This window comes from Amblyomma mixtum, chromosome 10, assembly GCF_055824585.1.
Source record: "Amblyomma mixtum isolate Tamu chromosome 10, ASM5582458v1, whole genome shotgun sequence".
Lineage (NCBI taxonomy): Eukaryota > Metazoa > Arthropoda > Arachnida > Ixodida > Ixodidae > Amblyomma > Amblyomma mixtum.
This window is the reverse complement of record NC_143021.1, coordinates 185,719,545-185,838,826: the sequence shown is the minus strand read 5'-3', so window position 1 is coordinate 185,838,826 and position 119,282 is coordinate 185,719,545. Positions and strand designations below refer to the sequence as shown.

The window sequence follows — 119,282 nt, the reverse complement described above, 5'->3', positions numbered from 1 at the left end:
AGGTATGATCATAACAGGCTCCTGCTGCTTTTGCTTGAAAACAAAGCACATCAGTGGCGCGATTACATATATCCAGCAGCACTGAAGCTCTGCAGTCACCAAAGAACTGCTGGAAAAACAGCAGACTCAAAAATTGGCAGTATTCGTGGCAGAAAGGCATCGCCAGTCACCGGGATATGGTTTAAATCCACAGCGCACCATCGAGCCCCTCAGACACCCTGAGACCGGCTAGCAGGGCAGCCATTTATTCCATGGTGTAGATTTTCAAAAACTTTATCGGGGACGCTCTACTTTGGGATCGGCGCAAAGTTTGCACCTAGGGACATGAGGGGAAACAAAAAAGCTCTACGTGTTAGAATAAACAGTACAACAATATTAAAAGAAATCACAGCTCGACATCACGTTCCAGAACAATGCAGCAGCTGGATTACTAGGTTGACACGCCACACACCGGAGCACACACACGCGTATTCCGTTTCACAAGGCGCACGCGGTAGAGATCCAAATAGTAAAGAAAGTCAAATAGATGAAGACACGTTGAATTGCGTACCGCTGTATGGCGCACTGAAATCCGTAGCACGGAGCCTAGGGCATAGGTAAGTTACAACGTCAGGTTTCGTGGCCGGTGCGCCAAAGTCGCAAAAACACTACTAGTAATTCGCTGTCTAGCTTCGAACTCTATACAAAAAAATTGCCGACGATTACGTTACTTCCTAATGTAAATTTTGATCGCAGCTCATCAGCTGCTTCAGCTTTTCGATAGCTTGAGGCGAAGAATTCGAGCAAGACATCTATGTACAATTGCAGAGAGAGAGAGAAAACTTTTATTTAAAATGAGGAAGGTTGCTCGAGCAACTTGGGTGGCACCCCTAGTCCAAGGCGCCACTGGCTTTAGCTGACTGACGGACTTGCTGAACCAACTTAAGTTGCTGATCCAGGGTCTCGCTGGTCAGGGCCACCTCCCACTGCTCATATGTCGGGTTGGATACAGTTAAGTGTTTTGGTTTCGTTCTGCATTCCCACGACATGTGGTAGAGCGTAGGGCAAGCTCCACACCAAGGGCATGTATTCTGATATTGAGTGGGGCTAATCTTGTGTAGGATGAACAAGTTAGGGAAAGTGTTGGTCTGAATTTTCCTCCAGTCTATGGCTGCGGAGGAGTCTAGTTTTATGTGAGGGGGTGGGTATTTCTGCGCTCCAGCCGAATATGTTCTAATCTGTCACTTGCAGACAACTTAATTTTCACACGTATTCCTTCTTCAAGAAACAGTCCACTCTTGTCATGAAGGAAGCTTTGTGGTAGGAGAAATATATGGATATAGGGTCGACTTGCTGCACGAATGCATGGTTCTCAAAGACGAGGTCAATGCAAGTATTTCGCGAGGTAGGGCGTTACGAACGAGAGGGACGGGATGTTCTCCGGCATAAGCGGTAAGAAATTCCTGTTTGTCTTTATATCTACATTTAAGTCCCCACTTACCCTGCCACCCTTGCAGGTGGCAGATAAGGTTGATCGCGAGAGTTCGATCACCGCTGTCAGCGCAAACGCATGCAGCCCACATCTCTCTCTCATCGCCCCACCTACTGTCGCGCTCAGTATGACCTGCACCGAGTGAGCGCCCGGGTAGGCGCTCGTGCGGTGTAGCTCATACTGAGCGCGATGGCACCTATACGCGCGATTCACGCATCCACTGACCCAGGGAGCCAGTTATGAGCACTTACTTACCTTAAAATTATCACAGTGTAAAACGTTGTCAACGCCAACAATGAACGCCGACGGCCTATGTCTTCAGCGCCGCGTTTCTGGCACAACGTTGGGAATGCCAGCGCATTTAACACACATCTGTCACTACCGCCACGTATCTTTAAGCACCATTAAGGTGTCCACTATTCCAAGAGGGCAGTTCATGTAGAGCTCGGTAACTTGGCACACGTGACGTTTTCTAACACGGACACGTTTTAGGTGCCGTTTCATCGTATCGAAAGCAACAGAAAATTATGTGCGGCACAAAACGCGCATAGAATGAAATAGGGCTCCTTAACGCGGGTATCCGTCTCAGCACAATCAGGGATATCGATTCGTCCTGTTGCCTCGTCGAATCTAACGCGGAAAAACAATCCATGCGGCACAAAGCGCGCATCGGTTCAAATAGGGCTCCGTAACACGGGGCACCCGTCGAACTGTTGCTTCGTCCAATCCAACGCGGCAAACATTCTGCTTGCGTGGCACAAAACGCGCATCGGTTGAAATCTCCGTAACGCGGCTAAACAACGCGACACAATCAGGGATATGGATTCGATCTGTCGCTCAGTCGAATCGAACGCGACAAAACATTCTACGCGGCCCAAAACACGCATCGGTTAAAACAGGGCTTCGTAACGCTGGGCAACATAACGGAGACGCAGTATCTCTTCGCTCTATCGAACGCGATAGGAAATTCTAAGCGGCGCCAAACAGGCTTCGGTTTTAATATATTTTAACACACGGCGCCCGTCGTAGGACAATAAGATGACGCACTGGAACTGTGGCTTCTTTGTAGCGAACGCGCCAAATTGTTATCCGGCCCCAGACGAGCATCGGTTCAAAGAGGGCTCCGTAATACTGGCACCGGTCGAGGCACAAGAGACGCGCTGCATGTGTCACTTCGCAGTAAGGAACGCGACAGCAATTTTACACGTCGCCAAACAGGGCCTAACAGATCGAACTGAACACGGGGCATCCGTCGTGGCACAAATGACGCGTTGCAATGTAACTTCGTTCTAGCGAAAGCGACAAAGATATCAACGTGGCGCCAGATAAGCATCGGTTTTATTAAGGCTCCGTAATACGGGAACTTTTCATGGCACATTGTGGGACACATACGAAGTGTGTCTTTCGCTTGAGGAACACGACAGAAAATTCTGTCCGGTGTCAAACAGGCCTGAAATGCCGTTCCACGACAATCCGGCGCAACGCAGCCAAAGAAACGCGCTCTATGTCTGGCTTCGTCGTTGCCGACTACGATTGAAAAATTGCGTGTCTCGAGAGACGCCAGTGCTCATAAGGTTCGGTAATAAGGTGCGCCTGGCGCGGCACGTTCACGGCGATGTGCTCTCGAACACGACAGGAAATTCAATGCAACGCAAGAGACGCTGCTATTCGTAAGGCCTGGCAGACTATCCCGACGGGACCCAATCACGCAGACGCGCTGTATGTCTGACTTCGTCCTGAGAGCATTAATTGCAAATTCTATGCGATGCAAGGCGCGGATTGTTCATAAGATACCTTAAAGGAAGCGCCTGGGTGTGACGCAACGTCGGCCTCTCTAAGCCTTGTTTCTCCGTCTCGAACGAAAAAAATTTATGCGGCACCATGTACCGCGCCTGTGTCGTTGTGCTCGGTAGCGCTGGGCGCCCGGACGTCGCATTCTTGCTTCGCTGTGGCCCACGCGATAAAAATTTCAGTGCGGCGCATACACAGGGCCACATACCACACCTCGTTCAGCTCCATCAGATATCGGCTCTATCATATCGAATAGAGTTCTCAGGTCGCAAGAAGGATGCTACCTGAACAATTCGTCGTGCCATACAGAAGGATAGCGCAAAAGGAGGGCTATTATAAGCGTTACAGAAAAAAAGCCTTTTTAAACCACTCTACTCGCCAACTGTGTAATGCACTCACCGCTGAACGTTGACCGGGAATTTCGCATTCGTCGGCACCGCTCACTAGTGTCGGATAAACAGTTCCTGGGCACAGGCTGTCTCGGGACGGTGGGCGTCCGGCGTTCTCAACATCCGGCAGTCATTTAACAGCATGGCCTGAGTCGAACGCTCTATACTGACGAGTCGTCGTAGTTGTTGTGACTTAAAGAACCACCGTCTCGTACTGACCCACTATCGCTGCCATGTGCAGAGTTAAAATGACCCGCGAGAGAGATCGATGAAGAGAGGCGCGTCCCTCTCGCGTTCTGCTTTTATAGCTTCGGCGCTCGGCGAGCAAAAAACTGAAAATCAGGTTTTCACGAAAGGAAAGATGCAGTAATTTCTTCAGATCTGGGTGGACACCCTAAACGCGACCTAAGGGAAGGGAAGAAAGGAGAGAGTGAAATAACAAAGAGACAGCTGCCTTCCCTTCGTTCTCGCAAAAACCTGCTGTGGCTGATGAAGCTGTACCCGCCGCGGTGGCTCAGTTGTTAAGGAGGGGTGATATGAGTTTCTGTTGCAGTCGGCGTTGTCGCTTCGGCGGACGCGGTTGTTGCGACGCGTGTCTCTTCTTTCAATCATCTCACATCTTTCAAAACTCCTCCTTCTGCACCTGCCAGCGATTGTGGCTCAGCTCGAGCCAGTAGGCAGGCCTGTGCACTTTCATTTCAAGGCGAATGCCTTTAACGATTTGTCGTTATCGACAGAAGGCTGTCAGCAGACGCTTGTCAGCAGAGGTATCACACTTTTGACGGGTGTCCACAGAAATATCTGAGACAGTTATGCGTAATTTCCTTTCCTCAAGTACAATTTTCATTTTCTTCATTACGGCCCCTCTTTCTCTTTCTTGTTTCACTCCCACTTCTTCTCTTCCTCTACAAACAGACGAAGGGTGTCCACCGAGGAATGAGAGACAGTTACTGCGTAATTTCCTTTCCTCAAATACAATTTTAATTTTGTTCACTACGGCGCCTCCTTCTCTTTCTTCTTTCATTCCCACTTCTTCCCTTCCTGTACGGTGCGGTTCAGGTGTCCACCGAGATAAAAGAGAATTACTGCGCCATTTCCTTGGATTCGCAAATGGGACCGCTTTGCAACGAGAGATTGATTTGGGTTGAGCATGTGCGCGACGGACGCAAATGCATGAATTCCGATTTATGCGGGGAGCATTGCAGACTAGTCTCGAGCATAGCGGTCCACTATGCTGGCGGCCGTTTGCAGGTTGGTCTCCATATCCCCCAGGCGTCCTTGCGCAGCCCAGATGATGATGCCGTCGGCGTACAGCGCGTGCTGGACCCCTTCGACCGCACTCAGCAGGACGGGTAGGCGCATCATGGCGATGTTGAATAGCAGAGGGAACAGCACCGCGCCGTGTGGAGTCCCCTCGTGCCGAGCAGGAAAGGTCCGTGCTCTTTGTCCTGTATTGGGATGTAGGACAGTTTGTCCGCGAGAAATTGTTTAACGTAATTGAAGGTATTGGTGCCGCAGTGAGTTTGACTCAAGTGTTCGAGTATGATCTCGTGAGTTACATTATCGAACGTACCTTTCAAGTCGAGCGCAAGGACAGTTTTATCGTTTTGGGGGCGTGTAATGGAGTTCAAGATTTCGCGGTCGAATTGGAGCAGGACATCCTGTGCGGATCTATGTGGGCGAAATCCGAACATGGCGTCCGCGAAGGTGTTGTGTTGTTCGAAGTACTCGGACAGCCGATACCGCACCATCGTCTACATCAATTTGCTCACACCCGAGAGGAGAGAGGTGGGGCGGAGGTTGTCCGTGTCGAACGGTTTCCCGGCCTTCGGGATGAAGGTGACAAGGCCGTCTTCCAGTCAATGGGGAGCGGGATTCCCCCGTGCAGATCGCATTGATGTATTCTAGAAGGCACTGGTATGCTGAACCAGGAAGGTTCTCCAAAGGTTTGACGGTGACCTTGTCCCAGCCCGACGTGGTGCCCCTCTTCATTTTGGCCAGACCCGCCTGCAGATCGTGAAGCAGGAAAGGCTTATCCAACTCCGAGTTTTCCCTGCCTGCGTATTTCCTGCCTCGGACTCTTCATACACAACCAGCGACGCTGCGACACAACACTCGCCATGTTTTCCCTGCCTCTGACTCTTCATACACAACCTGCGACGCTGCGGTGGGTTACGATGCCAAAACTCCTTGGGGCTGGCGAACGCATTCGTGACCAGTGGAATCTTGCATTCGTCTCCCTACCTCCACCTGCGGAAATAGGAGGAGGATGCCCTCGAGGTCATCCTGGGGAAAATAGTTAAACGAGTCATGGACCTCCCGGTCTCTACCTGTACCAGCCGCCTTATGGCACTGAGGATGGTGAACACTTTTAGGGACCTTCCGGAGGCACACCTCAACAACCAATACACTCGTCTCACAAAGACAGGGTCGGGTCGCCGCCTTTTAGCCCGACTTCACATCCAACACACTCAATTCACAGAAGGGAGATGCCGGCTTCCCGTACACTAGAGACGCGCCCTCCTCGTGCGGCCTCTCCCCACCAATATGTCCAAAGACGATCATAATGGCAGGCGCCTGGCGCGGGCGGAAGCCTTTTAGCGCCATTTTCGGAGCAAACCAGGAGTCTTCTACGTGGACGCGTCATGCCCGGACCCCAGGAGATGGTACACGGCCGCGGTCGTCCACGACGGTAAAACATAAGACACCCTTACATTCAAGGCCCAGTCAGCAATTCATGCAGAAGAGGTTGCCATCGCTTTGGCAGCCTCTGACACCTCCTATAAATACATAATCACCGACTCGCGAGGGGCTTGTCGAAACGTCACGCAAGGGTGGGTTACTCCCCTAGCTTATCGCATTTACCAAAACTGTAGCCGAGACTCGGACCCCGCAACCGATCTCTCGTTTGGGCTCCAGGTCACCAAGGCGTCCACAGAAAGGAGGCAGCCGACGCCACCATCCGCGCGCTCTCTCTGCGGATATTTCCCACGGGACCCGACGCCGACCAGGACTTAGGTTTCAATCCTGAACAAATCGTTATTGACCTGCAGTACAGAAACCCCGAGGCTAACATTATAGGGGCCCGACGCATGGGAAAGACGGCGTTCATACTAATAACCTTTGCCTCAGGTCCCGTGACTCACACAATTAAATATATGTGTGTGCTACACCGCTGCATCAATACAAGGGTAGCCCCGACGTCTGCACAAACTGCAGGGAACCTGGACACAGGTACGACGTGTGCCCTCTCCCGAAGGCTGGACTCTGCCCGTGGTGTGGCGAGAAGCACACCCCTCAAGAGACCCCATGCCCGCCAAGCTGCATTCTGCGTGGTAGCCCCACCTTACCAGCACAGGCTCATACAAAGCCAGGACCCCTCCACCTCGTAGATAGACCGCGCCGAAACCCAAGCAAGCAGTGCCCACGCCAAAGGACTTTCCACCGCTACCGCCTCATCAGGATCGCCAGTAAGCCTGGACCACACCCAACAGTACACCCCAAACCTCACAGCGGGAGGAAGAGATAGCTCTCCTGCGGGAAGAGTAAGGCATCTTAGGGCAGCCATTAATTCTATCCCTCCTACCGTTTCTCCACCCACTCCTTCATCAACATCCCAAACCTCTTCACCAACACCCCAACCCTCCACACCCCCTCCACAAAAGAAACGCAGACCGGACGACATTCCAGGCATGGATTCTAAATTAAAAAACTTTGCCCAACAGCTCGAAGCCAGTATTCTGGCTCATACTCAGGATTACATTGAAACCGTCATCACTAAGCTTACAGAAACAATTATCAGTCTGGTAACCACTGCCATTCTACAACAAATTCCACAAATAATTGCTGGAATGACTTCACATATTCCAGCTAGCAATCCCATAGCTGCTCCCTCCCTTCGCACCCCCCCCCCACCCTCCAGCATGGCCCAGTTGACGGGCAATAATCTCCAATTACGCATCCTACAATGAAACTGCAGGGGGTTTCGTCGCAAACGAGACCCCCTGCAGCAGCTCCTCTCTGCTTCCTCCACACCACCTGATATAGAAGCACTTCAGGATGCTGGCAAAAATTTATCGCTTCCAGGATACGCTCCGGTACCCTGTGACACCACTCCAAACCCCCGGGTTACCACGTATCTCCAACATTTTGTACCATACAGTTGTCATGTACTAACCTCGCGGGTAGCTCACACATTCCTAGAATTAATCCCCTCCACTCACAGATCTCAACCCTTCTTCATCCTCAACTGTTACCTCTTTCCGCAGCAGCCGGTCTCAGATTTAATCTCTCTCATTAAAGCCGCCTCCAACGCTGCAAAAAAGGACTTCCTCATTATATTAGGTGACTTCAACTGCGCACATGTAGACTGGGGTACACAGGCACTAACAAGAGAGGAGCGGAATTGCGCTACACCCTTCAGATGCACGGCCTGTCCATATATAATGATCTGAGCACACCTACAAGAATCGCCAATAGTGTCACTCCCGACACTAGCCCAGATCTTACTTTTGGTAGCAACCTTCCCACACCGGTCTGGACGAACTGAAATGAGGCCCTGGGCAGTGATCTTTACATCATAACTATAGGGCTTGAATTCGCCAATAAAGCTAAAAGCTACCGTGTCCGGATTACAAGCTCGGATAATCTTCGAAAGCACAGAGAGGCCAAAACATTAGAACCCCCCTTTAACCTACACAGATGGATGACAGAGCTGAAACAGGATGCCCACGCATTCACGCAAACGTTAGACGCCACCCCCGAGACTCACGTTGTAGATAGTCGCTTAGCGCACCTAATCCAAGCTCAAAGCAGTATCCTCACTCGCTGGAAAACCCAGAAACAGAATCAGAAACTTAAGCTAAAATTAGCGCAACTACAAAAACAAATAGAAGAGCACAGTGCCACACCGAGTAAATCTAACTGGCACCAATTATGTGACGGATTACGAGGTAATCTCTCCTCCACCAGGGCCTGGCATCTTCTACGACATATGATAGACTCCACTGAATCTAAAAAGCAAACTCGGCTTACACTCAAAAGACTTACCCATCAAAATCGACAAAATTATCGAGCACTAATACGCCAACTTCAATCAAGTTATACCACTGTGGGCCAAGCTGTATGATATCCCGACTATATAGGCTCCGATCAACCCTACCTCGACGCCCCGATTGTGGAAGTTGAAGTCAGAGCAGCCCTTATCAAGCTCCGAAACTCAACCCCTGGGGAGGACCAAATCACGAATGCCATGCTCAGAAATCTAGATGACCGTTCAATTTCCCTTCTGACCGACTGCTTCAATGAGTGCTGGGAAATGGGGGCGCTACCTGCTGAATGGAAGCACGGGAAAATAATTTTCATTCCTAAACCAAATAAGCCCATTAATGCCCAAAATCTCCGTCCCATTTCGCTGACTTCGTGCCTGGGCAAACTGTTTCAGCATGTCATCCTCACCCGTCTCACGCAACACATGGAATCCCATGGACTATATCCCCATACTATGGTAGGATTTCGAGCCCATCTCTCGGCACAGGACGCCCTGCTGCAGATTTCACACGCTATCCGCAATCACATGTTACATCACACCAGAGCAATCCTGGCAGTCGACCTCACCAAAGCATTCGACAAAGTTACGCAAAGCGCCATCCTGCAGGGCATTTAAGAGCTGCAGTTGGGGTCTAAGACCTACAACTATATCCAGGCCTTCTGAAACGGCCGCACCTCCTCACTGCATATAGATGATATACAGACCCCCTCCTTCACGCTTGGCAACATTGGTACCCCGCAAGGGGCGCTGTTATCTCCCTTCCTCTTCAACCTCACCCCCACCCCCTGGTCAAGGCGCTCAGCCGCATCCCGTACTTAGGACACAGACTTTACGCGGATGATATAATAGTTTGGCTCGGATGGCTACATAGAATCGACCCTTCAGGAAGCCGCCACAACTATATATAGCTACTCACGCGGCAAACATTGGGCTTGAATGCTCCCCAACAAAGTGAGCACTCCTGATAATCCGCCCGCGGCGCGTCCCTACCTCCCCCATCACGATTTACCTTCATGACACTCCCATACCGCAAACACCTACCCTCCGCATTCTTGGCCTACATTTACAGGACACGGGGAAAAACAACCTTACCATGAAAGCACTAACAGTCCACTTACTCCTTAATCAATCTTCTTAGAAGGGGTTCACATTCACGAGCCGGTCTAGACGAAGAAGACAATCTCAAGGTGTTGCATGCCTCTGTGCTTAGTCGCATTCTTTACGCCACTCCTTGCCTGAACCTCCCCTGTGCTGATATATATAAGATGAATGCTTCAACCCGCATGGCTACCAAAGCAGCGCCAAATCTACCAAAGAGCACTAGCACGGACAGGCTCTTATAATTTGGAGTGCACAACACTATACAAGAATTATAGATGCACATCGCTACACACAGTGCCTTCGTCTGGCTGGCACGGAAACCGGACGATATATATTGGATTATCTGGGAATTCGCATACCCGCACACACTACAGACTTCATCTCTCTCCCTCGCGCAATACACACCGCGCTTATCCTCAAACCCCTCCCCAAGAATGCCCACCCTGAATACCATCTATCCCGCCGAGCCGCGCGAGCCAAAGCTCTCTATAAAGAATATGGCACTTCAGAGGACGTGCGCTGGTCCCGCACACGTCGTGGACGCCGCGTGTGGTCCAGACCGTTCAGTAGCTGTGGCTTACCATCCAGCAGCCCCCCCCCCCCCCACTTACCCATTTCATAGACCCCCTTTCTACCCCGGAAGGAGCAGAGGAAGGAGCTGTAGCAATAGCCATTGCCAAAACCAATGCGGCTTATATAGTTAGCGATTCAAAAACAGCCATTCTTAACTTCGCCCGCGGACGCGTCCATCCCCCCGCGTGGCAGATATTGTGAATGGGCACCCTAAATTACGAAAGGCGTATTGAGCTCGTGTGAATGCCGGCTCACTCTGGCAATCCTGTAAATGAGGCCGCTGATAACATAGCCCGAGGACTTATTTGCCGGGCAAATGCGACCCCAGCCGGGAATTCTCGAGGGAGCGGGCACACACGTTCTCAGAACTGACTCAACAAGCACGCCTTGCCCGTCGACTCTATCCCCCTCCCCACCCCCGCCTATCACACTCCCAACAAATCATCTGGAGGCGACTCCAGGCCCGAACTCTTCCTACCCCTCTGCTTCTATCCTACTTCCGCCATATTTCCCAAGAGTGCACTCTCTGCGGAGAATCGCACGCCACCCTGAACCCCATCCTCTTCGGCTGCCGTGCCGATCCTCCCCCGCAGGGACAGCCCGCCATCGGTACATGGGAGGAATGGGAGGCCCTCCTTGCGTCGCAGGACCCGGACGCGCAACTTCGCGGTGTGAACCGGGGTGCCAGTGCCATGGCCTTACGTGGCCTGCACACATGCGCGTAATGTGAGGGCTGAGCGGTGGCCCTGAGACCTTGCACGGTCCAAACTCGCTTGCGTAATAAAGTTTTTCATCCATTACGCATTTAAGGAAATATGCGATTATTACAAATCCACGTACCAAACTATTTCCACACCGTGCAAAGGGCTGGGGAACGCCAACGAGTGGGTACTCCTGCGCCTCCTCACCAACACGATGTTGTGCCCGGCAACTCTACAGCATTTCGATCCTCAAATCGACGGGTGGTGCTCACACTGTGGGGAGGTGTCTGACACCTACCACATGGTATGGTCCTGCCAGCAGAACCCATCCCTACCCCTATCCCAAACCCCACCGGAGAGGACTGGGAGGCGACCCTGTCCGGTTGCTGCACTCTCGACGCCCAAAGGGCCTTAACGCAGCGCGCCCGGGCTGCGACAACCGCCAATGCAGACACTAGAATACAATCTTCCCACAATTCTCACCAAATACAAAGACACGAATAAATCTACCAAAGCTACACTACGTCATTATTTTGTAATGATGTATCCTGATGTTCTTTTTCTTAACTGAATATTTGTCTCCAATTTTCCTCAGTTTGTTTCACAAATTTCTCGTTTAAAGCGTTAATAAAGTGTGTAAGATTTGCTGTCATTTATTGAGTTGATTGTAGGCATATTTCCTTGCAGTTAGTGTTACTTGCCGAATTGATATTTTTGGTGTCCTCTTAATATGTTCACTGCATTTACTTGAATCCATGATACTCTTTTGTTTCATTGTTGTATCAACTATTTGCTTCTCGATGTATATGAATATTCTTTTAATGTATGCTGTTATGCCTTGTAACGGCTGGCTGGGGCCTCGTCAAGCTGTTTACGCACAGCTTTTATTAGTCCAGTCAGCCGACCAGAACCTCCTGGGAAATAAATTAAAATTGAAATTGAATGGGGTGCCTGACTAGGCATCCCACCTAGTGGTTTTAAGAGCGTGATCCTTCAGGACACGATCCCCAACCCCTCTGCCTATGGTTAAAGAAAGGTTTTCACCGCCACCATCACGACCACCTTTTCTTTTCCTCAAAAAAATTCAGCGGGGCACTTTGTTAACCTAAAGTGCTGTGAGGCGAAAGCCTTAAGCGCTGTGTTGCTGCTTGTGTTACCGATGTGTGGTTAAGATGAAGCTTCGCCTCTTAGAGTGGAATGCGACAGCTTCTTGCAACGCTGCCAGGGAGTCCACAGAACGCCATGTGACAGCGTCTTGCAACGTTGCCAGGGAGTCCACAGAACGCCATCGCCCATTCGGCTCTACGCCTTGCTCGACGGAAAATTGGTTTTTGAGGAAAGGAAATGGATCTCTCTCTTGCATATCTCAGTGGACACCTGAACCAAGTTCGTCTAGGTGGTGTTGCCTGAACATTGCCGTAGGAGAAGGGAGCAAGAGAGAGAATAAACTTTATTTGCAGAGTCTTTGAAGTCGAAGGCTCTCTTCTGGCGCAGGGGGGCTTGTCGCTTGATGGCCTTGATCTTGGATCTCGGCGACTTGGTCAGCTCTCTCTGTGAGCAACTACTGCTGCCACAGGTCCGAGCTGCGCAGCGCGGTCTCCCACTGCTCCTCTGTGGTTTTTCCACTTAAAGGGTTTTACTGCAGGCCCACATGATGTGGTTAAGGTTAGCATACTCACCGAACACTGGACACGAACATGCGATCGCTTAGACGGAACTTGACATCAAAAATCATCATGATTCTCCGCTCCCTTCTCGGACCTCAAACTCATCGCACACCCACTCTCGAACGCCTCTTCGCCTCCCATACACCAATAGAGGTTTTCACTAACCTCCAACAACTTTATTTCCCGCCCTCACAATCCTCTATAAACTCACCATATCATGACCCAGCCCTTCCCGCACTAGATGTCCCCTTCACGCACAGAGAACTTGACAAAGCACTCACAAGTTGTAACACACACTCTGCCCCCGGTGCAGATAAAATCAAATACACAACTCTCAAGAACCTTCCTCCTTAAGCCCAAACATTGCTTCTTACTGTTGCCGAAGATTGGAAACACGCAGAATTAATAATGATACCTAAACCTGGTAAAAAGCTACAATTCGAAAACCTCCGGCCCACATCACTCACGTCGTGCCTTGGCAAGCTTTACGAACGGGTTGTAACTTTAAGACTGCAAAATTACATGGAAGATAACGACTGTGTACCACATACCATGTTCGGCTTCAGAGCGAAACTCTAGACGCAGGACGTTCTCCGCCGAATACAAGATGTCCTGCGAAACGTACCTCGGACGGGAGAAAATGTCATAATGGCCCTGGATATCAAGGGGGCATTCGATAACGTCAGCCACGAAGCGATCCTTACGGGCCTAGACAACCTGGATTGCGGACGCAGAATCTACGGCTTCGTCAAAGCCTTCCTGTCCGATAGAACTGCCACCATCGGCATAGGAGACCTTCAATCGGACAAAATTCGCACTCCAAACAAGGGAACACCCCAAGGGTCAGTTATCTCACCCCTACTCTTCATCATAGCTATGATAGGCCTAGCTCGAAAACTAGAGAACACCGAAGGCATCAGGCATGCAATGTATGCTGACGATATAACAGTCTGGACAAACACGGGCTGTCTCGGAGAGAAGGAAGAAAGGCTACAGCAAGCGGCCTCTTGTGTAGAGCAATACCTCGCAGAAAGAGGACTCGCATGCTCGACCGAGAAATCGGAACTGCTGAGAGTCTGAAGAGGCAAGCAAAACCGGACCGTCCCAACCAACGAGGACCTAAAACTCAACGTCTACCTAGAAGGGACGCCCATACCCGAAAAGACAACAATAAGAATTTTGGGCATGTGGGTTCAATCCAACCAGCGCAGTACTCACACTTTTACCGTACTGAAAGCAACAACGCTACAAGTCGCGCGCATAATCACCCGCATCACCAACAGGCGACATGGCATGCGTGAAGAGGACACACTAAAACTAGTCAGAAGCCTAGTAGTTAGTCGAATCACGTACATCCTACCTTACCAGTGCCTCAACAAAAACGAAATACAACAAGCGGATGCCCTGCTACGCAAAGCGTATAAGACAGCGCTCCGACTACCACGCAACACGTCTACAGAAAAACTCAAGGCCCTGGGATTACATAACACATTTGAGGAGCTACAAGAGGCGCAGCTTGAGTCGCAAAAACTCAGGCTGTTGCAAACAACGACAGGAAGAGCGCTCCTGCAGAGGCTCGTATACCGCGAGTAGATGCGAGAAATGTCGAGGACGGCAACGATCCCCGACGAGCTTCGCAAGACCCTCAAGGTAGCTCCAATACCAAAAAACATGGATCCCAACCTCCATCGAGGCAGAAGAGAAAGGAGGGCCGAATTCATTGAGAAAACATACGCTCCTCAAGCCGCGACCGTGTATACAGACGCGTCTTGGAGAGGAGGAGATACCAAAATCGCTGTAGCGGCGGTGGTCGATTCGTCTTTACGCGAAATGACCAGCGCGTCTCTCTGAGGCTGCACAGCTGCAGAGTCCGAGGAAGTAGCCGTTGCTCTAGCGGTGGCGGAGGGCTATAGAACCGGGCGGTCACTAACAATACTCACGGACTCTCAAACAGCCTGCCGAAATTACATGAATGGCAGGATAGGTCGTCACGTGCTCCGTATACTCCTCGCAGCGAGAGACAGAATTAAAAACCAGGAAGAACAAAACGACAAGATCCCACACAAAATTGTCTGGATACCGGGGCCCACGGGGGTGGCAGGGAACCAAGAGGCCGACAGGATAGCTCGAGGATACATTACTTTCCGAGCATCCGACGAGATCGCGGAACTCGCGCCAGCACCCAGGGAATACTCGGCCATACTGCAAAACTATAGTGGCAGAAGAATGCGATATCCCCCACCGCACAAATCTCTCAGCAGAGAGGAAGCTGTCACTTGGAGACAATTACAAACAGGCCCTTTCCGAAACCTACATATACTAAACAAAATGCAGCCTACGATATACACGGACAAATGTCCCTGGTGCGACGAAAAACCTATTCTATACCACATCACATGGGCCTGCCAAAACATAGACGTGGTCCCCAAAATACAAAACCCGAGTGCGGAGCAGTGGGAGAGACTGCTGTCCAGTGACCGCTGTGAAGACCAACAAGGTCTGGTACAGCGAGCTCAACGGGCAGCAGTGGCCAGCGGAGCCCTGGACTGAGGGCAACCGACCACTGATTAGAGGCGGACGACTTCGACAGAGAAGGCTCCTGGGGGAAGAACCAAGACGTCTCTGAAGATGCCCCCAAACCGCAGGAAAAACCATTAGTGTAAAATGTTCCCTTCCTTACTTCTTACTGTCATCAACGACGCCTAGACTTCTGGCACCCTGCCAGTGGGCTGGGCATCGTCCCTGGTCTCATTCATACCGAAACCCAATAAACACTCCACCATCAATAACCTCCGTTCTATTTCCCTCACCTCCAACGCGGGCAAGCTCATGGAGCACATGGTGCTTGCCCGCCTCACTTCCCATCTTCAGGCCACCGACTATCTCAGTGCCCAAACTGTCCACACACATATGCAGACATAGAACTCTGCCTTACGCAGTGCCACATAGCCTTCCAGTCCCCCGCCTATCCTTTCCCGCCACTTCAACCGTGGCCCATCTGGCTTGACTCCCGGGACATGAACCTGCAACGCGCCCTCGTCACCGTGGCCTAGGACCTATTGAAAGCCTAACATAAAGGCTGTTAATAAAAAGTGTCACACCACCACCACCGCAGCTTTTGCATTCTGCAGAGTATATATCTGGATGAATTTTGGCTAGTACTGTGTGGCATGGAAATCTGTGTGTTTGGTAGAGCACTGGACGCGTTCATAAAAGGCAGAGTACATCCCCCGGCCGCAAAACTACTTAGCAAATACCGCCCAGAAATTCGAGTCAAAATAATATGGCCCCCGCACACTCAGGCCTCCCACGAAACGAAAAGGTCAACAACACAGCCCGAGAACTAACTATCCGGGCAGGACAAGACGCGTTCCCATACCACGGGGCCAGCTCCGCGAGGGACCATCTACTCACTTTTAGTGAAATCATGACTTTCTATCAAAGAAGCAGATTGGAATATCCCCCTCCCAACCCCACGTTCACGCAATAGCAAGTAACTACTCTAAGGCTGCTCCAAACGCAAGCAAGGGACCATCTACTAACTTTTAGGGAAATCACGACTTTCTAGCAAATAAGCAGATTGGAATATCCCCCTCCCAACCCCACGCTCACGCAAGAGCAAGAAACCACTCACAGGCAGCTCCAAATACACACATTCCCATTCCCCGCAATACTAGCCAAAATTCATCCAGATATATACTCTGCAGAATGCAACAGCTGCGGAGAGTATGCTAACCTTAACCACATTATGTAGGCCTGCAGTAAAAACCCTTTAAGCGGGATAACCACAGAGGAGCAGTGGGAGACCGCGCTGCGCAGCTCGGACCTGTGGCAGCAAAGGTTGCTCACAGAGAGATGACCAGGTCGCCGAGATCCAAGAGATCAAGGCCACCAAGCGACAGTAGGCCGCCTGCGCCAGAAGAGAGCCTTCCTCTCCAAAAATCACAAATAAAGTTTATTCTATCTCTCTCTCTCTCCGCTTTTATAAAGTTATTTATCGCAGTTTTTGACTCGCTTAGTATGGTCTTTTTCTGCGAAAGTTTTATGCACATGGCGTATGCTATTGCTGCTTCTGTTGTTTCTTCCGGACTTTTCGCTGGTATGGTCGCAGCTGCTATGCAGTGTCCTTTGTGGTCAGCTATAGCCACAACATATGCCTCTTTGTGCTTGTACTCACCAGCGTCGACATACAGCGCTGACCTGTCGTCTTTAAGTTTATTGTGCCTATTTTCCGCGCGGGCTTTCCTTCTGCTGATGTTGTGAGAAGGATGCATGTTTTTGGGAGGTGTGGTATTATGATACGCTTCTTTATTTCCCCGTCGAGAGACATGATTTGAGGCGAGTTCGGCCTGCATTTCATGTTGACACTTTCTAGAATTTTTCTGCCGGCTGCAGTTTTGGAGAGTCGTGTTATCTGCCCTGTCAACTGCGCCTCAATGAGTTCTTCCGCCGTATTTATTACGCCTAGACCTATGAGCGTAGGTGTTGGGGTGTTGGGTGGTAGTCTCAAAGCCGTTTTGTATGCCCTCCGTATTAGAGCGTCTATCGTAATTCTTTCCTTTTGCGTGAGTCTGAGATATGGGAGTGCCTAGCATATGCGCTTGAGCACAAAGGCTTGCACTAACCTTATCGTTTCTTTTTCTTTCAGTCCTTTGTTTTTGCTGGTGACCCTCTTGATGAGCCTAGCTGTTTGGTCAACGTAGACATATTTCTGATGAAGGTAGAGTTTTGCCTATTGCTATGCAGTCCGATTCCCAAGATCCTAACTTCTTTAACCGTTCGCATATGAAGGTTGTCTATCTTCAGTTTGATGTATTGATAACTTTCCCTGCCCGGGGTGGGGGGGATGATGAGCAGCTCGGATTTGGAAGGAGAGCAACTTCGGTTACTATGTTGGCCCCTGCTTGTAACGGTTCTTCTACCTCCGCATCGCTGCCTTTCTTTATCCATGGCGTAATGTCGTCTGCGTACATGCTGTGGTATAGGTTTGGTATCTGTTTTAGTCGTTGTGGGATGTCAAGCACGGCTAAATTAAATAGGAGCGGTGATAGTATTGCCCCTTGTGGGGTGTCGCTGCTACCAAGTTCTATCGTGTCTGTAGCTAAGTCTCCCACATTCACTATTGCTTGTCTGTTTGAGAGGAAGTCTTTAACGTAGTTGTAAGCTCTTTTGCCCGTATTGATAGCCTGTAACCCCGCTAGCACGGCTTCGTGCTCTACGTTGTCGAAGACTTTCGTCAGATCGAACGCTAACACGACTCGTGTCTTTAGCCGGCGTATTGGAGACCAGAATGTGTTCTTTGAGCTGCAACCAGTGGGGTAAAGCTAAGATAGAAAAGCGGTCTACGCATGTAAGTCGCCATCTGGTACGCTATCTTAAAACACACTATTGTGGCCAGCACATTTTTTTCTCGCAGAGTGAAGGATGGGTGAAGTTTCAACTTGAATTTGGATAACTGCGGCAGAGAAAATAATTGTATGTCTCTCTTAAGCGTATTTTCAATGTTTTAAACACATTTTGTAATCTTTAGCATATTGATTGTGATCATTTCTTTTAATATCGGACGATTGTGAACATGTTCACGAGTAAACTGAGTAAACGCTCTCGGAGTTTTGGTTTTTAAACTTCTGATTTCGAACCTGATTTCGAGTAGCTTAAACTATGGGATCAAGGCACTTAATGCGAGGAGCTACATACGACAGAGAGTCACTCGCCCTCTCATGCACCGCGATGCCACCTTCGTGTGTTGGTGCAAGGCAAACGCTCCAAAAGGATCGGGCATTTCGCATCATTTGTGAATAAAGGTGGGAAGTGATATATTTGCACCTTTCGCGACAACTGTATACTGCAAAGCTTCTGAAACAAAATCTCCCGCCCTCAGAACTCTCTTTAAAAGAGGGTCACACGAAGCGAAACATAGCGAATGAACCTTGCTGCCGTTTAATTTTTCACGGCATTCGGCTTTGTTAACGCCATTGCCTACATCTCCTTGACAGAGTACACATTGCTGCTACTTATAAAGGATGTAGGTGTTCTTGCATAAATGCGGTTTTATTACGTTTTTCAGCACTAATGCATGCGGTAATTGTAGGTAACACTTGAAATGAACGACCGCGCAACGACAACGGCACAAGAAGAAGGACAACACATGCGCACTCTACCAACTGTTTATTAGACGAAAAAGAGGCACACTTATTGTCCTCAGCTCAAGTATGTGACAGCGCATTATCGCTCCGAACACAGCCAGTGACAGGACATCGGCATGAAAACAAGACAGCATACATGTAATCGCATGACCCTTTTTTATCCCGTGCGTATAAAGTATTAGCGGCACTAGCTTCTCATAAATGCGTTTTGAAACCAAAGAGAGGAATAAAATAAATCTGAGCAAAAAAGCAGCGTCATACATTAGAAGCAAAAGAAGTCAAAAATCTAAACAACCAACAAAAAAGCAAATAAGAACAAAAACCCACCACGACTGTCAACCAAGCACCCACAATTTAGTGCGCACTATGCTACTCAAGAAACAAACGTTTCTCGAGCGGTACATGCTGTTTCATGCATTTCTGCCTCCACCTTGTTTCAGTCGTTCGCGATGAAGCTCTGAGAGTTGCTGCGTAATAAAAATCCCATTATGAGCTCTTACCGCGCCAGAAAAGACACGGCACCGTCTTCCCCGGCGACGGAGAAAGGCAACAAAAAAATGCGAGAGGCCCGCGGTAGTTAACAAACCTTCGACATTTAATATAACAAAACGCCGAACATTGAAAACAAACCAGGCAGACCAGTTGCTCCATGTACCTTGGAAATTCGTTTCCTTTGCGAATTGTGTTCGTCCTTTTGGGTCTAAAGCAAATTTCCTACTTGTATTTGCACTCAGAAACAGAGGACATGCAAAATCCCGCACGCTCTACGGACGAAATACACTCCAAGCGTGTCACAAGTGCGGTACTTGCCTTCAAATAACAATCCAGAAGACACAAGCCACCTATATGAAATTACAGTCGATATGCGACACTGCATACTATTGGAAATGATCCAAACGTGACGATTTTACCGTTGTTTACCGCACTTTAGAGCAATCGAGAGCTACTCTGCATACCGCCATCTCCCCACGGACTACTTTGCCAGGTTCCAACTCCGTTCTTTTTCCAGATTCAGCAAGTGTCTAAACAGATGGCAACACAAACAAACCGTTGGATCATGGCGGTATCCATGCGTTGCCCACTGGTACGCATGGGCTCAATGGGCAGCTTTCCCTCTAGAGTTGGTTATATTAATTCTACACTCTTAGAACTAAAGGAGTGCAGAGGAGTGCCCAGAACACACTTTGAAGGAGTATTCGCTTGTCCCATATTCCACTCCTTTTTCCAGAATAAAATTACTCCCTCTGGACAAAGAGTGATCCAACATCTACTCAAGGAGTACAGTACTACTCCTGCAATGAGTACAGGCACTCCTCCGAGGGAGTAAAGCTACCACATTGAAACAGCATCCTACTACTCTTTCAGGTAGAGTTCCAGGACTCCGTTTTTTAGAGTGACTATACTCCTTCAAGGAGTATCAGCCCAGATCTTATTTTATTCCTTCAAAAGGAGTTTCACGTGTTCTCAATGTATCCTACTAATTTTCTTATTTCACATATTCTTCAGAGCAAGTTGATCATATGTTTTGCAGGATCCACCTGCGCTACATCTACAAAAGAGTAATGAGCAAAAGGGATTATAATCTTTGAGTAGAATAATTTTTGCTCATACAACTACTTTATGGCTACACTACAGTTTGCACATTAGTATGGTGCTCTGTCTGCGTTGGGAATAACAGTGGTTCAAGAAATAACGACACAAATGTACAACACTGATAACTTTTATTTCTCAAGTCATTGCTGTGATTGCTGTGGCTGCCCAAAACACGCTCGGGAGGCGCTCGCTAGGATCAAGCCCCATTAGTGTCTCAAGCAGCAGACAAGCCCGCTTTGTTTCTGGGGTGTACTTGACATTAAATGCCAAGAACACTGCCAAAAGCAAAGTAAACCCATCTACCAAATCCACCGCAGTGAGCTGTAAGCGCTTAAAAGAAACTAAGATGCTGGATGATGCCGTAGCTTGCTCGGCTGAGTGAAGGAGCTTTGGCCATGCGTGCATTTCTCCGGGTGCCTGCAAACATGAATGAAAATAATGCAAGTAAGAGTCAATTCCAATGCCCTTTTCATACTATCCTGCATATAACCCCATGAAAAAAAAGAAAGAATACAACTAGAATGTACTGATCGTGTGTGTCATGTCGCCACTAGTGTGTACCTATATTGTGACCAAGTGCAGACACCTTTCATTGCAAACCTTCATTCAGAGCTACATTTTATGAAGCCCAATACAATTATCACTATGCTAGTCCTTTCAAAAGCTGTGTGCATGTAAAACAAGCACATATTTACCAAATGAAAATTTTAACATGAGCAAGCTCTTCTTCAAGTATCATGATCAGCCTGACTACGCCCACTGCAAGGCAAAGGCCTCTCCCATGTTCTCCAATTAACCCTGTCCTTCGCCAGCTATGTCCACAGTGTTCCTGCAAACCTCCGCCCATGGAACTTTTTGCTGCTTCCTGCTACGCTTGCCTTCTCTTGGAATCCACTCTGTTACCCTTAAGGACCAGCAATTATATTGCCTTCGTCTTACATGCCCTGCCCAAGCACCCTTTTTTCTCCTGATTTCGACTAGGATGTCTTCAACCCGCGTTTGTTCCCTCACCCACTCCGCCCGCTTCCGATCTCTTAACGTTACGCCTATCATTTTTATTTCCATAGCTCGTTGCGTTGTCCTTAACTTAAGCTGAACCCTCTTCGTTAGCCTCCACGTTTCTGCCCCATAGGTGAATACCGGTAGGATACAGCTGTTGTATACTTTTCTCTTGAGGGGCATTGAAAAACTGCCATTCATGATCTGAGAGAACCTGCCATATGCACTCCACCCCATTCATATTCCTCTAGTTATTACCCTTCATGATCCGGATCAGCGGTCACTACCTGCTCTAAGTAAATGTATTCCCTTATCACTTCCAGTCATTTCTAAAACCACACCTATTGTGCTTGACGGTTTCTTGTCACATAATACATTGCGCAGTTTAAAATATAGGGTACCCTTGAATCGGGAAAAACACCTAAACCAATGACAGTTTTCTTGCTGAAGAGAAATGGCTGTTGCAATTCCTGTTTCTCAGATACCATTAACTGAATTTCATGCTTTAAAATAGTGAAGGAAAAATTCAAAATTTTTCATCTCAAAGAGGCAGACAACAAATTTCAGTTTGGTTTGGGTTTGTTTATGGGGTTTAACGTCCCAAAGCGACCCAGGCTATGAGAGACGCCGTAGTGAAGGACTCCTGAAATTTCGACCACCTGGGGTTCTTTAACGTGCACTGACATCGCACAGTACACGGGCCTCTAGAATTTCTCCTCCAAAGAAATTCCAGCCGCCGCGGCCGGGATCGAACCCGCCATGTGTAAACTTTTTGCTTTCATAGTAATAAAATCTATCCAACGACAAGTTAGGCGCAGCATGTCTGCTCTTTATAAATATGCAATACTGACAATGTTTGACACTAGCATTTGGCATGAACGAGATAACTGTGATTACTTCGCACATTACATGCCAGTCCATACTATTATGCACAATTTAGATTTGCAAATGTAATGTGTAATTCTCTATGACTGCCACTTTCGTGCACTGCAAACCAATGAAGTTGTCTTGCATTTGCAATGTTCTCACTACTTTTATGCAACACTGATCACTTCAGTATATCTGCATCGTTCTGTTAGACGGCCACGGGATAGCTAGAATTAAGGCTATTTTATGTGATGGAAACCATTGACTAGACAGCAAAGAAGAAAAGCCTCACCTACTGTCCTGGTGCTGGCACGTCTAATAAGAGCTCAGAAAGACTCGGTTTCAATACGCCAAACCCTCCGCATGACATTAGCCTGTGCGAAAATACCCCACCCCACCCTAGCTTAATTTCTGTCCACATGCACCAAGGCTCACTGCGCCTGTTATAAATATTGCCCTAAATATTGCAATCAAGCTGCCTGTGTATGCATAGGCTATCTGTGTATGGAGAAAGAAAGAAGTTGTTCGGAATGTTTCACACCAAAAACAGAAAAAAAGGCAGCCTGTTTCTCAGAAACAGCTAAGAGCATGAAATGGTGTGTCCAAAAAGATTAGGCTGCTTTGTACATATATATGACAACGAGAACTGTCAGAGCTGCGCTTTCAAAAATTCAGGAGCTTTGTGCACAAACGTAGCTTCCGTATGCACGTCTTGCAGCACCAACGCTTCCGAATTGAAACGACCGATGAATATGCACAGGAAAAAGCAAATAGAGAGCGCTTGAATTTAAAAGAAAAGCTACCTTGCACAATCAGAAATTTCGCGACAGAACCTTCCAAACAGTGACGTGTACTGGTTGCGGTATACCGAATATATACCTAGCAAATAAGTGTGCGCTTTGTTAACGAGCGGGATTCTGTGGCGGCAATGCTACAGCTCCAATTCCGAAAACCTAACGCTGCAAAAATTGAGTTTTCAAAATACGTGCGGATGCACGATACACTTTTGCACGCATTTAGAACTTTCAGTTGTGAAACACAGACAACGAATCTTGTGTATGCGTCTTTCTTGGCTGGTAAAAAAATTCTTCTATAAGTCTCCAGTTTGCCTGTGTACTCCACAAATTCTAGGATCCCTGTCCGCTACATGTCAAATTTCACTGAAGCGAAAGTAATACAACCGACAGCTGATGATCTGCTAGGGCAACAGGATTTCAAAAGTTTGAGAAGGGCAGTGGGAGTCCAATCCAGGTGGAGTAGTGAAATTTGACTAGTAACAGACAGGGATCCTCCAGTCTGTGGAGGACACCGGCAAATTGGAGACTTACGGAGGAATTTTTTTACCCGCCAAGGAACACGCATACACAAGAGAGAACCACAGAGGACTACGGCTTTTACCAGCCCTTGTCCTGTGCGGTTCTCTCTTGTGTATGCGTCTTTTTTGGCTGGTAAAAAATTCTTCCATAAGTCTCCAATTTGCCTGTGTCCTCAACAAACCGCAGGATCCCTGTCCACTACTAGTCAAATATTTCAACTCCACCTGGCTTGGACTCCCACCGCCCTTCTCTGTGGAGAAAGGGTGACAGCAGCTGGCAAAGGACAAGGTTAACTGCAGATCAACTGGGGAAGCATTATCCTGCACTGATTTTGACGGCAGGTTCACAAGACAAACAAAATCAACTCGAGGAGCGGGGTGCACATCATGCGACTGAATGTCAATGGCCAGTGAAAATGGCACCAGCACTGTGGAATGCACATGCAGAAAACGAGACGCATTTTGTTGTCAACTTTGAGTAGCAGTCTACTGCACTTTTAAAGAGCAAAGCTCTCAAGTATGACAACACTGGCACTTTTTGTTTTACTGGGGTGAGGGTCGTCGTGAGGGTTGAAGTCCATATTTCTTTTCCATCCACTGTGTTAATTGCGAGCTATGTTTACCTAATAGGGGTTGGACATCTAACATCACCGTTATTTCTTTGCAGCAGTTAAAACAATACAGCATACATTTTATAACATGCTTAACGAATTTTTGGGAGCAGCATGCTTTTACCCTTCTACTATTTGTTGCTACTGAATCAGTTTGGCGTTGACAAAAGATCTGTAATAAGGAGTAATTACTCATTGACATCCACTCGAGCACAGCCAAATGGCTACAAAGGAAAACTATACAGCTTTCACAGAAACTTCGTAGTTAAAGAAAGATTCGTCCTGGTCCGGTGTTCGAACTCAGAACCACCACTTCACTGGAGCAGTCGCTCTACCAATTTGTCCAACCTGGACGGCAAGCTTATGGTAGGGCGAGAGCGAAGTGATCAATAACTCGAGTGGGAACTGTGTTGGTCCAATGTTTTAGGACCCCTAAAACATTGGACAAACTCAGTTCCCGCTTCATGTTACCTCTAAAACATTGGACAAACTGAGTTCCCGCTTTATGTTACAATACTGAGTGACATTTTGGTCTATACACCAGAAATACCGGTAAAGCATCATGATAGAACACAATGTTTTTTAAAGGGATAAAGGAATATGTTCGCCCTTTCAGAGTGCACATATGCATAAGAGGCAACATGTGTGAAATAGTCACTGCACCTGAAGCAGTGTAAACTCCATCATGTTAACAGCAGTAGTCAAAAGCTTCATGAGCGACTATTTCATACAGATCATGCAATTACATTCATGTAATTCAGGATCAGATTCATGTGATTATACAGGGAGGTACTGCTGCTAAGTGCACGTAGAGCTCTGCATGCATTTCTAAACCCGGCTGTGAGCCTATGTCTACGAAATTTTTCTAAATAGGCAGGTAAGGTATGCATCACTGGAAAACAATACCTACCACAAACAGCTGAGGAAAGATAGCACAGCCAAAAGCTGGAAGCACGAATGGCCCAGTAGATACTGGCAGCTGGCAACTGCAAATACATATGTCAGAGCAACTGTTGTCAGTGGCCGTAACAATGTCATGAATGACAAGAGAAGAAATTGTCTACTGCTTCATAAATTAGAATAAGGTATTAACATAGAAACACAAAAAGCAATGAGATGGCCCATGACAAAAGAAATGAACAGATTGTGTGTAATGCACCGATATACATTTTTTCAGTAGATTTACATGACTGTCACAACCGCATAGAAAGATGAGCAGGCTGGAATACCACTATTTTTATGCATGATGAAAAGAGCGTAACTATTCGAATATAGCATGCACAGGATTTAATTATTACTACTAGGGTGCTTTGTAGCAGCACGGAAGGTATTTTTAAATTGAACGTAGCGACCAGTAGACCCGTCTGCTTTGCACAAATGACGAGAGGATGGAAAAGGCATGCATTCATTAGCAAGAAGCACGATATCTCACATCACAGCATGAAACGAAAACTGGTATTGCATTTAACAAATCTGCACAGAAATAAAAACTGCCTAGTGGCAATGCAAGTAAGAGCAAGGGAAAAAATACCGAAGAAAACTGGTGAGTGTGGTGCAGGGAGGTCTGTGGGTAGGGTCTCGTGCCTGGGAATAGTCCCGAGCGCGGAGAATCGCCGGCAGCACAGCTGGTGGCAGTCAACCAAGAATAAATAAGAGAAAGTGAAAATCAATAACAAACCATCACCGATATAGCGAACGACTTGAAAGCGGGCCGCACAAACGAGGGATATAGCAAAAAGCTTGAAATCCTAAATAAGTGCGCAGTTGCATCCCAAACAGTTCTCAAAATCTGAAGGCGAGGAAGCATCGACACCTACACCTCAGGGCAGACGCAAGAACGATCTAACTTTGACATAATACTGTGTCAAATTCTGTTCCATGGGGAAGCACAGATAAAAATTTACAAATGACTAGGCAAGGGATATGCCCCAGCCTTTTACACGCGCTCATTGTCCCCGAAAAAATTGTATGACAAATATTAAGGCGTAAGCACTAATCCGACGAGTACACACACTGAGCACTGTCTGTTGGCAGCTGGCCTAGCGCGAGTGCTCTGTCGCGCGGCACTGCCACTCATCGTCATCTTCTAAGTAGCACAAATCAATCTGACGGGCACCAGCCGCGAGGCAACTCGACCGTTGTCAGTTCCCTTGTCTGTCCGCAGCTGGCCTAGCAAGAGCGCTCTCTAACGTGGCACTGCACGCTCATCATCCTCTCCTACGTAGCACAAATCTATGCTATACGAATGTAGTAAACATTGTCTGTTGTTTTTCGCAGCGCTAGCAAGCGACCGCATAACTCTGTTGTGATAACTGATGTCATTTTTATTTACCGCGGCACCCGAGTACTAAACGCAGATAGAGACTATGGAGCAACAGTTGCCATGCGGCCTATACGCCCGTTCTTTTCTGGTAAAGGCCGATTCACACGACGGTCCGTTTGCCCGCTGCCGCGGCCGACAGCGCGCCTCTCAATGTGGTGACGCATGAATACGTAGTGCGCGGGCCGCGGGCGAACGGACCATCGTGTGAATCGGCCTTAACGCAGAGGCAACCGCACGCAGACTGCCTTCACTGCCATCCCTATATAGGCGCACACTAATAACGCGTGCTAATAGAGATCAGAAGTAAAGAAACGTACTACACGGGACTGACCGTTCAGACGGCTCATCAAGGCTTAGCAAAACCGCACATTCTTCTTCGTTGCCTCTCCAGATGACAAGAAGTCGTATTGCTACCTTTCTTCACGGCTTTACCCGTTCAAAATCACCAGTGTTGACAGGGCGTAATTCTTGTCGTTGGTTTCCAAAACACACTTGTGTTCTTCATACACGTCCACCGCACGAGCACTCAAACAATGCTACGAAAACCCAAATAACACAAAACGTGACGACGGCTGCAGTTTTGCTTCGTTGAAAAAACCTACAAATGCGCTTTTTTTATTACTAATATTTGAATTGTGTTCGCAACAAAAACAAATTATATTTTTTCATTTTATTTCTTTATTAAATGCGAATACCAAAGCGCTTTTAGATACTTTTGCTGACATGTCGTTTGTAGAAGCTGCGATCCTGTGATCCCATCCCCGGGTGTCCTAGCAGACGACGGCGCAGACGACGCTGTTGACGGAATGCAATTTCGATTGACGGCAGCGAAAATCCCTTAAATGCGACAAAAAAGGCAAAGAAACGCACCGTATCGCAAACTGGTCCATATCAAGGATATGTTCGACGCGAGCTGTAGGACAAAGAGCACCTGCGATGCATTACTCTACGCGACACTGGCATGCTCGACGGAGATCTACATGAAACAGAGCTTAAATGTGACCCGTACAAGCGGATTACTGTGATATCAACTGCGTTACGGAACTACGACGATACTTGCTTCACACTTTAGCTTATATGCAACAGCGGCCCGCACTCGCCGCATCCTGTTCGAGTGTACTTTCACTAGCAAGAGCCCACATGCATGGAAGCCGACAGAAGCAACTGTCTTTTCGAGTTCAGATTGTTCCGAGAAATACGAGCAGCTTACTTTAGCACTTACTCGAATTCAAGTTCTTAGCCTGTGTGTCACGTACGGTGACGATGGCGTCGAGGACGAGCTTAAGAATCGCCTTAACGTGGCCGCAACGCAGCCGGTATCCCAAGCATTCGTGCGCTACTTGTTGTTCACCTGTACTGCGAACGTGCGCTCAGTCACAGGCCAGCCGCTAGCTGCTCGATTTGCCAGCCTTGCGAGTACAATTCGCAAGTTTCTGAGCCAATCTGTGAGCGAGCCGAGCTTTCAGCAATGACGCTGCTCGCGAGCGCGCCGCGCGACGAGCTTCGGCCTGCTCCCTGGCTGCCGTATTCGTAGCTAAGCCTAGGAGGTTTCACTTCGATGCCAGAGCTGAGAGCGCTTCGAAACTGGCTAGCGCTGAGGTGCTACTCTTTGCATTGTAAGTACGTTTTATTGTGAACTATGTCTCGTAGTGAAATAAAGATATGCTCGGGTCCACCCGAACGGTGATGATGGCGTCGAGGACGAGCTTAAGAATCGCCGCAACGCAGCCGATACATGTGTGCTAAATTTGTTCACCTGTGCTGCAAACGTGGGCATGAAGGCTCGCTCAATCGCAGGCCAGTAGCTGCTCGATTTTCTAGCCTTGCGTGCGCGATTCGCAAGCTACGGAGCGAATCATTGAGCGAGCCGAGCTTTCGGCAACGACGCCGCCCGCGGTCGCGCCGGGCGACGAACTGTGCGCTGCTCGCTGGCTGCCCTTGTCGTCGCTAAACATAGCCGATTTCACATAGATGCTGTAGCTGAATGCGCTTCGAAACTGGCCAGCACTTAGGTGCTACCCTCGGCACCATTTTACTCTGAACCCCGCGTCATAGGGAAATAAATATATGCTCGGTTTCCGCGACCCCTTCAGGAGCGGAGCTATAGCAGAGGCCAGGCGAACTCCAGAGCAGCAGCAAAGCGGCTATGGGAGGAAATTTGTATGACTGTTATCGCTTCTACCAACAACTCGACATTCGCTAATGATACTCTATCCCACAGCTTTGGTCGTGAACAAACAATACCAGTGCATTTTTCTGACGCCGGCAGCCGGCATCCAGGCTGGCAGGCCGGCCCCGAGAAGCTAGCGCGCGCTTACGATTGTATGGCCGCGGCGCACATCAAAACCGCCACGATATTCTCCTCTTCGCTCAGGTTGTAGCAGCACACTGCTAATAACGAGGAACCAGATCACTTTAAAAGACCGAGCGCGAGGGCGCAGGAGCCTGGGCCAAAGCGCGTGACTGACGTCATTCCCGAGACCTCATTTCACGTGAGAATCAAACGAGCAGGCGACCCGCAGGTCACCCTTGTAGGTGTGAGGAACGGTGTCGTGGAGCTGCTGCCTGGTCGCATGCCCTTTGCTACTTGCAAGTGTGAATGGGCATTCAATGCCCGTTTGCAGTAGCGAGTCCCTTAGTTCACGTAGTTCACGTATACGTATGTATACGTAGTTCACGTATACGTATATAGTAAGTGCTTCTGCGAAAATACAGTTAAACGCAAGTTTGAAGGAATGCATGGCGAGCGCTCTTAGCAAAATGAACAACGCGTCCTCGCTGTAGATTATTCTTTGCGGCATAAGAAAATAATACGAGTTGCTTGCTGCGATGAGCAATGATATCTATTGTGCAGCCTGTGGAGCCGCATGAACGTTATCATTTGTTTGTTAATTCCTTTGGCGGAGGAGTAAAACAAGCACTGAACTCCCTTGGGGTATGCAGGAGTGGAAATGCCATTTTACTCTTTTGTCAAGAGGAGTGAACAGGACCTTTCACTCTTTCTCGTTTGTAGAGAGAGTAGATTGAGACCTGCAGGAGTAGCGAGGCTCTTTTACTCTTAATGCAGGAGTAGCAGTTCTTAGAGTGTATGGCTACAAGATGACGTCCTGTATAGATAGATTGGAGCAGAACGGCAGATTGGGCGAGTTGGTGTTCCATGGTGACAAGTACATATAAACACCGCTAAATGATCGGACGAGATGGAGGAGAAGACAAACAAGGCGCTTGGGTCTGAAGCCTATCATGGTTGCCGGTAGAGGCTCGTTTCCCTCTATGTGCTTTGTGAGCCTGTTTAACACTGCATGTTTCAGTAGCTTCCCTACACAGGATGTCAGTGAGATTGGCCTAAGGTGTTCTAAGCTGAGTGGTTTGCCTGGTTTCGGAATGAGGATGATTTTCGCTATTTTCCACGACTTCGGTATTTTGTCGCTTTTCCAGCACTCGTTCATATAGCCGGTGAGTGTTTCTGTGGAGCCCTCATCTGGGTTTTTCAAGGTCTTATTTGTGATTCTGTCTAGTGCTGCTGCTGATGAAGTTTTTAGTTCCATAGCCGCAGCTCTGACTTCCGCTACAGTTAGGTCCACGTCTATCTCGTCGTTTTTGCTGCCTTTGTACTCTGGTAGAGTTTTGCGCGGGTGTTGGGTGACGTACATACTTTTTACCTGTGCGAATAACTCTGCATCGGTTCCTTCATACTGTTGTGAGATGATGGTTTGTCTGTTCTGCGTTTCAGATTTGCTAGCGTTTGGGTTGAGCAGATGGCTCAGCAGCTGCCAGATTTAACGGTGGCCTAGTTTACCTCTCATCTGGCTGCATATTTGCTCCCACTGCTGTCTGGTTAGTTGCTCACTGTGTTCCTCGATTGCTTTGTCTAGCTCCGCTATTTTGAGTTTGAGTTTCGCGTTTGTCTTATTCTTCTGCCACCAGGTGGTTATTGCTGCTCTATTTTTCCAGAGTTTTGCTAGTCTGCTGTCTACCTCAACTTCTTGAAGCTCCTCTGGGATTTCGTTGGTACACGCCTCTACGTCCTTTCCTAGCGCACTGGACCAGTCTTCAATATCCACGATCTTTGAAGGCCGCCCGACTTGCCGGTCTTGTCTTAAAGTCCTTATTTCATCCAGGCTGTTATGCGAAGTGGCTTTTTTGGCCTAACCTTGGGTGTACCTATGGTGGTAGCTATGACGTATTGATCACTACCGAGCGTATGTTCTGTCCGCCTCCAGTCAGCTTTGTATACCCCGCGAGTCAACGTGAGGTCCGGATTAGTGTCTCTGGAGGCACTGTTGCCCATTCTGGTGCAATAATTCGATCGTTTAGGAGCATGATATGTGTTACTTGAATGGTGTTCCTTAATTCCCTGCCCTTAAGCGTGGCTGTTATGTAACCCCATGCTTTGTGCGGGGTTACATAACAACCCCAAGCACGACTAGCGCGTGCTTTCCGGCTTCTTTTATAGTTAGCGCGATTAGTTTGGTGAATTTATGATCTCTGGCTCAGGAGGTACTGTACACATTTAGGACGTATAGCTTGGAGTCCCCTCTCTTCTGCGGGAAGATCGCGGCTAGGTCGTGCAGTATGTCAACGCTGTGGAATCTCATGCTTATGACGGGTATGTTTCTTTGTACTAAAATTGCTGTATTGGGTTGACCGTTTTCGCTTTGGAATGTTTTATACCCGGCGAGCTTGACCGGGCCCATGGTCTCCTGGAGGGCTATCACATCTAGTTGTTTTTCTTGCGCTTGGATGTGAAGCTGCAGATTGCTTCTTTTTCTTTTGAACCCTCTGAAGTTCCACCGCCAAATTATTAGTCTACGGTTTCTGGCCATTCTGAATATGGAAATTGCTGCCCGGGTATAGGGTCAGGGCGCGGAGTATATTTCTAGGACTGGGAGCAAGATGGGAGTGAACGAAGACGCCGTATTAGCTAGACGCCCCTTTGTTCATTCCAAACCATTGAGCTGGCATGGCCGAGTGGTTAGCCTGCTAGTCTCGCACTCCGGAGACCATGGTTCGATTCCCAAACTCGACCAATTTCCTACTCGGTTTTATTTATTTATGTGGTCTGAATAGATGGTTAATTAGGCTAATTCGTCTTCACCATTGTTCTAATGTCATCCATCATGTCCTGTCACTCACCTGTCAAGTGATGGAACTATCTAGAATATTCAACACACTGTCTATGAAACGTCTAGAAACGTCTGACTATTAACGATGGTTAATGATAGTTAAGCATGACTTGCACATTTAGTGATTCTAGTTATTGTATGGTTAGTAATAGGTGATGTGACCTTAACTACTATACTGATTAATTTGTGTTAGTTAAGGTACAAGCTGATTGCGCAGTCCCACATGCCACTTCTTAACTACTACTAATTACCAATTAGTCATTTAGTCAGTAAGTACAATGATATATTCATGAATTTCTTTATATCATGTTCCGATGTCTTTCAATTGCACCTGATTAAGTATCGATTGGCTACTGATTGGCATATGCCCATATAATGCATGCATCCGAAACGCGGGCACATTTGCTAACACGTCTTGGTCACGACAGTATGAGGCATTAAATCCTTTCGCCTTAAAAGCGTTGCGTTCAAAGGGCAAGGCATCGCTCCCAACGGGTGGTAGTGTTCCGTGGACTCGCTGGCAGTGCTACAACACGCTGTCGCGTTCCACTCCTGAAAGCGAAGCTTATGCGTCATTAATTAGCAGTTAATTAGTGTTTACTCATGAATCAGTGATTAGTCATTAACTAGTAATTTGTCATTAATTAGTTTTAGTCCTTAATTATGTGTGACATCATCCAGTGGTGACGTCACCAGTGCCACAGAGGCAGTCAAAGCGGTGCGGAAAGCGCTTTTGCCTCTACGCACTTTATACAGTCAAAGTGCCCCTTGAATTTTGTCATCCTTCCTTCAGTCGCAACAATGTGTACATTAATTTAGTTTCTAAGCGCCCAACACGATCTAATCATTCGAAAAAATCAAAAGAATTTTCTTGCAGGACTAACGTGTTTAAAAACTCATTTTTTCCACGGACAGTAAGTGAGTGGAATGCGCTCACCTCGAGTACAGTGGAATGCCCGACGGTCCAGTCATTCTGCGGCATGCTTAACAGTATTGAAGCAAAATAGAATTACCATCGTGTGGTTATGCGCAATGCCTTGAGTGCTTCATATGCATGATTGTTTCCATTGTTTGTACATTTCATTTCTTGCTCAAGTGACTGAGCATGCGTGGTTGTGTCATGCTGCTGTGTACACGCCTTGTTGTTTTTATCGCGCTTTACTTTTCGTTACTATTATTACTGCTGGATTTCGTCTCTTCTTCTCACTTAAATTCTTGCGATGTTTTTTTGTTTTTTTTTGTTGTTATGTTAGTTTTCTGATGTATTATTGATATGCCCACTCCTGCCTAAGGCCTCAAACTGAGGCCGGCAGTATCCTGTAAATAAATAAAATAAAACAACAGCAGTGGTTAAGGCACTCGTCTACTGAGCCCGAGTACCCGGGTTTGGACCCGACCGCGGCGGCCGCGTTTCGATGGAGGAAAAACACAAAAGACGCCTGTGTGATGTGCGATGTCAGTGCACGTTAAAGATCCCTAGATTGTTGAAATTAATATGGAGACCTCCACTACGGCACCTCTTTCTCTTTCTTCTTTCGCTCCCATCCTCCTCCTTTCCCTTACGGTGCGGTTCAGTTGTCCGCCGAGATATGCGACAGATACTGCGGCATTTCCTTTCCTCAAAAACCAATTTACAAGCCGTCTGCCATAGAATGTTCCGGACGGTGTCATACGATTCCGCGTTTCGTGCAGCATAAACACACTAGCTGAAGCCTAGCTCGCGGCCGGGATTCAAACCGGTGACCTATAATCGGAAGCTGTGTACCATGCGCGGCTGGGGTGTCCACCAAGAAAAGTGATACTCTTACTGCTTCATTTCCTTTCCTCAAGAAACCAATTTTTGATTTGTCCAACGGGCAAAATTTCGCGCGGACGGGCGATGGAGTTGTTCTCTGGACTCCCTGGCACCGCTGCAAAACGCTGTCCAGTCTTAAATCCGAAGCTTAAGCGTCCTCCAAATTTTTCAATTTCAATAGGCCGCTGGGGTTAATTGGGTTCATTGGTGTTCTCAAAATTTTACACCATTGATTGAAACCATGCCAGTTGGCGTCGCTTGGAAAGATGCGCGACACCAATCTCCAGAATCTGCCTTCTTTTCACCGGGGCGTGGACCCTCTCGCGTCAAAGGGCCGGCCGGCGCAAATAAAGTCTCCAGGATCATACTGACCCCTCAGTTGTTAAACTTTATCGCTTTTTCGCTAAAAACCGACCCCCTGAATGTCACAGTCATGCCAGAGACACGGTGAGCCTAATCACAGTGCTGGACTGACTCCGTTGCCATGCTAACGGCGTGGATGCCGCCGCCTATACAGTTAGAGCTGGAAAACACAAGCCGGTGTGTTGAGAGGCTATATTTATGCGAGGTGAAATACGCCAGCAGTGATTCTCCTCCATGCCGACAAATTCAAACACGTTCATGGAACGCGATCGTGTGTGTTCGCTGCATCGCTGTGCCAGCAACATGTAATGCGAACACCACGTCGTTGGCGCGTACTCATGGCATCCCTCAAAACCGCAAGCCTCTTAACGGAATCTATGAACGTGTGAATACTGAGATTTAAGCACTCTTGAATTCATTTTAGCTTTATATCGCAAATAATAATAGGGTGAAGCGCATATGGCAGCTTCTCCCAGATCTTGAGTGCCGGTTTACTAATATCCCTTGGGAACATTTGGTTGAAATATTTTTTTTATCCGTACGCCATGGTGGATCAGTGGCTTTGGGGCTTGGGCGACTGGTGAGAAGGTCGCGCGTTCGACACCTGTTGCGGCGCTTGTATTTAAATGGAGGCGAAATCCAGAAGCTTTCGTGAGCTGTTTCATGTAAGCGCATTATAGAACCCTGATTAGTGTAGGTTTTTTTTACCACAGCAGTACGGTCTCTGAAAGCCAATGCATCACTTTTGGAAGTTTAAGCGCCTAATTTACAACATCCATCCCCTTTATCAGATGTCTCCTCATTGGTGCGTTTTTGATCTCTTCTCATCCGGAACTATTTTAATTATCTCCTCATCGAACGAAACGATATCTCAGCATGCAAACACTGTATCGTTGCGTCATAAAAATGAAAAGCCTTGGTTGAAACGCATGCAAACTGGGTTTGCGCTCGAAACCAAGAGGAGCATTGCAGAGCCCAGCATCTTCTGTATATATGCTAGGGCGTGCTTTCGAATTCATCTTTAGGGTGTGACTGCCGCGGCGCAAAAATGAACGAAAAGGATGAGCGGTAACTAGAATCTTTGTAGAGAGATACAGACTTAGTGCCCGACAATTCAGACGGAGGGCGACGAAGACGGAACAAGCAGGCCAGGCACAAGGTGTGCAACTATTTTATCCTCCTTGGCACGTAGCTCTGCGGAGCCGGCGCCAGCATGTGTTATGGGCCGAGGTGGCGCAGTACGGATGATGGTGATAGTGCCACAGGGATTCGCCCCTTCCCCTCTCGTATTGCGGAAGAAGAAAAGGAATGGTGGTCAGCAAGCACCCTGGCCATCCCCCGCCGTGGGTATGTGTTGTTAAGCCTCAGGACATCATCATCATAATCAGCGCGGTACCCAGGAGACATGCTTGTTAACAGCACCGGCGTAGCCAATGGAAGGCCTTCACCTTCATGTTTTTTTTTTCCCGGGGGGGGGGGGGGGGTCGAAAGAGCAACACTGAAAGTCATGTGTATAGATGACGATGCTGGCGCAGACTTCACGAATCGCTTGGCGTGTGAGGACGTGTGCAGGCTCTTAAAGATCAGGCGTAGTTGCTCGACGTAAGCTGCCTGAGAGATGCGCTCGGTTCGCGCCGAAACAGAGAACTCACCTGGAAAAACGGAGGTTAGTTTCGTAGACCAGGTCAGCCTCCTCGCAAAAGATCTTAAACGCTGATCGCAGGCCGAGGAGGACTAGTGGAAGGCCATCGTGCCAAGAATTGCGAGCGTCGCGTGCCACAAGGGTGGCATTCAGCCATGCCGTTCGTGGAGGATGATATGCGATATTGTGATTACCGCACATACCAAGCAGAGAAGCCAGGACTGGAAACAAGGCGCACTCAAACAGGGGGCCACGATCCGTCGTCACTCCGTAAATCCGTTGTGGGGCAGCCGAAGAGGGAAATCCCCCCCCCCCCCCAATTACAAAAGTTGGCGCCACAGTAAACGCTGTGATATCAGGCATCGTTAATGCTTCGCTCCACCATGTGCAGCGGTCCACAAGACGTGAAGATACTTCACGCGTTGTGAAGTGATACGCCGAAGATTGAACACAGCCTCCGCTTGTGAGAACCGTAAAGTGTGGTGTCGAGGTCAAAATGGCGGCAGCTGAACGTTCACGCTGGCGATGTCCTCGGCAGCTGACGCATGAGCCAGGACCAGGGGCCGAGGAGCAGCAGCCGTGACGGCGTTGGCCGCATACATCACGTCCAGGTTCACCGAACTGTAGAGGGATGCAGTCTTAGGTCCGTATTCCGAGTTTGTGACATAATCAAAACCGTTACAATTGGCGTCGCCTGATTGGTTAAAACACCGGAAGCGGATGTCATTTCGCTTGCGACTGTGAGCGGCGGCACGATGTAACTTCGTTGCGGTAACCACTGCGGAACGTCCAGCAGCGCTACTGTTCTTTGCCGACATATGGAAGGCAACTTCCTGCACTTCCACCAGACGAGACGGCCAACCTGAGACGGCCGCCTGCCAACCAGTATGCATAGTTTACCGCGGATCGCACCCAACCGGGTGCCGCATCTGCACATATCGATTCATCAAAAGGGCGCCCAACAAATCGGACAACGAAGACGACGAGATGCCCGTCGAGAAATTGCCCGAACCCAAGCATCACAGCAGCACCGGATCGCGACTCTCCGGAAGAAGAAGCAAAAGCCCAGGACTCAGTCCGGACATTGAGGCGAGCTTCCCCCCTCTAAGAGGCCAACTCCGCCACCAGGGGAGTATACAGCGACTCCAAAAAAAGACCAACGGAAAGCCCTAAGGAGAAAGTCACCTGGAAGAACCAACAGACGGAAGAGAAACAGCAACAGAACGCCCAGGACGAACTGGTGAGGAATATGGCGGAACACCTTAGGCAACTTCAGATGCAATTAGAACTCGCGCGAGAAGAAATTCGGCAACTAAAAAATGACAAACATAATCGACCACCCAAAAAAGATCCCCATTGTCGTGGCTTGTGCACCAGAGGTAAAAAACACAGAGAGCATAGAACAAGTTGGCACCTGTGCACTAGAGGTTAGCGACACACCAAACTTCGAAATTGACAAGCCAGGAGGCACTAAGAGGAAGGCACTAGATCCCATGGCACCTAGGTCTCAAAACGCAGGCCGTGAAAAGCGCCTGGAATTGCTGGAAAAGGCACAGGAAGAATGAAATAAAGAACGAGAACAGATTTGCAGGGACATAGGGCAAATAACAAAAGCTGTAATCGTTAACAACCTGATTACAAACCTCACTAGCATGACGAGTACAGTAGAGACGCAAATAAACCAGGTCACCCCTGCAGTATGAAACATGGGGCAGCTTCAGATTAAGGACCGAAACATTACGTCGCCCCCCAGGAACAAACCCCGGTCCAGGGCAACAAAAAGAACGCCCTTAAGTCAACAGTGACCACTTCGGTGCATCTCGAACCCTACAAGAAAAACGATGGCTAGTGCTCTGGTAGTATGGCAATGGCACGCCCGAGGCTTTCGCCCCAAGCGAAACACACTGGAGTTCGCGATACCGAATCTAGACACTGAACCGCACATCGTTGCACTCCAGGAGACGAACCTAGCGGTGAAATTGGCTGGATACACTGCATATCAGGAAAGAACACTTAATCAGCAGAAAGCTGCCACGGCTAAATTGATCCATAGAAACATGACCGCAACTCAAATTGATCTAAAAATTTCAGGTCCGCATTACTTATTTCTACAGATTCTTCCCCGCTCTCGCTCAGAGGCCAGCCTTTTCATACTGAACCTCTACAGCCCGCCCAGAGAGGGACCGCTAGCTATTACCTGCCTGTTAAAGAAAGCCAGGGCACACGCGCAAAGCAACGTACTTTTAATTGTGGGGTATTTTAGTGCTCCACACCCTGAGTAGCGCTATAGCAACAAAAGAACACGAAGCAAGGGCAGGAAAGTGTGGGAAACCATGCAAAACTTTGGCTTCACCTTTTTCATCGATCCGGAAAGACCAACGTGCGTAGGAAACTGTAAATCACGACACCTCCCCAGACCTCACCCTCACTAAAAACATACCCAAGGCCACGTGGGAGCATAAGGGTATGAATTTAGGTAGTGATCACTACATCCTGTCGACCACTATCTCGACAACAAACCTCAATAAAGAGCTTCGAGACGTTAGAACAGACAATTGGGACGCTTTCCGTTATGTTCGCATGCAAAGGCACATAACCGGGATAGACAGCCTGGACGAATGGACGCAAAACCTAGCTAAGGACATACCGAACGCTACGACAAAGACCGCGCGGACGACGGAAGAACCCAAGTCAGACGCTAAAATGCTACACATGCTAGAGGCGTACAGCAGTCTACACAAGCGTTGGTTCAACGCCAAGTACAAGCGTAGGCTGAAATTACATCTGGCCCGGCTCAGCAAGGAGATAGAAGAAAATGCGCAAAAACTGAGAAGGAGCATTGGAATCAAACGTGTGACAGGGTGAACGGGCAGTTAGGCAACAAAAACACCTGGCGTCTACTGAAGCATCTATTATAACCAGGAGCGACCAGATCGGCAAGACAAGAGAACGTACAGAGGGTTATACATGATTTCCAGGGTGACGACGACGAGCTCCTAAGGGCATTAATAAAAACATACATCAGCACCATCGGGTATCTCCCTCTCAGAGATGCATATCTAGGGACACCAAACGACTCTCTGGATGGAGATATCACGAAAACAGAGGTTAGGGCGGTTGTGAATAGCTTCAAGAGTACCGCCGCAGCCGATGACGACGACATTGCCAACAGGGCTCTACGAAACTTAGATGCTCATTCTATCATAGCCATCACAAACACTTTAGTGAGGTATGGGAGAAAGGTAAAATACCCCCCGTTTGGAAACATGCAAAAGTAATTTTCATTCCCAGACCCGGCAAAAAATTGCACATTAGCAACCTCAGACACATCTCGCTCATGTCGTGCATAGATAGGCCTAAAGCCACGATTCACGTGATTTTAAACAGACTGAACACCTACGTGGAGGAGAATGACATCTTTCCACGCTCAGTCATAGGCTTAGGCCTATCTACGCAAGACTTTATGTGGGGGATGCAAAAAAATTTTCTCACATCAGGCCGAGTAAAAGCAACGCGTACCATACTTGGGTTAGATGTCAGCAAAGACTTCGACAATATAGCGCACGCAGCCATTTTGAAGGGTTTAGCCCAAATGAAAGTCGGAGCGCGTACGTACGACTACGTAAAAAGCTTTCTAGGCGATAGCACAGACACCTTGCATGTGGGCAGCTTAGAAATCGAAAAAATTACACTTTGAACTAGAGGCACCAAGCAAACGGCAGTTCTCTCTGTTTTCCTGTTTAATGTGGCCATTAAAGACCTACCCGCCAAATTAAATGACATATATGGCATCAATCATTCGATATATATGGATGACACCACCATCTGGACGCATCAGGGCTCGGACAACTTCATACAAGGTGCCCTGCCGGTGGCAGTCGACGCAGTCCAAGAATACGTCCAAACTAAAGGTCTAACATGCTCACCGAGCAAATCCGAGCTACTCATCATTCGGAACCAACGCAGGTAGCCAAGAGTGGACGGATCAGCCGACCCCATAAACTTCACTCTCAACGGCAACAGCATACCGAAGGTCGAGACTATCAGGGTCCTCGGCATGTTGGTTTAAACAATACGAAGAATGCGGAGGCTGCTCAGGAGCTGAGAACAGCAACTAAACAGATTGGTGGGCTGATTAAGAGAATCGCTATGAGGCACGGAGGCATGAAGGAGCCCGACCTCTGTAGGCTCACACATGCATTTCTCTTAGGCAAATCACATACTCATTCCCGTATTATCTTATTCGGCAAAAGGACAGCGAGGCAATTGGTAGCGTCATTGGTGATGCTTACAAGGCAGCACTTGGTATACCGAGTTTTGCAGAAACAACAAGCTACTAGAACGTGGGGTCCATAATACCCTCGACGAGGTAATTGCGGCACATAAAATCGCGCAAAGAAAACGCCCGCCGAGTACGGACGAACGGCGATACATACTAGCCGAGCTTGGCCTTCGGCCCGTTCCCACGGCAACTGAGCTCACAGTCCTTGCTGACGGCAGTTGCCTGAAGCTCAAGGTCAAGCCTTTAGACAAAAACATGCTACCGGGACGACATGACGACCGACGAATTGCCCGGGCAAAGATCATAGACAAACAGTATGCGGATGACCTATGTGCCGTATATGTGGACGCGGCCAAGCCAGGCCCTGGCTGCTACACGGTCAGTGTGATTACTCCTCGTTTCAAAACTTTCAACGTAGCGACAATTCTTAACCCTGCAGCACAGGCAAAATTGAGGCAGCCATAGCACTGGCCATTAAGTATTACCGCACGAAGTCAGTCATTAGTGACTCAAAATACGCAATCACCGGCTACCAAAGGGGCTGAGTGCGTAAACTCACCGCGTCCCTACTCAGAAATTGCACAACAACATCCACCATCAACCTTGTATGGGTGCCAGCCCACTCCGGCTGCTCAGGAAACGAGAAGGCGGGCGAATGTGCCCGGGTGCTAACCAACCGAGCTGTCTGCACGAATGAGCAGCCGGCGGACCACCTACCACATACGACGAGGCTACAAACATATATGGGGAAAACAGACGCCTTTACCCACGCCCACACTTAGAGCTCACATGGACACAGGCCACGGCTCTTCGAAGAGCTCAGACAAAAAGTCTTATGAGCCCATATCGATGGGCCTTAATTACAAAAAGTGAAGTTAATCCTATTTGCCAAATTTGCGACAAAAACCTTACCGCAGATGACGACCATATTCTCTGGGGATGCGAGGGAAATACACCCCCCCGAAAGCCCCTGCCAGCCATAACCCACAGCTGACAGCTGGGAAAAGATCATACGCAGTGAAGACAAACAAGTACAATCCAGCATCGCAGATGGGATCCTCGAGATCTCCCCTTCATGAAGGCCACCTGGTGCGAAAATGGGCTAACGACAACAGAAAAGCCTAATAAAGTTTATTAATCCTCCTCGGTTCAGTGCTTTCAGCATATGATGCACCGTTGGAGAAATGCGGGCCAGTTTGAAGGGAGCGAACGAAAAGACGTCAGCTTGGTACCGGTTTCGTCCCAGTCCTTATCCGCGCTCGTTTCATAACGAACTGATACCAACTCTCTCAACTTGCTCTTCTACGGCGAATTAAGTTTTTCATTCCTTTTGTGCAGACGCTGCAACAACCGCGAAATGCAGCTGTTAAGATTTTCGTTGTCTGTAGTAAATAAATAAAAGGGATGAGATAGTTGAGGGAACCCTGAGGAAGCGTTTCCTACTCATATAGCGCTCGAGCTGCAGACGAACGCAAGGCGGTTATAACGAACAAATTGGCGAACGGCCGGCCGTATCACTGGACCAACTTAATTGGCTTTTCAAGGTCATACTACTAGACATCGTGATATTTCAGCGCGGACCGATGGCGATAAAATGTAAACACAGAAATCCAACGCTGCAGCTGCGGGCTGCACTTGTCCGTTTTGGCTAGCCTTGAAGAAGCACCGAACACAAGGTTTAACTGCGCCGAAAGGTTTGGTTTTTGTAATATGGCACGATAATGTTCTGGCAAGCATTCGTCTGCTATCAGCAGCGGTACATGCGGGTATAAATACCCATGCTACTTGGCGCGTGGTTGCTGGGCTATACGAAGGACAAGTATTCGACAATGGCTTCGCAGCACATGCAGCATACATGCGCTGTTGGGAAGTTCGATAAAATGTAACTGCTATCAACTGAGCTTCGTAGTAGATTGTCGTTGCTCTTACTTCAAGCAGTTGTTGCACAGGTGCATTAGGCTCTCCATAGTTCACCGGCGACCAAGCAGCAACCACTGTCGTTGAGCGCCGAACAACATCGACCTCTTATCTCTGCGTCTATAGAGATATACGTCACTGGAATACACGAAGAAGAAATCTGAGCCCCTAACTTGAGCCACTGCGGCCTCGAGAAGCTGGTCGGCAAACTGGTACCAACGAGGGGGAGCGTTTTAGGAACCGACTGCAAGAGATTTTTTTGTGGCACCCGAACAGCCAGCGTACATGGCATAAGCACGAGGTCTTATAATATTCGGAAGAAAGATTTAGCTATATTCAGTGCAGATTTTTTAAAATTTATTCTGTCTTCGGTGAAACATCATGCCGTTCCACCGTTTCTTCGTGTTTCCCCGACAATATTCGCCAGATTATGCCGCATAGAGTGCTTAATGTGTATATTTCTCAGCACCCCATAAATTTTCGCGCAGCCATTCTCTGAAAATTTCTAATATTATTTAGTGACCTCTTTCACCCTAACTTCCTTTTTTTTCACCCATATTGTCTCAGAACAATTTTGGCGCATTAACCATAATGTTAGGCAATGATGGACTGAAGAATTTATTTCTGAAATTGCACATTACGTGCGCAAGGGTGTCTATTTTTTGTTCGGGCATCTCACGCAAAATCTTACTACTCACCTGAGGACTATTTCTTCCAGCCTTTTTTTTTAGTTTTTTGCTTAAAGTCACCAACACATTTGACGCACTGTTTACTGGAGCATATTGGCTAGCGCTGTCTTTTATTCCGTGTCCTATCGTTTTTTGCATTTTCGAAATGTGCAATGGCAGTTTTGTTCCTTGCGCAAGATTTTTTTTTGTGCATAAACTGCCCCCCTTCCTTCACTATTCTCACTCAGAAAGGAGGTTTAAGATTTAAAAGTAAATCAAATAGGTCAAGTAAAACATCACGTAATGTTACTTGTTTTGCAGGTCCTCAATGGCCAGCTTGTTATTTTCCTGCTTCAGTGGGGTATAGTGGAGGTGTCTCGCGCAGCCTGCTCCAGTTAATCTTCCCAAGTTTTTTACTTTCTTTAATGTCATATTCTTCTCTCACACGTGTCAAAGCCAGCGCATTCGCTATGGCCGTAGAATGACAGGTGCAGCAAAAAAAAAAAAAAACAACTGAAACTTCGACTTTTTTGTTTAAGCAGATAGGCACGAGCGTGAGCGATTATTCATTCGGATACCCAAAGGTTGGAAAAAAAAGACAATAGCGCAAGATAATTATCAAGGAGTAGTGTCACGAGGCATCGCGAGAAGAAAAACAGCTGCAGTGCAGGTGCTCTCACTTAAATATTTGCGTATATGTTGCCATCACTCTCGCTCAGAGCTTGGGTATCGTAAAGGCTTTCAGAAGGCATGGAGCAAGTGCGTAGCTGGTGGGCACTGTGCTTGCTTTCTACGATCGCAGCTACTGCACAATCCTGTGCTTCGGACCCAAGGGATGGTAAGTGAGTGAACAGTGGTGTCAGAGTTAACATTAAGCTCTAAAGTTTAGATCGCAGTTCACCATGGTTATCGTTCCTGCGGTGTAAAACACCTACGTGGGCTGCTGTGTAGAATAAGCGAACGTTTACTTGTTCGTCGAGGAGCTGTGCTGCTTATGTATACGTTCTTGCACATTTATTCTCTTGGGTAAAACACATTCTTGGTGTACGGAAGAGAGCTTGTGTTCTGTTTAACCCTGTTTCATGAACATTATGGTCTCCCCGTAATAGGAAAACATTTGGACATACAATAAAATTCCCAACTATCAACGTATAAGCCTCATCGAAATTATTTGCAGCCCTCTGAAACCAAATTGTAGTCAACCTCAATGAACAGTGCTTTAGAATGTGAATTTTTCAGGGCCATGTTTTTATGTCAGCTTATCAGACCATTCACTATTCAACACTCGCGTTTTTGCACAGCGAAATAGCGATACGACGCAAATTTTGCCCAGGCAAGCCTGCAGATGTTACATGCTGCGACATGATTTATTGGAACACAAAATATTTAGTAGAAACCACCTCTATCAGTCCGAAGCTTAGAAATCTAGTCACAGTAAGTGTCATATAATGAACGCTGTTCTCGACCTTCTTCCCAGAATCCCTAAATGTTGTACAGTGTTGTTTTGGCTCAGTCACTTACTGTTACACGCAACCATTATTGTGGTGGTTTAATGGCCGCGAAACGTGCAGTTCTTCACAGTAGGAAATCATACCTGCTGCGGTGTATTTTTTTTGTTGTACATGCAGTAGCAGTGTTGTCTCTAAACACTCCTTTACACAAACTATTCGTTACGCAACTGCGTCGCAGAGAACGGGAATTAACGGCGCATGATAGATATGTAGATAGCGATGTGTAATTCATAGATAGGAAGATAGAGATGTGTAATTCATGCCATTCATAGCAACAGGTGGCATCGGTATGTACTCAAATCAGCTTTCACTTGTGGTGAGGTAGAGTGGTTGTTGAATTATGGGATATCAAGAAGTTCACTCATGAACTCTCGTCACAACGACGCTTGCTTTGCATAAGCATTTACGTGTCTAGAAAAGATTGCGTCGTTTTCTTTTGTCCGTAATGCACGTTTCGCCATCCGAAATTGTGCCACATGGAAAATGCCGGTGTGTAGTGAAACCTCTGAACTTTGTCACTTGATGCGGCAGGCGACGGGAAAGAAACGAGGTCTTGAATGAGGGTGACCTCGGCCAACCTGGAGAAACAAAATGAATATTGCCGCTACTGGGTTCCGATCCCGCAGCGACGCGAACAGATAAGCTTTGCTGGCCACTGCACGAGAGAACTACGCTATTATCGCCGCGGATCACGCCTCCTATTAAACTGCAACACACTCTCGCACTGATCACGGCACGTCGTCCTACTCGATCTGTGCGCAAATTTCGAAAGGAAAGGAAACGCGCTTTTAATAGCGCTTTCAGGAGCGTCGCGATGCTGCCCACCTAGCACGCTTTCGCACAATGTTTCTTGTTTACCAAAACTAAACCACGAGAAATATTTATTGTGGTTAATTGTAACTAAACATATTTCTTCCTTTTCTCTCAGCAATGCGGAAAACTCGTTTTTTTTTGGGGGGGTGGTTTCTTTTGCGCCCATTCCGTGTTCGAGAGAGAACTTATAAGAAGAGCTGGTTGCTCTATACCATAGGACCAGTGCAGTTGACGAGACACAGTAAGCAGGATACCATACACCCCTTTGTCGCGTACTCCTAACTATTTCTCGCTAAAAACATTGCAGCTATTAAATATCTGTACTCATCATCATAGAAGTGTTTTCTACGGGCAATAATATGACCTACATACATTAAGCGTCAAGGTTTGACAAGTTATGGACATCACTGTATAGCATGGTTTACGCCTCTATTTTGGATTGCGTGACTTTATTGACTAAACTGAAAAACCTCTATTCAATACATGCTTTCTATTATACATACCCATCACGCAGTGAAATTTGTCTTTGCTTTCGTTTTCACACCAATATTCACAAAATGCAGAAGTTCTAATGTAGGCTACTTAGTACAAGCACAAGATGAAGTCAAGCGAAAAAAAAAAATGCTGTCGATAAAGGGAAGAATGGACCCTCACTACCTAATAGATTTGTGGTTGCAAATCATGCCCGAGCTTTCAGGTGAATTTCAGTGAAATTGTACAGCTTTTAAAACATGTATCAAGAATAAATTTTAATGCACATTGCAGACAAGTTTTCTTTTCTTTGTTCAAATACTTTTTTTTCGATCTGCCAGCACTTTCCTGGGACCTTTACTTGAGTTAAAATTTCAATTTGCGCTTCTTACTGCCGTCACCTGACAGTGCACCATAGAAAACCTGATGTGAAAACTGCGAGCTCTGCTGGGCTGTTGGAGACGTCATGTCAGGTGGGAAGAAACGCAGGCTTGGTTTCTCGCAGCTCTCTTTGTTTCAACTTCGCTTGGACGGCTGATAAACTACATCGGGAAGAAATGCTTTCCAATAATGCTGACAATGAAGCCATATCCTCCTGGTTCCCTCGTTATCAAGGTAATCTTCCTTATTCCCAATCGCAAAATATGTAAACGAAGAATCTGCGTGGTTTTCACGTATGAACATCAGCGCCTTGTTACACCAGTCTAGAACACTTAAACATTACGAAGATAACGCTTCTGACAAGCTATTTTATTTAAAAGCCTCGAAGTTTCCCATCACTTAGTTCCATGTATCGCGCCGAAAACCTTAAAATGTATTGAAATGAAGCAAGTGCACTTTTTATGTGTGGAAGTTCGGATTCTGACTAAGCATACATAGCTTTATTCGTTTTAAAACGAGTTTTGACTGATTCCATATAGTCCCGTTTTTGACTCTTCAAACCGCATTCCTGAATAGTCAGAAATTTGGCAATGAACCATCGTTTCTGGGAAAACTATACAAAGGTTCGTGTGATGAGGGAGTAATTACTGATTGCCATCCATCCGAGCGCAGCCATACGGCTGCGATGGAAAACCGCTCATTAAACAGGAATGTGCCAATATAGGAATTTAAATAGCAGATGTGCTAATAGCTCCCGTGCTCAAAATATCAATTCCCTTGAACAGCAATATATCTGGAACATGCTATCAATAATTTTCAGGGTGCCTGTGACCAGGTACAAAAAGTATGTCGCCTGGTTTCATTCTTTTCTAAACCGCAAAAAATTTGGCCCTACATCCCATGACAGTTCACTCAATGGCCGCTCGTCAAGCAGATCCATACCGAACAATTACGGACAAAAGCATATTTCAGCCAGAAAGAGCTTATGAACGCAATTTTTTCACATGTTGTAAGATGGCACAGTAGCAAGGCATGTATCCGCACATATCCAGATGGCAGGCTTTTATTTTCTTGCGGTTAACTCTTTTGCTATCATCAAAAGCGTTTCCCATAGGTTTTCTATGGCAATCTTAACTGCTCGATCGGATTGATAGAAACAATTTGAAAGAAAACTTTTGCTACACATCGTAAGAAGGATGAGTACCTTAAATATTTCCAAAATAGTACCTTGCAATTTTTTCAGTGCTACAACTTTTTCTCCGAGAATGTTGGACATGTACATTTAAGTTGAGGGCTAACAAGGCGGAGGACTAGCTAGCGACTGAGAATTTTACAGAAGGAAAGAGAGAGAGTGCCGAAGGTTTATTGGGCCGTTGAGGGAGGAAATACGAAAGTGAAGGCAACTAACGAAATGAGGGTTCTTCTTTCGAACCGCAACAGTGTGAATCTGTGGAATGAAGCTGATAAGGTATGAAACCGATATCATGAATCGTTGATCTGTAGGCTGACATAATTGTTGCAAAATACCGCCGCGGTAGCTCAGTGGTCACGGTTCTCGGCTGCTGTCCCGGAAGATGCGGGTTCGATCCCGGAGGGGCGGTCGGATTTCGATGGAGGTGAAATGCTAAAGGCCCGCGTACTGTGCAATGTACGTGCACGTAAAAGAACACCAGGTGGTTGAAACTTCCTGCGCACCCCCCTAGGGCGTCCCTCATTAACTTAGTTGCTTTCGGGCGTTAAACTCCGCAAACCAACAAACAGACTTTTGCAGAATGAATATGGGGAGAATGCAGCTAGGAGTTGTGAAAAAATAACACTGCATGCATCAAAACGAAAATATACCGGCAAAAAATATCGACCACAGTGCGAACAACCGCGACTGTGTAACTAAAAATAATGATCACACAGTTAAGCTAGTAGAGGAATAAGAAGAAATGGTTTAGAGTAGATAATGACGAAAGGCTGTGAAAAATAAACCGTACCCCGAAGATAGAGAAATTTACGGTTGTAACTTTAGAATGTTTACAGCGAGCGCTGCAGCCATTTACAATAGCAAAATCCGTAAGTAACCACTCAGTAAATGCGGATATCATTGATTGAATAAATATTTAGTAGAAATTGTTCATCTACGAGTAGTCTCCCATAATTTTAGACAACCGGGCTTACTGAAGCAGAGCATTGTTTCCTGGAGATGTGGGTAAGAAATATGCAGAGCCCTATACACCGATTAAGACTTTTAATTGTTAGAAGACTAGCCCTGTGTGCAGCCTCCAATTTACCAACCTTTTAAAATTTGATTAAGGTGTGAATATTGTTGTGAATGAATACTTAGAATACTTTTCCATGAAGCTTACCTTGATTACTGCGAATTCATTATGTAGTTGACGTATCACCAGGGATAAATGCAGTTCGGTGCCGAGTGTGTTACAAAAATCTCAATTACCTCACTTGTGTGCTTAAGAACATCTGCCGTTACTCAAGCTCAATAGCTATTCCGTTTTCGTTGCAGTTTATAAGCAGCATCTGTGAGGCAATCGATATATGTGACAAGCTGATGCACAGCGACAGCTTCCAGGTAAGCAATCTGCCAGGCATTTATTTGTCGAAATCACAATAGCACCCTAACGTACATCTCTGGAACATAGACGTATATTTTGTCTGACATCACTGCCTCTTTTTTTACTGCGTAAACATCTACTGCTCTAGAACAAAGACGTACAGTTTTTGCCAAGAGTAACCAGGCTGCATTGTTTGCTTCTGATCCGTATAGTGGAGCCCTTACGGCTTCCATAAAGTTCAAGAAGTTAGAGCGTGAGTGCTGGCATAACAGCTTTAATATACAACAGAGAAGCAAACCGTGCAGACAGGTTACTTTTGGTAAGGACTGTACATTTAGTCTGACATTCCTGCCTCTTTTTTTTACTGCGAAAACATCGACGCAATCGATACTGTGAACCCTGCTCTTCCCCTCTTGCTTATGGTAGTAGCGTAGTACGTGTCATCTGATTACTTCCACGTTGTTCTACCGAGGACGACCAATTTTTGAAATAAATTATACCATGTGTTTGAAGCATGATGGCCTGAGTTTCTTTAACGCGATGAACCTCAATACAATGCAATACAGTACAATGCAATACAATATATAATGCTTCACAATATGAACGTCATTTTAATGGGCCTCCACCATATGCGCATAGAAGGGGGAGCGGTGACGAGCTCAAGGCGAGGGTGCAGCTAAGGCCTTTCTTTCTGTGACAAGGAGACAGTTTTGAGAATTTCGCTTCATTAAATGACTTTGGGTAACGCATATTTACCATTCCTTAGATAATATTCAATCCCTAGAGATATTTACAAAATTACAAAAAAAATCGGTGAAATTTAATGCTGTAGCCAGGCTCATGCCAATTTTCTCATAATGCTTCGTAAAAAAAAAAAAAACATTCTACGGACGATTACGTAACTCCCTAGTGCGAAAATACAGCGCAGTTGTGTAGGTGTCTAAGGCTTTTTTGTGCTCATTGTTTTGCGTTGCGGGTTCGTCGGTACGTCTAGCCACGTTATTAGTTCGATAGTAGTATTATAGTTCATCAAGACGACGATGTGCAATGCACAGCGTGCGAAAATCTGTATGTTAGTTCCATAGACGTATTAGCAGAGACAAATGTGCAATGCACAGCGCTAGAGTAGCAGCTTAACACGAGACTTAAAAGGCTGCAGCGATAGCCTAATGCTCCCATCAGTGACCAGTGAAACTTTTATGTTCACCGCACCGCAGGATCTAATCTCAGTCGCGGCAATATTCATTTCAATTTATTTCTTTATGGTTTCGCTCGTTTACACCGAGGGCGGTGACGCGGCTCAAGAGAGGAACGGCCGCTTCAGAGCCGCACTATAAAACTGAAAATTAAGTCGTTCAATCTCGCTTCTCAGGCAAGCGGCCTGCACATTTAAAAATAATGAACGCGTCGAGCTTTCACGAACCACTCTGCGCCGCTGTGCGCACTGTTTGCCCAAAGATCAAGGGGAAGAAATGGGCTTGGGTAGGACATCTAACGCGAAAGCAGGATAACCGCTGGTCCTTAAATGTAACGGAGTGGATTCGATTCCAAGAGAAGGCAAGCGTAGCAGCGGGCGCCGGAAAGTTAGGCGGGCGCATGAAATCAAGAAGTTGAGGAGACGCACTGACTGTAGCTGGCATGGTTAATTGGAGAGACATGGGAGAGGCCTTTGCCCTGCAGCGTCCGTAGTCCGATCTGTGTTTCCATTCGGGTATGGCTGCCCATTTCATGTCGGCCTGGAAACATAACTTTTGCAAATTTTTTGCCCAATGTGCGTATAAAAACTACTAATACAGCAACTCAAACGCTAAATGAACTATATAGAGGAAACGTTTTCGCACTCGTGTTCTCGGAAAAAAGCGCTTACTGTATCTGTCTCTCACAATGTAAAACCATTATATTGTCACTAGCTGATAGAGCGTGTTCAATTCCTCATACTCGCCATTGCATCCTTAGTACCCATTTCATGGCTGCATTTTATCTTCGTTTTTTTTCCTTTTACCTCTTCCACGCTGCTCTCCTTCCGTCTTTATCTCCCAAGTTCCCCTCCCTACGCAGAGTAGCATGCCAGCGATATTGAAACGCCGGCTAAATTCTCTGTATTCCATTAAAGAGTCTCTCTCTCTCTCATAGCTTGACACGTTTCAGGAGGCTTTATTACGTTACTGGGCCGCAATAAACGTTTTCAGCACTCCAGCGTACGCAAACCACTCATCACTTTCATTTAATATTAACACCTTTAAGGCCCGACGAGTGATGTTACATAAGGGGTGGGGGTTTCAAATAGCATGGGTAGCAAGTATTTAACGGAAAGAAAGATGACTGGATACATTTTCGGTGAGATTTGATGAGCACGTGATGGCTGCGATGTTGTTGAGTAGGTGGTTTCAGACTTCAACAGCCCGAGATAAAAATGAAGCGGCAAAGGTCACAGTTCGAGCACGTGGTCGGGAAATTTAAAAAGGATGACGAGTGCGGTTAGATATGCGGGCGGGCAGGACAAAGTATGTTGGTCAGGTTTAGTGAACTATGGAAAAAATTATAAAATAAGCAAAGGCTCGCAATACGACGATGCACTAAGAGGGGTAATAAGCCAGATTTTGCTTTCAACGCTGACGCATTGTTATCGTGAGAATGTGAATAATGAATGAATCTGAGCGCTCTGTTTTGAACGAATTAAAGTTCGTTGATAACGTAAGCATGATGTGGGTTCCAAATGGGAGATGCACATTCCAGATTGGATCTAGGAAGATATTTATAGGCTAATAAGCTTATACTTACAATTATGAGCAGATCGCTTTAGTGAGAGATTTTATTTCAAACTTGGTAAGAAGTTAACTTAAATATTCTTATTTTGTGATCTTTTCAAGAGATTTGCCGAAATAAGGACAGGATAGCATTTCAATTCATCGGCTATATAACTTTACAGTAAATAACTTAATACTTCAAATCAGGGCCCATGCGTATATACACTATCAATTGTGGTTACCAGAGAAGAAAAAATTTCACAATAAGGTAGTCTTACCCGAACAAAATGATTGCGTCCGAAGAAGAATGGTGAGAAAGTGGATTTGTTTTATGATGTTCTGTGCCCCCCGCTGTAATGCCCTAGTGGCGCTGCGGGTATTGTATGAATAAAGAATAAAAATGCTGTGGATTTACACATTACAAGAGGTATCTTGCTTTAATGGTGAGTTTTTTGGATCGTTGGTTGTTAATGTAGAATAGTTTTATGAATTTCTGCAGAAATAAACATTAGAGGACTTCAGGAACAATTTTCGAAGTTAGCGTGTTTCTGTTGATAGTTTGTGCATCAGTTCGCTTTGTAGTTTTATCATTACACCTATCAAAAATTTATGAAACCATAAAAATGTTGAACAATGATAAATGTAATAATAAAAAATAATGGTGCTTTTGCGAGTTACTGAGGCAAACATCGAGCGTTTTCTGCTTTGTGAACGCTAAGAAATAGAGATAATGAATGTGACGTACTATCGTATGTGTATCGTATCGCAACCTGCGTGCGCAAGATAGCGCTGTGCCCTCGCCCTGACTTGATATTGTGTCCCCTCTTTCTTAACCCCCTTGCCACTATTTCTCTTTAAATATGCTCGCTGAATAAACAGCACGGCATTGTTCCCTTCACACTGGCATGCGTCACTTCACTGGACAACGAGACGAAACATGGTGTCAGAAGTGGGATAAGGCTCGGCCTAAGGAACGCCCCTGCACCTAGGACCTGGAACGGCTGCCGGCGGCGTGCTGCTGGAAGCAAGAAATGGAGCGCCTAAGGCCGCCAGAACCACTGCGTCTAACAGGAGACGGCGGTCGAAGTTGGAAGTTGTTCAAACAGAAATTTGAACTCTTTTTGCAAGCAACGTCCAGTTCCAGCAAGCCAGCATCAGAAGCAGAAAAAACCACTGCCAGCAAGCCAGCATCAGAAGCAGCAAAAACTGCACTCTTCCTTAGCGTGGCCGGTGAGGATGCAATTGAAGTGTTCAATAATTTTTTGTTTGCCGACGGGGAAGACAGAGAAGACTACGCCACCGTCATTGCGAAGTTCGAGGAATACTGCGTCGAGCAACAGAACGAAGTACACGAACGGTATGTGTTTCGTTCACGGATCCAAGGCGAAGCAGAGCCATTCGAACAGTTCCTTCGCGACCTAAAAAAGCAGGCCATGAATTGCAACTTTGGGACAAGTGCAGACGATATGGTTCGCGACCAAATTGTATTCGGCACGAACTCTCCAAAACTGCGAGAAAAAATGCTGCGGGAAAAGAAGCTAACTCTGGGAAAAGCCGTAGATTTGTGCAAGGCGGCAGAAACATCAGCACGTCAGAACGAGTTCTGGAGTCGAACAAAGAAACTGTCCGAGATCAACGCTGTCTCTTCGAGTAGAACCGGAGTGAAGCTACAACAGCTCTCGAGGCGAGTTTCCAGGTGCAGTCGATGCGACCGCACTCACGCCCCACGACAGTGCCCTGCCTATGGCAAGACTTGCTATTCGTGCAGCAGGCCCAACCACTTCGCATCGTGCTGCAGAGCGAATGCCCACGTTCAAGAAGTACAGCACGAAGGTGACGATTTTGACGTTCTGGACATAGCCATTGGCAGTGTCATAAGCAACCGCGACTGGTGTGTGAAGGCCAAATTTGGCGGCAAGGAGGTGACGTTCAAGGTCGACACTGGCTCCCAGGCGAATCTTGTACCTATGTCACTCTTTCGGACGTTAAATGCAGGTGCACTGAAGCCCAGTGGTGCCGTTCTGCGGTCGTACGGAGGTGGTATCATCAAACACTGCGGCACGTGCTCAGCGCCGGTGCAAGTAGGTGAACGAAAAATTTGCACTGAATTCTTCATAGTCAAGAAAAACCACCAGGCCATCTTGGGACTTCAAGCCAGCGAGCTGCTAGGTCTACTTCGCCGCACAGTGGACACCGTCACCTCGACCTCTTCTCATGAAGTGGCTAGGGAGTACCCTGGGCTCTTTCAAGGAACTGGGTGCTTACAACGTGAATACAGGATACTGCTGCGCAAGGACGCTGTGCCCGTCGTTCAAGCTGCTCGGAGGGTGCCCATTGCCTTACAGGAGCCATTGCGTACTGAGCTACAGCGAATGGAGAAAGAAGGAATCATCAGAAAGGTCAGCGACCCAACCGACTGGGTAAGCCCACTAGTCATTACACGCAAGAAAGACGGAAAAATGAGGGTGTGCATGGATCCGAGAAGGATCAACGACAGCCTGAAAAGAGAGCACTACCAGATGCCGCGTCGGGAAGATATCGAGGCGGAGTTAGCGGGAGCTAAGTTCTTTTCTCGTCTAGACGCAAATGCGGGCTTTCACCAGATCCCGCTTGAGGAGCGGTCGTCGAAACTTTGTACGTTCGCAACGCCCTTCGGCCGGTACTGCTTTCTCCGGCTTCCTTTCGGGCTCGCGTCCGCCAGCGAGGTGTTTCAAAAGGCGCTGAATGAAGTCTTTGACGGTGTTCCTGGAGTACGGGTGTACGTGGATGACGTTCTCATTTGGGGCACTACCAGAGAAGAGCACGATGAACGACTAAGATGTGCACTAAAAGCAGCTGAAGCTGCAGGCCTGACATTCAATGTTGCAAAATGCGAGTTTGGCGCCGAAAAAATAGCATTTTTAGGCGACGTGATCAGCGGCGAAGGAATAAGCCCTAGTCCGGCCCTGGTCGAAAGCGTAAGGAACATGCCAAAACCACAAAACAAACAGGCAGTACACAGGTTGCTCGGGGTGGTAAATTACTTCAGCAAGTACTTGCCATCCCTAGCTCTGCGAACACCAATTCTCCGCTCTCTTCTAAAGAAAAATGTTTTATTCGAATGGACGGCCAATCACGAGAGAGAGTGGAAAGATATATGCGACGCGCTCACCAAGGCACCATTACTCGCAATTTTTGACCCACAGAAAGAAACAAAAGTGACGTCAGACGCGTCACAGAACGGCATCGGTTCAGCTCTGCTACAGCGGCACGGCGTAAATTGGAGGCCAGTCGCTTACGCGTCGAAAACACTGACAGAGTGTGAACAGCGCTATTCACAGATCGGAAAAGAAGCGATGGCTCTCGTATTTGGCTGTGAGAAGTTTGACCACTTCACATACGGTCGCCCAGTCTTGCTTGAAAGTGACCATCAGCCGCTAATAAATATATCAAAAAAGGCCATAGCAGACATGCCGCCGAGATTGCAGCGGTTTTTCCTGAGACTGTTGAAATATGATTACGCTCTAACATTTGTTCCGGGTAAACAGATGCAGTTGGCAGACATGCTCTCAAGGTCGGCGGGTCCTGCTGACATCAGCCACTCGGAGACAGAAGATGTTGAAGTCCATGCCATCAGCATTTTGTCTGCACTGGTGAGTGACAGAACAGCTGCACTACTTGCGCGTGAGACGGGAGCTGATACCTATCTCAAAGTGGTGATGCAGGACCTCGCAGACGGGGTCACGGTTGAAGGTCCGCTCAAATCTGTGGCTGCTGAACTTTCAGTAGTGGGTGGAATACTGTTTAAAGGAACGAAGGTCGTTATACCTCGAAGCATGCGGGCCGAGACATTGAAACGCATTCATGCTGGGCATCTTGGCATTGCGAAGTGCAGAGCAAGGGCAAGGCAGCTGGTGTACTGGCCAAACATCAACAGTGACGTTGCATCGATGATTGAGGGTTGTTCAACCTGCAGAAAGTATGCTTATAACCAACCATCAGAGCCACTGATGCTCCGCGCCACTCCAACCCAAGCCTGGTACCGCGTTGGTGTCGACATATTTCAATATGGCGGAAAATACTACCTCATTGCTTACGATGCCATGTCGAATTTTCCAGATGTCGAGGAGCTCTGCGACCAAACGGCATCCGGCGTCATCGAAAAACTTGGGGCCATGTTTTCACGATTCGGAATCCCGATGGAGGTATGCACAGATAATGGCCCACAGTTCTCCAGCCATGAGTTCGCTCTTTTCGCTGAGCTGTACGACTTCAAACATGTTACGTCAAGCCCGATGTTTCCTCGGTCCAATGGGCTGGCCGAAAAGGGAGTGCAAGTAGTAAAGCGTATCCTCAAGAAAACCACAGAGGCGAATGAAAACTTTTGGCTTGGTATGCTCAATTACAGATCAAGCCCATTGGAAGACGGCCGGTCGCCCGGCGAACTGCTCCAAGGGAGGACCCTGCGCACGACTTTGCCAGACTTTCGACGTCAGGCTGTTACACGGGTCAAGAAACATGAGCAGGCGAGTCACGCCACCCGATGCCTGGCCCCACTTCAAAAAGACGACGTCGTGCGCATTAAGGGGACAACGTGGGATCGCAAGGCCAAGGTAACTGCAGCGGCAGCTCCTCGCTCCTACTACGTGCAAACCAATGATGGCAAGACGTTGCGGCGCAATCGACAACATTTACTGGCAACAAAGGAGAAGTTTGACACTGAGGCCTCAGACAGCGATGAATCTAGCGATGACAGCATTTTAGCCCGGGAAGAGTCGTCAACCCTACCACCGGCACCAGCGGCTCCGGTTATGCCGACCAGAGACACCAGTCCGGCGCCCCAGCAACCCCGCCGGTCCGCACGTGTGAGAAAGCCGCTTGACCGCCTTCATTACGACGAGAACTTCAAGCAAATCAGCCACCAGCGTTAAATGTGCTGCGAAAAACTGTGACGGAGGAGGATGTATCGTATCGCAACCTGCGTGCGCAAGATAGCGCTGTGCCCTCGCCCTGACTTGATATTGTGTCCCCTCTTTCTTAACCCCCTTGCCACTATTTCTCTTTAAATATGCTCGCTGAATAAACAGCACGGCATTGTTCCCTTCACACTGGCATGCGTCACTTCACTGGACAACGAGACGAAACAGAGAGGATGCTCTCACTTTATGTCTTTGCAGTGGTCGTCTAGCGACTAGATAGACGGCCTTGAACTAGGGACGTGCTGAGAGATGCGGGAGATGAGGCGAGGAATGCGCTAATCTCTTATGTCTTTCGTGCTTTTTTTATGAAGGGTGCCCGAAGGTGCAGGTTCTGCCGTGGGTACCCGGCAGTGAGCTCGCAGGCGCCGTTGGCAGCGATGCAAAACTGAGGACAGTGCAAACAACAGCTAACGCTGTGAAACTTCTTACGTCGGTGGTGCTCGGCGGTGCGCGAGACGTTGGGAGGAACCTGTTGGACTCGGAGGTTGCAAACGCAATTTTGCTCGTAGGTGCACGGCACTGAGCTGTGCGGAGGGCACCGTCTAAGAAACAGTTTTTAGAAGGAGCTTAGGACAGCTAACGTTGTGACATACAAAATATAACAACCCAAAAGAGTGTCAGGCACATTCATAAAAAATGGTGAGGACTCTTCACGATGATCATGTTTTACGGGATGCGAAAGCAGCCCTTGTGAGATAGAAAGGGAATTGCACTCTACTAACGCACTGCGTAGCTAAAGAGTTCCCAACTGCCTGATAAACAACATTATCTGATAAGAATACCTAGAACCGCCAAACGCCACAAAGCGAACACAATTTTCGTAAACAAAGGAAGATCTGCCTTTGTCTTTTTGAAAGGAGAGAATAATTTGCAGCAAATTCAAGGGGTCATCGGTGCGTATAAGCGACGCTCATTCGCTAGCCCCCCTCCCTCTTAGCAGCCAGCGCCACCTATCGAGCAGTGGTGTGATTATTGTGGGACTGCTGCAGCGCAGCTGGCGGGGCAGAGAGAGTAGCATAGAGCGAAACTGAAAAGTTGGCAGAAGAAACAAGCAGTTAAATGTTCACACTGCATAGCACGGCCTACTAGGGGTTGATGTCAGAGCTGCGTCATTTTCGCAGAAGTAGTTTAAGAGCGGGGGCTCTTTCTTGATGCACCAGAGGAACATAATGCAAAGGTGCTGTTGTTGTGAGGTGCCACTGAAAAAGCTTGGCAAACAGCACGCCGCCAAAAAAAATAAATGCATGGGCCGCAGTATTTTCTCATGATAAATGCTTTTATTTTGTGGGCTTACAGTTCTGTCTGCTTCTAGAGAAGCTCTATCACACTAGTGTAGCTAATACGGCCAATACGAAAATGAGTTGCCATTGCCAATGTTAGAATGTTTGCCAAAGCAATTTGCTGTGCGGCTGCAGTTACTGCGGCCAGCATTTTTGCCGAACGACGGTGCTAAATCTATCTAGTGAGGACTAAGTAAAACGTTCAGTTGGGCATGTTGGCACAGATGCATCTTTTGTAAAACAGCGCGAACAACGTTGGACAATAACAAGAACGACACGGGACGAGCGCTGACTCTCAGCAAAAGTTTTATTAGCAACAGCTGGTGCTTATAAAGGAAAAAAAAACTTGTTCTTCTTCTTGTCAAACGTTGTTCGAGCTGTTTTACAAAAGATACTGAGGACTGCGAAATACTCCAGGGGTGTATATTTTTAGTTTTAGAACGGCACGGCGAAACACGAAACGGCCGTTTCCTCTATGCGGCCGTTTAGGGAAGCACAATCACCCCTCCTCCCTGAGAGTTCCAACGCGCATTAGGTCGTCAGAGAAAACGGGGAAAAAAGTGTGTGTCAGATTCGGTGTAAAGGTGCTGTTTGTTTTCGCAAGGCGGAGATTGATTGATTGATTGATTGATTGATTGATTGATTGATTGATTGATTGATTGATTGATTGATTGAAAGTCCTTTATTTTGAGAGGAATGCATAAGACTACTGTGAGGGGAAGTGAGGAAGTATCTTTTTTTTCTATCTGGAGGGGCCGCACAGCTGGTAGAAGAGATCTTATAAGCGTTAGCCGAGTGTTCATGTAGTTCAGCCGACGAAAGCAACGTTTGAAAATTGGTTTTTGAGGAAACTAAAAGGCGGAGTAACTGCATCACATGTCTGTGGACACCCTAACCGCGCCGCAGAGAAAGGGATAAACGAGGGTGTGAAAGACGAAAATGGTGCCGTAGCGGAGGGCTCCGGAATAAATTGCACTGATATCGCACAGCACATGGGCGCCTTTACGTTTCTCCTCAATCGAAACGCGGTCGTCTGGGTTGGGTTCGAACACGGGAACTCCGGCTCAGTAGCCGAGCGCTCTAACCACAGAGCTACCGTGGCGGGAAGAAAGGTTAGTGGTGAAATCAAACCGCAGCCATTCACTACAGCATCCCTAAAAAATAATGCGCATCTATGGAACATAAAACTCCAAATACGGCACGCAGTACCATCGCAGCTTGCTGCGGTGCTTCGGGGTGCCGACGTCATGGACAAACACCGCATGAACGTTACGACGTAGAGTGGGACCGTGCGGTGGTCCAGGGACCCAAGGGGGGTCTAAACACACTTGCCATGATAAAGTTTTTCTCTCTCTCTCTCTCACTCGGCCACAGCATTACATATGAGGTGAATGTTCTTAACAGGGCCAGGTGGACAATGCTGTTTGTCGAACTAGTCCATCCGCTGTGGTGGCTCTGTTATTTGCGTGGGTTAAAAAAAAAAATATTGAGCTGAAAACGTAACGCTGTTAAGAACATTAAGGAAGACACTGTATTTTCTTACGCAGGCGAATATCCCCTGCATGCAAAATTGGCTATGGGCAAAATGGGTGAGTGCTCCTTTTCACCAGATGTAAATTACGATAGGAATTCTTAAACAGGGTACTTTGTTTGATGTAACACGAGACTGACTTTTTTGTCCAGTTTTTATTCACATTAGAGAAAAAATACCTCTGTTCAGCATAAGAAAGAAGCTATAGGGTATGTGATGTAGGAGGAATTGCGTACGAAAATGTTCAACTTTTAGACCATGTGGCTTGCATGCACCATATCATGTGCAGAACATCTGGCGCAAAGTAATTTTTGACACTTGAGGTACGGACACACCCGAAACCTGATGTCCCCACGTAAAATTTTTACATAATAAAAGCGCTATAGTCGAGCATTTCACCGGCATGCTTATCTACACGACGGTGACTTGGCGTGTAATTTGTTGCGCATCGCAAATCTTGCGAATCGTTTATGGCGAGGTCAGTTGTCGTGCAACGTACAATGCGTAATTTACTTTTTTTTCCGAATTATTCCCACCATAGCCTAAGAGCTTGCCACTGTAGAGGCTTCTGGGTGTTAGATGCTTAGTGAAAAAATATTCAATAGGTGAAAAAAATGGCTGGAGTTAAACGTGGCTGGAACCTAGTTACACGAGCGAAAGCTCTGTTAAGCATGGTCTCCACTGTTTCAAATCAATTGTCGAGGTCATAGTCAAGGTCAAAGGACAGGTACCCAATGGTCGTAGTCATATGAACACGTGCTCATGCTACCATAGCTTGGGCCATACCACCACAAAGTTAAACACAGTTTGACCTTGCGATGCATTGAAAGTCATTGTAGATGGGGTGGCCACTGTCTCAACTGAAATGCAAGGTCAAGGATAAAGCGTAAAGGTCAAGGTCAGATGCCGAATGGTCATAGTAATATGATCACGTGATCAGGCTACCCTAGCTTGGGCCATACCGCTTCGCAGTCAAGTTTGGTTTGAGGCATTCAAGGCCGTTGTCTAATCCACATCAAAGTCGGAAGGAGTAGAGCTCTCGCTATAAATATTTAACGAATATTACGCAACTCGCAATGCGGTAGCACAGCGTCAGCTTACATGAGACAAAGATAGCACGCGGAGAGACGCAGCCCGTCCGGAGTGTCCACGCACGGCCCCTGTCGAAGCCATCTGCCCCTATCCTTCCACTCACGTTCTTTGCCAGGATGATCCACTGCGTTTGCAGTATAGCCCTTATTGGACGGCAAGACCGGTGGCTGCGTATCTGAATCCTCCACAGCCTAGCGTTCTTGTGATTCGAAGCGCACCCTGCTATCGATAACGCTCTGGTGGGTACAATTTCTCTCACACACAACTAAAAATGTATCTCCCACATACGAAGCTCCCCGTACCTCTCACCTCAAGAAGCGCTGCACAGTCCCACCCCCTACAAAGTTTCCACTCACCACACGACCATTTACCGGCACTCTGTGAAACCCTTCACCTATCTGAACTCCACGTCGGAATCAAATTCATTTAATGCAACGATTCTCGATAAGGGTAAAAGCGAAGTGCACTACCATTACTGGTAACACAGAAACACAGAGCGCGCACAAGGAAGTCTGATCGTGGATACATATTTTTGTGACGAAAAAGAGAAGCGTGCTTCTTTTATTGAAATTCGACTTAACCCCTGACCGCTCGAAAACCGTCTTTGTGAAAAATTAAACAATCCTTGCTGGAAAAGTGCTTGAAGCGTCAAAGTTCCTATGCTGAAATTTAACGCAAATCGCCACCCCTGAAACAACATTTTCGTGGATACCAAACTCCTCCATAAGAACGTGAGTCAGCTGTCAGTCGTAAGCCCGATTTCACTGAGGAAAGAGTAAATATCTGCAGTAGAAATTGTGCAGTAATTTTTTTGGCGCAGTAAAAAAAAAGTTTTGTTTTATTTTTTTTCTCAGCTAGGGACAGGTGTGGTTCCCGTTGACCAGATGCGGATTATTGAGAAAGCTTCCGTGAGTGTCTTCTTTTTGAGATATTTTCGCATTTTTATGGCAGTGACCATCAGCGTCACAACAAGCCCTGTACGGAACAGGGCAGACCTATGAAATCATGTGGCAACCTTTTTATGTGGCCTCTACAGCTATCTAATCTAAGAAATATTGGACGATTTACAACTGCCTAAGGTAACGGTACAAAGGCGTTGCCGCTGCTTGTGTGCCTTAGACTCCCAGGTCTAGGACAGCTAGTCGAACGTAGCGTGCACGGAAACTCATTTTCAAGTGTGTAGATTGAGTTGCTTACATAACAACATATTTTTCCGGTTGCACCTACTAATTGGTACCTTGCCAGCTGTCTTGTTTAGGAGAGTAGTTTGGTGGCTAACGTAAAAGAAAACATGTTCGGCATTCCGCACGGCAATGTGAAGAAACAATCATTGCAGCAAGCTCAATTTCAAAATACAGGCTGCGCGAGCCCTGTTTCGAGTTTTTATCTTTTTTTGCTTTGCGTCGATCTACGTATCTTTATAACAACATTGGTGATTTCGTAACCACTTTGCGTCTCGCACAAGTTTTCGGGATCGTATCACATTTAGTGTTAAACTTCTGCAGTGGAGTAATAAGCAACACCGCAGCACAAAAATTTTATTCACACACTGTGTCGCCGCAACGCATCACTTATCCGGTCGCATGTCTCATTTTACGTCCGGCCGTAGTCCACTATAAGGAATTAGTCATGCTTTACTACGACTGCAGTAACAGCAGCTCTTGGCGAAAACATTGGAGCGATCTTTGTGCAGTCTCGGCAAGTAAAGCCTCCACCCGCCACAATTACCCCCCGCCAGCCACCTCCATACCAAGCCCTCTTATTAGGGATGCGCCGGATTACACCTTCGATCTGCATTTCTACCGCACCCCTATCCCCTTCATCATTTAATGGCGGCACCTACCAGCCCCCTTCACTGCCAAACCCTACCCTGCAGTACCACCACCCGTCAAAATTCTAACTGCATAGCCCTTCAGAAGGCCCACTAGACTACCACGCAGCAGTGGAACCAAAAAGCGACGGCGAAATCGAATTCAAAGACGTGTTGGCAAAGACAACTCGCCAGAAACGCAACCCACCACCATCCTCCCAACCCCACTCCAATAGCTAGGGCTAGGGGGCGGGTTGGGGAGGGAGCTTCTCCTGCCACACAAACACACACACACCGCCACCAACGACTCAATTCCCACGATAGCTGCACCCTGCAGATTGCGCCGCCCTCCACCCTTCACAGCGCTACTCTCGTGAAGCGACGCCCACTATCTGTCTACCCAGCACAAATTTCTTCAAAGCCTCCACTCTCACGAAGCCTACTCACAAGCCCAACAAAAGCTACAGCAAAACAAGGTACCAAAGCCAGCTGCCCTGCAGAAGCACCGGCCACAGCCTCCCTTGATACCCTCTGGAGCTCGCGTTTACCCTCAGGAAAAATTATGTCAAGTTCATGACGCTTCGGCTTAGTGGGAAACCATTCATTACAGTAAAAGTACCAATATCGAAAGTAAATCCAAATGCTAGCGTAGCTTGCTGGCGTCAGGCTGCATCGCATTAGAGTTTTTTTTCGGAGAGATTTTTTTTTTCAACTCTAAACTTATAGACCAAATAAACTCAGTTGCTCAGAAGAATTCGCTATTATGACGAATAAGCATACAAGGCTTGGAAGCGCCAAACACGTAATAAAAGAAAGTAACACAGGAGGATAGCAACAATAGCGGAGTTCTCGTAACTTCAATCAGTGGTACTGTCTTATCTAGAATCCTCACTCTACCAGTATAAAAATTTCGTTTTTTCGTGCGATACTTTCGCGGTGTTGTTACAGATACGTCTTTCCTGTAATGATATTCCGGCAGTTCTTGCATTTCAGTGCCGTTTAACAAGCAGCACTCGCTTTTAATATTTTTGTAGAGAGAGCTACACTATGCTACCCAATCGAGCATTTCGCCGAGAGCCTGGAAGGCCGATCGTGCGCATGCGCCAAACAAGAGAGCAGCAGCAGGTGCGCGCCGCATGACGTCAGAGTTGTCCGCCGGCGCCTCGTGAGGGGCCGCTCCGGGCCGACTACGCCCATCGGCGCCGCGCGTGAATGCTCTTGCGTGGCTACCAGAGAAAGGCACAAGGTGCGCAAGGCATGCCGCCAGAGCTCGTACGACGCCGCTGCCGCGTGTGGAGTAGTGTGGATAAACTGTGAATGTGCGGCTGTGTGTATAAAAGCTGACCTGATACGACTCGGTGTATCGCATTCGTTTCGCATAGGTGACGAAAAGGAGACTCCAGCCACCGCAATGCGGCGGTATCGATGTATTTCCCCAAACACTTCTTCAATGCATAACATTGCAGTTGCAACATGCGTAACCAAGGGCGGAACTGCAGCTCTCGTTACGCATATCCTGGCATAGCTGAGCTAAGCTGCTACCAATTTTTTTTCCCTCTCACGAGTGTAGGCAATCGTAGGTGGCGTTATTTGCTCACAGAACCAGCACCGACTCTCATTTAAGGTTATGCATAATCAGGACCAATACCACCGTAACGCAAGTAACCAAAATAGCTGTATGGAAAACAACTTTGACTGCGACATTCTCAAAATTTTAATCAAAAATTTTTCCTTCGGTGGAGCGACAGATATGCGCACTCATTGCGTGAATACAACAGCAGAATTTATAAATGTGCGCGAAACGCTCGTGCCATTCTCACTGCAGGCAGCGTCTGTTGCAAAATGTGGTCAAAATTCTTTGATAGTTACCACTGTGTACTAGACGATGAATATATCGTGAGTATCGCCTCCATTTTGCAAAAGCGTGAGGGTAATGCTGAAATCTAATAACACGAAGAAACATCAGGTAATGACGTACGTTCAGGCTTACACAGGTTAAAGTTTCTGCATTTTCCCGAACCTATAGCGTGAAAGGTGGCCTTTGAATAAACGGCGTGTTTGAGTCCCAGGTCCTAATGTGCGACAGGAATGATTCCAAATCACGGGGTTTTTGAACCATCCGCCAACGTATTGATGACTAGAATGCTATTTCCACTTTTTCGTGCGAGTTGCACGGTCTTCCTTCGTAATCGATGGTGTCGCGGTATTTCTTGGTTTAACATGCCGGGGTGATGTTTTCAGCATTCACTTCAATACGCATGCACTTACAGTAGCTTTGCATTTCAGGCATTGTACAGTCATGATCGCCTAGATCATTTTTACTTACTAATTTTAAAGCGTTCTTAACTCATTTGTGATCCTTTTCTACACGTTTCGTAGCTTATCTTCATACAAATCTCCTATGAGTATTACGTACCAGTCTGAGTTTACAGATCTTTAAATGGTGCTAATTGCTAAGTTATATACATGAATATATGCATAAACGGCTTGAACATATACCTTGTGCAGAACACCAGAAAACGGGAAATTGGCTACAAAATGTTTCCTGAAATGAAGCCTTGCTATATTCACTCTGCGCTCTAAGTTAAAATAGTGGAAAATGGCAACTACCTCGCTGAAAGCACAGCAATACACCGATAAGAAATGCGCAGACTGTCATATATAGCTGTGAGAAGAAATTTAATGCAGCATCTTCGAGTAATTGTTTTTTTTTTCTTTCAGCTTTGCGCTGCGGAAACCGCACCCTCAAGTCGAGTTGCCAAGCATGCGTTTGCGTACCTCCTGAAGATATCAGGGTGAAGAATGCCAGTCGTCGTTTGTTGGGGAAAGCTGATTTCCGTGCGCTTCGAATGGGGCTTTTCATTTGTTCTAAGACAATAATTTCAGCACTGGATTTCATGAATTCTCTTACAGGATAAATAAAATTTATATATGTTATTATAGGGGGCGAGCGCATCAATGAGCAAACTTTGAGTAAAGCAATTGCGTATTTAGAATTGAGGGGCTTAGCTTCCCACAGAACACATCGGTTGAGACGGTAGCGGTAGTGGAACGCCAAAAATGACGAGATCACATGGAGTTCTTTAACACGACCTTAAGTCGCACAGCTCATGTACGTTTTTGCCTTTACATCCTCCATCTGTGGTGGCTATACTTGCATCGCCAAGGCTGATTATGGGATCGGTATGGCGATGTATGCCGGGATGCGTCGTATCAAGCGGGAATGGATGGTTAAGCGAAAAAAAGGACAGTCCTGGAATTGAAATTTGAACACTATAAGAGATGTTAGGACGAGTACAAAACCTGGAAACAGGACAAAAACTACACTGGGTAAAGAAAGTGCATAGTGATTGCATAGAGTGTACGAGCCGGCACCGATGCACACAGGTACAGGAGCGGAAGTGTCATCTGTTATCAATGATGCACCGCTATTCGATACAGGAGCGCCATGTCGTGCCTTTTGCTGTCCACGTGGATGTTGAATATTCACCGCGGCTTCAGCTGATAAAGCTGCTATTACTTCAGCACATCAAGTTCCACTAAATTTTTCTTCGCAGCGCTTCATGACACGAAGTAAAATTGACATTGCAGCTATAGGGCCAACACTGATAGATACATCAAGCTGCTTAACGGATGCAGGGGTTGGCCACTATTATGACCTTCCATGTGCACGGTGCTGTTCATAAAAATATACTAAATTTTCAACTCCGGCTGTTGGGTTGTGCTGCGAGAGCTTGCACGTAAATCTCACCTAATACGTGCCTCCGCTACAAACTTTCGTGCAATATTAACTGACGTAGCTTCATGACAGATCATAGGAGGAGCAAGGACCATAGTTTACTAATTCAAAAATATTAATACCAATCACATCTTTATTTGCAGCCCAGTGTTTCTAGACCAACTCGGTTCCATAATTAGGGACGAGCAGCAGCAGAAAGCGGGCTTCGCTTCCGCCTTGCTATCACGTGTCGAAGGCTATTAACATACACGGAAGGTAGCATTCCCGGAGTCTGCTTTTTGGCGCACTTTGTGAGCCGGATATGCCATGACTGAACGAGACGGCTCCTGAAACGATTACGTTCTATGGTCGACACGCTCACTGCTTCCAAGGCGATTTCGTGGTCGGAGCGCTTGCAGTTCTCGGCGAGGGTGTTATTTTCTGAGTTCTTTAACCGGCATGCATTTTTGTGTCCCGCAATTCTCTCCTTGAGGCTTTTTGCTATCGTCGATGTATGAGGCCGGGCACACGGAGCGTGCAGTTTCGTAGACAACCCCCTGTTGCTTTTTTTTTTGAGCTGTGCGAGAACCCTCTTATGGTACCTATGGCATAAAGACTGCCAACTTCGAGGCCCTCGTTAAGCTGTTCAGCAGACAAGGGAATGAAAAGAGGTGATCTTTATGACATACATGTACATAACGAAACAAACATGAAAAAGTACAGGCGATGTCATTTCTTAAATTATGATTTTCATTAATGGAAGATTAATAAAACCAGAAGAAAAAAACCATGCCGCCGGTGCAATACGAACCCACAACCTCCGAATTTCGCATCCTGTGCTCTACCAACCTAACTACAGTGATGGCTGTGCAATCTACTGCTTTTGGGGGTATTTATGTGTACTTTACCCGAACCTTGAGAGCGTTCACCAGCGTCACCTTCGTCAAGAGCGGCGGACGTAGTACGCCTGTATTACAGCGAGTGCCACTTAGGAACGTGGTTGAACGGTGAAGCTGGAAGCTATGCGATAGTCCTCTTATGCTAACTATGGCATCAAGGTCCGGCAGGGCATCAAGATCCTGTCATTCAGACCGAATAGATGCTAAGTGACTGAGAACTGATATCGCTGTAAAATATAGGTTTGGCTGGAGAACACCTGCGTTTTAATCTTGAAGTGCGCAGCTTTCGTCTATCTGCTAATGTGCCAGGCACGAAATGCATATCTATTGCAGTGGGTGAGCTGCATGATAGCTGCTAACATACAGAACATTGTATTTTTCGACACATCTTCATCAGCACTTCATTGTTCGAGCATTGCTTCGTTTATTTTTTCTTCCAGTGGGCACATTTTATTAGTTTTTTGTTTCCACAAGGCGAAACAAATTAGGCTTCTCCCGATGAGGTCATCGTATTATACCTCTCTTTCATCAGCTTGGGCGTTATTCGAGATAATAACCTCCTCTGATAACAAAATACCTCATTCTCACCAGCCTACGGCATATTCCCCCCTCAGAGCTGGACTTGCTCTTTAACTGTGGATTTTACCAGCAGTTATACAGTGATAATTCTTGTGCACAAGAACTCTTACAATGCCAGACAGCTAGCTGGTTCTGAGCCAGCGTTTTAAGCATGGCTGTACGGAATAAAAGAGTCATTGTTATAAGTGGGTGACTGCACGACTTACAACAATCGGCTTACGAAATTTTCCTCCGCAAAAAAATAATATTGCTGTCGAAAATAAAAAAATGCCTCAACACGTCACAAAAACAGCATTTCAACGACACCACAGAGTTCGGCTTCCCAGTGCCTATTCTTGCGAGCTTCAGCTAGAGTGAAATGTCAAGCAAAACACAATGTTCCAGAAGCAGCTGCTAGAACTGGTGGCACTGACTAAATATGAAAAAAAAGGAACCCCATTTCTTTACATACTTCTAGTGCATTCAAGAACTGCTGGGCTGACGCTTTGCTTTCGAAACTCTGCCCGCGAGGTCGAACACAACTGCACCGGTGTCAAGAAAGATCACATGGTGCAAAACGGACAAGATCCACTGAAGCAATATGGCAACCGGAAATTGTAGGCGCGGTGTTCTGAGATAGTCATGCAATTCCGCGTACCTTCTCTTATTGGTGCACAATATGAGTAGTAGCACATTATGGTTACAAAACATTTCGCATAAAAATTACAAACAGTGTGCCAGCCGAATCGGATTCGCGCTATCGTCGTGCCTGTGCTCAGCAGTTGTGCTCAGCTGGCCTCAGCAGTTGTGACTTTTTCAGAGCTCGACGCACGCTCCGCCTGACAGCATGTAGGAAGATAAACCACATGCAGGTAATCGGCGCCGGAGTTGGATAGCGCATGCTCGTAGCTCAAAGCAAGCCGTCCAAGCGGCGAAAGTGATGGGTACAGGCGATAAAAAGGGATGTTCGCATCTTTGCGAACGTAGAATGGTAATCAGGGACGTTGTCTCACTTTTTACAATGCTATGTTTTGCAGGAAGATTATTTCGCATACTTGTCGGCAGTTCTAGTTTTGGCGCGTCTGCAAACGCGATACAGATAAAAGTGGTTTTGGGGGAGAGAGCCCATATTCTATCATTTCATTTTTTTCCAAATATGTTTGAAATGATTGTTAGTATTCATGGCGAAGGGGCATCTGGGAACGAAGAGCACCATGGCACCAGATCAATCAATCAATCAATCAATCAATCAATCAATCAAACGTTTTTATTTTCATCACAAATTGATGAGGGTTGGTTCAGGCAAAAAGTGGAAACAACTTCCACTTGAAACAGCCTGAACCCCCCGTATACATGACTTGCAGCGCGGGGGGACACGTGTACAAAACAAAACAAAAAAAAGAACACGAATAAGATTTGCGTGTGAAATAAAGAGCAAAAAATTTGGCACTTAAGCTGTACATTCTAGTAATACAAAAAACATATCAAGCAAAGCGGTCACTAGATCTCAAATATAAAAAAAAAGTGCGTCAAGTGATTAAAATGCGGTGTCAGGCACAAACAACATAAATAACATTACAATCGTAAACATATGTCCCGGATGTCTCTCTGATTGCAGGTGTCAATACAGACGTTGTTCAAGGTAAGCTTATTTAGCAGTGTTGGAACGCTATGGCGGAGCATTTGATGACCATATGTAGTGCGTGAAAAGGGGATCCACCAAAATTCAGGATTTCGAAGAGTATATGCTGGGTCATTTGGTTTTAGCGCGCACATGTCCAGAAAGCTGTCGTGGATATGGTGAAGGGATTTTTTATACCTTGTCGCTAAGTAATATTCGTAGAGCTTTGAAATTTTGAGGATATTGAGGCGGGTAAACAACTCATCCGTGTGAGCTCGGTATTCAGCGTTTGCAATAAAACGAATTGCTTTCTTTTGCACACGAAAAAGCTTTTGGATATTTGTTTCCGTGGTACTGCCCCAGACCAAAAAACAGTTACTGAGATAGGGCAAAAACAGTGCATTGTACACTATGAGTTTGATTGACACTGGTAAACAGGAGCGATATTTTGCAAGAACACCCGTGCATTTTGAAAGTTTAGATACAACATTGTCAATCTGAGCATTCCAACTCAAATTTTCGTGAAAAATAACTCCTAGTGCTTTAACAGAAGGTGAAACGTTTATAATGGAGTCCCCCATGCATAAATCAAAGTCTTTAGAAATTACACGTTGCCTAGGGTGGAATACGACTGCTTTTATTTTTTGTGTATTTATGATTAGAGAATTATGTTCACTCCAAGCCCTCAGTTTGTCTAGCGTACTGTTTACAACTGGAATTATTGAATCAGGAGTGTCGCCTTTAAAAAGCATAGTTGTATCGTCTGCGTATATTATGTACTCTGGTCTGTTGTCGATGTTCGTGATGTCATTTATGTACAAAAGAAACAACAGCGGACCTAAAATGCTTCCCTGTGGAACGCCGGTTTTAACAGTCAAAAAAGATGAGGCCTGCTTTGTTATTACTACACATTGAAGGCGATGCTGCAAATACGACTTTATAAGAGACAGAGGAGTGCCCCGAATGCCTAGAACTTCCAATTTTCTTAATAAACGCTGGTGGTTAAGGCGGTCGAATGTCTTAGAAAAATCTATAAATATACCTAGACATATCTGTTTATTTTCAAAAGCACTCAAAATAATCTCTTTTTGCTTCAACAAGGCGGTTTCAGTAGACTTGCCCTCCAAAAATCCGTGCTGGTATGAAGATAGCAAGGAAAATTTAGCGCAAAACTTTGTTAGTCTACTGTGGATAACCTTTTCTAAACCTTTAGAAAAAACTGGTAGGATAGAAATGGGCCTATAATTTGACATATTATTTTTGTCTCCACTTTTAAAAAGCACACTAACTTTAGAAATCTGCATTAATTTGGGAAAGTGCCCAGAAAACAAAGCAAGGTTATATATGTAGGTAAGTGCGGGAGCTACCAAACTGATAACATGTTTTACCGGTCCTATTTGAATGCCGTCAATATCACAGGCTTTACTGTTCTTGAAAGAGGTAAAAATGCTGCAAATTTTATGCTCATCAGTTGGTCCAAGAAAAATACTGTCAGTATTACGTCTTATATCTAGCCCCACGGTGTCATATGATGGCACATTTCCAACAATGTCTATGAAAAAGTTATTGAATGCTTCTGCCAATTCTGATCCTTGTACGTGGTGCCCTTTATGAATTAATCCACTGACAGGAGGTACAGTTGATGCACGACAAAATAAATGATTAAGATTTTTCCAAACGTCGCTGCTTCCCTTACAGGCTTCAAATTTATCATGCAAGAATGCTCTTTTCTCGCGCTTTAAAAGAGCAGTCACCTTATTTCGATATTGTTTATAGTTCGCCAAGTCACTCAAAGATTTAGTACTCAGAAATTTTTTAAAAAGATTTGTTTTCTTTCTTATCATCTTTAGATGCGTTTTTGTAATCCAGGGCTTGCGGTTTTTTCCCTTTATCCTGACAGTCTTTTCTTCGAAATGTGTTTTATAAATCGTTTTAAATATAGAAATGAACGACTCGTAGGCTGCATCCACGTCCTCAGAGTGGTACACATCATCCCAGCTAATGTTTGTGATGCTCGTTAGGAACGCGCCAAGTGTAAGGGGTGTAATATTCTGTATGGTAAAGGAAGGTTCATCGTGCGCTACTTTACGAGTGTCTTCTATGAGCATGAAAATAGGAAAATGGTCACTAATATCACTATAAAGGACACCCGAATGCACATGGCTTGCGTCAATATTCGAGATAAATAAATCGATTAAAGTTTCTGTGCGGACGGTAATACGGGTCGGAGTTTCTGTAAAAACGGTGAGTGCATTTGACTCTAGGATCGAAAATAACTCTGCACGAGCAGGCGAGGGTTTAAGGATATCGATGTTAAAATCTCCTGCAAGAATAACTTTGAACCTGTTTTTGTTCACGGATTCCAGGATATTGTCAAGGAAAACGAAGAAATTACTTAAATTAGAATCAGGAGGCCGGTAAATTACACAGCACATGTAACTACGAGACTTCAAAGTTAGACACTCAATATCTGCGTTGATCATGCTGAGCTCTGGGATCAGTTCGAAACCCAGTCCATATTTTGCCAGAACTGCCACACCACCACCAATTTTGTGTGATCGGTTCAGAAAAAAAGGTTTGATAACATGCAGGTTTGTATACTTCTTCCTTTGAGGTATACCATGTTTCTGTTAACATAATCACGTCGAAGTCAAAAGAAAATGCATTTAAAAAGGTAGCCAATTCTTCTTCTTTATGTCTTGCGGAACGGATATTAAGGTGAAAGCATGTCAGCCTGATATCTTTGTGGGAACGGACAGCGGCATTTACATCAGATGGGGGCACCGCCATTTCCATTTAAACAATCTTTTCAAGGTCCTGTGTTTGTCGGATATGAATGACATCAGATGACTCGTCTTTCTTTGCAAGCACCTTTCCGTTTTTGATCCAAACAAAGCTCCACTTGTGTTCCTTCTTTTTTGATATGGTCATTCCAAGTAACTGCTTAACTGCCGGGCATAAATGTTCATTGATAAAAACAGGGGCGCCGGGGGAGTGGCCAAGATCGTCTGTCGAAATGCGCATCTTTTTCGCCTTCTGCAGCACTGCATCACGCTTGGAGCGGTGCCGGAATTTGACAACAATATTCGGCTCAGCATCCGAGTTCTTTGTTGGCACGCGGTGACAGATTTCAATGCCATCATCAGCAATGGGCACGTGCAGAAGTTCCCCAATGTCGTGAAGAATCTTAGGAAGATGCTCGTCCTGTTTTTGTGGTATGCCTTTCAGTTCAAGGTTACAGACCCTTGAATACTGCTCGGAAGCCGTGATCCTCTGCTCATGCATGTTAGCAACTTTTTTCAGTTCTTGGCATTCAATTTCCAATTTTTCTAATTTTTCATTTCGCTCTTTGAGCGCCTTGTTCTCTGACAGCAAAGTGTCGTTTTGGTCACTTAGAAACGAGAGGCTTGTCTTCAGTTCCCGTATTTCATTCCTTAAATCTCGTTCCATCTTAGCTTTGAAATCTCGCATCTCCTTTCTTAACTCCTCACGAAATTGGGCCAGCTCAGCCATCTCGAGCTGCTACCTTAGTGGTTCAATGCACAACACACAACACAGGATTCTGGCAGCAGATAGGGCAGCAATACACACAGAGATACAGTAATATAAAAGTGATTTCCAACCTGTAACAATGCAGAGAAAAAGCGCCACACGATGCGTCTATGCCGCCCGCGCTGCTGCCAAGTGGTCGGGGCGCCGTCTTCCAGCTGCCTTTATAGCAGCTTCTCCTGGTGGGCGTGTCGCACTTGCGCAGGTGTCTTGGCCGTTATCTTCTGCCTTGGAAGATGGAATGTTCTGCCTTGGTCGTTATCTTGTCTTGGGGCCTTGGAAGTGAGCGCTGTAACAATGCAGAGAAAAAGCGTCACACGATGCGTCTATGCCGCCCGCGCTGATGCCAAGTTTTAGTCTTCTCAAATAGGGGTCAAAGACCCATTTCCCAAGCGTTTCACCCTAAAGAACCCGAACACCAGGCCGGGGGAAAGCTGTTAGCCATTGTATCACTGCTGAGTACACGGCGGCAGTGGGGATCGAACCCCGTACCTCCGGCAAGCGAGGCGGATGCTCAAACCACTAGGTCCCCGCTGCATTGTTCCGAACATATTTCGCCGTCCTTCGACCTCAGTATTTATCCTGTTCACCCTCCCTCCTCCCAGCCCCCTCCCTCCACCATGCGGCAGTGATAGGGTAGCAGCGCTTCTATTTAGGCTTCTAAAAGTGCTGCTTTCCTCTCCCAGAAACGCCTGAAAATGTGTGCACAGCCGGACACGCAAGACTGCTGCTATGAAAACATTCTGAAGTTCTTGCCTTCGTGATGAATGGAACAGTTGTAATTCGCGATTCTAAGGTCTGTTATTTCTTTTTTGGTACAACATGACATCAAGGGTTCCTATTTTTCAGCTGCGCAAGCCCCATCAGCCCAAAAGAAATGTACAAAGTTTGAAAGGTTGAATCTCCACACTACGCGCACCTTCTGGGCCTGTATCCCCAAAATTACAGACCCAGAACCTGCATTTGATTGTTACTGGCAGCGTGAATACCACTATATCACCAAGAAATAAGAAACAATGACAAACATAAGCATTTGCGGCGCAAGGTGCTGCATTTATGCCGCTGTGCCTGTCTCAAAATTTTGTGAACTTGGCCCAAAAGATGGCAAGCAGCTATGTAATTATTCAGTTCAGAATATGCTCGTCACGATCGTCACAACGAAATGGTTCGCAACTGTATACATGTAATTTTTTCTCACCTCGATGATATAAATGTAGGCCAAAGATTTGTTTTTTTTTGTGTCATAAGCATTCTTTTTCCGGACGCACCAGTGAGTATCACGGGAAGTGTGATACATCTTTTGAACATTTTGCGGTATTTTTACTGCCTGGAATACGATAGTCTAGGTCTATAATTATGCATATTCAATATAATTATGCTTAGTCAACGTGTTCAATATAGCCAGCATTACAATAAATCCCCGCGTGATATATCCGGGCTCGGCTGCGCATGATTTCTTGTTGATAAAGGGGAGAATACGCCTCTGTTGACATGGTCATACCATGGCAGGGGAAGCAGCATAGCACCTAGCGGTAGAAAAGTTACAAGTAAAGTAAGGCATCACTAACCTGAAACCAATGGAATACAATTCTTAAAGACAGCTGTTAGCTCGGTACTGCGTTGCAGCTACTGTGCCACCAGGGACCGTGACCACCCGTTTTATAGTTGATTCCCGCTGACTACAGCGCCCTTGGCAGTGTAGCGTCGTTTTTTGAGTATTGACGTGTCCCAGATGCGGTGGTCAGCAGACGGGAAGATCTTGTAGCGATGTCAATAGTGCGGCAAAGCCAAGAGCACAAGTTATAACGTCAGCGTTTCACGCGATGCTGCGCTGCTTCCAGCGTGTCCTTGGGAGTCAAATTTTTGGGACACCCTGAATGACGACAACGACCATGGTGGGCTAGCGCTATTTTATGCGTAGTGACGATTCTTCGATGCGGTTTTTCCCCTCCGCCTGAAATGACAGCAGGACGACTGCTAAACGTAGGTTTTCGTGTTGTGTTGTTCTGCTGCTAGTGTGCTACATGGGACCGTTCGTGGGTTGAGCAGGCTGTCGAGTCGTGGATAGTGAGGGGTAAAAACGTTTATTTGCTCTGAAAAAAGAGGGTTACACGGAGGTTGCTCTGCGGTCAGGTTTAGTGCCGTTCCCCTCAGAGCCCCTAGTACGGGACACCAGTGGCTTCCACTGCCGCCACTGCTCGTTCGAATTGCGTTCTGGGCGTTCAGGTCACAGCAGGCAAGTAGGGTCACCTGCCAGTTCTCCGGAGTGGTGTATGAGTTGGGGGTAAAGCAGGGTTGGAAGGGCGCACCCACACCACGTGGTAGATGTCCGAGGATCTTTCCCTACAGTACGGCCACTCCCCGTAGAAGGCTGGGTCAAAGTGCGGAGGCGGAGAAACAGGCGTTCCTCCACTCGTTAATCCTTTACTTCGGTGGGGGTAAATGTTGTGTCTATCTTGGTATAGTCGAGTTATTTCCTTGAAAGTGGAGGCCCACCGGCCTCCGCTTCTTCTTCTGAGGGGTGGGACGAGGTTGCCCGGTTAGAGAACGCGCGGGTGGCTGCCTCGTATCCCCCTAGCACCGAGTGGGCCGGAGCCCAGACTATGGAGCGATGGAGTGGACTTCCTACGTACAAGCTGTTTTCAGTAGCCAGGTACGGGACCCAGCCCTGCTCGACGTTCCTATACGCCCTTCGCGAGTCGCCTATGATTCTCTTGGAATCGGACTGTCTTGCCGCTATCGCGGTGGCTGCTTCCTCCGCTTGGGTTACGTTCCAGGCTTTGAACGGTGATCCGTTCTCTTTTGGGACTCGTGGATCACCGCCGCCGTGCACCACCCACCTTGGTGTGAGCTGATGTGTTATGCTCTGGGTTTCCATCCGTAGTGGTGAGCTAAGGCCTCTGCTCTGGCCTTGCGCCTACCCTCGTGGTCATCCTTAGACATGTTAGTGGTCTTACATATAGGGCGTAGGGCCACTCCTGCGGGAGTCTTACTCTCCCCTCGGTTGTATTCGTATGTGTTATGTGCAGTCGATCTAATAGGCGGCGTCCTGACGGCGCCTGTGATAATCGCATGTATTCACGCGTGAGGTGGGCTTCTGTCAGTTTCTCGAAGAAGTTCGTTATACCCAGTCCAGGGTTAGGCGTGCTTGTCGGCAGCTCGAGGGCCTACTTCGCCACTTAGCGCGTGGTCACCTCGAGGATGTTCTTGTCGTGTCTTTTGAGGCGGAGATAGGGGTCGAGTGGAGGATTCTGCTCGTCACAAAGGCATTGGCCAGCCGTAAAGAGTCTTTGGTTCGCACTCCCCATTTTATGATCGAGACTGCGGACCATTCGGCCCACTTGGTCCCCCACGTTCTTTAGCTTTCCGTGCGTGGTAGTCGCCAGCTAACGCTGGTGGATGAACAGACCTAGGACTCTGATTTCTTCTCGTTCGGGTACCGGTTCCAATTCGAGCCGCAATTCTATCTAGTTCGTGCATTTTCTGGAGGAGCGAATGTGCACGAATTCGGAATTCTGCGGCGAGGAATGGAGGCCGCATCTTCTCGCGTACCCGTTCAGCGCGATGGTTGCCTCCTGCAGGCTTGAGAACATTTCTTCGAGAGAGCCCTACATAGTTCATGTGGAGGTTTCGTCCGCGTACTGCGCGTACTGCACATCCAGGACTTTCTCCAGGTGGGCCTGTAAGTTCTTCATTGCCAAGTTGAAAAGCAGAGGGGATAGCACTGCTTCTTGCGGTGTCCCTCTCGCATCTATAGAAAGGGACCATGCTCAACGTTCTGGATCTTTACGTAGGCCTGTCTGTTCACGAGGAAGCGTTATATGTACTTGAAGGCCTTTTCGCCACACCCTGTCTCCAAGAGGTGCGTAAGAAGAGCCTCGTCCGTCACATTGTCGAGAGCGCCCGTCAGGTTTAGGACCAGCACTATCTTATCCCCATTCGGATGTTGGGCCGGGTTTAGTACTTCCCTGCGAAGCTGCATCAGGACGTCCTGAGCCCATTTCTTTCGCCTGAAGCCGTACATCGAGTCGGCGAAGACTCGCTTCTTTCCTCTGTACTACGATATTCGGTCTCTACCATTGTTTCCATCAATTTGCCCACACACGTGGTGAGAGAAGTTACCGTCGCCGTCCTCCACTCCGTGGGAAGTAGATTTGCGGTCATCAAGATTGAATTAAAATGCTCCAGGAGGGATTCGTATGCGGGTTCCGGCAGATTGACTAGGAATTTAACCCTTCCTGGCGTTATCCCGCGTTTCATCGTCGCTAGGGCCGCCATCAGTTCGTTTAGTGAGAGAGGTTCGTCTAGCTCAACGTTTTCAGGTCCACTGTACCTGTAAGGGCCTCCCCTTGGGTATTGTGTTGTGCTCAGGTACTGGTCGCTGGACCATGCGGCCTTGAAATTTACGTGTCAATCTCTGCAGGCGTTTATACGTATCGGTGCTCGTCTGTGTTGGATCTATGAACAGGCGCCGCAAGATTTTGCAGACATGTCTAACGGCCGCGTTGCACCAGTTCTCCCCAAAATAACCATGGTGTCTGAGTGTACATGCGTGCGCTTGCGTGTACGTGCGCGTGTGTAGTTGTGATGCAGAACTATCGATAGTAATATCGATATTATCGATAGTTGAGTCCCTATTGAACTATCGATGGTAAAAAAGACTATCGATAGTACTATCGCTAGTACTATCGATAGTATTATCGGTAGAACTATCGATAGTTCAGTTGATTTTACTACCGATGCCCGTATCCATACTACTTTTTATATATAGTACTATCGATACAATAAAATCAACCACTCGTACAAACTGCATCGCAAACTTGGTTTCCCGAGTGTGTGGTATGGAGGTGATGGTATGAGTTGATGACAACGTTTTCGCTGTCTACGCGTCACCGAGCTCTGCAGACGTTCCCTACGTAAAATTGCTAGATAAAATGTTAGCTTGCGAAAGTCCTAGTTTCGAAGCATGTGTGCGAAAATCATTTCTGCAGCGGTTACGTCAACAAGCCAGCACAACTTGCGCTGTTTGTTCTTTCATCAGATGCAGTTCCTAGTATTTTTCTGAACTGTTCCAGCGCTTGCTCTTTCATGGATGCAGTTCCAGGTATTTTTCCGAACTGTCCCAGTGCACGTTAAAGAATCACAGCCGGTCGAAATTTACCCGCCAAACCAATCAGAAATCGCACATGTTTTAGTTATATCGCTGGCCAACAAATGTATACTATCAGTATTGTTACTGTCAATTGTCTTGCCATCGACAGTTTCACTATAGAGTCTTGTTATCGATAGCGGTACTATCGCAAGTAGTACTATCGATAGCAACACTATCGATAGTAATACTATCAATAGTCGAATCGATAGCACTACTATCGATAGTGTTGCTATCGATAGTACTATCGATAGTGTACCGATAGTAGCACTATTCATAGTTTTTTTACACTATCGATATTTTCAAAAAACTATGGACAGTATCGATAGTTAATCTGTCGATAGTTTGGCATCACTAGTGTGTAGGCTTCACCCTTCATGCAAACTTCGGTGGTCGCACATCCGGCCACTGGCTGGTAAAAATCCATCTCCACCAACCTAAACCTCCCGACCCCCTCTTTGCGACCTTAAAGTCGATTTAGCCGAGGAGGATTGATGTGAATACTCCACGCATTCCTTCGCCCAAGTGTTCTGCGAAAGAACGCCGACAAGCATTGTAACAGTAAATATAGTAGATCAAATAAACGATTACTTCATATTACCTTCTTTGCATGTCTTTGATCTCCAGTCTGCTTCTCTCATCATTTAGTTAAGTCCGGTCTAGTTTAGATGTTGCTATATTTTCCGGTCTATTACTTGCACGTCTTCCTCACCTTTATTAACACGCACTTAGTCATGGTCATTGTATTCGCTGTGAAGGTTCGTGTACATTCAGCGTGTCAAGACACTTCTCAGCGACGTTTCATAGACGGAGCTAACCGCGTCATCCTAGCATCATCCTAGAATTGGTCATTCTCTACATAACATTCATAGCTGTGAGTCCTCAGACCACTACTAGCATTGTGGAGCCGCGGTTATGAGATGAGCCACTGCATTAGAAGGCGGCTGTTTCTATCTCAGTCACTCGTAAAGATTGCGGGGCCCATGTTGCTCTTCCCGAGCAACCTCTCGCGCAGCTGGCATGAAGCTCTTCCGAACTTAGTCGATCGTACCCGAGTTACTATCCGAGCTTACCCGAGCAGCTCGGGTTGCTAGACAAAGGCACAGGATCATACGTACGTACGGTATGAAGATTCTAGGCCGGTGTTTGTGAGCCTTCGAGTGCCTTCTCACTAAAAGAGTGACTTCGTCAAGAATGAATTGCCTCATGATAGACTAAAACTTGTAAACTTGTGGGAATACTTGCTCGAGCAGAGCATCTGTATATGTACGGTGAACTCCTCATTTTCGGTTGAAATTCTTTTGTAAGGAGGAGCAGATGTGGCGGTTCGTGCATGTTCACCACAATAAGACGCATATCTGTGACGCTTCACGGAAGTTGCTGACCGCGCCATCCTAGCGTCGTGTGTCCCTGCGACATTTTCCCCATATTTTGACATAGCGACCGCCCAAGTTATCATATTTGGTAGCGGCCGACGACTCTATCGGGAAGGGAAGAGGGTTGCTTAAAGAAGCGGCGGGCTGCTTGAAGAGGAATGCACTCAGCGGCCAGCGGCAATATTGAAAAATGGGGGCTGAACATAGATACCGATTCTTGAAAAGAGCAGACGTACAGGAGAAAAGGAGAGGGCGATTGTGTCCAGTGGACGAGACAGATGATACGGTCGGAGGAGAGGAAGAGAGAGGTCTGGGGCGGCGGCAGGACCTCAGAGCCGGAGTTTTGCCATTGATTGCATGAGATAGACCTTTGAGAACCCGTCCCCACGCCTGGCAGCACGGCGTAGAACAACCAGCGGAAGAACGCAAGTAATGCCCAACCTGGCCACGGCAGACAATCCGGCCCTTAATTGAGCCATTCATCGAGTCCGTGCCCTGCCACGCTGATGTAATCCCTGTGATGACCGACCCGACGAGTCCTATGAGCGTCTTTAGGCCAGTTGATTTAATTAATTATGCCTCGAATTGAACTCTCAAGTCTGTGCTTGCATCTACTTATGCCCAGTTTAAACCCAGGACCATGATAATAAACCGGTTCACCCCGTCATAATTAGGGCAGGAAAAAATAAGGAAAGCTCTTATTTTTCCCTCTGAGCCAACCATCGGTGGACACGTCATTATTCATCTCAGCTCGCATAGCATGAGAAAAAGAACTGAGGGGAAGATCATTCCACATAATGAAAGCAGCTGCAGCGCACGTGCTCTGACTTAAATATTGACATACATTTGGCCTCTTCTAGGCTAGCAGCTCATGTATCGCCACAGTTCCCCGGTGTAGCGAAGTGATGGCGCCAGGACCCAACTGGTGGGCCGTGTTCTTGCTACATATGACTCTAACTGCTGTAACATCATGTCGTTCAGACCCAAAGGATGGTAAGTGGCTGAGCAGTGACATCTGATTTAAGGGTGTGTTGTTGCATGATAGTTTCCGCGCTGTGTTTATAAGGTGCGCACCACTTTTGGCTGCCTCCTTTTTTGTCGGGCTCCATTAGAATATGAGGCGCTATGGAAATGAGGCAAAACCCTTCTAACGCATGGAGCGTTGTATTCCTGGACATATCCTCAAGCACTATTTTGTCTGTAAGGCATTGTACTTCTTTTTCGTTTTTTTGTGTACTTTGTATTTTCTTTCGTTTGCGGCCAAACCTAGCTGATTTATTTTTTTTGCTTTAGTCGTGTTAATTTTACAACCACAGTTCGTCCTTTTTGTACTTCGTATGGCGATAAAAAAATGTGATTATTGGCGCCGCTATATACAAGGATAAAAAAAACAAAGTTAAGTGGTTTTTCCGTGGTATTTCTCGACATGATATTTAAATTGTTGTGACACCACTTACTGTGTGAGTAGAGCATACAATAGGCTTGCAGAAGAGCGGTGCTTATGTTCTGCGCAATAGTACCGGAAGAACCTACGCATCTACCGATGGGAGGGAAAAATTGTGCGTAAGAATTCCCAATTTGTGGAAGCTCCAATGGCTATAATTAGATGCTCGTCTAATACCAGAGCGGACTCAGGCGCGAAGCGATACAGAGGCTCCCTTTAATTGACGAGTTAGTTGAGCTGAACGAAAAATGTTCAAAATGGCGCGAAATCGTACAGACCGCATTTATCAAAACTTTTGATCTCAATCAATGTTGGGCCTTAGGTTAACACAACTGTTCAAGTATTGCGAATTGTTATTGGTCTTATATTATGCATTCTTACAAACGTTTAGCCGCTCGACAAATTAAGGTATAAATATTGCAGCAGCAGGCCACATAAAAGCTAAACGAGACATTGTGATGTTCTGGAGAGAGTGAAGTAAATGTAGTTATTTTGTATCTAGCTGTAAAGCTGTACCCGCGTAAACTCTAAGACGATTTCAGCGTACAGAAAGAAAACTGAGAATGCCTACTGGCGCCCCGCAGATATGAAACCTCTGGAGAGACGAAATCAGCGCCTGTTTCATCAATCGTGTTCTTGCTGCCAAAGGTGGCCAATCCCCGTACCGTAAAAAGAAAACGAGTGAATAAGAAAAGCCGAACTATATGAAGACTCTCGCGCAACTCAGTAAAGCACTCCGTACGGCGGGTATGAAAAGCTATTTGGGAACACCTTCTGACAATAGAGCAAGCTCTGCAGGATGTGGCGTAGATTTAAATTTAACTCGCTTTATCGCGCTGTAAATAGACCTAATCGCACTTGCATTCAACTCGGCTGAGCAAAATAGCAAGAACTTTGATCGTCGCCATGAAAGCAGGAAATTTGACAACATCGTGTAGCCAGGTTACGAACACCCTGTCGATAGAAATGCTTAGACTAGTGAGCGTGACGGGGCGCGGTTCGGTCTCAGTGAAGAGTTAATCTGTGGAATAGGCGCCGAAGGATTGTCTACATGTGCATGGGGTAAAGTTCAAGAGCATTGCATGCAAGGATTGGTAATGTGTTGAATTTGGAAGGGCGTCACATTCTCTCTGATAGGGTGGGAGAAAATGCGAGATTTTCAAGCTTTACTTTCTCTCCAATTCTGCAGTTTTGTCATTCAGCTGGCATTTTCATATATACAGGGCGCTAAGCAATAATGGCACGGGAATAATTTCACAGTACTTATTGTTGGGTATCTGTAAACAAAAAGTTTTGGCTATGACTTCGCATATTTGTTCCGCGTTTTGGCCCTCTCTCCGCTGGTGCTATGCTCTACTGCCAGCATATTGGAGATTTCGAATTCCGGGACCGCGTTTATTATGTTGATGTTTAGTTAGAACTAAACATTAAAAAGACAAAATACGTTGCCTTTCGTGCTCGTAACAAGTGTATTGATGACAACATAGTAATAAAATGCCGTGATGAAATCGTCCAGCGCTCCACTTACCGTAGGTTCCTTGGTGTTACGTTTGAAGAAAACTTAAATTGTTCGATCCCGGCCGCGGCGGCTAGAATTTCTTTGGAGGAGAAATTCTAGAGGCCCGTGTACTGTGCGATGTCAGTGCACGTTGAAGAACCCCAGGTGGTCGAAATTTCCGGAGCCCTCCACTACGGCGTCTCTCATAGCCTTAGTCGCTTTGGGACGTTAAACCCCATAAACCATAAACCAACCAAGAAAACTTAAACTGGGCCACTCACGTCGACAGCGTGAAAACCAATATTGCACTATACATCGGCATTATTAATAAATTACAGCATCTCTTTCCTTCTCGATTAAAAAAACAGTTGTACTATAGCCTAGTGTATTCACGCCTCCAATACTGTTTATCTGTCTGGGGTACCACGACGAAAACTAACGTCGACAGCTTGCTAACCTTACAGAACCGTATGATACCTGTCGGTGAAAGTGCGCCCTATAGAAGTCATTCTGCGCCTCTTTTCAAGAAGAATAGTATATTAGCAATACAAAATCTTATTAATAAAAAACAGCTATTGTAATATTTCGAGAGATCAGCCATAATGAAAGCGCCTTTTTCCGAATATACCTTCGAAAAGAGCACACATATAATACAAGACACACTATGTACAACACAGGCAAGATACGGAGAAACTACGGTATGCAAAAGCAATCTTTTATAATTCCAGATTTCCTAAATCATCATCCTACCATTCTCAGTATTGTAAACGAATTCGTCATCTCTAGTAAACTTAAAAAAAAGTGAACTTGTACTTGTTATCTATTCAGATATGATTGTTTTCCTTGAAAGTGTAACATGCTTTCATTGTTTCTATTATTTATTGCATGTACTTACCTTCCATTTTAAGTGGATGTATATACTTTATCTAGTTTTCTTACCCCTGTGTTGCTTGAGTGTTTTGTGTATTCAGAAAGTGGACTGACACTTAGTCAGGCATTCGTTGCTTTTTTGTCAGTCTCCTCGACAGACCTTTTGTATTTCTGTCCAAACATTCATTCATTCATTCATTCATTCATTCATTCATTCATTCATTCATTCATTCATTCATTCATTCATTCATTAGCTCATTGCGGTCTCTGGGTTATTCAACTTTTAAGTGCGCCGAGCGGGCTGTTATCAAGTGTGACCTGGATTGAGTTCGGCGATTTGATCGCAAAGCTTCAGAATGTAAACCACTTCTGTGGGTTAGAAGCCCAACCATATAATGACAGTGAGTGCGTCAGGGTGGGTACTGCGGCGTACTTGTCTTAATTTAGGCACATTTTATTTACGAATGTTTTGTCGCGTCGTGGAGCCTAGGAAGAATAGGAATAAACTCGTAATCGTGGCGAGGAGATAGATATACGTGTGAAGGAAAATCTTCATGAACAAAAAGTACAGCTCTTCGCGGACGAAGTGACTGATCGGTGCAGCTTCACTGGAATCTACAGTCAGCATTGTGAGTCGCGCTGTGTTTTATACATCTCACTACCGAATTACAAGAATACGCCTGGAAATTGATATGCTTGATGCGATTGAATTAATGTTGGTAAATTTTACCTGCTTACGTTTTTGTTATGCAATTTTTTTCGCAAAAATGTAGCGCTAATTACTCATGCAAACAAAAGAGACAAACACAACAGGACCAGAGCTGTGGAAATTAGCGCCCTTTACATCAATAACGCATCTTAATCACGGCCAAGTATTTTTTGTCACCACACACTACCATCACGTTTTTCAAGTGGATTTTAGTGGAATTGAAGTATTTTTATGAGGTACGTTATGACTCAAGAGACTTTATACAGAAGTTAGGATATAACATCTTCCTGCTGCTGCCTTTTTTCGGTATTTTATTTCAGCAAAAACTTAGGTTTTCGGCCTCCTTTGTAAACTCTGGCTATTATTTGGGGAAAACTTGAACTCAAACGTACTGCTCATTCCGGGAATCTGCCACCATCATGTTAGGCATGAAGAAACACTTCTTCTCTTTCTTGCAGCACTGTTTGTTTCAAGGCAGCTTGGACGCCTGATAAACTATGCCAAGAAGAATTGTCTTCCTATACTACTGACACTGAAGCGATTTCATGCTGATGCCCTGGCTGTAAAGGTAAAGTGGCCTATTCGGTAGTGAAGAAAGTTATGAAGACGCAAATTTCTTATTAAGGAAGTTTAGAACTTTTCATTGCAGTCTGATATATTCAATCATTACGAAGATGAAGTTTTCGAAAGTCTGCACATTCCAACCCATTAGTTTAATGGCTTGTAAACAGCTGAAGTTTGTTGTAGCGAAACAGGAGTCCTTGATTTAAATATAGAAAGCTGTCCAGTCTCACTATTTTTACCCCTTTCAAACCTTTATCCGTTACAAAGCCAGCCTCGACTGAAACTAGTGAAGAACCGTATTTCATGGTATGATTGACATCTATGAATTGCTCGTTTTTATAGAAAAACACGTGTTGCTTCGACCCGTTCGCAAAGGATTGTGTGGCTGGATATTAGCGACCAAAGAGTTCGCGCTGTTCAAATCATGAATATCTACCAACTCGCCCAGCTGAACGTTTTGCTAAACCAAAAAACCAATCTTCAATAATATTGCACCTGTAACCAAATAAGACTATCATGGGCATTTTGTCTACAGAGAGTACTATTTGACACAGTTATTTGGAGATGCGTTGGTAAACAAAGGAGGAAAGGCATCTGTAGTTGAGATTTCGAATGCATTTTAAGAATGAAGGATCTTTCCGGGACACACGCGAGCGTGAATTTCTAGAATGGAACTGATAAGATACGAATGAAAGAACAGGAATAATTACCTGTAGGCTATCATGATGCAAGGTAAACATTGGGAGGGTTGACCTAGCCGATGAAAAGTAGGAAGTTTAAATGAATCAAAAGGAAGATTTTGCACACGGATGAATCTTAGGCCAACAGAAGCAAGTATGACCAGGTAATTAGAAATACACGCATGGTAACTGTGCTAATAAGGAAATACCGCATACATTTTATCAGGAATATTAGCCCTTCTGAACCTTCATATTATAATGGTGGAAAAATTTGCGTTTGTAATTTTATAGTGACAGCGCGCGCTCGGTAATAAATGGAAAGAGGAAAAGGAATTGGTGATCACTTTGTAGATGCTAGATTTTTTAACGCTGGGTGGGGTTTTAATAGGGTGAAGCTTGCAAACATGTACACTTTTCAATACTTAGCCAGGTAACCAAGATATCAGAATAATTATGACATAGTGATGCATAGAAATGAAGGTTACAAAAAAAAGAAAGCTTGCAGGGCCAGTATTTTTCTCAATGCCTGATGGATGCGCTTAAAATTAGTTACGGGAGCTTTTCTGAGACATTCGTTGGTGGATTGCAATTAATGAAGTAGATCAACGCACGAGACTCAGTCTTCAGAAAATGCCCTCGACAGGAGACATTCACTACGCTATCAATTAGGTTCTATATAATTGCACAGAATGTATGGACGCCTACATCCAGACTAGAGTGGTCTCGAGAAAGCATTTGAATTTGGAATATCACCAGGGTTAAGTGCACTGCAAAGCACAGCGTAATGAAAGCATATCTAACGGAAGTGTAATGGAAGCGCGCTACAGGAAATCGATGTTATTTCACTTTTGCCTTTCCAATATGCTTAAGATGAAAGGCTACTGGATTTCTTTGCAGTTTGTTAACAGCGCCTGCCAGGCAATCGATATATGTGACCAGCTGATGCACAGAGACAGCTTCCAGGTGAGGCAAATGCGATGCGTTCACATGTCCAGATTGAATTTGCACGTTTACCGACTAGTACAGAACTATGGTGTGCCTTTTCACGAGTCCTACGTTTATTTTCTCGCTCGCGCCTATTTCTTATTCCGCTAATTTGTTCACACAATAGCTGCTAACAAAGGACTTTTCTTTCCTTAACATGACAGCCACGTAGCATGTGTCGACTGAAGAAATAAGCGCGGTTTTGTTAACACCGAGAAGGCCTTTCTGGTTTTTCTTTTGCCCATGTGCGGAAAGTACAGGGCGCAGTCACTGGTTGCATGCCAGAATGTTGTTTAGGCACTCATTTACTGGTTAACGGCGGTCTGGCCAGTGCGTCAGGTATTTTTGAAACTCTGAAAGCTCTGTTCCATATAGCATCATTCGTCTAGATCTGAAGTCGAAACCATGTATATTTCAGTTCTATAGTGCCGGTGTCACAAAATTCGGCGCATTTTAGGAACAAACAAAGAAAAACCGCCGCGCGCACGGCGTCTCGCCGGCGCGAGCCCGACGGGGGAGAGGGAAAGCCCCGCCGAGCGCGTGCCTCTCTCTCCACCGCCGCGGCGTGCGCCGAGGAAATGAGTCATCCACGCCGATTATTCTCGAACATGCGAGTCGGTTCTACGGCTGACGGGGGGGAAAGGGCGTAGCCTTGCGTGCACTAAGACACGTCCTCCTCGCCAGTCGGCGTCGGCGCCGCTCAAGAACACGCTCGAAACTTCGAGATGCGACCCCCGACCTCTGACCAATGGGGACGCGCGGCCGGCGAGAAGAGGAAAGGGAGACAGCACTGCCAATGCTGCGTGTATGTGCGCGCCTACTCGGGCGCGAACAACAAACAGACGGGAGAGCGAGCCTATAAAGAAGGACGTTGACCGCTATCAGTCAGTCCGGACCGCCGTTTAAGCTTCGGAGAAGCGCGCCCGTTCGACTCCCGGGGAAAACACCACTCGGCCAGCCACGGACCAACGAGGCAACGTTCGCCAGTCTGCGGGACGGCATCGTCGTGGAACTCTGGTCGTCGGACTGCCGCAGTGCCCGGTGAACAAATTGTGTTTTGTTTGTTTACCTCTCTCTCTTGTGTTAGTGCACTTTAGGTGCAATATTGCCTTTGTATTGCATTCTCTCTCGAGCTTAACTTTGCACGAATTGCATTGTTCTGTTAATCACTTTGTATGTGTTTGTACTAGTGATTGTGTAATCCTCTGTATCGTCTCAATTGCTGTATAAACTTTGTTTTGTTTTGTGAACCTTTGGCTCCGACCCATTCTCTGGCTTGCGACCAGCGAAAGCTGGGCACCGAACGCCCAAAAACCTCTTGTCACTTGGTGGCTGGTCTCCGCTGAGTTTGCCACGCTGAGTCGAGGGCATCTCCTTCGAGTCCGAGACCGCTACCCCCACACGCTCTAAGGGTGTCTGGGAGCTTCCCACGTAAAAGTGCGCGAAGTCAGGGTGACAGCCGGGTACAGCCGGGCGGTGCGGACCAGGTAGACAGTACCAATTACCACGGTAGACACAGGACGCCGAAGCCGCGGGGCCAGACTGGCAATGATACCCCGCACCTCACACAAAGTGTTACGTGGCGACAAGCCGATTAATACAGTACGACATGACACATTGTTGTAGCATAATTTAATGGCTGACGGCTTGGCGCGAGCACTCCTGCCCACGCCACTGCACGGTTCGTCGTCTTCTGCCCCGTCACAATATGAAACAAAATGCAGAGAAAGCATTTTGGGTACGCATGTCAACAGGAAAACTATGCACAAAGAGGGTGAAAGTGGAGGCGGAGAGAAAAAAAATCAAGTCCGCAAATAAGAACACAATCAAAATATACTGCCTTAGTGCACAGTTATGTCGACTGATAAACGCACAGACCAGAGCAAAAGAAAGTTTATTACTAGATAGCAGAAATTAGAGCAAACAGGTCGATAAAAGGGTAGGAAAAAATGAGGGAACACTTAGGTGTCGCACTAAGGCTAGGACACGATAGCATTATGGATTAATTCTGCGTCCAAGAGTTCACCCTGAGTATCAGTTCGCAGACACAGTTTTTTCTACTTTACATACAAGGCCACGGAGAATTCTCGTGCACTTCTGGAACAGTGCTGCTGCGTTTAAGCGCTGCGCCACTGCCTCGACAGGTGGCTGTTCCAAACAGCAACTGGTGCGGCTTGTGAGTGTCAGGTTGCTCTGAACAAGGCAGCTGCTTCGAAAAATCATTAATTTAACTGTCAGGTGCCACCTTTGAGAGGTGACACAATCCGCATTTTTCGCTCACAACGCTGATACGACGACATCGATAACGCCGGGTTTTGCGCAGAACGGGAGCCTTAACGCTTTTGCGGCGATACTCTTTTGTTAGAATTCTAAAAATCAGTAGCAATAACTAGCAACGCGGGTGATGATAATCTAGCAGTTCAGTGTGGCTTCTTGGACTTTTGCCTTGCAGTGTATCGTGACGATGGCAAGTGTTTTTCTCGCTCTCTCCATTTAGGGACGTAAGGAAACCTTTCGTCCATGGTTCCGCCGGGATACATTGGATACAAGAGAGTACGTGGAACATAATGCTTTATAAATAGTTGTAAAGGTACTGTTTTGTAATTGGAAATCATTATATGGCTCATCAGCAATGTAAGCCGGCGTCAGCGTTGTCCGGAAGCACTGGTTTAAAAAAAGTCAGGTGAGGTCAACGTGGTATCAAAGAAAAGTGAAACTTCTTCCGAAACTGCGGGGAAATGAACCATGGACTTTCAAGCTGGGAGGCGAGCACGCTAACCACCCTGCCACGTCAGCTATTTTTTTCTTTCATGGTATTTATTCTACATGGTTACGTGCTTGATTCTTGGCGACCAAAGGCGAACGTAGTATTTGCGTTGATTTACGCTTGTTTGCTAATGAGTAGGTATGCGATTAACAACGAAGATATAAATTAGAAAATTAAAAGCAAATAAAGATAAAACGAATGTTTTGGCACTCAAAGCACATCGGTAGTCTTAAGTAACCTCCGTAGTCTTTCTCAGTAAGGAGAACTATGTAATTGATGTACACTACAGGAACCGGACATCCGGCAGTAAGGGACCTCTGGATAGTAGGGTGGATGTGCTGTTAAGCTTCTATGCAGAACATCAACGGATATTTCGCTGGCTAGGGCGGCCGCATTTCTGTGCAGACAGTATGCGAAAATTCCCGTTGTGGTGTGAGAAAATAGTGCACGGTAAATAACTGCTTGCGGACAAATTACTCCTCAGTTGTCCACTACAGCCTCTCTCATGTTCCATACTGAACTCCGGATCACAAAGCCCAAGTATCAACAAGCGTTCAGGACAACAGAATAGTCCTTGACGAACGATATATTCTGTTTAGGATGCCTTGAACCGCTTAGAGCTCTAGGTATGACAGGAATATTTTCAACCGGACCAGGGTGCCTAGCGGTGCTGTCGAGGTCTTCTAATTGACTAGGTGGCTCTGTTAACCATTGCGGAGTAAAAAGCAATAAAAGAAAGCTATCAGCCTGAAAGTGTCAGCCACGCGAAATGCAACTGAACTGTTTTATTTTTTACTCAGGAAAAGGTTCCATGCATGCAGGCATGGCTATGGGCACACTGGGTGAGTACTCATTTTAAGCACTGAGCAGTTACATGTATAAATTCTTAAATCAGCTACTTTTTATACTCAATATGCGCTTAGCTTGTATGTGCATTTCTTCACGGCATTTGCGAATGCAATAGTCTTGCTGAGCATATAGAGAAACATTCGCAATAATTAAAGTGGGAGTTCTGCATGATATTAGTTATTTTCTCATTTCAGACAATGTTGCTTGTATGCTTAATCTTGCACCAAACATCTGGCACCCACTGACATGAGCGTTTTATGTATACAGGTACGCATACCTTAGATTAAAGGTGCGGATAAGCTGCAGTAATTTCAACGTTTATTTCAACAGTGGTCGGCTGCCCGCCTCTCTCCTCACACTCACGTACTGCATCACGGGTGCTTTTGCGCCGTTAGCGGTTCCTTAGAATAAAGCCCTTATTTGACAAAAATGTCACATGAATTGTCTCCGAAGCCATCCACCTCGAGTGCTTGTGAACTTCCCTCCCGAGACGGACGTGCCCCTCCGGGACGCACGTATGAAAATGCAGCTGCCACGTGAAAATCTGCACGTACCTCAATCTTCAGGTGGCTTCACTCATATCCGCAAGCCAGCAGGCTTCCTCGCACCAGCACCCAAACGAAAAAGAGTTACCGAATTTATCCGAAGACTGTCAATCTAACAGTTACATGTGAAGACAGTACAGGTTACGAGTTTGTCGCATCGTATTGTGTGATGTCGTGGGTATTCCTGAAATGATTGGAAGAAGCCGGAGTGCCCGAAAGCCTCACGTTAACTGCTAGAGCTCTTAAAACCGTCCTTGCGGGAAGTAAAACGTTCTGGCGGGCTAGTTAGTTGATTGCAGAAAATAGGTTAGTACTGCGCGAGATGGACTCGACAGGAGAACGAGGAACAAAAACGAGAACACAGGCGCACGTTTTGTCGCCTGTGTTGTCGTTTTTGTTCCTCGTTCGGTCGTGTCCCATTCGCGCAGTACTAACCTTTTTTATTGTGGGAAGTTTAAACAATGTTTCAGAAAAAAAACTTGGTCAATCTCCCCGAATTTGTGCACAAAATTTTTACGGAATGCGGCATCCTTCAAAGAACTTCCCGACTGCCGCACATTTTTATACGAATGTCGAATCGGTTTGGGAGAATCTGCCTAAGTTTGTAGAGCACAAGTGCTCGATCTTTAGAAAATCTTGAGCCGAGAAAATTTTCGTGTGTATGTTTTTTTTTTCAGCTAGGGACAGATGTGGTTCCCCTTGACCAGATGCAGATTGTGGAGAAAGCTTGCGTAAGAGTCTCACCTTTTACACCCTTGTGGCCAGGTTTATCACAATGAAAGATGATTTAACATTGAGTGGCAAATCGGTGCGCCGAACTCGGATGGTTTAACTAGTCCCATGAAAAACCTCGCTATGGCTGTGTTCAGCCAGCCGATCCAGTCAATCTTGTTCCTGTTAGCAAAATACACTATAATAATCGGCGGGTTATTAAAAACCATGCCGAATAAAAATTTCTAAAGGTGATGGTAGTCTTAATTTTGCAACTTAAACATTCGAATGTAAAAGGCGACAATTCCAAAAACGCGAAGGGGCTAAACCAGTTCTGTAGTTGGCAGGTTTGGTCGAAAATATATTCAGGTAAGTTTTAGGTTTTCAAGCCTGAATACTTTTTACCGCAACACATACAAGAGAGGGCACTAGCTCACAACTGTTTATTCAGAAACAAGGCGCGTACATAATGTATATACACTCACGAGTGTACTATGTGCATATAAACATTCATGAGTGTATATATATATATCTATAAGCTCATATACAACAATTAATCATCATCCTGGGTACGTCCGCTGCAAGACAAAGGCCTCTTACTTGTATTTAAAGTTAATAATATCATTTGACAGTTGCGACCACCCTATCCCTGCAAACTTCCCAATTTCATCGTCCCACCTGACTTTCTCCTTCTCCCCGCTACTCTTTCCTTCTCTTGTAATCCACTTCGCTACTCCCAAGGACCGGCGGTTATCTTGCTTTCGCCTTGTCTTCAACTTCAACTCGTCTTCAACTTAAGATGAACCTTTTTCGTTAGCCTCCACGTTTCTGGCCCGTAGGTGAGTACGGCTAAGATACAGCTGTTATAGACTTTTCTTTTGAGAGATATTGGTAAACTGCCATTCATGATCTGAGAGAACCGGCTATGTGCGCTTAACCCGAAGATTCTGGTTACTTCCACCTCATAATCCTATCAGCTGTCACCACCTGCCCTAAGAGTAAGCATTCCCTTGCCACTTCCAGCAAATTGCTACTAGCTGTGAACGGTTCTTCCCTTGTGAGTCTGTTGAACATCACTTTTGTTTTATGCATGTTAATTTTTAGACCCACCGTTCTGCCTTGCCTGTCCAACTCATTAATCATGCTTTTCAGGTCATCTCCTGACTGTCTTAGGAAGTATCAGTATCATCAGCGATTCGAAGAATTAATTTGGTCTTCTTCTTTAAGTCTGAACCACGACTGTTGATAACGCAGACCATGGACTACCTCGTGTAAACAGCGGGTGAATGGCATGGACGCGATGGCCCCCCCTACCAGACGCCCTTCCTTATTGGAAATTCATTGCTGACTTTATGGGCGACTACTACACCTGCGCAGTCGTTGTAGATATCTTAGAGTATTTTCACATAAGACTGTTTTACACCCTGATTCCGCAATGCCTCAATGACTGCTGAGGTTTCCATTGAGCCAAATGTTTGTTCGTAATCAACGAGGCTAAATGTAGAAGTTGGTTGCATTCTGCGTATTTTTGTATCACTTGATTCATCGTTGACCATGTTCTATTATCAAGTATTCTCCACCTGATCATTTGATTAACTGAAAAATCAGGTTGTTGTAACTCCATTAGCGATTACCTTAGTGCATTCTGAGTGTATTATGCACGTCGTTTCCCTGTGACTTGAGTTTACATATGCACGCGCGTGTTTTCTGAATCAAAGTAGCTGATGGTTTATCTGTAGTTAAACCTGGTGTGTAAGGGAAAGCTTCATTCCCTTAAGCCAAACTATATGTCTCGTCATTTTTTTCAACCACAAGCAGCACTCTTAGCTTAACCAGGGAAATGAAGCTTTCGTTTACACACCATGTTTAACTAAATTTAAGACTTCCGCATTTTTTTTTCTTTGCGCTTGACTTGACCTTGACCTAACCTGAAACCTTATGGGCCACCTTGGTTTAGCATCATAGTAACAGTAGCTTTCGCTTCAAAAATTTTATAAGTTTGTGCCCCTATGGTCTCCTGTATGTGTTGCGGTAAAAAGTATTTGGTCTAGAAAGCATGAGCCCAGAAGCCATCGAACAAACGGCACTGAAAGTTTCAGGTTGCAGAATTAAATTCGTGTCTTGCCAGCTTGTATGCTTGAGGTGAAAAATTGGCGGCTGACGAAAGGAAATTTGTTTCCGACATAGCACAGTGATATGACATTGAAACTGATGGGAACACCGAGAAGAGACAAACTGAGGACCGCAAAAAATTCTGATCTCACTCTCTTCGCCAGAACTAATTACAAAAAAAAATTGATTTATTGAAGAGAACAAAGCAAGAAAGAACTTAAGCTCTCCTTTTCAGTCAAACCTAGATAGGTATTGTAACATAAGTACACCACCAAATAAGATGATGGCGCAAAATTAGCCTGAAAAGCAAAGATAATTTTCGTGGCTGCTTTGGTTGAAACCTATGGCATGAAAAGTGATTGTTTATCATAGAGCTTGTTTGAGTTGTTGGGTTGTGATGTACGACAGAGATTTTTTTAATTCACATTTTTTTTTCAGAAGTGTCCGCTCAACTATCTCTTACCGCACTACAAGTACATCTCGTTTTGTCGTCCGAACGTTCGGTGCTCTAGTGGTTGTCTGTGGTGTCGTGCTATTTCTTTTTTAAAGGCTAGCTAAAGAAGAAAACTTCGCATGTGGAAGCGTAGAGGCGGTACATGAATATTTAAGCAGCTATCGAGTTTTGTCTGCCCTGAGTGGTGTTTTCTTCGTTCAATTTAACATTAGTGCCCTTTCCTTTGCTTTGACTTTCGTACAAGGTGTATGTATGATCGTAGAGGTAGTTTTTATTTACCTTCGTTCCGGAATCCATATCTCATCTGGGATGACTTCTTTAGCGATTCCTCGCCCGTGTCCATGCAAACTCCTAATTGCTCCTCGGTCACCTCTGCATGCACCAATGTGTAAATTCACGGCTCGGTACACTGTTTTCAAATATAATACACACATCGGCTACACGATACGTCGTCCCCAAGCTGGTCAGAAAAGAGCGATCGGAGCAATACTTTGGGCCAGAAATGTTCCCTAGCTGTTGTAGCCACGCTTTTGGCCGGAACAGAACAAGCTTAATTGGAGAGATAGTGGAGAGGCCTTTCTTGAGAATTGGGCTTAGTCAAGCTGTTGTTCATGGTAATGATACTAATTATGATGGTTTAATTTTTTCAAAATCAGGATAATGACAACGACTTCAGTACTAGCGCTTGTGTTATTCTCTGTAAAATGAGCTATGTGCCAAAGTTTGCCATGAAAAGGAACGTAAATCATGAATTATCTTCGATGTTTTTTTTTCAGCTTTGTGCTGCAGCAGCCACACCATCAAGTCGAGTTGCGAAGCACGCCCTGGCATATCTACTGAAGATGTGGGGCTGAAGGTAGCTGCCGTTCGTTCAGAGCGCAAACCTGACTTCTATGCCTTTCTACCGGGCAACTTAATTTTTTTCTCTGACACTCATTGGAGGCTTGGATATCGTGAGATTCATTGATGAAACGATTAACTTGGGTCTGGATTAGCATAGATGAACAACGAATCGAAAGATATCCAACAGGAAAACTGTACCTGAAAATTCTGCGCTTAACGTCCCAAATCACCGTAGTGGTTGTCAAAATCGACGTAGTAGACTGCTCAGAATATATCAGACTAACAGGGTTTCTGTAGCTAAAGTGCAAATGCGCTTAGTATTGCAATCACAGCAAGCCTTGCATGAGGAGGTGTGGGATTCAATCCTCAGCGCCACTGGGTACCTGCCATTGATACAACGCGCACAAGCTTTCCTCTGGTCTGGTGCTTGGCTCATTTAGGGTTAAATGCTTGGGAAATTAGTAGTTGACCTCACCTTGAGAGAAGAAAATACTTTGTGCCATGGCGCTCTTTGGCCGCCGATTTCCTTGCGCCTTAAAAATTCGTCATAATCATCACAATCACAAAACGAAACACGACTGGACCAAGAGAAAGGTGTTTTTATACCTTGCAGTGACAACAAACAGCAAACGAACATTTGTAGATTCTGCCTCTCTCGAAATACAAGCGCCGCGACCGGAATCGAACCCACGACAATGGGATCAGTGGCCGAAAACGAAAGCCACTGAGCCATCGTGGTGGTTGGTTTGGTTTTGGTTTATTAGGGTTTAACGTCCCAAAGAGACTCAGGCTATGAGGGACGCCGTAGTGGATGGCTCCGGAAATTTTGACCACCTGGGGTTCTCTAACGTGCACTGACATCGCACAGTACACGGGCCTCTAGAATTTCGCTACCATCAAAATTCAGCCCCTGCGGCCCGGATCGAACTCGCGTCTTTCGGGTCAGCAGCCGAGTGCCATAACCACTGAGCCACCGCGGAGGGGCCCCACCGTGGTGGGTAGTTTCTAGTGAACATTGAAACTTCAGAGGTTTTTAAGTAATACCGTGAATTTTCTGCGTATTTTTTTTCGCTAAGCCCTAGGCGCGGAGAACGTTCAGGACGATGTACTGAAGTATTTTTGCATCTAAAGTTTGCTCAAAATTTTGAGTAAAGTTTTTGTTTTTCTGTTTTGAAAATTTATTTCTCTTTCGGCCGCACAGATTTAGTGCAGAGAAAACTTTCTCTAACATCCAAAACATCTTCTTCGGCTCTGGGATAAGACTCTTAAGATCCAACCAGAAGAAAGACTCCATGATTAATGTTCAGCTGTGATTCATGCTGCAGTGTAGCATCCCACGACCTCGTTCAAGGATAGATCCTGACGGCATCGCAAGTTGTTTCTGAAACGGACGGGTTGCGATACTTCCAGCTTCTATTGACTGCTCTTTATTGCCTTGAAAAGGACGCAATAAGATTTACTGTAGCCTCTTGCATCAATGCAAAGCATTGCAATAAAGTATTTTAAGCTTCGTATTTATGTGCCTCACTGATAAGGATCGCTGGCTTACTCAGCTGCTTTCATCTTCTAGGTTTGATTTATGCTTTGGTTTATGGGGTTCAACGTCCCAAAGCGACTCAGGCTATGAGAGACGTCGTAGTGAAGGGCTCCGGAAATATCGACCAACTGCGGTTCTTCGCCCACCTGGGGACCACCTGGGAAATTTCGACCACCTGGGGGCACAGTACAAGAACCTCTAAAATTTCGCCTCCATAGAAATTCAACCGCCGCGGCTGGGATCGAACCCGCGTCTTTCGGGTCAGCAGTCGAGCACTGTAACCACTGAGCCACAGCGGCGACTTTTTCCTCTTCTAGCGCACCACTCGAAAGAGGAGAGGAACATAACGGGGTAGGCAAGCTTGACCTTTATTTTCATGCAGCAGTAGCAGCGGGAAAAGCGGGTAGTTTGTACTGACTGCTCCCAACTAGTCTCACAAGCTGGATTCTTCTATCCTCTTAACATATCCCCAAAAGCCCTATGGTCGTACGCTGCTGTGTCTGTTCCTTCCGTCAAGAAATGGCAGATCGTGCAATTTTTTATCATGGTTGATCGGTTAATCGCTTATCACCTTGGGAACTGTTGTAGTGCGTCTGCGTCGAACTTTTGCAGAAGTGTTGCCTCATTATAACTAACATGGCGTGGCCAACAGCCAGCCAGCTTGATGAGACATTGCTCTGTGAGCACTGCTGGTATGTGACGGCTTTAATATAAGCGCTTTTAAGAATTTTGCTTACCTTTTTGTGTTGTTCCAGCTTTGTCGCATCCAAAACTTTAACATACGTATACCCATTCCGTCTTTCAAACTTAGCTCACCTGAGCTTGCTGCATTTATGCATTATTTTTTTCATAGGCTCGGTCACGCGGGCTTTCCGCAGTGTTGCTTGCAATGAATAACTCACAGGAACGTTCGCCGCTATCGATATTGCGAGACAGCGATCGCCTGCTTCCAAACCTCTTATCTTCACCAATATCAGCCTAATTAGGCCTTTGCGGGCCACTGAGCCTCTAGTCGTCGCCATCACTCTGTCGTCCTCTTAGCATGCTTCGTTACCCTTAACGCCCGCCGAATTTTATGCCTTGGCAATAGCCATCCATTTCCGTTTCCAGATTTCGACTAGATTATCATTAACTCGCGTTTTCACCCTGACCCACTCCGCTCACTACCTGTCTGTTAACACTGCACCATTAATTTGCTGCCCGTAGGTCGCTGCGCTGTCCCGATATGAATTATTTTTTTTCTTTAACCTCCGCAGTTCTGCGCCGCCGGTTAATACCAGTCAGATAAAACATTTTTGCACTTTGCTTTTGAGGGATGTGGGCGAACTGCTATTCATCACTGGAGAGTTCGTGCCAACTGTACCCTATTCTTCAGCTCCAAGTAATTTCACTCCAATGGTCCGACTCTGCGGTCCTAACTTCCCTCAGTAGATATATTTCCGCACCGCATTCAATGTTTCGGTTCCAACCGTAGACTGTTGTTCCCTTCGAGGACTGTTGGACATTTCTTAAGATTTATTCAGATAATTTTCAAACCCGCTGTTTTGTTTTCCCGGTCTAGTTCCTTGATTACGCTGTTGGGGCTCGACCTCTCAGTTACGTATCAAGGCAATATAATTGGAAAATCAGATATTGCTAAGGCATTTTCATTTACCTACAATTCTCAAACTTTTCAAAAATCAGTATTCCGAATACCGTTCGCTCACGATTTGTGAATAGTACTAGAAAGATTGTGTCAGCTCTTATGACAACTGTCCCAGATATATTTGATCACTTTTCCTTTGCATAAAAGCTCTATATTGTTTTCAATAATCTTTTTATATGTTTCGGCTACACCCTGGTTACGCAATGCGTGCATCACTGCTGAAGTTTCGCTTGAGTGAAATTATTTCTCGTAGTATACGAATGAATGCAATACGCAATCGCAATCCTCCTAAAGCAAATAGCGTCTACTGAGGAAAGCTACTTGCTATATGTAGTGCCAGCCGCGTCGACCTTATCACCGCAGACCTTATTACATTCATAAGCCTAACTACGTTGCTTTGTCCTCGATTAAGCTGAAGCCTTTACGTTTGCCTACATATTACACTTTCTCTTGCTCCTCTTCGATTGCGGGACGCTGCCAAACCGCCATTTATGATGGAAGAGTACCTGTCAAATGCACTTCACCCAATTCTTTTTTTCCTAAACATTACACTTTCGCGGTCCGGGTCTGCGGAAAATACATGCTCTAAGTCGGTGCACTTCTTAACTATATCCAATGCTTCATTGCCTGTCCCCACCTGCTCTTACCTTCCGAGAGTGCGGAACATTAATTTAGCTTCGACACTGTCTATATATAAACATTCCACGTCACAAACAGGACAAAGGGGAAAGCTTTCTACGGCTAGTCTTCTTGCTTGGCACGAAGAAGTCAGAAAGTACCTGATGGTGCTGCTGTGATTCGTCACAAATTCTATCATGCACTCGCTTCAGGAAGAACTGGAGGGGACGATTCAACTCTGCCTTAAAGGGATACTGAGGCAGTTTTTGAATCAGCAAATTTTTTAGAGTTTTAAAGTAGTGTCATTGCTGATCACGTCTGCGAAATTATTTTTTCGATTTTTTCCTGAAACAGTGGCGCAATCACCAATTAAAAACGCGATGTTCAAATCTCCCCCGCCCCGCGCGAGCGTAGGAGAGGAGAACAGCGGACAGGGAAACCTCGTCCATGTCGGCCGACGTGACGTCACGTTGAGGAGCCGGGGATACTTCGGCGCACCTGAGCGAGCTTTCAGCGCGCGTTGTTTTTCGTGCTGCGTGCGTTGAGACGTACAAAGTGTGTCAGCCGATCAGATTCAACACGAGGTACTTACTCTGCGTTCGTGTCCATGAACAAATATGGCCGAGACTGTGTCGTCTTCCGCTGTTTTTCGCAAGGTCATAAGTTCGCAGCGCAAGCGCTCGCTGCTGTGACGAAGAATTCAAGCTGACCAAAGCAAGCCTACTCTGCTCGAAGCACTTTCGTAAGAGCGGCTACATGCAGAGCTTGTCCCTAATGTGACCTCTAGAGATTTCTGTCGAAAAGGCGCGGCTGAAACATGACACAGTTCTTGATTTTGCAACCTTTTGCCAACTGATTTTGCAACCTTGATGCGGACATTATTAACATGATATGACCAACTAAGTAGGTAACACCTAAAAACAAAAGATTTTCAACCCGTTTAATCTTAGAAAACTTCTGAGGATTCCCAAGCATGTACGGATGCTTGGGAATCCACACACCACTCCTGGTGCAGTGGCACAGTGGTTAAGCGATGCTCCACTGCCCGGGCGATGGCAGGTACTCCCGCTGGTAGGGCTTATTTCACCTAGGCTGGTCATCCCGAACAACTTCTCGCGGCCAGTTAGTACAATCTGCAGCAAAAGAAGAAGCAAATCAACGTCAAATCACCAACCAGTTCTACAAAAAACAACTCACAATTCAACAAGAGAATAAATGGAATGAGCAGTCGAATAATGATGGGAAAAGCACATGCACATTTCAATACATAAAAAATGTAAATCTCATCCCACCTTATTGCCCAGCGTTTCATTACTTATTGCAGGCAGTTTCAGGACGTGGCTGATTCCTTTTTTTATCTAGTAAGATTTGGACTCAGCAGTGGAGCACAATATAAATGTGACAAAGACATAACAGATTAAAATGATTATTTAGATAAGTATAGTTCAACTAAAACATCCAGGAACCAACTAAGCAAAAAACTCAAGCCTAACATTATAAATATGAAACTAGATATAATAAATAGTAAAGAAACGCCTCCAATATTTGCCGACAAGACAAAACAAATTATCCACAACTCTTATGACTAACATGGACTTGACCCCCAAAGTAAAATAGGAGCCTAAAGGCTCTAGCCGCAGACTTCCATGGGGTGAAGACCAATCCAAACAAATACCGACCCTATACAGCTGGCATGTGCGTCAACAACACTAGACCGAAATTCTTTACATTGGCATATCAAGGTTCTTAGGTGGCTGCATTCGTTTCTCACTAATCGTTCACAATTTGTCACCGCTAATAATGCTTCTTCCTTCTGTTCTCCAGTTGGATCTGGAGTGCCACAAGGCTCTGTTCTAGGGCCTCTGCTTTTTCTTATACGAGGGGCGTTCAATAAAGACTTCCCCTGACTGACTTCTACTTATTTCAGGATGCTGAAACTGCGCATGTGTAATGACTTAAGTCCCTATAGGTCACGTGCCAATGTGCATTTCTCAACTAATAACGGTCTGCCTTTCACAGGTGCTAAAGTGGTGTGAGGTGTGATAATGGATGCAGTGGAATACAGAGCAGTCATAAAGTTCTTGTATTAGAAAGGCCGCACTCCAAGGGAAACGTTCGATGACACAAAACAGGTTTATGGGGAGGATTCCCCATGGTATGGTGTAGTAAAGAACTGGCATTGTCAATTCAAATGTGGTCGGACTTGGGTGGAAAAGGCTCAGATTGCAGGGCGACCTCACTCCGTTATCGATGAACCCACAATCCAGCAAGTAGAGGCCACCATTTTAGAAAATCGTCGCGTAACCGTTCGAGACCTAGCCCAAAATATCCAGATTAGTGTGGGGTCCGTGGAAAAAATCATTCAGAACCATCTTCACATGCGTAAGGTATCCGCTCGATAGGTTCCCCGGCTGCTCATACCTTGAATTCCGAAAGCAGGAACGAGTCGAATGCTCCCAGGCTCTTTTGACCATGTGCCATGGAAACCAGCAGGACTTTTTCAACAAACTGATTGCACAGTATTAAAGCTGAGTCCATTACTATGATCCGGAGACTAATGTCAAGTCGGTGCAATCGAAGAACTTGGACTCACCGCCTCCAAAGAAGGCACGCGCCCAGCCTTAGGCTCACAGTCTTTTGGGACCAGCACGGAGTAGTCTAGATGGATTTCCTAGCAACAGGTGCCACGATTACTGGGGCATACTATGCTTCACTGCGGCGGAAATTGTGGGAGGCCATCAAAAGCAAGAGACGTGGCATGCTCACCAAAGGTGTCCGCCTTCTGCAAGACAATGCCTCAGTTCACAACTCTCACGTTGCCAGATGGAAGCACGATGCTGCGGCTTTGAAATTCTACCGCATCCCCCTTATGTACCCGACCTCGCACCATCGGACTGCCACCTCTTTCCAACAATGGAGTCATATTTTAGGGGAAGCATTTTCCAGATGATGAGACTCTGATTTCCGAAGTCACAACATGGCTTTTGCAGCTAGCTGTTGCACTTCTACAAGCGAGGTGTTTACAGTTGCATAAAAAAATGGGAGAAGTGTGTGTCCCTGGGTGGCACCTATGTACAGAAGGACTAATAAATCTGCCAAGTTTCGTTTCTCTCCGTGGAAAGGAAGTGGGTCAGAGGAAATCTTTATTGAACGACCCTCTTTTATATCAATGACTTACCTGACAATCTATGTTCAACAATAAATCTTTTTGCTGATGACTGCGTCATATACCGCGAAATTAACAGTGCCTCTGATATAGCTCTTCTTCAATCGGATATTGATCATGCTCTTGAATGGACTAACAAATGGAACATGGAACTAAACATAAAAAGTGCAAGTACATGCGGGTTTCTCGTCGCAACACCACATTACCTCAATATCGTCTAAATAATTGCAGCCTTGAGTCTGTGCCTTTTTATAAATATTTATGTGGCTTCCTTTCCCATATTTTTTCTTGGAAAGTACACATAGATCATGTAAGCAATAACGCTAACCGCATGCTGGGCTACATACGCCGTAACTTTAATCTTTCTTCTAGTTCCGTAAAACTGCTTCTCTACAAGTCGTTGGTTCGTAGTATACTACAATATGCTGCATCTATCTGGGACCTCTATCAAGAGACAGTAACATACCAACTCGAATCCGTACAGAACCGTGCGGCCCGTTTCATTCTCTCGATGTATCACCGCAACTCTAGCGCTAGTGCCATGAAATCAAGCTTATTACTCCCACTACTGTCGCAACGTAGAAATATATCCCGCCTTTGCCTATTCTTTAAGATTTACTATAATAACCTCATCCTTAAGAGAAAATTTATAACGCCACCTTGCTACGTTTCAGCTCGGATCGATCATCGTCACAAAGGTGGTATTGTTTCATGCTAAACAAACCACTTTTACAACCCATTCATCCCCGCACATCGACACAATGGAATCACCTTCCCCGATCGGTCGTCGAAATAAGTGACCATTCTGTTTTTAAGTCAGCTTTAACTAACCTGATGGTGACACAGTACATGTAATTCTTGCGCCCTGCCGTTTATTCTTTTCAGCTCATGTGGTAGTTAAAACAGACCTGGTCTTTTTTTTTTTTTACTTCACAGATTCTGCGGTTTAAGGGCATGACAGAATGTGTGCACCAGTGTTTTCATGCATTTTCAACAACTTGCTCCTTGTGTTTAATTTTTTGCGTGGTATGCTTTATTTTTGTTCTTTGCTCATGATTTCGTGTTAATGACTGTTAATTTGTTTGATTGTATTTGCTGTAACCTACTCATTTGCGCGAGCCATATTTTTGTTCACAGTTTGTGTTACTAGTGACTGGTGTTATTTTGTCATTTTGTCTATTGTACCCCACTCCCCTCCGTAATGCCCTCGGTCCCTGAGGGTACTGAAATAAATAAATAAATAAACGGCTCATCAAAATTGTTTCCCTGCATTTCTCAGTAGTAACTAGAAGAAATGGGCCAAAAGAGACTCAAGCACAAGAGAACCTTCCCATGCTTCCCATTGGTCTTATTGAATTTTGTTCTCGTACTGTAATCGCCCTTTGTTGCTGTTATTTGGTTGTTACTACTTTGTAATTTTTTCTTTTTTTTCTTTGTGCACTCCTGCTTTGACCGCCAAAGGGCAGTCGGCAGTATTTATGAAATAAATAAATAAATAAACCTCGGCAGCACAAGTACTGAAGGAAGAGGGAAACAAAAAAGGAAATAAATGTCACTAATGGCTGGTATATTCCCTCAGCGGTGGTCGCTGGTGGGAGATACACTTTCCTTTGTTCGATCCTCTCTACAGTATAATTGCCTCTTCTCCGCATCCCCACTCATTGTTCTCCTGTCACCCGCAGTACATCAGCGGAGCGGTAGCGCTTGCTCTCTGCAACCTCTCACTATATTCTGCCACCTGCCAAGGTGGTCACCTTGCTTCCAATCAGGTGGGCAAGTTGTGATGACCTCACACTGTCACGTGAACAAGGTCACCCACCTACGTCGCCGAAGTTTCTAGGCCGCGTCGGCTACGTGGCTTCAAACGGTCGCCAGCGCCAACGCCGGACAATGCTTTCCGACAGTAGATCCTAACGCTCTGGTGTTGAAACGGCTGTGTGTTGCCGTCGCTGATTGTTAAGCGAACGGCTCACTTCACGCTTGTGAGTGGCCTCAGAAGGGGCGTAAGAAGGTATCGCACCACGAGGAGCAAACTGTTTCACTGCCTGCTCCTCATGAATATAAATGGATGCGCCAACAACATCGCCACATGGCTAATGCATTGCGCCGAAACGCGCGGCACTAACTGCGGGGAAGACTTGCTGTAGCGTCACGCCCGCTTTGGAGGAGCCCGCGGCGACAGCTGTAGCTAAAAGCAGCTGCGCGAGTCGGTTGCACACACATGACCATAGGGAAAAGGAGTCTACGGGATTGGTAATGAGTAGGATGTTTACGTCACCGTTCGAAGGAGCACCAGACCACGTATCGTTCATCCGGTGCAAGAACTGTACAAAACCTACTCGCTCGAAACACCTTGATTTTGCATAATCTTGGACAGGAGCCGCTGTTGCACTGGAGGTTGGAAGTGCAAACGATCATCTTTTTTGATGGCTTCTTTTCAGATGATACTTAAGCACATCATTGCAGGTAACGCGTTATACGTGCGCCCTCGTGCTTGGGCAACATTGGTCTACGAAATAAATAATTTTCTCTCAGATGAAAGCGTGAGGGGTTTCTCGATGGATCTACTGAGGAAGATGCATCTTACCACCCCATACGAAATTCGCTATACACGTGAACCTCCGAAAGCTTTCTCCATAGTTTGCACTTTCTTCTACCACTCTGTAAACACTCTAGCGGAAGCGCACCACTTGAATTGTGGCAGTGTAAACGTGTGGTATTCGCGGTTGACAAACGACATGGGAATTACAGTAGTAAATATAGTAAATATACTAGTTCAAATCAACGAGTCTTCATCTTACCTTATTTGCATGTCTTTGACCTCCAGTCTGATTCTCTCATCCTTAGTTAAGTGTGGCCTAGTATAGATATTGCTATATTTTCCGGTCTATTACTTGCACATTTTGCTCACCTTGCACACGCACTTAGTCATGTTCATTGCATTCACTGTGAAGGTTGGAGCACATTCAACGCGTCAGACCCCTCTCAGTGACGTTTCATGACGGAGCTGACCGCGTCACCCTTGCATCCTCCTAGAATTGGTTCTTCTCTACATAACATTCATAGTTGGCGGCGATTCCTCATACCACTATTAGCTGTGTGGTGCAGAAGTTTAGAGATGAGCCGCCGCACTGGCAAGTGGCTGTTTCTACCTCAGTCATCCGTAAAAATTGTGGAGCACATGTTGCTCTTCCCGAGGGACCTGTCGCGTAGCTGGCCCGAAGCTCCTTCGAACTTAGTCAATATTTTTTTCAAGGCCGCTTACGTGAGCGAACGTCATTATTCGTCCTAGCCCTCATTGGTTAGAATAAAAGAGGTTACATACCACGAATAATTCTCAATCAGCGCAGTCTCGTTGGTATTGGTCAGAGCGAAAACTATTGGAGTGCACGTGATGTTCAGATACCTGTTAAACACTCCTCGTTCAGAGCCTAAGCATTGGTAAGCGCTCCAGGGCTTGACAACGTGATGGGCCATGTGCGCTGTTGACGAGAATTGTTCTAACTTTCTACGACCGTATCTACTTAAGGTACTGTCCTTAAGACCTTATGGACGGTATGTGGCTAACAAGTAATAATAGTGCGAAATGTAGCTTCCGGCTTGACAACACTTGCATTTTAATCTTGAACTGTGCATCACTTCCGACTATCTCTGCGAGAAAAGAATGCACGATTCTCTAACAACTTAACACCGTATTAATGAGCACATCTTCAGCAACAGCGCACTTTGCTACCGTTGGAGATATTTTTTGTTTTTGTTTTCGCGAGTACGTATTTAAAGTGCTTCTCGCCAAAGTAGAAACCGAAATATACTTTTCGTGATGTGTTCGTTCTTCTATATCCCCACTTCATCATCCTTTGATGTCTTGTAATGCATAACGCGCTCTGCTAGCAAAATATTTCATCCGTACCTGTCTGCGTCCTAGTCACCATTGTTAAAAGCACTTCGTTCTGTACCTTTATAGTTGGAATGCGGTGAGACTGGCAGCGCCTCAAGTAAACACAGCTACCCGCTGCTGGGCGTGATTACTTTCCTGAGCAAGCTACTGGTAACTCTTGTGCGCACTAAGTTTTGCTACTGAATAGAGCTACCTTGCACTAAGACCACACTTTCAACTTGAATGCACGAATGAAAACAGCCCCCGTAATAATTGGGCGAATATATCACTCACGACATTCCACCAAGGAAATTTCCATTGCCAAAGGAGTAAAATACCTAGCAGAAATAAGAAATGATTGAACAGATAACAGAAAAAGTCACATTTCCATGCCATCAGGGAGTTTGACTTTCTAGTTATTATCCTTGCTAGCTTCAGATAGAGCGAAACTTGAAACGAAGCTGAAAACGCTATGTCAGTACTGGTGGCTGAAACGTTTTCAAAACTCTGCCGGCGCGTTTAAAAACAACTTTACCGGCGTCGAGAAAGAACGCATGGTGCACGAGCTCGACCGAACAAATATGGCGGCCGGAAATTGTAAGCGTGCGTGCGTGCTGAAATTGTCAGACGAAAATGGAATTTCCCACGTCATCAAATATCGTTGCAAAGTATTTACGAAGAAGCAATAACAGTGTACACTTGGGAGGTTATAATTTATTTTGTTTACAAAGCAGTGTAAAAATCATCAAGAAGCTTGCGTCTATGGGGTGGCCCCAGCTGGCACAGGACAGGGTTAATTGGAGAACTATGGGAGAGGGCTTTGTCTTTTCTTTTTGAACATAATATTTATTACAGTGAAGCAATCTTTTATGTAGATGAACTATGTACAAACTATGATAAAAAAAAACAATAAAAAATCAACACAATGTATACTACGACCCACCTAACGAACCAAGCACGAAAAAAGACGCAATTCAGGGCTCATGATTACTATATCATAATACGACACGCCTAAGCAACGATGCGCAAGAAAAATAACTATGAAGAGCACATCACTACTAGGAGTGGCTGCCACTCTGGTTCAGATTCAGTCTGGGCGTAAAATGTTTTTATGAACAATCATTTAGCTGGAGTGGTATTTTCTAGAAACAACAGATTCACAATGTCGGCCCATCATGCTCGTTTTCCAGAGGCTGTGTGACGCAATCATAAAAGACATGTCTAAGCGTTCACCTTCAAACGGCAGTGCAGTGAGATACCGCACTCAAAATGTCTTTTTTTCAATGTCCTTTGCAAGATGTCCCAAAAGTGTAGAGCACTTTTGCAGTCACTAAAACAACGCTCAATCTTTTCTGGAGCATCACAAAGCCGGCTATTTACCATAGACACATAAATGCCCTTTATTTCTAACATACTGTATGGCGCAATGTCTCGCTGTGCAGCTTATAGAAAAATGTCTTGGTACTACAGTGGGCATAGTCAGGTTAACAATGAGGATGATAAAAATCATGTCACGCCGAGTAGGATTCGCGCTTACGGGAAACTTTTTACATGTGTGCCCTGTGGTGATCACGAAAGATACATTTCACTAGGACCAGCAGTTGTGACGTATGTGAGAGATAGATGAACGCTCCGTCTAGCACCATTGCCAAAAGAAACCTTGTTTCTGGTCATCGGTGCTGGAGTTCCAAAATGCATGCGGCTAATTCAAAACTTCTGGGTGCAGACAATAATATATAGATCTTGGCTTCTTTGTGAACTCCAAATGGTAAGAGATGGCGGTAACCCACATTTGAAATCTACCTCTTAAAGGAAGGTTCGCCCGCATCGGGGTCCACCATGGTTGTGTGGGTCGTCCGAGAGAACTAGACAGAGAAAATGGGTTTGGGCCAATGCGCCGATTCTGTACCATCTTTTTTTTTCTCCGAAGATGTTTCTTCATCTTACAACAGAAGTAATCCTACGGTTCCCGCCAAATTTTGCGTGTCGACAGCCGCACAGCGCTCCCTTTCGGCTTTTATCATTTTTGCCGTCTTCTCTCAGAAGCACATGAAAATGTGTACAAAGCCAGACATGTAGAATTTCTGGCATGTAAATATATGATGTTTGTTGCCCTTCGGACCAATGGAAAAAGTAGAAATCTGTTCTTGCTTTCTTCTATTTCCTTTTTTTTATATAACATGACATCAAGGGTTCCTATTTTTCACCTGCGCAAACTTGTGGGCATGGAAGAAATATATAAAATTTGCATGTTTGATTGCACAGGCTTCGTGATAGGGCCAGAAATAGTGCACAAGAAAAAATGTGACCCCTTCATGCTCTCACAAAAATATGGCCCCAGATAAAGTATTTGTTTGTTGCTGTCAGCTTGAATACCGGTAAATGTTTTCTTTTTTTTCTGTTTGTGCTCAGATTTCAACGGGAGTACCTGAGGATATCAGGATTTGTAGCATCCTCTTAAGCTTTACTTGATTTTCCGCCGACTTAGATCCTTCTTCCGCAGCCGCTGTGGTGTCAGTTGCAATGGGACTCGTGGTAAATTTTAATGCAATATTGATGGCAGTGTAGGGATAGTACCTACTGCTGAAGGGCCATGTAAAAAGTTCTGTACACAACTTTTGAAAAGACTTGTAGCACGTAAGTGGCTCATAGAGAACAGGCATTAACGGCAGGAAAAATTTATGAACAGTATTGTTTTCTCTGATATATTCAAGTATTCTTTCTACTCAGTATCAGGAGACAATGGGAGATTCGCATATAACATGAGCGCTTAACATCCTTATGTTAACATAACAGCAATGTTATGTGTTCTTTGTTCCAGAGTTCAATGTTGGCGTTTGGTGCTGTTATAAATGGGTGTTTGTGGGGGAATTTTTGAACAGGTCTTTCGACGCGATCAATGCATGTGATGAGGGGATTTCTGGCGACAGCTTCCTCGATATAACAACTTTATTTGATCACCACGATGGCTTTGGTGGCAGAATGTCCGTATTAAAAGATGACCCTTAGACAGGTTGACTCCGCCATGGACACTTCGCGGCAATCACTGGCAGGCAAACAATAAGTCGCATTTATAATAGGTACAGAGTTCTTCCACTTTCTGTGGTGACGAAACTTCTCCGTCACGAAACGGTGTACGCCCGTATTGCAGTGAACGTTTGTAGCGTTTGCTGAAGCTGAAGGCCGCCGGCACTCAGCTTTGACGCGATGTGCAACCATTCTATCTCAAATGTTCACAACTACGCACAAATGCTCCACCTTGTTCCAGATTGGTGTAGTTTCTTTGAAGCCTTATCTCCATGGTTTGTTGCCAGATTCATACTGAATACCGCCGAAAATGGTAGGGAGTCTGTTCGACGACCACCGAGGGCACATTTTGTTATCTCTGCAGTGCAGTCATTCAGTCCTTTTCGGGCGCAGAACAAAAAAAAAAGTTTCTTTCGGAAACTCTTTTCGCTGTCGTCCTGACTGTCGGACTGCAGTTAGCACTGTCTGAGAGCTGCTGGAGGTGCGGAGTGATGAATCTTATTGGCGCCCACACCCCCTGAGAGCCGCCGAAGCAGCCCAAGCTGTCCTCAAAAAGCCAGCACAAAAAAATTGGGTGAAGCTGCTGAGAACGAAAACGACCGCCTAAGCAGCTGCTTTCTCCAAAAGGGAATAACCTAAGCGCGGAATTTACCAGAAGGCATTCGAACCCGGAAAGAAGGCTCAACATCGCAGATGGCCGTCCCAACAGCGCCAGCTACGTTGATCCCCAGCATCCCCGATGCCACTAATTTTTAGCGGCACCTGAGGTAAAGATGCAGATTACTGGTTGGAAGCGCGCAAGCAGCAGTCTTAAAAAACTGGGAGTATTCTGTGGAACTTGAGATCATTTTCTGTGCACTTAATGGGGCTGCTCGTACGCAGTATGAAAACCACGAAATCTCGTTGACGATTTGGGGCGCTTTAAAAATGCGCCCTTAAAGACTTTTTCAATCCTGTTGCGCAGAGAAAGGGCTCAGCTACCGCTCCTGGCTACAATCCAGAACCCGATTCGACAGTAACAGCGTACATAGGAGAAATGACGCGCCAGTGTGTCGTGGAGATCCCTGATTGAAGAAAAAAGAGTGACGCTGTTCATGAGGGGTGTCCACAAGAAATATTTTAGCGAATTCGTGCGTGATGACAGGGCGATCGCCGCTAACTTCTACAGGGAATCCGTCACAATCTTGAAGAGCCTCGACGCTCGAACCCGTCCATATAACCGCCCAACTCTGCCCTTCGGAACTGACCCGCACAAAAGCCTATCAGCAATTCAAATTACAATAAAATTATAAGCGAAGTAGTTCGTGATCAACTACGCCGCTTCATGCTAACACTAACTCCACCCGAAGTCGTAACCGTGTCGGTTGCTATCCATGAGGAAGTACAGCAGGCTTTGGGCTTTCGTCACATCTCTGCTTCGGGCCAAGCACATAGGTCCATGACGTACGCTGCCGCATTATGCAGCCAGGGTTCTGTAATCATGTTGAAGGAACCAGATGAGCAAGTCTGACGGCCACAACAAATAATCTGCTCTGCCATTTTCGGTCAATCGGCCCCAAGCAAAGCAGAGGTATGAGAACTCAGACCAACGCCGCCCGCTCTTCTTTCACTGCGGTGAAGCCGGCAAACTCCTTTGCCACGGCCCAAGAAGGAGAATGGGACAACATTCGTTTTCTTTTTATCGCTCCCCCTCAAGCTACCACGGGCGATCTTCAGATGCGTGCTTGTAGGGGGTCTGTACCGAATCACCTTTCCCGCTCACCATCGCCGTCTACCTTGCGCTTCGCGTCGCCACGCCGCAGCTAGATACCCCTGGTGCGAGGACGGTCTCCTAGCCCCCGTAGGGGAAACTTAAGCCTGCAGCATTCTGAGTTGAAGTCTCTTACAAGCGAAGCGCCAAAAAATCTCAACTGACTCCGACGCATGAAGACCTCACTCCCAGTGCGCCGACGCTGCAGATAGCAGCCTTGAATATGCTGTGACGCAACTTTAAATTCACGCCACCATTAAGCAAAATTTCAGCGACCTACCTCGCATTCAGAGGATCGGAAGAAGCTTCTACTCGACTCCAAGACAAAATTGCAAAGCAAAGGCGCGAGCCACAGATCTTGAAATGGCAGTCAACAGTGTCGTGATTACTGTAGGAGTGGACGCGAAACCGGTCTGCTCTATCGTCAGTGAATCGTTTCGAGCTCAGCTCAAAAATTGACGACCATTTGCGACGGCCCACAAATCCGAACCTCTGGAGGCCATTTAGGTACACCTTCAGGACGATGCATCGCAAGAGTAAAGGATGCCGGACATACCTACTCTGCGACCTTTGTAGTCCTGCAGGAATGTTTCAAAGACGTGATTTGTGGCATTGAACTTTTGACTGAGCATCGAGAGATGATCGACCTTCAACCCAAGCCCATCACATTTTAGATAGTGGAAGCCCTATCATTGAAGGCGGCACCGCAGTATACCGTCCCCTTGAGTGTGCTCGATGAAGAAGTGAGCGTTCCACGATGTTCAAGCTCGCCGTCCCGGCGTGCGCCAGGATCACAGAGAGTATCTAAGGCATATCGATGGAAACACTCAGTTGCTCTAAGGTAGTAGGATGGCCATAGCTCTAGGCATCGCCTGTTTCCGAAATGGACAAGCTGAGGTGCTGGTCGCAAACTGCAGCGATGAATACCGATACTTCAAGACGTTCACGACAAATGCCTCCTTCAGTAAAGTATCGTACGTTCTAGAAATCTTTGCCTCTCCGACTGCGCAGCAGATGCTTCACCATGACGAGGGACCGAGAGAAAACCGCATTCACCACGCTCGATGGCCTCTTCCAGTTCGAAGTGAGGCCATTTGGGTTCTGTTCCGCGCCAGTGACGTTCCACAGCGAATTTAATACACTGCAGGCAGATGCGAAGTGGCAGATTTGTCACGTTTATTTGATGACGTCATTGTCTTCGTCTTGAACTTTGGTGATAACATGAAAAGGCTTCAAAAAGTGCTGCAAAAATCAAGCCTCCAAGGCTAACCTTGAAATAAAAGAACTTCCTGTTCACCGAAAAACAGCTGCTTTTTCTGGGAGACATCGTTAGGAACGATGTAGTGCGCTAAGACGCGCACAAAACAGCTGCTATTTCAATGTTTCCGCTGCGGGCTGAAAGTAATGCTCTTCACGGCTTCCTCGGACTGTGTCCGTATTACCGACGACTTGTTCAAGTATTTTTCACGCATCGGCGACCCTCTCACCAGACCAAGGCAGACGCGCCAGTCAAATGGGAAGCGCTGGAAGCGGGAAGTTTTAAAAACGTCAGCGACGTTTACAGTCCCGTATGATACTCGGGCATTTTCATGGAAACGCTGAGACTAGAATCTATACCGACGTAAGCAGCGTGGGCCTAGGCGGCATCCTCATTCGGAAAAGCGATGGACTGGAGGAAGTATTCCCGAACCCTAGCCGCTTCCTGCCGAAGGCCGACGCTAGCAGTTCGAGGAAGAAAGAGCGCCTCGCCATTATATGAGCTGCGACAAAATTCCGCCCCTACATTTACGGAGGAATATACAGGTGGTCGGTGATCATCACGCACTCTGCTCAATTGCCAACTTGAAGAACACCCCCGACCTCCTTGCTCGATGGAGACTGCGCCACTATGAATTCTATATTAAAGTCTTCATACCTGGACAGAAGTACACCGGGCGCACTGCCTACCTCGAGCTCCTTTTTGGGACCGATGCCTTCTTGGGACCGACAAGCACCAGCGACTTTACGCAAAACATCGCTCAGCCATCGATCTACATCCACTCGTTAAGCCTTTTGAAGGCAAGCTCAGACACCGGCCATGCCTGGCAATAAATCATCCGCATGTCCTTCATTTTGGTAGTTTTCTAAAACCTTCTTCACCTCCAGAAGCGTTCAATACTGGTTTGTCCTCATTCTCTCTGCAAAATGACATCCTCCTGAAGAACTTTGCTCCAAACAAGGTCGCGTACTTCTTTGTTAATCCGAACTCCTAAAAAGAAGAATCTCTGCAGGCTTCACTAGCGGAACCGACACCTGGGCACCTCAGATTTACCCGCAGCCTACACCGCATTGAAGATAAACACTACTGGCCACGACTGTCTGCCGATGTTGCACTGTACGCCACAACATGCCTTGAGTGTCAACGATGAAAGACGCTACCGATCAGGCTAGCTGAAATAATGGCCATACTACCGCCGAACAAGCCCTTTCAATCTGCTATAACTTATTATCTTGGCGGCTTCCCAACAAAATTATCAACGTGAGCGTCATCGGGGTCACAGAGTTCAGGACTAGTTCGCCGGAGCAATAGCGCTGCCGAGTGGGATTGCGGAGGGAGCTGAAAAATTGTTCGTCGAACAGATTCTTTTGCGCCGCTGTTGTCATCACGGAGAGGGGAACATCATTTATAGCTGAGCTTACACAAGCTATTCTGAACTAGTCACACCGCCGGTGAGCGACTGTTTTTCTTTCCCATACCAACTAACTTACCAAGCGTCTGAGCGAATCGCTGTCATGCTCGCCATGCATGTGGACGCCGAACGTAAGACATACGATGGCATACTCCCCTACATCCCCTCTGCGTACAACACCACTGTGCGAGATACCGCCGAGATGACACCGTTTCGGCGCCGCCACAGATGGCAGGTAACCGCCATGCTCGATGACATCCTCCCAAACGTCACCTCACAAACCGATGCTCGCAAAACGGATCGGCACGCTTTTTGATGCCGCAGAAGCACGTGAACTAGGTGGTCCACTTTCCTCCAACTTCTCTGGAATGAAGGAAGGAAGGAAGGAAGGAAGGAAGGAAGGAAGGAAGGAAGAAAGGAAGGAAGGAAGGAAGGAAGGAAGAAAGGAAGGAAGGAAGGAAGGAAGGAAGGAAGGAAGGAAGGAAGGAAGGAAGGAAGGAAGGAAGGAAGGAAGGAAGGAAGGAAGGAAGGGAAAACTTTATTTTCACTAATGCTTTTTCCTGCACTTTGGGGGAATCTTCAGAGACGTCTTGGTTCTATTCCCAGGAGCCTTGAAGTCGTCCGCCTCTAATGAATGTTTTCATGGATTTTGCTGAACCCGTCAACAACGCCGGCTGTCTAGGTGACGCCGGATTTTTGTGCGAATCGTGCTTCTTAATGGTCTCTCGTTATAAAGTAATGATGTAATTGTTGATACGCGTAGACTATAGCTATGCACTAATGCATGCGTGCTGACTCCTGTTTAGCACGCACGCAATAGTGCATAGCTGTAGTCTACGCGTGTCAACAATTACATCATTACTTTATAACGAGAGACCATTAAAATGCGTGCTGACTCCTGTTTAGCGGGTTCGATCACGGCCGCGGCGGCTGAATTTCTATGGAGGAGAAATTCTAGAGGCCCGTGTACTGTGCGATGACAGTGCACGTTAAAGAACCCCAGGTGGTCTAAATTTCCGGAGCCCTCCACTACGGCGTCTCTCATAGCCTTAGTTGCTTTGGGACGTTAAACCCCACAAACCAAACCAAACCAGACTCCTGTTTAGTTGCCATAAACAGGGAATGCTTTTTATGAAAACTGACTGCTCCTATTGCGTATGTATTGTGCGGTCGCCCAGGAAGTCGACTAACGGCATGTGATAACAGAAGTACTACACTTAATTCATGCTGGCCTTCTGTTCTCAAAGATCTCTGATAGAGATTTCTTAGGAGCTTGCGCTGTTGGTCACCTGCCTATTTTTAGAAATTTCGCCTCTCGCTTCCGAAGACGATCGCGTTCTTGGTGATCGGTAGAGATACCTCTAAAAGGTTCCGCCGTTGTCGAAGCCATTATGTCAGGTAACAGCAGCACAGTTCGTGAGTGAATGTCCAGAAGAGAGCGAAGGTATTCTGTCCATGTGACACTTTAAAAGCATTGGGCAAAAACAGCCGAAAAAGCATCGTCAAATGAACCCCTCGTTCTCCAGCCCGCTCATTTCAGCTTCAATTTAGTCAAACAATAGTTCTCTTCACAGGCCGCAGACAGGGCCACCGGTATCATTTATGCGATAGCTCCTTGTTTGCAGTCGCCGATGCTGCAGGCGACACGGGTTTCTTCTATATCACTTATATTCCTGCAAGTACGTCATGCAGACGTCGTACTGGCAGAGAAATGCTCTCGTATGCTATCTCTTTCAAAATTCAGCTCGAATAAATAATCGGTTCAACATCAAGAGTGAGTGAAAGACTTTATTGTCCGACAGAAGAAAATGACCTCACCCTACCCTCCGGCTCGCCCTCTCAGTCGAGAGATGAGGGCCAGAAGGGGTAGGGATGGACAGGAGGGTCACCGCGTCAGATGCTGGCCTGTATTTCTTGAATCCCGGCGGCTGGCCCCTTGAGCCAGTCGGACGGCAAGGAGCTGGTGGTCAGGGTCCGGGTAACGCAGTAAGGTCTCCCAGGCGTCTCTAATATCTATTTTATTCGCCCTGCCTGGGGATTCTGTGCACTTCCGTATAATATGGTCGAGGGTCCCTCTCGCTCCACATTTGTTACATTTCTCATCGTAAATGTCCGGTATGTTCTGTTTTATTAATATTTGGTACGGGTAGACGCCGGTATGAAGACGTCTCCAGGCCACCGCTTTCTGATTATTAAGCTTCACTCTGGGTGGGTTAAGTTGCCCCCGGTGTTCCTTGTAGTGCTGAGTTACTTCTTGATATAATATTAGCCGCCCTTCTCTTCCGTGGTTCTCAAGGTGGGGCCCTTCTTGAGCGGCTCGGTGGTAAAGATCTCGAGCCAGGTCATGGGCAGCCTCGTTGCCAAGGACAGATCCGTGCGCGGGGGCACAGATTATGTTAATTGGCCTGTCCAATTTTCTTTGCCTTAAAATTTTGGCTGTGAGAGGAGAGACCATCCATCTACTGCAATTTTGGATTGCAGTGTTACTGTTGCTTAAAATATATTCGGAATTTGATCCAACGGAAGCCAACGCGATTGCAAATCCCTCTGCTGTTTCCATATTCGTCACTCTTATGGTGGTGGCTGTGATTGGATTGCCCCGGCCCTCCACCACCACAGTTGTCGTGTATGTTTTATTTCTGTCTCCTGCGGCTTCTACGTAGGCGACCTTTTCTTTTGAGTTTTAGCCGTATATACATTCCAGCGCTTCCGCTCTCTTTTGTCTCCTTTCTTTGTCTAGTTCTGGGTGCATGCTTTCTGGGAATCAGGAGATCCTAATGTGGCGCCTGCTCTCCTTGTTAATTTCGACCTTTCGGCTATGCCCCTGTCTGCTTGAGTCCGATATTGGCTGGAGGGGCTCTGCCCACATGTGTTATGCCTAGCCTCTCTAGTTGTGACAGCTCTACTGCCTCTCCTAGTTTTGCCAAAGTATTGTACATCCCGAGGGCTAGGAGTTTCTCCGAAGATGCGCATAGCGGTAGCCCTAATGCTTTCTTGATGCATTTCCTTATGAAAGTGTCAAACTTGTTTCTCAGCTGCTTTTAAACCTAAGTACAGTGTGGCGTAGCTGATTCTGCTTATTACCCTGCATAGGTACTAGCCTATATTAGCCTGAATAGGTTTTTCTCTTATATACGTCCTGTCTTACTTGTTAGCCTTTTGATTAGATTAAGGGTCTGCATCGCATGTTCCTCCAGCTTCCTGATGGTGATTGCGTTCAGCCCATTCGAATGCATGTGTAGGCCTAGGATTCTGATTGTTTACACTTCGGGTACTTGTCTGTCCTCTACCAGGACTTGGAATTTAGAAGGTGGCTTGTTCCTCAGTTTCTTTCTGCCGCGTAGCTTGCTATAGTATCTGCTGCTGCCTGAAGAGTTTGTTCTATCTCCTTGTCGCTGCCCGGATTAAACCAAAAATAATGCCATCTGCATACATACTCAATTTGAAATTTGGGTTTCCTACGCTTCCTAGTTTATCGGGAAGTTCTCTCATGGCCATGCTGAAGAAAAGGGGTGATAGGCACCTTTGTTTCTCAGTTGTATTTCATCCGATGGGGTTTTTTCAAAATTTATACTTGATGTCCTATTTATGAGGATTTTTTTTATGTAGTGGTAGTTCTGTCCTACCCCAGCCCAGCTGAGCCCTTCTAGTACAGATGCGTGCTTGACATTATCGAAGGCCTTTTTCAGTAAAGCCCTAGGACGACCTGCGCGTCTTTGGCCTTAGAGTCAATGATGTCTTTCTTTAGTAGCAGCATGAAATCTTGTGTGCTAAGGTGAGGGCGGAAGCCATACATCTGTCGGGCCGCTGCCTGTTTTCCTCCATATAGTTACATATTCTAGTTTGGGCGACATGTTCCATGAGTTTGTGTACGCAGGATGCTAGAGATATGGGCCGGATATTTTCTATTTCGGTTTCTTTCCTGGTTTGGGTATGAGGACCACTTTAGCCGTTTTCCACTAAGACGAATTTCTCCTTTCTCCCAGCATTCCTGCATGTACCTCGTTAGAGCTGTTATGGAGTTAGGTATCTTAGCATCTTGTTCGCGATCCCATCTGGGCTGGGGGCCAATCTCGCTTCGAGTTTCACTATTTCCGCCCTCGCTTCTGCCTCTGTGATCGGTGCGTCTAGGGTTTCATTTGGCACCCCTTCCTAGTAGGGGAGTTGGCTCTTACTTGTAACCCCTATGTAGGTTTCCACCAATTTGATCATCAAGCTTCCATCGTTAACCTGTTCGTATGCGTGCCTAACCTTTGTCATGTTAGTCCTCGCCTTCGTCGTAGATTTTTCTGGGTTGATCAGGTGTCTAAGGATATTCCAGGTTTGCGGGAGATTCATGTTCCTCTTCATTTCGCCACATAAGTTGTTCCAATGTTGCTCGTCTAGTTTAAATGCATAGTCATCTATTTCCTTATTATGCCTCACTAGCCTTCTTTTAATGTTGCGGTTGTTTCTCCCTTGCTTTTTCAACAGGCGTTCCATACTATCTTTGGCTTCCCACATGTGTAGTAGGCGACTGCCTGCTATCGCCGGGGCTTTCTCACCTTCTATGACATCGGTTGCCTTTTTTGCATCCCTTTTAATCGCCTCGCGCCTAGAGATGTAAAATTTCAAGAAATTTTGTATGGCATAAAAAAACCATTCTTTTCAGGGTTTTTTTCATGAAAAATTGGAAATTTTGCAAAACGTGTGAAAAACAGATTTATTTGCAACAGCACAACGATCAAAGTTCAGTCGAATATGCAGTTAGAGATGACATATTGTGAAACGAACTTCTTCTATTGCACCGAGAAGATAAATAATGATTTGCACTTCAGGCGAATATGGAGATCTAAATATCATATTTGTGGAACGAACTTCTTGTTCTATTGCACCGAGAAAGGGAACATGAAAACTGGCCTATAAGTCACTCCATATCGGGCTGGCGCTGGATGCGGCACTACGCGCAGCAACATGGCTTGAAGTTGTGCCCACAGCTAGGTTCGACTGCACATACACGAGCTTTCGCACGCGTTCCCCTGAAAGCCTGTTGCGAATCCTTGTTCGCACGTTTCCGAAACGTGACCAGTTTCGTTCGCAGCTGGCGGTTGATTGTGGCATATGCAGCAATCGGCAAGCCAGTGAGTTAGCGGCTGGTTGGTGCAAAGGCCTTGCCACCAGGTAGATGGGGCCACGTGCTTCGCTGAGTCCCAGACCCCTGTCCTGGATCAAATTCCTGCGGATGTCCTGTACTCTGCTACGTTGGAAATCAAGAAGCTAGGCTTGTATTTGGCTAAACCCGCTTACGTGAACAGCAGCCTATGTTATTTATGCTGTGTGTGTCGCACTGTAAAATTTTCAGCCATTTTGTTCTACTTCAGCCGTGAGTTCAAGTATTAGTCTGTTTTTAAGTCAATCCTGGATCTTACATGTGACCTGGCCTTCAACCCGCGTACTCGCAGCACGAACATTTTAAAAGCACTACCAGGCACCGGCGATGACGACTGCTCTCCAATCGTTCAACGATGCACACTGTAATGGTTATCAAAGGAAAAACAAAAACCTAAACTGAAAGCAAGCAGTCATAAGACCTTGAAATTGCATTGTGAAATTTTCGATGTTTCTTTCCATATTTTTCTCGTCTGGAAAAAACGAAAAAAAAAAACGTTTTCTTTTTTCAAAATTGCAGTGTTTTTTTCAGGCCTTCACATCTCTACTCGCGCCAGTTCTGAATAAAATCAATGTTTACTTCTTCTTTGTTCCCTCTGAGTTCCCTAAAATTGTCCCATTCCGTGGCTTTTGGAGAGGCATTTCTTTCTTAATTCTTGTCCTTTGGTGTTTATTCGGATCACTATGAGGTGATGGTCGCTACCTGCATTTTGTTCCGTGTTTAGCAATTCTCCCTGTGCAACGTTTTTGGTAAAAGCCAGATCTGGCGAGGTATCTTTGCTAACGCTGTTTCCTTCTCTCGGGGGATACTCCGGGTCTCTTAGCTGTGTGAGCCCTAGGTTATGTGTATCTTCGCATAATTGTCTGCCCTTCTGCCCTTGGGGTTCTCCATTCGGTAGCCCCACTCTAGGTGAGGAGCATTAAAGTCAGCCATCATTATGAGGAGTTGGGTGTTGGCCGCTTTCACTGCTTTATTTATTAGCGCGTTGAACCTCACTTTTGTTTGGCTGGGCGGGCTGTAGATATTTAGAAGGAATGTGTTTGACTCTCCTCGTTTGCCTGGTCAAATCTCCACGGAGATATTTTCTATTGTCCTTTCTTCTAGGTAATTCTCTATTGTTGCTATGTTTGTTTTGACTAACGTCGTTGCCATAGATTTGGTTCCTCTGTCACTATGAAACGACTGATAGCCTTGCAATCTTGCCGGACCTCTCGTTTCTTGCAGCGCTGTTACTAGTGGGTATCCTGGAGTTGCTGCAGTATTTGTTGCGATATCGGCCGCTTGCGTCGCTACTCTCGACAGTTTCACTGCCAGATTTGAGCGCGCGCTTGCAATCCATTATTAAGGCTGGCAAAATTTCCCTTAGCTGTGGCTTTCCAGGCGTGTATGCCGGCAATTTCAGCTTTAATACGTTGAAGCTCTTCAGCTACCCTCATCAATTGGATCTCTATTCTCTTTGCAAACTTCTCTATTTTATCCTCTAGTCTGGATTCTATTTTCTTTGCGAAGCATTTTATGCGTAACGCTCTTTAGGGGGATGGAAGGATGGAAACTGGGCAGATATAAATTGAGGACAAACGGAGGTGGAACTGTCATATGCATTCCTGCGTTAAAAGTTGATCTCAGAATGGCGAGTATATACCGCGTTAAGAGGTTGGGATGTTGTGCTGCCAGAAAATTTCGGCACCGCCTTACAACTTACGCTACAGTAATATGCCGATGTGGACTGTCCCAAAAACGACCGTTGGGTCTCTGTGGAGGCGAAGGTGTTTGCACAGGTCTCTTGCCATCGCTGCCCCAGTCACCTAATGCACATCGCCTTCGTTGGTGTTGTAAGCTAGGTATATCGATAGTAATACGTTGCATCTAAATGCCCGCGGCAGACAAATGGTTGGGAATTCTTGTGGGAGTGCATTCAGTCCTTTATGCAACTTACCTTCGTGAGCTCTCTCAAATTCTATGTACAGTACTTGCACGGTATGTTGTAAACATGTGATGGTATTCCTCTTGGTGCATTGTATTTATTCTCTCGAGTACATTATTGTAATTTTTGTTGCTTTGCTATCTTTGAAGGCAGGCATTTATGCATCATTTAAAAGAATAGGCAAAACAAACGCTGACGTTATGGTGCTTCCTGTGCGCGTCTTGATAGCCAGACTGTTCTCATCTTTCGGTGGGTTACAGCTGAAGTGCCTCACATCGCCTGATGCAGTAAAGGTATAGCTGCGCTTTCTTTTGTTTGACCTTTTCTTTTTCATGAGCCGTACCGAAAGCTTAATCACTCTCTCATTGTCATAGAATACTGTTAACGATGCAGGTGCCTGCTGTTCAAGCCAGCAGGCGCAAGGTCTGGTCATTATTCACTCGACATCAGAGAGGTAAGAAGAAAAAAACGCCATAGT

At 46.3% G+C, this 119,282-nt stretch overlaps 3 protein-coding genes across 5 annotated transcripts; all 3 read left to right on the top strand.

The window, feature by feature from the left end:
- The first annotated feature begins 43,114 nt into the window (after positions 1-43,114).
- Positions 43,115-64,437, top strand: LOC149327950 (uncharacterized). Its single transcript, XM_089563856.1, has 6 exons — positions 43,115-43,228; positions 45,691-45,800; positions 48,076-48,141; positions 58,657-58,698; positions 60,587-60,640; positions 64,264-64,437. The coding sequence occupies exons 1-6, from the start codon at positions 43,141-43,143 to the stop codon at positions 64,339-64,341; spliced, it is 438 nt and encodes a 145-aa protein (XP_089419982.1). The 5' UTR covers positions 43,115-43,140; the 3' UTR covers positions 64,342-64,437.
- LOC149327951 (uncharacterized) lies at positions 51,630-55,956 on the top strand. 2 transcript variants are annotated; one of them, XM_089563932.1, is made up of 4 exons: positions 51,630-53,291; positions 54,399-54,503; positions 54,970-55,055; positions 55,259-55,956. In XM_089563932.1, the coding sequence occupies exons 1-4, from the start codon at positions 51,903-51,905 to the stop codon at positions 55,779-55,781; spliced, it is 2,103 nt and encodes a 700-aa protein (XP_089420058.1). In that variant the 5' UTR covers positions 51,630-51,902; the 3' UTR covers positions 55,782-55,956. The 2 variants fall into 2 exon arrangements, with proteins under 2 accessions (XP_089420058.1, XP_089420059.1); XM_089563933.1 differs by lacking the exon at positions 54,970-55,055 and having other exon boundaries at positions 55,259-55,517.
- A 14,889-nt stretch (positions 64,438-79,326) lies between the features above and the next one.
- On the top strand, positions 79,327-94,896 carry LOC149327949 (uncharacterized). Of its 2 annotated transcripts, XM_089562373.1 has the most exons (7): positions 79,327-79,405; positions 83,392-83,501; positions 85,075-85,140; positions 88,729-88,770; positions 90,000-90,053; positions 93,376-93,455; positions 94,768-94,896. In XM_089562373.1, exons 1-6 carry the CDS (start codon positions 79,360-79,362, stop codon positions 93,451-93,453), a joined length of 396 nt encoding a protein of 131 aa, XP_089418499.1. In that variant the 5' UTR covers positions 79,327-79,359; the 3' UTR covers positions 93,454-93,455; positions 94,768-94,896. The 2 variants fall into 2 exon arrangements, with proteins under 2 accessions (XP_089418499.1, XP_089418500.1); XM_089562374.1 differs by lacking the exon at positions 94,768-94,896 and having other exon boundaries at positions 93,376-93,563.
- The last annotated feature ends 24,386 nt before the right edge of the window (positions 94,897-119,282 follow it).

Coding starts and splice junctions, on each gene's coding strand:
- LOC149327950 (XM_089563856.1), top strand. CDS start 43,141: ATGGAGCAAGTGCGTAGCTGGTGGGCACTGTGCTTGCTTTCTACGATC. Junction 45,801..48,075: donor CTGGTTCCCTCGTTATCAAG/GTAATCTTCCTT, acceptor TTTTCGTTGCAG/TTTATAAGCAGCATCTGTGA. Junction 60,641..64,263: donor GGATTATTGAGAAAGCTTCC/GTGAGTGTCTTC, acceptor TTTTTCTTTCAG/CTTTGCGCTGCGGAAACCGC.
- LOC149327951 (XM_089563932.1), top strand. CDS start 51,903: ATGGAGCGCCTAAGGCCGCCAGAACCACTGCGTCTAACAGGAGACGGC. Junction 53,292..54,398: donor TCAGCGACCCAACCGACTGG/GTAAGCCCACTA, acceptor CCGGGTAAACAG/ATGCAGTTGGCAGACATGCT. Junction 55,056..55,258: donor GATTCGGAATCCCGATGGAG/GTATGCACAGAT, acceptor GCTCAATTACAG/ATCAAGCCCATTGGAAGACG.
- LOC149327949 (XM_089562373.1), top strand. CDS start 79,360: ATGACTCTAACTGCTGTAACATCATGTCGTTCAGACCCAAAGGATG. Junction 79,406..83,391: donor TCGTTCAGACCCAAAGGATG/GTAAGTGGCTGA, acceptor TCTTTCTTGCAG/CACTGTTTGTTTCAAGGCAG. Junction 90,054..93,375: donor AGATTGTGGAGAAAGCTTGC/GTAAGAGTCTCA, acceptor TTTTTTTTTCAG/CTTTGTGCTGCAGCAGCCAC.